Source organism: Heloderma suspectum, chromosome 2 (genome assembly GCF_057233095.1).
Source record: "Heloderma suspectum isolate Gila_16-S chromosome 2, 16-S_ref, whole genome shotgun sequence".
Taxonomy (NCBI): Eukaryota; Metazoa; Chordata; class Lepidosauria; order Squamata; family Helodermatidae; genus Heloderma; species Heloderma suspectum.
In genome coordinates, this window is record NC_139459.1 from 362,453,835 (window position 1) to 362,576,245 (window position 122,411).

General features: G+C 46.7%; 6 protein-coding genes and 1 pseudogene across 7 annotated transcripts in view; 1 reads left to right on the top strand and 6 right to left on the bottom strand.

Annotated features, from left to right (window-relative positions):
* LOC146355676 (zinc finger protein RFP-like) overlaps positions 1–9,914 on the bottom strand; it is a 17,909-nt gene extending 7,995 nt beyond the window's left edge. The window contains exons 1-5 of the mRNA XM_084831027.1: positions 9,761–9,914; positions 3,168–3,616; positions 2,087–2,182; positions 1,688–1,918; positions 692–714 (exon numbers count right to left, since the gene is read on the bottom strand). Coding sequence (XP_084687153.1) covers positions 692–714; positions 1,688–1,918; positions 2,087–2,182; positions 3,168–3,563 — 746 coding nt within the window. The 5' untranslated portion in view covers positions 3,564–3,616; positions 9,761–9,914. The remainder of the gene's footprint in view (positions 1–691; positions 715–1,687; positions 1,919–2,086; positions 2,183–3,167; positions 3,617–9,760) is intronic.
* Positions 9,915–17,636: 7,722 nt separating this feature from the next.
* Positions 17,637–32,373, top strand: LOC146355677 (E3 ubiquitin-protein ligase TRIM7-like). The gene is made up of 3 exons (XM_084829962.1): positions 17,637–17,668; positions 19,402–19,448; positions 31,853–32,373. The coding sequence occupies exons 1-3, from the start codon at positions 17,637–17,639 to the stop codon at positions 32,371–32,373; spliced, it is 600 nt and encodes a 199-aa protein (XP_084686088.1).
* A 7,846-nt stretch (positions 32,374–40,219) lies between these two features.
* Positions 40,220–54,489, bottom strand: LOC146355678 (zinc finger protein RFP-like). Its single transcript, XM_084831008.1, has 7 exons — positions 52,952–54,489; positions 48,492–48,587; positions 47,761–47,991; positions 46,947–46,969; positions 45,456–45,571; positions 44,733–44,765; positions 40,220–42,899 (listed from the first exon to the last, which is right to left on the bottom strand). Exons 1-7 carry the CDS (start codon positions 53,366–53,368, stop codon positions 42,388–42,390), a joined length of 1,428 nt encoding a protein of 475 aa, XP_084687134.1. The 5' UTR covers positions 53,369–54,489; the 3' UTR covers positions 40,220–42,387.
* A 1,266-nt stretch (positions 54,490–55,755) lies between these two features.
* LOC146355679 (zinc finger protein RFP-like) lies at positions 55,756–74,547 on the bottom strand. The gene is made up of 7 exons (XM_084830991.1): positions 74,082–74,547; positions 69,747–69,842; positions 69,192–69,422; positions 68,763–68,785; positions 68,309–68,424; positions 63,358–63,390; positions 55,756–60,165 (listed from the first exon to the last, which is right to left on the bottom strand). The coding sequence occupies exons 1-7, from the start codon at positions 74,511–74,513 to the stop codon at positions 59,660–59,662; spliced, it is 1,437 nt and encodes a 478-aa protein (XP_084687117.1). The 5' UTR covers positions 74,514–74,547; the 3' UTR covers positions 55,756–59,659.
* An 8,099-nt stretch (positions 74,548–82,646) lies between these two features.
* Positions 82,647–85,322, bottom strand: LOC146355680 (butyrophilin subfamily 3 member A1-like; annotated as a pseudogene).
* An 11,387-nt stretch (positions 85,323–96,709) lies between these two features.
* On the bottom strand, positions 96,710–98,260 carry LOC146355681 (E3 ubiquitin-protein ligase TRIM7-like). The gene is made up of 3 exons (XM_084829963.1): positions 98,101–98,260; positions 97,425–97,652; positions 96,710–96,736 (listed from the first exon to the last, which is right to left on the bottom strand). The coding sequence occupies exons 1-3, from the start codon at positions 98,143–98,145 to the stop codon at positions 96,710–96,712; spliced, it is 300 nt and encodes a 99-aa protein (XP_084686089.1). The 5' UTR covers positions 98,146–98,260.
* Positions 98,261–100,084: 1,824 nt separating this feature from the next.
* LOC146355682 (E3 ubiquitin-protein ligase TRIM11-like) lies at positions 100,085–113,589 on the bottom strand. 2 transcript variants are annotated; one of them, XM_084830850.1, is made up of 7 exons: positions 110,184–113,589; positions 109,590–109,685; positions 108,258–108,488; positions 107,540–107,562; positions 104,670–104,785; positions 104,180–104,212; positions 100,085–102,942 (listed from the first exon to the last, which is right to left on the bottom strand). In XM_084830850.1, the coding sequence occupies exons 1-7, from the start codon at positions 111,048–111,050 to the stop codon at positions 102,437–102,439; spliced, it is 1,872 nt and encodes a 623-aa protein (XP_084686976.1). In that variant the 5' UTR covers positions 111,051–113,589; the 3' UTR covers positions 100,085–102,436. The 2 variants fall into 2 exon arrangements, with proteins under 2 accessions (XP_084686976.1, XP_084686977.1); XM_084830851.1 differs by lacking the exon at positions 107,540–107,562 and having other exon boundaries at positions 104,670–104,817.
* Positions 113,590–122,411: the final 8,822 nt, after the last annotated feature.

The window sequence follows — 122,411 nt, forward strand, 5'->3', positions numbered from 1 at the left end:
CAATCTGTCCAACCCAGAATTCCCAAGTGGAGCAAAAGGAAAGAAAATAAGGGTGGGTGGGATATGCGCAAAAGTCTAGAGCAGCCTTACCCAACCTGGTGCCTTTGGTGTTTGTTGGACTCCAACTCCATTATCCCCAGCCAGGATGCTGGCTGGGGATGATGGGAGTCGCTCTCTAACACATCTGGAGGTAGCCTATTGGGATGGGCTGCCTTGGAGACAGAGGCAGGCAAAGAAAGGACCAGAGCGGCTTTGACCCACTATCACTAGACAAATGAGTCCAACAGAGTTAGCGACTCTTGTTTTGAGAGAAGAGACAGCTGCCAAGACTCTTGGAATGAAGTAGAGGGGGTGTTCTGAGAAGTGATTAGGATGACTCCTTGCTCTAGAATTGATGAACACGCCCTGCTTTGGAAGCCAGACCAGCACAGACTGAGAACTGCAGAATAAAATCAGACAGAGGGCTGCACCTTCATGCCAGAAAAGGCCCCCAAAAGTACTTCCCAAAGGTGCTTTTGAATATCATCAATATAGGTTATGATTAGACACCCAGCATGTTATCATTAGACAACAGACCCTCATTAGTCACAGAACCCACCCACCCACCGAAGCAGCACCATGATCTTCACCTGCTATGTGCAGAGATCCCAGCCTCAAGAAGCAGGAATGAAAATGAGTGGGACCCACTTACCTCTGCAAAGTGCTTCTAACACCCTTCAAGGAAAAGAGAGAGAAAAGAGGAAAGTTAGTGCCTGCCATTGGCCACTGTATGAAGACTGCACTATGAAGATTGAGGAAGACCCCAGAAGGTAGTGTAACTTCTTAAAAGAAGCAGGATGCCTGAAATGACAAGCAAATGACATCCCTCCACACACAAGTCAAGGTGCATAATACCCAAGGCCAGTGAAGTTATATTAGCATCTGAGCCGAAAATCCCATACGCCCCTCCCAACCTCCCTGGCAATAAAAATACAACAATAATAAAATGAGCAAGAATTTGCTACCCGTTCATGACACCCATAATGTTACGTATTTATTTAAACTATTTATATACCTCCCTTTATGATCAAATCACAACTGCATGAGGTGGCTGCCACATTCTGCCTAAAGGTAGGGCCACTCCCAGTTGGCAACAGTGGCTTCTGGGAAGCCCGCAAACAGGACATCCGGACAGCACCATCTCCTTGGAAGGAAGCCATTAGGAGAGAAATCATGAGACAGGAGCTGAGAACAACATCGGATTCCATCAACATTAAAAAGGAATTCCTCGTCTGCCTCGAGGTGAATATACTTTCCTACTTCTCTTCGATGCTCCTGCACATGACAGAACTGGCTTATCAGCTCCATAAACTGGGCAACTTCGCTTTTTGTGTACCTGAAGGTGGCACACCAAGGTCTGGAGCCAGCTTGTCCTGGAGAGGAGACTGGGGCCATCTCTCCAAGTCTCATCTGCAGAGGTTCACTCATTAGCTGCTGACATTTCCTTTCCATCTCCCAGAGGATATTTCCAAGAGAGGCAAGTCCCATCAACATTACAGAAATCTCTAGCCTGCACTACGGGATGTACGCAGTCTTGTTCATCTTGGATGTTCCTGCATGTAATAGAGCTGGTTCAAAGTATATCAAACTTGACCCCTTTGCTTTGCCTGGAAAGGGCCCTTGTGAGTCAGTCCTGGCACAGTCTTACCCGCAGGAGTTCATGGTCTGGCTGCTGACGTTTCTTCTCCAACTCCTGGATGATACTTCTTAGAGATGAGAGTTCTTTAGAGACGCTGGCCAGGTGGAAATCCCTTTCCTGTTCCATCTCCCCCTCTACATCTAGTATCTGGATCAGCAGAAGCTTCTGTTGTACTTCTAGAAACTCATGCATTCGTCTGAATTCATCAGTCGCATTTTCCCTCTCGGATCTGGTTTGCATCTGTGACAAAACAATGGAGAGGGAAGAAAAACATGGCAATGTCTGGAACACAGTTTGCATCAAGTTTCTTTGCATCAAGAGGATGGTGATGACAATTCCTTAGGAAGGGCACTTCTGAAGTTTCACAGATATCACATCAATTCACTTCCCAGAAACAGGGACACTTACAAGCAGGTGTTTCCCTTCCTTTTCTGTATTTGCTTTATAGGCCAGAATTTCTTTTACCTCCTGCTGCAGAATCCCCACACAGCTGCCAAGCTGATCCTGAAAAGAAAGCAAAGAGTTCCGGGTTTACATCCTCGTTAGAGGTTTACTGTGTATAACCATCAAAATTGTTACTTAGAGAGAAAGGAAGTGCAGCTGGATCATACGCTTGCTCCCTGAAGCTGGGCCTGATGGGAGCTGTAGTTCAACAAACATTGGAGAGCCACACTGTCCCCATCCCTGGGTTGGAGTTTTACACTAGGACTGGGGGGAGCTCAGTTTCAGATTGCCACTCAGCCAGGAAGCTCTCACTGGGAAATTTGCTATCTATTCACCTAACCTACCTCGCAGGGTTGTTGTGAGGATAAAATTAGAGGAGAACCATGTACTCATTGGAGGAAAGGGAGGAGGTAAACGTAGAATATTTTTTTAAATAAACAGTCAGGAGGGGGAAGCTATTTGAAGAACATTTACACATAGGCCTCGGAAAGGACAGCCAGGTTATCATGTGACCTGGCACCCAGGGGTGGTCAGAGAGCCTTGGAGGAGCTACCATGACTTCCAGGGGGGTTGCAGAGGCTCCAGCCGTATTAAGGAGGCATATGAAATATCTAAAACAGCCTTCCTCAACTTAGTGCACTCCAGATGTTATTGTCTTACAACTCCCATCATCCCCATCAAGAAAGCCCAATGCTGGATGGGGATTGCGGAAGTTGTAGGCAGCAACATCTGAAGAGCGCCTGGCTGGGGCGGGCTGATCTAAGATACCTATACACAGTAGGGTTGAGTATGAGATGAGGAGGGACACCAAGCTTAAGTCCCCTCGAAGCCAGGATTCAGCCCTTGGACATATAAAGGAGCCTTAGATGGGAGGGCTCCTGAGCACGTGCACAGTCCATTCCCACATAACTGCATCTCCCATATCTGGGAGCAGGGATAAAGGCTTCCCAGGAGCTGAGTGTGGATCCTGGGCAACCCCGAACCCTGGCAGCCCAAGGGTTTTCAGAATAGGCGCCGGCGAGCCCTATCTGTAGCTTACTCTTACCTTGTACGCTTGGGCAGCTTCTGGCATGGGGACCACACGGTGGCCACCGTGCTCCTGGGATCTGTCACACTCCACACACAGGGGGGCTTGATCGTCCTGGCAGAAGAGCTCCAGGAGCTGACGGTGCTTCTCGCATTCTGGCGGCCAGGCCTTTGCAGACACACCCCGATAGCTGAATATTTTGAAAAATCTTGGAAGAGACGCGATGTTTCTTTCCAGAGATGCTCTGCAATAAGGGCACCTGGGCACTGCGCAAGGCCCCTCCGCGCAGCTACGGATGCAGGTTTCACAGAAGTGGTGCCCGCACTCGAGCCTCACCAGAGCAGTGAAGTAGATGAAGCAGGCCTGGCAATTCTCTCCAATCCGAAATCTCTTCCTGGGGTTCTCTGCGTCCATGGCTTCACTCCTGCAGCGAGGGGCGAGTTTCCTTCTTCAGAAGCAGCCACAACCTTGTGCAGAAAAGTCACAGAGTTGTGAACATGGTTCACTACAGCTTAAAACAAGGCATGCGAAAAAGACCACACCTACCGACTAAAGGGCAGGTACAATGCCATCAGTCTGTACAATTGACACGAATACCATATATGGGAGTTGCTGCACTGGATTTCCACGTGTATGATCAACTCCCATCAGCCCCAGACAGCACGGCCAACAGGGATGATGTGAATTGTTGTACAATAACGTCTGGAGCACTACAGATTCTCCACCCTGGTCTAAGATAACTCTAATCTATTGTGGGTGCAAAGTTACTTCTTCACACAGCACACAGTGAAACTATGGAATTCACTCCTCAAGGTGTAATAATGGCCACCTTTAAAAGGGGACTGGACAAATTCATGGAAGACAAAGCTATCAATGGCTACCAGTCCTGATGGCTATGTGCTACCTTCAGCACCAGAGGCAGTGAGCCTATGTACACCAGTTGCTGGGGAACATGGGTGGGAGGGTGCTGTTGCGCTCATGTCCTGTTTATAGATTCCTGGTTGACAGTTGGCTGGTCACCGTGTGAACAGAATGCTGGACTACATGAACCCTTGGTCTGATCCAGCAGGGCTCTTCTTATGTACTTATGTTCTATGCAAGTTTAGACAGAAAAAAGTCCTATAACATCCAGCATTCCACAGCTAGAATGGCTGTTTGGGCATGCTGGGAGTTATAGGGCTTTTTTCTGTTTAAACATGCATAGGATTGTGCCTTAAGATAGCCTTTCCCAACCTGGTGCTCTCCAGATGTTTTTGGAGTACAATTCCTATCCACCCCAGCCATCATGGTCAACCTGGAGGGGACCAAGTTGGGAAAGGCTGTAACAGGGGAAGTCTTGGTGTCTGAGCTCTGTTGGGTGAGCAACAGAGAGTGAAAAAACAAAATGGAAGAACTTAGGAGCCTGGATCTGCATTATATTGGAAATACTTATTTATTACTTTTCTAGACTGCTTAATAGCTGAATCTCTCTGGGCAGTTCACAACAGTTGAAACCATAACATTCAACATAAGATGCACTATTAAACTTTAAAACCACAGTTTAAAATAGAAGCTAAAAGGCTTGTAACTCCCCTTAATCTGACCTAAAGCGGAAGGTGCTAAAAAAACTTTCAGGATGCTGAAATGTTTCTGTGTACCAGTGCCTATTATTTAATCAAAACCTATTATGTAATCAGTGTTGGGGAGATTATATTCTGCCAAAAGGATTCCATTGTCTGTTGCAGGAAAGATTATTCTAATGACTCTAGCAGAAGCTACAGTCTGCCACTGAACTTGAATACTTCAGCTGATAAGATTAGCTCAGGTTCTGGGGCAGCATTAAAATGGCCAGGCTTTGCCCTCAGGAGAAGAGACCTCAAAGGAATGGGTCTCCACCCTGGAAAGGAAGATGGGGTGGGGGAAGAGGGCTTGGGTTACCACATTCCCCAGAACCAGGAAAGGCAGATCTCATGATCTGCCCACCCCCAACTACAAAGGGGGTGGGCAGATCATGAAGCCCCGTTCAAATGCAGGATTTCAGGCTGGTGTAGAGATGCCCCTGGCGCCCTCCGGATGTTTTGGACTACAACTCCCAAGATTCCTGAGCATTGACCTGAGCTGGGTCTGATGGGTGTCCAAATGTCTGGAGGGAACCAGGGTAGGAGAGGCTGCAAAATGAAGCTAGATGGACCCATGGTCTGAACCCAGTACAGAGTACAGATGATACATTCAGAGGACAACGGTGATGGAGAGAGACAAAACAAAAGGACAGCAAAACTGTGGGAGGGGCGGGATAAGATTTTAGACAGACAATGCTCTTTAAAAAAAAAAATCACGATCAGGGTTAGCTTCCTAATTTCCTAAAATCCACTGCCTTTTGAGGAAGTCTGGAAAAAAAACCCATCCCAGTTTTCTATCTACGTGTCTTCTATATGTCAATAGCAGTCCTCAAGCAACGTGGAACTTTCATTTCATATACAGGTTTTCTATAACACAATCCCTCACTCCAAGCTCCTCTGCAGGGGAGGTACTAGGTTCCTAAAAGATCTGGGGCACAGGCCCACAGGACATAGAATATTTTACTTACTTACTTACTTATTTATTTCATTTCTATACTGCCCAATAGCCGAAGCTCTCTGAGCAGTTCACAAAAATTAAAACCACAAAGTACAACATAAACCAATATAAAATATAAAAGCTTAAAACTACAATGTAAAAGTTCAAACAGAATAAAACCTAGCAGCAATGCACATTTAAAATACAGATTTAAAACAGCAGAGCTAAAAGACTAGAGTGCTAAAATGCTGGGCAAATAAAAATGTAGATGCCAGGCGAACCAATCTAGGGAGCTCATTCCACAGCCAGGGTGCCACCATAGAAAAGGCCCTCTTCCTGATAGCCACCTGCCCCACTTCCTTTGGCAGAGGTTCCCAGAAAAGGATCCCTGAAGATGACCTTAGGGTCCGGGCAGGTATGTATGGGAGGAGGCAGTCCTTCAGATAACCCGGCCCCAACTGTTTAGGGCTTTGAATGTTAATACCAGCACTTTGAATTGGGCCGGACATGGACTGGCAGCCGGTGCAACTGGAAAATTAGTGGCGTAACGTGATCTCGTTGGCCAGTCCCTGTTAACAACTCGCTGCCCTGTTTTGGACCAGCTGAAGTTTCCAGACCATTTTCAAAGGCATCCCCAAACAGCACAAATAGGCATATGCTAATTTACATATGCAAATATATGTGCATTAAAAACAATTGCTATGATTTAAATTTTATAGAAGGCAAGGTAATTAACCTCTTGCTTGCTTTCAGGACAGAACTGTGCAATGTCCCAAATTGTGTTTGCTTACAACTTACTGTCCACGCGTATGTGGGAATGTATTGTAGACTATCATGACCCATGCTCTTAGGCTGAAAATGTACACCATTACTAGGGAGTAATCTCCATTAAAGATTTACTTCTGATTAGATCCTCACTCTCCCCCCCCCCCCCCAAACCACAACAGCACCAGAGACCTCAGGACTGGAGGACGTTGCTTTGCTGCTCCTGGCGCCCAGACCAGGTGAAGAGGCATAGAGAGAGAGCAATGGCCAAAGGGGGCTCCTCCTTTCATTTCAAATACTCTAGAACACATTTTGTTACAGTTCTTGGGCTCTAGACTTTCAGTCCTAAAATCTACATCAAATGTTACAATATTAAGTTTCTAGCAACCTCATCATCATGTTATCAATCCCCAGGTTTCTCTTTAGATCCAGATATTGGAACTATCTTCAGGATGGATAAGGCAGGTTGCAGCTCTGAGCACATATACTAGGGAGTAAGACTCCAATCCTACATACGCTTACCTGGGATTAAATCCCATTAAGCTCAGTATGAATTACTTCTGAGCAAACATGCTTAGGAATACACAATAAGTTTGATGTAATCCTAAACATGTTTCTTCATCCACAGATCTCTCTGTACCCCAGTTCCCTTACCCCACATAATTTCCTGTACCATCTCGGCTAACTTTTCCCACCCCACAGTCTCTACAACCATGTATAGGGCTGGCCACAAAACATTTTGCTGCCTGAGGCAGAGCAGCAAATGGAGCCCCCCACCCCCCCACCCCCAAGGTGCATAGCAGTACTCAAAGCCAGTCAAGTTGTTTTGGGCCCTGAGGCAGAAACTCCTAAAAGTGCCTCTCCCTTTCCATGGCACTAAAAATACAATACTAATTTAATTAATTAAATAATGAATAATTTGCTGCTTTTTCATGAGGCCCTGAATCAGCTGTCTGAGGCAGCTGCCTCAGGCTCTAAAATGTGTGTGTGTGTGTGTGTGTGTCTTTAAAGGACCCTGTATCCTAAGGACACCCCTTTTTGTAAAGAGGGATGTATGGGCAGGGGAGAAGAGGGCATTTGATTTCAGAAAAAACCTCAGGCAGAAAGATTCAAGGGGAAGCACATGTGGGCAAAAAGCCAGCTGGTCCAGGGAGATCAGATGCAACAGAGATCACAAGGGCTCCTGTACCTTTATTTCAGCAAGTGTCTTTTTTCTCCAGTTACTTGAAAAGCAACATCTTTCAAAATCACTTTCTGTACAGTGGCCTCATGTCCATGAAAGCTTATTATGCCACAGTGAATTTGTGAGTGCCATAAGGCATTGTGGCTTTTGAACACAAAACAGCAAGAAGCCCCTCTCCTCCTCCCACATCTATTCACCTTTCTCTGGCCTGGTGCAAACCCCTGATGCCAAGGAGGATCATGCACCCACCAGAATCTGGTCACAGGAATCATATGTGAGCAGCCAACACACCTGCGCTTCCTCTTGTCAGGGCCTCGCTGGGGCATGCTGGGAGTTGCAGGACTTTTGTTCTGTCTAAACATGCATAGGATTGCACCCTTAATGGTCTTACAGCCCCCACCCCATCTTAAGGTTCATATGGCAAGCACCCACCCTACCATTCCACAGCTGCTGTATGCCTGATATGTTACAGAATAACAACAACATCAACAAAGGCAACCCTGTTAAATAATTTAAAAAGACTTCACAGATGTGCAGATTTTTACATTTCATACTCAACCCATCATGGGACATTACCGAACACATTTACTTAGAAGTGAGTCTCATTTTGTTGTAGAAAGGGATTAGACAAAAAATATAAAATGAGCATCTGTAACCAAGTACATAGGTTTCCCCATGGCAAGCTTGGCTAGTTCAGTGTGGTGATCATCATGGTATAATTTGGTTAGAATGGAGAGGTATATTTGTATGCCTGAAGAAAAGGCACTCTGTTCATGCTTAGGAGCTCTGTTCTTATTACTTCGCATTTTATAGCCTGTAAACATTTCACAGCATCCTGCTACTCTGTTTTTGCAATACTTTCACCTATCCATCCCCCCTTCCTTCTTTTCATGTACTCTGTAATGGCAAGCTCTGCCATGCCCCCACGATGGCTTCTATGCTCAAAATAGCAATGGGTGCTGCGACAAGAAGCCCCACAGGGAAATCCGCCCACTGTGGCTTCTCATCATGTACAAACCAGGCCTCACCTTCATCTTTCCCAACCACAAATAAACTCAGTTAGGGTGCAATCCTATGCCTGTTTAGACAGAAAAAAGTCCTACAACTCCCAGCATTCCCCAGCCAAATGGCTTCTTTTAGAGGGGTAGCACTTCAGAGGAATTTAGGAGGGTGTGCAGGGTGTGAGGTTTGCACATACTTACAGTAACTTTATGAGGTGTGGTGAGGTGGCTGAGGGCTTCTTCTTTCTTTTTTTAAAACTGTAAAACCTATTGAAAAGCCCCAGCACTTCCTGGATTATGACATCACATAGTCCTAACCCTCTTTTTGGCATAATCTCCTGCCTGAAACTATATGGGAGAAATTAAAAGTGGAGGGGGAGAAAGAAGTTTGTGGAGGCTGATTAAATCCTTTGCTCTGCTGAAGCTACTGAACTTCTGCAGAATCCAAAGGTGCCTGTTTAGGGCAGTAAAATCAGATGCCAGTACTTCACAGAGAGCTCTTCCTGCCCTTCCCACTCCCTCTTCAGAATTTAATTGCAAGCAAGCTCCCAGCAGTGAATATGTAAAAGGAGAAAAATGGGGAGAGAGAGAAAATGACGAGCAGAGTGTGGAAGGAAAAGTCTCCCCTCTAGTTTAAAAGGCTGGTGCATTCACACTACACTCCGTATTTGTCTGCTAAGGGAGTGAGTCCTAAAGTTTCCTAGTAACTCCAAGGCCACTGAGCTCAGAGGAAAGAAGCGGGCATGTCTTAAGGCAGGTGAGGGCAATTGGGGCAGCTCTAACGATCCAGGGCCCAGCTCTAACGATCCAGGGCCCATGCCCATGTGGGCGCTTCGCAAACACTGCCCATGCCGCTGTGAATAAAGGGAGAACAGACAATATGGATTTTTTTTTAAAAAAAAATCCCCTCAAGAGATATGTCGCAATTGAGAAGATTGAGGGCGGGAGGAAAGGGACGCAGCGAGAATAATGCGCCATCGCAACTTAAGAGGCACAAACAGGCAGCCCTCATGCAAGTACAGAGATCTGCAATGCTCGGCACCCTTAGAATAAAGCTAAGTGGACTTCTGAGCACACGTGGAGAACATCTGGCTGCAAAGAAGGTGTGACACGGAAATGCACTTTACCTCCCAGTCTGGCCAAGCAGCAGCAGCTGTCCTGATCTGACGGAACAGGCAAAGTGACTCCTTTGATTCAAGCGAGTTACCGAAGAAACTCCACCGCCACCCGGAAGAGGACGAAGCAGCAGGCAACGCGTTCGAAATCCCCGCCACCGAAGGCGCAGCCACTCCGGCTCCTGGAAGGGGCTGGCCTCGATCCACGTGGCTCTGTTGATAAGCCAGTGGGCCCTCCTTGTGAGGGCGGAGCCACCCGAAAACACGTGGAAGGCTCCCGGAGGGATTGCTCTGGGGCTCTTTGCTCCGGGGGATGCAGCAGCTTTGGGCAGCTAAAGACGGAAGAGGAATTCACGAGCGGCCAGATTTCTGGTCCCCTTGTTAAATCATCACTTGAGGGCTTGGAGCCCAACTTATCTTCTGCTTAGAAATGAACAACAGCTCATTGGTGACATTGGAACAAATCTAAATGGATGGTTTATCTTTGGTGCTGCAACGCAAGTCACATGTCACGCTGTCTAGGAAAGCCTTCCCCACTCTGGTGCTCTCCAGATATTTCGAACTTCGACACCCATCAGCCCTAGCCAGCATGGCCAATGGTTAGGAATGCTGGAAATTGTAGTACAGAACATCTGGAGGGGACCAGGTTGCGGTATGGCATGTGTAGTTGGAAAACCCAGCAGGCACATACTGAACCAGCAGGCACGGACCCGCAGGCACAAACTGAACGTGGGACCAGCAGGCACATGCTGAAAGTGTCCTGGTGGTGCAAATCCGGGGTGGGATAATAGCCTGATCCTAAGCATGTCTATCCCAATGTATTCAATGCAATGAGTATGGACTTGAGCACGCTCCGGGAGAGAGCGCAGGACAGGAAGGCCTGGCGTGCTCTGGTCCATGGGGTCACGAAGGGTCGGACACAACTGAACGACTGAACAACAACATCCCAATGTATCTTTTACCGTGCTGTTTGGAGCTGGTTCCTAGAACGTAAGAATAGCTGTGCTGGATCAGGCCAACACCCTATCTAGTCCAGCATTGTTATCCCAGTGGCCAACCAGATGACCCAATGGGAACCCCATAAGCAGGACCTGAGCGCATCATTAGCATCCTCCCTCTTATGTTGTTCTGTAACAGGAATTGAGAGATATGTTGCTACTACCTATAATACTGGTGGATATTTAAACCAGGTCTTGAGGGCAACTACTTCCTCCACAGCCATCATGTTCATAGCCTTATCCTACAGGAATTTGTCTAGCCCCCTTTTAAAGCTATCCAAGCTAGTGGCCATGCTGCATCTTGTGGTAGCAAATTCCATAGCTGAACTATGCCTTTGTGTGAAGAAATCCTTCCTTGTATCTGTCCTGGATCTCCCACCATTCAGTTTCATTGGATGACCCCAGGTTCCGTTATTATGCACTTTTTTTACACCATGCATAATTTTTCTACATTAAAGAACTTTGAACCTTTCCTCATAAGGGAGTTGCTGCAGCATTCTGGTTGATCATTTTGGTTGCCCTTTTCCAGCTCTATAGTATTCTTTTTACAGTGCAGTGACCAGATGCATACGCCAGAGACATTTTGGGAGGGACACCATGTATAGGTGTTCCTATGCTAATGCTAAGAACCTCCAAGCCAAACTAGGAGAGTTGGAATGCCTGGTTTTAAAGGCCAATCTAGATACAGCGGGCATTACGGAAACCTGTTGGAATGGAGAGAACCAGTGGGATATGGTCATCTCTGGATATCAATTCTAAAGGAAGGACTGGGAAGAGAATACTGGAGGAGGTGTTGCTCTGTACGTCAAAGAAGGCATAGTGTCAAGAAGACTAGAAAACCTAAAAGGGACAGACTCCTCTACAGAAGTGCTGTGGGTGACAATACCAGGCTCCAAAACTAATTTAGTACTAGGAACATGCCATGGTCACCCAGACCAGAACACTCAAGGTGATCTTGAGATGGAAAATGAAATCAGCGTGGCGTCCAAACGAGGAAGCATTGTAATAATGGGTGACTTCAATTACCCCAATATGGATGCGATAAATACACGTTCCAGTCATGACAAAGAGGTTAAATTCCTCTATGCCCTAGAACCAACCAGAGGGGAGGCGGCCCTGGATTTAATCCTAAGTGGTGTCCTAAGTGGTGTCACCCAGGACCTGGTATTACATGCAAATGTTGTTGAACCAAATGGAAACAGTGATCACAGTGCTATCAGATTTAATATATTTTTAAGTGGAAAATTTCCCAGGAAGTCCAACACAGTCACATTTGACTTCAAAAGAGGAAACTTCTCTAAAATGAGGGAACTGGTGAAAAGGAAGTTGAAAGGGAGTGTCAAGAAGGTTAAATCCCTTCAAAATGCTTGGAGGTTACTTAAAAACACAATAATAGAAGCTCAGCTAGAATATATACCACAGGTTAGGAAAGGTAGCACCAAGTCCAAGGGGTCATTAGCATGGTTAACAAGCAGTGTCAAGGAGGCTGTTAGAGAAAAGGCGGCTTCCTTCAGAAAATGGAAGTCTTGCCCAAATGAGGAAAACAAAAGGGAGCACAAGCTTGCACAAAGGAGATGCTGTGGCTCCTATCTTCAAAAAGGGCAAAAAGCAGGAACCTGGGAACTACAGACCAGTCAGTCTGACATCAATCCCAGGGAAAATTCTGGACCAGATGATAAAGCAATCCACCTGGAAGCACCTTGAAAACAATGCAGTGATGACTCAAAGCCAACATGGATTTGTCAAGAACAAGTCCTGCCAGATGAATCTGATCTCATTTTTGGATCAGGTCACCTCCCTTGTGGACTGTGGGAATGCTGTAGACATCATATACCTCGACTTCAGCAAAGCTTTCGACAAAGTGCCCCATGATATCCTGATGAGCAAACTAGCTCAAAGTGGGCTAGATGAAACAACGATCTGGTGGATCCACAGTTGGCTACAGAATCGGACTCAAAGAGTGCTTATCAATGGGACCTTCTCAAACTGGGGAGAGGTAACGAGTGGGGTACCGCAGGGCTCAGTCCTGGGCCCAGTGCTCTTCAATATTTTTATGAATGACTTGGAGGAGGAGGTGCAGGGAATGCTGATCAGATTTGCAGATGACACAAAATTGGGCAGGATAGCTAATACTTTGGAAGACAAACAAAATTTGATCTTGATAGGCTGTAGCGCTGGGCAGAAAACAGAATGAAATTTAATAGGGATAAATGCCCTATTAAATGATAAATGTTCTGAAAGAACTGGGCATGTTTAGCCCTGAGAAGAGAAGACTGAGGGGAGATATGACAGCGCTGTTCAAGTATTTGAAAGGTTGTCACAGAGAGGAAGGCTAGGATCTCTTCTCGATCATCCAAGAGTGCAGGACACGGAATCATGGGCTCAAGTGACAGGAAGCCAGATTCCGGCTGAACATCAGGAAGAACTTCCTGACTGTCAGAGCAATATGGCAACAGAACCAACTACCTGGGGAGGTGGTGGGCTCTCCCACACTGGATGCGTTCAAGACAAGGCTGGACAGCCACTTGTCAGGGATGCTCTGACTTGGATTGCTGCATTGAGCAGGGGGTTGGACTCGATGGCCTTGTAGGCCCCTTCCAACCCTACTATTGTATGATTCTAGGATTCTATGAACATAAAGAAGTGCAAGACAGTGCAATAGATGAAGAGTTTCCCACAAAAAGTAAGAGCTGGAAAAATGGGATATTCTTCCTGATTGGAGAAACGAAGTGGGATTTCCTCTTCCTGTTGTGTATTTGCACTATTCTGCTGTACCACAGGGCTACCTCGAGGTTATATAATGGAAAAGCAGGAAAGGGGACGCTATTCATATGGTGCTCAGATCTCAGTTTTGCAATGAAACCGAAAGTAGATGCGGTGGACTAACTGTCTAGTGTAGAAAAGCCCTTAGTCATACTTACAGTTATCACTGAGTATAATGGGATTTAAGTTAGACATAGTTCATTTAAGTCCCATTGATTTCAATGGGTCTACTCTAAGTCTAGATCTAACCCAGTATGTTCACTGTAATGAGCAATAGAAGTGGCTGGATTTTACATTCTTGTTAAGGGCGCAATCCTATGCATGTTTAGACAGAAAGCATTCCCCAGCCAGCTAATGACAATAAATAATAAATAAATAGAGGGTGCCAGGCTGGGGACCACTGCTTTAAGATATCTGGGAAAGTTTCTTGTGTTGGGGGGATAACCATTGCAGAGAAAATGAAATCGCTGTACAAGGGGCAGAGAAGAGCCTTCAGCCAGGTGCAGTGATGAAGAGAGGGTGGTGCTCAATCTGTGGTCCTTGGAGGGAGAATGGGGGTGCCACATGTTCAAGGGAGCAGCTTTATTTTCATCTGTGAAATGTGGGAGGGTGTGGAATCGAATATTATTGCCCTTGGAGGAGGGCCAGGATGGACAAGCTGACTCCCAATTTCAGCCACATTACAACCTTGGATTGCTCCATGTATTCCTAGGGGCAGCTCTCACTTTTGTTTCAGAGGATATTTTAAAATGGTTTCGCAGTGTGAGCCAGGATGTGACCTGTCCTGACAATGAGAAGAATCACTCTACTGTTTTTATATCTCTCTGTCTTTTCCTCCATTCTCCTTGGCCCCCCTCAGCCACACTCTGCTGTAGGAGCTCCTCATTCTGAGGAGGACGAAGCGCCACTTTCGACCACATCCACTTTGACTGTGAGGAGTGCAGAGCTTGTTGTTGTTGTTCAGTCGTTCAGTCGTGTCCGACTCTTCATGACCCCATGGACCAGAGCACGCCAGGCCTTCCTGTCCTGCGCTCTCTCCCGGAGTATGCTCAAGTTCATATTCATGGCATTGGTGATGCTATCTAGCCATCTCATCCTCTGCCGTCCCCTTCTCCTTTTGCCTTCAATCTTTCCCAGTATCAGGGTCTTTTCCAGTGACTTTTCTCTTCACACTAGGTGGCCAAAAGATTTGAGCTTCAGCTTCAGTATCTGTCCTTCCAATGAGCAGTCAAGGTTGATTTCCTTTAGGATTGACTGATTTGACCTCCTTGCAGTCCAGGAGACTCGTACAAGTCTTCTCCAGCACCACAGTTCGAAAGCATCAATTCTTCGGCACTCAGCCTTAGTCCAGCTCTCACAGCCATACGTTGCTACTGGGAAAACCATAGCTTTGATTAGATGGACCTTTGTCAGCAAGGTGATGTCTCTGCTTCTTACTATGCTGTCTAGGTTTGCCATAGCTTTCCTCCCAAGGAGCAAGCGTCTTTTAATTTCATGGCTACAGTCACCATCTGCGGTGATCTTGGAGCCCAAGAAAATAAAATCTGTCACTGCTTCCATTTCTTCCCCTTCTATATGCCAGGAAGTGATGGGGCCAGATGCCATGATCTTTGTTTTTTTAATGTTGAGTTTCAAACCAGCTTTTGCACTCTCCTCTTTCACACTCAACAAGAGGCTCTTTAGATCCTCTTCGCTTTCTGCCATTAGGGTGGTATCGTCTGCGTATCTGAGGTTGTTGATAATTCTCCCAGCAATCTTAATTCTGACCTGTGATTCATCCAAGCTGGCGTTTCTCATGATGTACTCTGCATATAAGTTAAATAAGCAGGGCGACAATATACAGCCTTGTTGTACTCCTTTCCCAATTTTGAACCAATTGGTTGTTCCATGTCTGGTTTTTACTGTTGCTTCTTTACCCTCGTACAGGTTTCTCAGGAGACAGGTAAGGTGGTCTGGTACTCCCATCTCTTTAAGAATTTGCCACAGTTTGTTGTGATCCATACAATCAAAGGCTTTAGCGTAGTCAATGAAGCAGAAATAGATGTTTTTCTGGAATTCTCTTGCTTTCTCCATCATCCAGCAAATGTTGGCGATTTGATCTCTAGTTCCTCTGCCTCTTCGAAATAATACCCACAGTCTTCAGCCAAATGTGTCCTCCAGGATCAGAAGGGGAGCCCCACATCCTGTGGGGGAAAGAGACACAGCCACTGCCCAGCAGCCCTTCCCTTCGGTGCTCTTTGACACCTCTGATTCTCTCCCAGCTGGCCTCTCCTGCCATGTGATCCTTGGCATTTTGAAGTCTCCTGAGCTGTCATAGCCAGAGGCCGGGAGGACATGGGCTTCCCCCAGTGTAACCCCAATGCCTCCAGGCAAGCTATTTCTGGGAGGGCTAGTGGTGGGTCAGAAGATGATGGTGGGCTCTTGGCAGCTGCCCAACAGTGCCGGCTTCTGACCCCATCTCTGGACGTGGGAGATTTGGGGCTAAAGAGTGGAGTAAAAATATTTACATACATACAGCATAGCTGGCTGGGGAATGCTGGGAGTTGTAGGACTTTCTTCTGTCTAAATATGCATAGGATTGTGCCCTAATTGTATTAGTCAGGCTGAAGACAGAAGGAACACTTGTTTAAAAGTCAGTTTGGGTGCAATCCTATCCAGATAGTAAGCAGACCCTGCACTCAGAGGCTGCAGAGTATATAGTGCAGGGTGGGAGGAGAGCGGTGGCTCTGTGCTCCAGCCACCTTGCATTTCTGCTTGACAGGCAATTTCACCCGTCTAGTGGTGCTGCCTCCGAGGTGGAGGGAAGGAAGGAGGCTGGCGCGGCCAGACGGGTCTCCTCCCCTCCCCTCCCTGGGGCATCCCCTTTTCCTGTTTCTGCACTCTGTTTTCTGAATGCGGAGAGGTGGCCAGTTCTCTCTGTACCGGAGAAGTAGCTGATTCTCTCTGCACCTGCTAGGAGGGGATGAGGATGCAGGGAGCGCGGTTTCCTGGCTCAGAAACAGGGAACTGAACTATCCTATGCTGTGGATAGGACAGAAGCTGTGAAGGGTTATGTTGTCAGGTCTCCGGTGACTGATGACACACATCCATCCACATTCCCAACAGCTGGGATTCCTCTGACACTAAGAGCGGGAAGGTTCACCATCCAGTTGCTGAGGGCCTAAAAAGCTCCAGCTACCATTCCCAAAACACTACTTAAAAGGAGCACTTGGACAGTGCCATAACACCATAAAATGAGATGGGGGGAAAAACCTTTGGGGTCACTGCCATTTTAGCAATGCGATTAATAGTAGGGGCCGGAAAGTGTTTTCTAATCATCAGGTTTTTTAGAATAAGCATTATACTGATTATTATCGCTAAGAGCCACTCATATGGAGCAGCCCTGCTCAAGTTTACTTGGAAATAAGCCCATTCCGTTCTGAATAAAGATGCTTCCAAGTGCATAGGAAAACCTGCGCCAAGCAGTTTAGACAAGAACTTTCTCTGCCAGCCCAGGCGAGCAACCTGGATGGGCTCCACCAGGGGGGCCCTTCCAGCTCAAAGGCTAAATGCAGCAGATGCAGCAGCAAGAACAGCAGCAGCGGTGGAAAGGAAATGGGGGAAGGGAGAGACAGACATCCAAAATACAAAACTGTTTTGAAAGCAGGGAAGAGGAAGACAGAGATTGCAGCGAGTCTGTAGATGCTGACGCCCTGCAGCCAGGTAAGTAGTCCCCAAATTAAGTAGCGTGAATTGGCACCGATCAACTTTGTACTTTGTACAAAACCTTTTTTGTATCGTTTCTGCACAAAATGGGCAAAAGCTGTTACTGATGAACCACTTGCTGCTGTCATGTTTATGAGCATGGATAAAGAGAGGGCTTTGTCCAGAAAAGCAAGACGGGGTCTTGTACAATTTAAAGATGTGCCAAATGAACATTAATCAGGAAAACTCACAGGATGCTTGCGTTTCCTGCTTCTCTTCTGAAAAGGCTTTTAGCCAGCCTAAAGGCTGGAGGTGAGGAAGTGAGTGTTTGATGAGGAGGGTGAAGGTTCAGAGTCAGCGGGGGGGGGGGGGAGGAATTGATCTTCGCCAACAGCAGAAAAGACTGACAGCAGAAAAGACTGAACCCAGTCCTGGTTGTCGTTATGTCTCTACAGACACACATTGGTGCAGCCCGGTAAGTTTAGACACTGAACTTAATGGTCTTAGAAGGGCCATTTTTAGACAGTCATGTGTATTAGTTCACTTGTGAAGTCATAACGTTTCTCCTCTCTTCTCCCCCACCCCTCATGCCACGCAAGATGATCAGGGGACTGGAAACAAAGCCGTGTGAGGAGAGACTGGAAGAACTGGGCATGTTTAGCCTTGAGAAGAGAAGACTGAGGGCAGATATGATAGCGCTCTTCAAGTACTTGAAAGGCTGTCACAGAGAGGAAGGCCAGGATCTCTTCTCGATCATCCCAGAGTGCAGGACACAGAATAATGGGCTCAAGTTACAGGAAGCCAGATTCTGGCTGAACATCAGGAAAAACTTCCTGACTGTTAGAGCAATACAACAATGGAACCAATTACCTGGGGAGGTGGTGGGCTCTCCCACACTGGAGGCATTCAAGACGAGGCTGGACAGCCATCTGTCAGGGATGCTCTGACTTGGATTCCTGCACTGAGCAGGGGGTTGGACTCAGTGGCCTTGTAGGCCCCTTCCAACCCTACTATTCTATGATTCTATACATTACAGCAAAACAAAAACAACAAAGATGTTTTCCAACCCTGATAAATGAAACTCTCTGAGGATGTGCAGATTCACATTTTGAACTCCTTAAAATCATATCACCATCTTGACTACAGGAATAAAATGGAGTTTGCCAGCCCAGGTGTTACAAAAATTGTGTTCTTTTCCCTGGTAGACCTTCCAATTAGTTTACCAAGAATGAGAGGAGGCAGAGATCTGGTCCAACACGATTTTATTCTGCAGAATAAGGCAACCCTTGGGGCTAACGCTCCATCAAAGGTTACAATCAAGTGATGTGATTCAAAAGTTTATATAGGCAAGACCTTTGGGGCTGTCTTACGCTTGCGCTGTACTAATCTCTTTGTCTAGCTGAGAGGGAAACAGAAGACAGGCAGCACCTTTGACATATCTAGGCATGCGCAGAGAGGTAGCCTTGTACTCTAGTAAACACATTCTTGGCATTCTTGAGTCTCTGATAAGGCGCTGTGTCTTTGTTTAACATGGCAGTCTCACACTGAGGTAAAACAGACATAGCCTAGCTTATAAAATCATGGGATAACAGACATACTACAACTGAAATTTCTATAACACAGGTGCTGAGCTGGTTGCTGCTTCCTCCATTACCTGCCATTCCCTGGATCATAATTTGGGGGCCCCAGTGCTGTGGGACCTGGACTTCAGCCCAGAGGTCCAGCCCTAGCTGCACCATTGTGTATTCACCCTTTGTCCCTTCAGAAAGAATGGGCAGAGGAAGAAGAGCAGGATAAGTGACTAGAAGGACGCCTAGCATCAGTATTCCTTGTTGATCCTATTACCCCAGCTCCCTGCCACCAAGAGAAGGCTGGTCAAGTGGTGAAGGTTTTACTTCCATCCCCTCAATTTATGCTTCCAGGCAGCTCTTCACTCCCACCTGCTTTGAGCCAATGTGCCAAATTAGACTTGAGGCTAAACATGTCACTTGCTGCTGAGTCTTTTTTTTAAATAAACAGTTAATGGCCTGGTGGGGCAATTGCCATTGGGAACTCAGCATGGAGGAAGGAGAGTTCTAACCCTTTGTTCTCCCCCCCCTCCAACGTCTCCCACACTTCCAACTAAGAAGATCACACAGATAGCTGCTCTTACTCCCTAAAATGATGTTTGTCTGTGGCCTCATGCCACTTATCCCTCTGCCATCCCAGAGCCACTCTTGACGCCACAGCAGCAGAGTGGATCTGTTGGAATGAGGGTGAGGCTGACTGGCATGTGAGGGCCTGAACTTAAGGCTTCCATGCAGGACACCTGGGATTATTATTCTGTTATTCTTTCTATTATTCAGTCACGCTCTCCAAGCTACTGACAGGAAGGGAAAGGCTGAGGCAGACATATGGAGTTCTGGCATTCTTTCCTCCAGAGATTTTGTGAAGACCCGAAGCTGGCTAGGGCAGATTACATCTGTGGGCAACTAGAAAGATTCTGCTTAACTCTTTCACCTCTGATCTCCTTCTGGATCAAAACACTCTCCAAGCTGCTGACAGGAAGGGAGAGGGTGAGGTGGACTCCATCACTTTAAGAGGGTTGTGCTTATTTATATTTCTGTGTAACCCTAAGACCAACTTTTTGGTAGGAGGCGAAATGGCAGCAGGAATAGTATATCATTTCTCTCTTCCTGTAATACATTTGATTAACTATGTATTTAATTAATACTAGTTTAACTGATGGATTATTTGGATCCTGAAACTTATTAATGCAACAGTACAACAGAGTGGTTTAAGCATATACAATAGAGCCTGCTCCAGGATGCAGAAGGGGCAGGAAAGGGCATTCCCTCCACCCTCAAATCAGGGATTCCTGTTTCTTAATATCTGCTATTCAGCTTGGACAGTGAAGTCAATGGGAGGGGGTTGTTGTTCAGTCGTTCAGTCGTGTCCGACTCTTTGTGACCCCATGGACCATAGCACGCCAGGCCTTCCTGTCCTGCGCTCTCTCCCGGAGCGTGCTCAAGTTCATATTCATTGCATCCGTGATGCTATCTAGCCATCTCATCCCCTGTCGTCCCCTTCTCCTTTTGCCTTCAGTCTTTCCCAGCATCAGGGTCTTTTCCAGGGAGTTTTCTCTTCGCATTAGGTGGCCAAAATATTTGAGCTTCAGCTTCATTATCTGTCCTTCCAATGAGCACTCAGGGTTGATTTCCTTTAGGATGGACTGATCTGACCTCCTTGCAGTCCAGGGGACTCGTAAGAGTCTTCTCCAGCACCACAGTTCGAAAGCATCAATTCTTTGGCGCTCAGCCTTCCTTATAGTCCAGCTCTCACAGCCATACATTACTACTGGGAAAACCATAGCTTTGATTAGACGGACCTTTGTTGGCAAGGTGATGTCTCTGCTTCTTACTATGCTGTCTAGGTTGGCCATAGCTTTCCTCCCAAGGAGCAAGCGTCTTTTAATTTCATGGCTACAGTCACCGTCTGCGGTCATCTTGGAGCCCAAGAAAGTAAAATCTGTCACTGCTTCCATTTCTTCCCCTTCTATATGCCAGGAAGTGATGGGGCCAGATGCCATGATCTTCGTTTTTTTAATGTTGAGTTTCAAACCAGCTTTTGCACTCTCCTCTTTCACCCTCAACAAGAGGCTCTTGAGATCCTCTTCGCTTTCTGCCATTAGGGTGGTATCGTCTGCATATCGGAGGTTGTTGATAATTCTCCCAGCAATCTTAATTCCGACCTCTGATTCATCCAACCCGGCATTTCTCATGATGTACTCTGCATATAAGTTAAATAAGCAGGGTGACAATATGCAGCCTTGTCGTACTCCTTTCCCAATTTTGAACCAATCAGTTGTTCCATGTCTGGTTCTTACTGTTGCTTCTTGACCCTCGTACAAGTTTCTCAGGAGACAGGTAAGGTGGTCTGGTACTCCCATCACTTTAAGAATTTGCCACAGTTTGTTGTGATCCACACAATCAAAGGCTTTAGCGTAGTCAATGAAGCAGAAATAAACGTTTTTCTGGAATTCTCTTGCTTTCTCCATGATGCAGCGAATGTTGGCGATTTGATCTCTAGTTCCTCTGCCTCTTCTAAACCCAGCTTGTACTTCCGGTAGTTCTCGGTTCGCATACTGCTGAAGCCTAGCTTGTAGGATTTTGAGCATCACCTTGCTGGCATGTGAAATGAGCGCAATTGTGCGGTAGTTTGAACACTCTTTGGCGTTGCCCTTCTTTGGAATTGGAATGTAAACTGACCTTTTCCAGTCTTGCGGCCACTGTTGAGTGTTCCAGATTTGTTGGCATATTGAATGCAGCACTTTAACAGCATCATCTTTTAGGATTTTAAATAGCTCAGCTGGAATACTGTCATCTCCACTAGCTTTGTTGTTACTAATGCTTCCTAAGGCCCACTTGACTTCACTCTCCAGGATGTCCGGCTCAAGTTCAGTGACCGCACTATCATGGCTATCAGGGACATTCAGATCTTTCCTGTATAGTTCTTCTGTGTATTCTTGCCACCTCTTCTTAATCTCATCGGCTTCTGTTAGGTCCCTGCCTTCTTTGTCCTTTATCATGCCCGTCTTTGCACAAAACGTTCCCTTGAGATCTCCAATTTTCTTGAAGAGATCTCTAGTCTTTCCCATTCTGTTGTTTTCCTCGATTTCTTTGCATTGTTCATTTAAGAAGGCCTTCTTGTCTCTCCTTGCTATTCTCTGGAACTCTGCATTCAGTTGGGTATATCTTCCCCTTTCTCCCTTGCTTTTCGCTTCTCTTCTTTCCTCAGCTACTTGTAAAGCCTCATCAGACAGCCACTTGGCTTTCTTGCATTTCTTTTTCTTTGGGATGGATTTCGTTGCTGCCTCCTGAACAATGTTACGGACCTCCGTCCATAGTTCCTCAGGCACTCTGTCTATCAGGTCTAATCCCTGAAATCTATTCCTCACCTCCACTGTATATTCATCAGGGATATGATTTAGGTCATACCTGAACGGTTTAGTGGTTTTCCCGACGTTCTTCAATTTAAGCCGAAATTTTGCAAGAAGCAGCTCATGATCTGAGCCACAGTCAGCTCCAGGTCTTGTTTTTACTGACTGTATGGAGCTTCTCCATCTTTGGCTGCAAAGGACATAATCAATCTGATTTCGATATTGACCATCTGGTGACGTCCATGTGTAGAGTCGCCTCTTGTGCTGTTGGAAAAGAGTGTTTGCTATGATCAGCATGTTCTCTTGGCAAAACTCTATTAGCTTTTGTCCTGCTTCATTTTGTACACCAAGGCCATGCCTGCCTGTTATCCCGGTGATTTCTTGACTTCCTACTTTAGCATTCCAATCCCCTATGATGAAGAGGGCATCTTTTTTTGGTGTTAGTTCTAGAAGGTGTTGTAGGTCTTCATAGAACCGATCAACCTCAGCTTCTTCGGCCTCAGTGGTTGGGACATAGACTTGAATTACTGTGATGTTGAATGGTTTGCCTTGGATTCGTACTGAGATCATTCTATCATTTTTAAGATTGTACCCCAGTACTGCTTTTCCCACCCTTTTGTTGACTATGAGTGCTACTCCATTTCTTCTAAGGGATTCTTGCCCACAATAGTAGATATGATGGTCACCTGAATTAAATTCGCCCATGCCTGTCCATTTTAGTTCGCTGATTCCCAAGATGTCGATGTTCAATCTTGCCATCTCATGTTTGACCACCTCCAGCTTACCTTGATTCATTGATCTGACATTCCAGGTTCCTAAACAATATTGTTCTTTACAGCATCGGATTTTCTTTTCACCACCAGACACATCCACAGCTGAGTGTCCTTTCGGCTTTGGCCCAGCCGCTTCACTCTTTCTGGCGCTACTTGGAAATACCCTCTGCTCTTCCCCAGTAGTATATTGGACACCTTCCGACCTGAGGGGCTCATCTTCCGGCGTCATCTCTTTTAGCCTTGTGATACGTTCCATGGGGTTTTCTTGGCAAGAATACTGGAGTGGGTTGCCATTTCCTTCTCCAGTGGACCACATTTTGTCAGAACTCTCTGCCATGACCTGTCCGTCTTGGGTGGCCCTGCATGGCATAGCTTATGGCTTCACTGAGTTACGCAAGCCCCTTCGCCACAACAAGGCAGTGATCCATGAAGGGGATGGGAGGGGGAGTTCAAGGTAAATGCATTGAAGGGGAGGGGAGACCTTAAGACTGCTACTCTAAGTAGACTCACAGTGCACTCCTATGCATGCCTACTCAGAAGCAAGCTACACAGATTTCAATGGCACTTACTCCAGGAAAGGAAAGCATTACAGCCAATGAGTTTACTCAGAAGTAAGCATTGCTGTGTTCAGGGAGATCTCGGAGAAGCATCTGGGATGGTTCACCACTTCACAGTTCAAGTGCCCACAGAGAGGCAGAAATGGTCACTGGAAGCGTGGTCAGTGACCTGTCCCCACCCTCCCACCGATTTGTTGTCATAACAATGTTATTCAACACCCCCCAGCACATGCCCACACAAAGTGGGACAAAGCGCTAAAGGCGGAATACACAGGGAGGAAATGTCAATTTCAATTGCAAGCACAGGAAATGCCAGGTTTTCCCTGTTCTCAGATAACATGGGAAGAGGGAGGGGAGTTGTGAAATAGCAGCAGGAGAGCACCGGTGTCGTTTAAACCTCCAGCGAAAACCAGTGATTAAAGAAGAACGATCCTGCTAAAAAAAAAGGTGTGAAGAGAACCTAATTCTTCTGCCTTGTCTTTCTTAACTCTCCCTTTGAACACCTTTTAGATCCTCCCCTCATCTTTTGAGAAGTTTACTCTTTTGGCTTTAAATCTGAAGCAAAACTTGGAAACCCTCCAAGTATCTGACCAGGTGCTTTGCTTGATTTAGGCCGCACACCTCATTACCCTTAGCTGGGAGTAAGATACATGCTTAGCTGCATTGAAAATGGTGGAACTTACTGAGTAAACATGCATAGGACTGTGTTGTCATCTGCAAGCAATTTAAAGTTCCAAGAAAGATTCCTGTACTGATGGATTTGTTTAAGGGTCTAACTCGATCCTTTACTTGAAATATACGCTATGTTACGAACTGATATTTTTGTTAACAAGGTTCATTATTAGCCCAATTGTGTGGTGTTTAATCCTTACATATTTTTTCCTTCCCCAGATGCCCTGATAGCTGGACAACTGGTGCAGAAAGGTAAACTTCCAGTGGGGACCAAGTTTACAGGAGAGATGGGGGAGTGGTCAGAAACCTAGGTTTCTAGGTGTTTTGTTTCTCTCCTTGCCCAAGGTGGCAGGCAGATGCGACAGGGAGCCAATGTCTGGATCAGCCCCACATGAGAGATAAGGACATGATCCTGGACAGCCTCTAACTACATGGTTCTAAATAGCCTTAATTTTAAAAGGCTGGTGAGGCAGGATTTTCCTTTGTAAATGCCATAGTGATTCTTCCTCAGCAAGGTTCCTTTTTCTGTATGAATTATTAAATTCCTACTTTATTAAAGCTTTATTCCAATGTTCCTGGGGCCGATGTTAATTTAAGGGACCAGCTCCCTTTGGTATTCCTTTTTAATTCTTCTGCCTTTACTTTCTTGAGTCTCCCTTTGAACTCCATTTAGCTACTCCTCTCATCTTTCAGAAGTTTCATTTTTTGGAGTTAAATCTGAAGTGAAACTTGGAAACCCTCCAAGTAACTATCCAGGCCACTTTGCTTGATTGGGGGCTTCTCCACACGGGGCTTTTATCCTGAGATGGAGATTGGTTACTCAAGGAAGTTTGCGGGTCTTTTACATGACGTCATCAACCTCCAGTGGCTTAATTTGAAACAGAAATAATGAGCTAACAAAAAGATCTACTTTCAATCAGACTGAATTTGCGTGGGAAAAGAGGACCTGGCACTAGATAACAGTGCCATCTAGTGGCTGTATAATGAAACATACAGATCTCATAGATAAACGGGTGGGAAGGAAAACTCATGTATAGGGACAAGCCTAATCCTGCAAAAAATCCAGAAGCAGAAGCCCTGGTAAAACTGCAGGACAAAAAGCCTCAGTGTGGAGAAGCCCTTAGTCAGCACTCCTCTGTACATTAACTAGGAGAAAGGTATATGCTTAGCTGCATTGAACACAGTAGAATGTACTGAGTAAACATAGGATTGTGCTGTCATTTGCAAGCAATTTAAGGTTCCAAGAAAGATTCCCTCACTGCTGGATTCGTTTCAGTTTTTTACTTGTTCCTGTACTTGAGATATATGCTATGTTTTGAACTGATATTTTTGTTAACATGAGTCAGTATTATCATGACTACGTGCCGATTAATCTTTATATATGTTTCCTTCCACAGATATCCTGCTACTTGAACTACAACTGCAGAAAGGTAAATTTCCAATGTGGACCAAGTTTACAGGAGAGATGGGGGAGTGGTCAGAAACCTGTCTGGTTGTATTTCATTGGGGTTAAGCAGTATTGTCTTGCAGACATTGGAACCTTCAAAACATTGACTATGAGCAATCAGCAGCCCAATAGTGTTGTTTAACTCTTCATGATGAATGTACGGACAGAGGGTGATGGCAATAGGCTCCTCCCTTCCATGCCATCTACAGATTCAAATGCACATTTGCAACATGTGTGCACGTAAGCAAGTGACTGTGCATAGGCAGAACGTGAAACAATGTGGAACCCTGAAAATGTGGAACCATTGGTTGTATGTGCACAGCATCTGAGTGCCATTATAGGACTAATGAGGGAAGGGTTTGATTCTGCATGAATCTTTTACAAAAGCAAGTGCCCTTCTGGATCAAACTAAGGATTCGTCAAGTCCACCATTTTGTTTCCACCAGCAGCCAAAGAAATGTCTCCAGGAAGCCACAAGGAAGGCCTGAAGGAACTACTCTACGCAGTTGCTTCTCCCCGGCAATTGGTATTCAGAAACACATGAATGCCATTTGCCCTCTGATGCATTTTTCTCTCCCCTCACCCTCTGGAAGACACTGAACACAAGGCCTTGTCAGACAATACAAGTCCTTCTCCTTCACCTCTAACACTAAAATATTTTTGTTTTATTCACAAACTAATATACTTCTGTGTAAGTGGGAGACTCTGCAGAATGAAGGAACTCCCTCCCGATGTTCCAGTGGCCTTGTTTCATACGAAGTGGCCTCACGACTAGCCAGGTCCTTGCTCCACCCAGCTCAGTATTGTCTCCACTTTCTGGCTTTCTGCAATTTCAGACAGGAATCTTTCCAAGTTCTACCCGGAGAGGCCACAGGTTGAGCCTGGGAGCTTTCGCATACAAAAGTCAGGGTTCAGGGCAGGTTTTGGCACGGAAACAACCTTGGTCTCCCTGTGTGATGACCTATGTCAGCAGAGAGATGGGGGAGTGTGACCTTGTTGATTCTCCTTGATCTCTCGGAGGCTTTTGATACCATCGACCATAGTATCCTTCTGGGACAATTGAGTTGGGAATGGGAAGTACTGCACTGCAGTGATCTACTTCGAGGGTCGGCTCCAGAAGATGGTGCTTATGCTCGGCCGCTTGGATTCTCCAGTATGGGGTTCCACAGGGATCGGTTTTGTCCCCCATGCTGTTCAACATCTACATGAAACCGCTGAGTGGGGTCATCTGGAGTTCTGGAGTGCATTGTCATCAGTATGCTGATGACATGCAGCTCTGTTTCTCCTTTGCATCTTCTTCTGGTGAGGCTGTGGATGTGCTGAATTGGTGCCTGGCTGTGACAATGGACTGGATGAGTGCTAATAAACGGAAACTTAATCCAGACAAGACCGAGATGCTATTAGTGGGCGGTTCTCCTGACTGGATGGGGTTGCACTCCCCCTGAAGAATTAGGTTTGTAGCTTGGGGATCCTCCTGGAGCCATCTTTGTCCCTTGAGGCTCAGGTGGCCTCAGTGGCACGGAATGCCTTCTACCAACTTTGGTTGGCGGCCCAGCCACACCCCTATCTGGACCGGGATAACCTGGCTTCAGTTGTCTATGCTCCGGTAACCTCCAAGTTAGATTACTGCAATGTGCTCTACATGGGGCTGCCTTTGAAGATGGTTCAGAAGCTGCAGCTTGTGCAAAATGCGGTAGCCAGATTGATAACAGGGACAAGAAGGTCCGAACGTATAAGACCAACTCTGGCCCACTTGCACTACCTGCCTGTTTGTTTCTGAGGCCTATTCAAAGTGCTGCTTTTAACCTATAAAGCTTTACAGGGCTCCAGAGCGCCTCTCCTGACATGAGCCTACTTGTACCTTACATTCAGCATCTAAGGTCCTCCTCCGGGTGCCTCCTCCAAGGGAGGCTAGAAAAGCAGCAACAAGGAAAGGGGCCTTCTTGGTGGTGCCCCCCCTCCCAATGGAATGATCTCCCCAATGAGGCCTGCCTGGCACCAACATTGTTAAGTTTTTGGCACCCTGTTAAGACCTTTCACTTCTCTCAGGCATTTGGCAGCATATGATGAGTTTGGATTCAGATTCTAGATTTGTTTTATGGTTGATTGTTCAAAATTGTTAGATATTTGTGTGTCTGTGTGTGTGCCATCTGTTTATACATTTTTATGTAAATGGTTTTACGCTTTGCACAATGTAAAGCAAATTTACATTTGCTTAGCCCCATCGAGAGCATCTGGGTTGAAATAAATGGAGCAAAGAATAAAAGGAACCTGGTGGTCGGAGTCTACTACCGGCCACCCAATCAAGGAGAAGACAAGGATGAAACTTTTGAAAAGCAAATAGCCAATGTTTTAAGGAAGCATGATGTAGTAGTAATGGGGGACTTCAATTTCCCCGATATTTGTTGGGAGACAAATTCTGCAAAACATGGCCCCTCCAGGAAATTCCTGACTTGTGTGGCGGATAACTTCCTCCTACAGAAAGTAGAGGAAGGAACTAGAGGATCGGCTATCCTTGACTTGATCCTAACCAACAGAGATGACTTAGTGGATAAAGTAGCAGTTACAGGAACTCTGGGGGAAAGCGACCATGTTGTACTTGAGTTCTTGGTTCTAAGGGAAGCAAAAGCCGGGTGTAGTCAAATGCGTACCCTGGATTTTAGGAAAGCTGATTTTAATAAACTCAGAACAATGATCAGTAAGGTCCCATGGCAAGCGATGCTAGCGAGAAAAGGAGTCCAAGATGGGTGGGAGCTTTTAAAAAAGGAAATTCTCAAGGCACAATCACAAACCATTCCAACAAGAAGAAAAGGTGGAAGACAACAGAAGAAGCCAATGTGGCTTCACAAAAAGCTTAGGGATGACCTGAAAACAAAAAAGGACACATATAGGAAGTGGAAAGAAGGCCAAGTAACAAAGGAAGAGTATAGGCAGATAGCACAGAATTGCAGGGATGGCGTCAGGAAGGCTAAAGCTGAGAACGAGCGGAGGTTAGCAAGGGATGTTAAAAACAACAAAAAGGCTTTCTTCAGCTACGTGCATAGTAAAAGGCAGAGGAAAGAAATGGTGGTTCAGCTATTAAATAAGGATGGCAAAACGATAACAGATGACAAAGAAAAGGCAGAGGTGCTCAATACTTTGGCTCAGTCTTCTCCCAAAAGAGGGTCTATGACCCCCCCTGGCAAAGGTGAAGTACAGGCTGAAGGGGCAGGATTGCAGCTTGAGATCGATAGGCATATGGTCAAGGAACACCTAATTCCTTTGAATGAGTTCAAATCTCCAGGGCCAGATGAACTGCATCCTAGAGTAATAAAGGAACTGGCAGAAGAACTCTCAGAACCGCTGTCTATTCTCTTTGAGAAATCATGGAGGACGGGGGAAGTGCCAGATGACTGGAGGAGGAACCTGGGAACGTTGGTTCCTATCTTCAAAAAGGGTAAAAAGGAGGAACCTGGGAACTACAGACCAGTCAGTCTGACATCAATCCCTGGGAAAATTCTGGAGCAGATGATAAAGCAATCCATCTGGAAGCACCTTGACAACAATGCAGTGACTACTCGAAGCCAACATGGATTTGTCAAAAACAAGTCCTGCCAGACAAATCTGATCTCATTTTTTGATCAAGTCACCTCCCTTGTAGACCGTGGGAATGCTGTAGACATCATATACCTCGACTTCAGCAAAGCTTTCAACAAAGTGCCCCATGATATCCTGATGAGCAAACTAGCTCAAAGTGGGCTAGATGAAACAACGATCCGGTGGATCCACAGTTGGCTACAGAATCGGACTCAAAGAGTGCTTATCAATGGGACCTTCTCCAACTGGGGAGAGGTAACGAGTGGGGTACCGCAGGGCTCAGTCCTGGGCCCAGTGCTCTTCAACATTTTTATGAATGACTTGGAGGAGGAGGTGCAGGGAATGCTGATCACATTTGCAGATGACACAAAATTGGGCGGGATAGCTAATATTTTGGAAGACAGAAACAACATTCAAAGTGATCTGGATAGAGTGGAGCGCTGGGCAGAAAACAACAGAATGACATTTAATGGGGAGAAATTCCAAGTTCTGCACCTAGGAAAAAGAAACCAAATGCACAGTTACAAGATGGGGGATACGTGGCTCAGCCACACTACAAGCGAGAAGGATCTTGGAATTGTTGTCGATCACAAGCTGAATATGAACCAACAATGTGATGTGGCTGCAAAAAAGGCCAATGCTCTTTTGGGCTGCATTAATAGAAGCATAGCTTCCAAATCCCAGGAAGTACTAGCTCCCCTCTACTCAGCACTGGTTAGGCCTCATCTGGAGTACTGTGTCCAGTTCTGGGCACCACACTTTAAGAAGGATGCAGACAAACTGGAGAGGGTTCAGAGGAGGGCAACAAAGATGATCAGGGGACTGGAAACAAAGCCCTATGAAGAGAGACTGAAAGAACTGGGCATGTTTAGCCTTGAGAAGAGAAGACTGAGGGGAGATATGATAGCACTCTTCAAGTACTTGAAAGGTTGTCACAGAGAAGAAGGCCAGGATCTCTTCTTGATCATCCTAGAGTGCAGGACACGGAATAATGGGCTCAAGTGACAGGAAGCCAGATTCTGGCTGAACATCAGGAAAAACTTCCTGACTGTAAGAGCAATACGACAATGGAACCAATTACCTGGGGAGGTGGTGGGCTCTCCCACACTGGAGGCCTTCAAGACGAGGCTGGACAGCCATTTGTCAGGGATGCTCTGACTTGGATTCCTGCATTGAGCAGGGGGTTGGACTCGATGGCCTTGTAGGCCCCTTCCAACTCCACTATTCTGTGATTCTGTGTGATTCTGTATTTTAATGGTTGTTAATTTTTGTAAACTGCCCAGGGAGCTTTGGCTATGGGGCAGTATAGAAATGTAATTAATGATAATGATGATAATAATGTGATCTACCCCTGAGCTACAGCCCTTCCAAATGCTTCTACGTGGATAGGCATGGGATCACTAAAGTCTGGGATTGGGGGGAATTATGTATTGTTATGTGCACCCCAGTTCTCCAAACAGGGAGACTTTTCAGGGGCGCAGCACTTACCTAATGTTCAGTTTCCTTTGTAAAGGAGGTCATTGAAGCCTTATTGCCATTTTATATTAGAACTTATTTATAAATATACAGGTCGAGCATACGTGGAGGTACAGCTTGGACACTCTAGTAGAAAGTCTGAATATCCCAGATCACCAGAAAGACTCATCCAGATGCCCCCAAACACTTAGTTTTCATGGCATAATATCACTGGGGCTATTAACAGGTCAGAGCCTCTGGCAATTTATCTGCTTATACAAGGGGTGCCGGGACAAACCTCTCCAACAGATGTCCAACATTATCACTCACCCTTCATTCCCAAGAAAGAGTGCAAGTGCAGTAATGTTAGCCTGGGCCCATGTCTTGCATGGAAAGGAAGCGGGAGGCAGACTCCTCAGCATAAAGGGGGCTTTTGCAGGGTTATAAATTTCTTGCTCCCATGGTGGTGCCTCTTGCTGTTGCAAAAGTGAATGAGGCGATGGCTTTTCACAGATATCTGTTGCCAATCCAGATGTCTGTTGCCAATAGCAAGGGCATAGCTAGTGGCTGTTCTGTGATCACCAAAATGGAGACCTCCTCATTCCCTAAAATGACCAATTCACACAGGCAGCGCTAAGGGAGGGAGAGTTCTCTTCTCGCCTGCCTCTCTCCCCCCGCACTTTCTCAAAGACAGCGGGCGCTTCCAGACGGAGCACTCCTCGTGCTGCCAACGTCAAGGCATCGTGAGGCTTTTCCATCTGTTTCTTCTGAATGGATTTTCCGTGCTGAGAAAAAAGACAGAAGAAATTGTGGGAAAACAAAACGCAGGAGGGTTATGACTGGAAGACGGTGTCATCTGGACCCCCTTAACATTCCTTGGAGATGGCTTGAATGACAAGAGGGGAAGGATCTAGATGGTTTGAATGAATCAGTGACATGCAGTGGTGAACCTTACGTGGGAATGGCCAGTTGGGAGGGGGTGGAATGGGAGGGGGGGTGGCTGGTCACCAGGGAGACGAGAGAGAATGGAGGGGAAGTTATTCAGGGTGGGCAGTAAGGAAAGTGAGGAGAGGTTTGGAGAAACTGGTTTTGGGAGCTTTAGCACTGATTCTGCTTTGAGCTTGCTAGTTATTTATGCTGCTGTTCTAATACTGACTTGTTTTTAGATGGAATCTGTGATTCCTGTGGGGGTGAACACTTAAGGCGTCAGTCACTGGGATTCTGCTCATCTTCTCCTTTCCTCCTCTCTCTCTGTCCCCAGCAGCAAATGTAACTCTGGATCCAGACACAGCTCATCCCAGGCTCATCCTGTCCAAGGGTCATAGAAGCCTGAGATGGGGAGATGAACTGCAACATCTGCCAGACAATCCTGAGAGATTCAGCTACCATCCTTTTGTGCTGGAACTTGAAGGATTTACTGCAGGAAGGCATTTCTGGGAAGTCCTAGTGGGAAGTGCAGGAAAGTGGGCTGTGGGGGTTGCCAGAAAGTCTGTGAAGAGAAGGGGGAAGGTTGAATTAAATCCCGAGAAGGGGGTCTGGGCTGTGGGAAAGGGGAATGGTACATACTGGGCTTCCAATTCCCCTCGGAACCCTCTTCTGTCCCTGAGTGGGGAGCTCAAGAGGATCCGAGTGGCTCTGAATTGTGCTGCGAGGTGGGTGGCCTTTTATGATGCTGACAGAGGGACCCTCCTCTACACCTTATCTGGAGCTTCATTCTCCGGAGAGACCCTTCTGCCCTTCTTTTACGTACGTAGAAAAGGCCACCTCAGAATCGCTCCTTAAGGCAGCTGAGCCTTCCTCACAGGCCCTCCTCCCCAGACCAGGATGATTCATCTAAACATCAAGCCTTTCTTAGTCAAGGGCACCCTTTCCAATTCTGCAAAGGCCCCCAGAGAGGCCTCCACTCACAGTCACCAAATGAACTAAAATGTTGCCTGATTTCCTCCCTCTCTTTCCTAGACTTAAGAACATAAGAAGAGCCATGCTGGATCAGACCAAGGGTCCATCTAGTCCCGCATTCTGTTCACACAGCGACCAACCAGCTGTTGACTGGGAACCCACAAGCAGGGCGTGAGCACAACAGCGCCCTCCCACCCATGTTCCCCAGCAGCTGGTGTACATAAGCACACTGCCTCTGGTGCTGAAGGTGGCACATAGCCATCAGGATTAGCAGCCGTTGATAGCCTTTCCTCCAGGAATTTGTCCAACCCCCTTTTAAAGCCATCCAAATTGGTGGCCATGACTACATCCTGTGGTAGCGAATTCCATAGTTTAACTCTGCACTGTGTGAAGAGGTCCTTCCTTTTATCTGTCCTGAATCTCCTACCAATCAGCTTCATGGGATGATCCCCACTGGATTCTAGTATTTTGAGAGTGAGAGAGAGAGAGAGAGAGAGAGAGAGAGAGAAACGTCTCCCTAGCCACATTCGCCGCACCATGTCTAATTTTGTACACCTCTATCGTGCCTCCCCTCCCCATCCTTTTTTCCAAGCTAAACAATCCCAGCTGTCGTAACCTTCTCTCACAGGGGAGATGCTCCAGCCCCTTGACTTCCCTCTGCAGCTTGCATCTTAAGGAGATAATAGCATATAAATATCATAAACGACCCAGATCTGTTCTCCAAAATGGCACAGCTTCCATGACCCTCAATTCTTGTTTCACTTTTCCTTTTCCCTTCTCTCCCTCCGCACAAGAAGGGACAGCTGTAACTAGCTGTTAAGATGTAAAAGCAAAACAAAATGAACAGCTGTGTCCGGCAGATGAATGTATACACACGTTCCATCGAGAGTCGCTTTTTAGGGAGCCTGATGTGACATTTTAGCCAAAATATCTGTATTAAAAAGATAACTGAATAGTAAAGTGCCACTTGGCAGCTACATGCTTTAAAATTGCCATTTCAAGGGCCCTTGGGTAAAATGGTAAGTGATGAGACGTTGTCTTTGGCAGGGTCACAGGAAGTGACAGGCTTTGGCAGGTACAGGAAGAAAACATGGCTGCCCTGTGGGCCCAATGGGAGGGAGGGGTTAGCCATGTGTTTTCCATTCAGTGGCTTGGGGACTGATGGAATGTCATCATGTACTGTTGTTCCAAGGATGCAGTTTTAGAATATGTGGAAGAGCAGCTGTATTGGAGTGAAAACCTGTTTTTAAAAGACAATAAAGAAGACAGAACCCAATGTTTCCTACTTTACAGAGGAGAGCACTCTATTTCAAGGCATCCTCAATTTGAAGAGATGTTGTATCCAAGTCTGGTTTAAAGATAAAGAGACCAATCTACACTTACGGGTTTTTTTCGCTTTGAATGAGGTTTCACCGCCTGTCTTTCACACTACGCAGTACCCGCCTCGAATTGGAACCGGAGTTTCCTACTTCTGTGCTCCCGCTTTCATTACCCTGATATCCCGGTATTTCCCCTTAATGTCCTCTGATTTTTCACCTTCGCTACCATATCTGGTTGTAGTCCCCTCCCCTGCCTGTCCATATACATCAGTGTTTGTATTTCCCTCCTGTCCAATCACAGCTCTCGACGGCCCCATGTCGTCTTCCGGCTACTGATCGCATAGCTTCCTTAGCACTCAGTGTTTCCTTAGCAACAAGCAAAGGGCTGGATGTGCGCATGCTTGTCTGATCTCGGAAGCTAAGCAGGGTTGGCCCCAATCAGTAGTTGGATGGGCGATCCCTGGGAATCAGGCTTCCTGCACTGAGCAGGGGGTTGTTCTATCCCTTCAAATGAGTCTAAGTTTTACCCCCTTCTATCCCCCGCTTCAGCTTTTTAAAAAAAACCGAAGGCATTATCTTCAAAGAATCGTGGCTTTTCTGTGATTGTTTTCCCTAATTCTGGTATGATCTTTGAAGATTCGAAAATTTGAAGATGTGAAGCTTCACATCTTCAAATTTTCAAATCTTCAAAGATCATGTGAAGCTTCACATCTTTGAATTTTCGAATCTTCAAAGATCATGCCTGAATTAGGGGAAAAAAATTGCGGAGAAGCCATGATTCTTCGAAGATAACACATTAAAAAAAAATTAAGCTGAAGTGGGGGATAGAAGGGGGCATTTATTATTTTATTTATTATTAAATTTATTAATCGCCCATCTGGCTGGTCACCCAGCCACTCTGGGCGATGTACAGCATACAATAAAACAGTTTAAAACAATAAAATTCTACAATAAAAACATTTTCTAAAATACCCTAACCCACCCCAAATGCCTGCCTGAACAACCACGTTTTTAATGCACGGCAGAAGCTCATTAAAGAGGGGGCATGGTGGAGTTCCCTAGGGAGGGAGTTCCACAGAGCGGGGGCCACCACAGAAAAGGCCCTCTCCCTCGTCCCCACCAGTCTAGCTGTCCTGGCTGATGGGACAGAGAGAAGGCCATCTGAGGCTGATCTTGTTAAGCGGCCTGTCTGGTGTTGCTGGAGGCGCTCCTTAAGATAGGCTGGGCCGGAACCATATAGGGTTTTAAAGGCCAAAACCAACACCTTGAATTTGGCCCAGAAAACAACTGGTAACCAGTGCAACTCCTTCAGCACTGGAGTGATATGATCTTGCCGGTGGCTGCCTTTAATCAGGCAAGCCGCCGCGTTCTGTACCAGCTGCAGCTTCCGAACCGTCTTCAAGGGTAACCCCACATAGAGCGCATTACAGTAGTCTAAACGAGAGGAGACCAGGGCATGTACTACCGATGGGAGCAGATGGTTGGGAAGGAAGGGGCGAGCCGCCGTATCAGATGGAGTTGATACAGCGCTGTCCGGCTCACAGCTGACACCTGAGCCTCCATGGACAGCTGGGAGTCCAAAATGACCCCCAGGCTGCAGATGTGGTCTCTCAAGGGTAGCTGTACCCCATTCAACACCAGGTCAACATCCCCCAGCCTCCTCTTGTCTCCCACCAAAAGTACCTCGGTCTTGTCAGGGTTGAGCTTCAGCTTATTCCTCCCCATCCAGCCATTCACCGTCTCCAGACATTTGGACAGGGATTCTATGGCCAACTTTGGTGAAGATTTGAACGAGAGGTAGAGCTGCGTGTCATCCGCATACTGATGACACCGCACCCCAAACCTCCTGATTATAGCCCCCAGCGGCTTCACATAGATGTTAAATAGCATCGGGGAGAGGATGGAACCCTGTGGCACCCCACAAGTGAGCGGCCATGGATCCGAAACCTCCTCTCCCAGTGCTACCCTCTGGTACCTGCCGGAGAGGAAGGGCTGGAACCACTGCAATATGGTGTCTCCAATGCCCAACCCCTCCAGGCGGTCCAGGAGGATACCGTGGTCAATGGTATCAAAAGCCGCTGAGAGGTCGAGGAGAACAAGGAAGGAGCATTCACCCCTATCCAGAGCCCTCCTCATATCATCTACCAAGGCGACCAAGGCCGTTTCTGTCCCGTGCCCAAGCCTGAAGCCCGATTGAAATGGGTCTAGATAATCGGTTTCTTCCAAGTATGCCTTCAACTGCACCGCCACCACCCGCTCAATCACCTTGCCCCAAAATGGCAGATTTGAGACTGGGCGAAAGTTGTTCAGAACTTGAGGATCCAAGGAGGGCTTCTTTAAGAGCGGTCTTATCACTGCCTCCTTGAGGGCTGATGGCATCACTCCCTCCTCAAGGGAGGCGTTCACCACCGCCCTGATCCCCTCACCCAGCCTCTCTCTGCAGCCCATAATGAGCCAAGATGGGCAAGGATCAAGTAAGCAGGTGGTCGGCCGTACAGATGAAAGCACCTTGTCCACTTCATCAGGAGGAAGAAGCTGGAACCGATCCCACAAAACTGGTTTGCCACAGGCCGCCTCTTGCTCACTAACTGTATCCACAGCGTGCAGAGTAACACTCCTAATCTGATCAATTTTATCTGCAAAGTGCCTTGCCAAGGCCTCACAGGAGGCCTTGGCATGCTCCTGTGGTTCTGGAGCCACTGGACTGACCAGGCTCCAGACCACTTGGAACAGCCTCCTGGGACAGCACTCTGCAGACACGATAGAGGCAGCATAATATTCCTTTTTTGCTGCCTTCACCACCACGTGATAGGCTGAAGATACAGCTCTAGCCCGTGTCTGATCGTCTTTGGAGCGAGACTTCCGCCACCGGCACTCTAGCCGTCTCACCTCCTGTTTCAGAGCTCGTAACCACAGATTGAACCATGGTGCAGTCCGAGCCCTGTTCAGGGGGAGAGGGCGTTTCGGAGCCACCTGATCTAATGCCCCAGTGATTGCGGCATTCCAGCCACCCACCAGGGTCTCAACCAAGTGGCCATTGGTGTGCCCCAGAGAATCCCCAAGCGCGTTCAGGAATCCATTTGGATCCATAAGACGCCTGGGGCAGACCATTTTAATGGGTCCTCCACCCCTGCGGAGGGGTTGTGGAACCGAGAAGTCCAACGTCACCAGATAGTGATCTGACCATGGCAAGGGGGTGATGGATATACCCCCGACTTCCAGATCACTCCCCTTTTCTCCAGAAACAAACACAAGGTCTAGTGCATGACCGGCTACATGGGTGGGCCCAGATAGAATATGGTGCAACTCCCAGGAAGCCATGGTCTCCATGAAGTCCCGAGGTGCTCCTGTGAGGATGGCCTCTGAATGTACGTTGAAGTCCCCCAACACCAATAAGTTAGGGGACTGTACACACACAGTAAAACTTAGTCTCATTTGAAGGGATAGAACAATCCCCTGTGCAATGCAGGAAGCCTGATTCCCAGGCAGTCAACCATCCAATTACTGACCGGGCTGACGTGAAGCTTCAAATCTTTGAAGATGACAGCAGCCCCCTTCCCAAACATGAGTGCTGGGTGCTGCTGCCACTGCCTCTCTTCCTTGCGCCGGCTGTCAAGGGCTGGTGCGGGGAAAAGAGCATTGGCAGACACACACACACCCCCCCCAGCCGCTTGCCCTGGCCTCCAGCAGGTGAAGGTGGAGAAGAGGATAGTGCCTCCTTCTTCCCTCCACCCCCACCTGCTACAGCAGTGGCAGCAAGGGACAAGCTGGTCGGTTTCCTCAAGGCCAGGAAAACATGCAGAATATGACAAGCCTGTCCCCCGCCACTGCCGCACGGTGGGCGTGGAATCAGCAGAAACAGGAAGAGTTTCTGATCCTCCAATAACAGCTGCCATCTTTAAGAGCAGGAAAACAGCACAGCGCTTGAGTGTGAACCAAGCTCGCGCATTCGATGAAGCACCACAACGGGGAAAATGGCTGAGTGTGGATAATCATGTTTTAGTGCGAGAGCGTTTAACCCAACAGGACACCGAATTCGTTGCAATGGCAGGTGCAATGTAGATCTGCCCCCAGGGAGAGAGAGCAGGGGCCTCAAACTTGCACCTAATCAGCAGATCGAGCAGGCCCACCATTCACCCAGTCACAGCCTTGCCAACTATGTGGATACAATATGTATTGTATTTACATTTGAATTATAAGAATTTTTAAAATTTGCATCTATTCCTATACATTATGTAAATGTGTGTCCTCTTTTGTCATTTATTTTGGTGAAGCATTTCCTCTCTTTGTCTGCCACAACCCCCCACCCCCTAACTTTGACAGGGCTGAATGTTTGGTTCAAGACTAGTTTTTGAAATGTGTCCTTGAATCAAAGGTTTAAGTCCCTTCTGCGTCTGTCTCTCTCTTATAGTTCAAAATATACAAACCCTGTATATCCATCCCTTTTTTTGTATTTATTTAACTTTCTAAAGGAAAACGGAAAGCTGGAGTTCTTGGAATGAATTGGTCTACATGGTTGGCTGGGTGAAACTGGAAGAGGAGCCCTCCTGTTGAGGGGGTGGGGTCAGGGACAGCATACACTGCACATTTTGCTGCAGCTCCCACTCGTTTCTTGTTTCCATTCTATCTTTTCTCTAAGGAGGTCTGGAGTGCGGGGGGAATACATGGGCACAGGGAATTCCCTGACTAGGACTACACCACTTCTTCTGTTGCAATTGTGCATTATGTAGTTGCTGTACAGAACACTCAGGTAACTGAAACATTTCTGTTTTAGAACATTTCAGGGAAAGGGTATACACTGCCTTTCTACATGAGGCTTTTATTGTGTGCTCGTGCTCCCTCACTCACAGTAGTTTGTGGGTCCTTTACACAACCTCATCATCCTCCAGGCTCTCTCCCATGCTTTGTACCCATTTTAGTGTTTTTTTCTTAATGAGGGAAGTGTGGTATATCTTTGAATGGCAACACAAAACTTCCTGTATTTGCACAATTTTGCTGTATGACAGCACCACCTGGTGGTTGTGTAATGGAGCAGAGAAAGAAAAACCTCGGGGAAAAAAAACTTCCATGAAGGAGCTGATATTAATCCCACAAGGAATCCAGAAGCAGAAGCCTCGGTAATAGTACAGGTTAAAAGCCTCAGGTAGAAAAGCCCACAAATACATTATCAAACCATTACAACAAACCGAGCTATGCAGACCAATAAACTGACTCCCCCGCACCCACCCCCTGTGCACTTGTCATCAGTTGCTGGTCTCAGGCTCTCACTGGCTTACAAGCAATCATTTAATGGGTGAGTCCAGTTCGACAAACAAGCTCAGGGCATTTATGAGTACTTTATGGCCAAGGATTGCCATCCAAAGCACAGAGAACTGGACATCAATGGCACTGAGTTTACTGTGATTTGTTAGCAAGTCTGTGTTCTCAGGCTCACAGTTTCAATTAGGCTCCACAGTGTGCTGGGCTAGGGTTCCAGCCAACCATACCATGTCCTTCACCTGTCCAGAATGTTACATTCTGCCACTACATGTTCCTTTTTTAGCTGACACTTAACCTGCCATGGCTATTGAGCATACTCAGTCCTCAATGGGCTGGGGAGAGGGGGGGGGGTTGCCCCCTTACATTAAGTTTAAAAAGTTTTTTTGTACTTCTGAGAATCTCACTGTTCCCCTGAGCCTGCTAATCCCTGCTAAGGTTGACTCCACCCAGCTCACCTACCCAAGTCTCAGTAATACACAATAAATCTGTTATTGTATTTTAAATCTCTGCATTGCTGCTTGGCTTTATTTTGTTTTTATATATAGATAGATAGATAGATAGATAGATAGATAGATAGATAGTTGTTTTACACTTTTATATTTTTATAATGTATCATATGCTGTATTTTATGGTTTTAATTGTTGTGAACCGTCCAGCGAGCTTCGGATACCGGGTGGTATAGAAATGTAATAAATAAATAAATAATGAATCAAGACCACGCATCAGGAGGATCCGTGCCTCTGCTCCATGTTTTTGTGCCGTGGCAGCACCGACTAGCGCTGGATCCAGGATTTTTGTGCTTCAGCCCATGGAGGCAGATGTGCTCTGTGATTGGATGGTGGTTTGGGGCATAGGCTATGTAAAAGTCATATGAAATCAAGAGGATCCATTTTGATTTCATGGATCTGGCTTTTACTTTCTTCCTGTTTTTGCTCGGTGGCGGTACCAGCAAGTGCCAGAGCTGTGATTTTTGTGATTCAGTCTGTGGAGGCAGATGTGCTCTGTGATTTGATTGTGGTTTGAGGGTGTCACCTTTTAAAATCATATGAAATCATGAGGATCCATTTTTTATTTCTTTGATCCAACTTTTAACCAGTCCCAGAAAGTCAGCTTGTTTCTTAAAATAAATCAGTGAGACCAGTCTGCTTTTTAAAGTCTGAAGAGAAATCTTTAATACAGGAATGTTATAAGCTTCCCCAAAACGTGTTCATATACATTATACAAAAAGGGTAAACACAGGTTCAGTTCAACAATAAAGCACTGGATATGCCTGAGTGTAAAAGGGGAGCATCCCCACACCCCCTCCAGCTATAGAACAAAGGGAATCTCTACACCTCAAGTTTATTACACATTCATGGTTGTGCGCAAGGAAGCCTCACTGAATTTAGTCTCATTTGTGTGCAAGGAACCCCTCACTGAATTGTGCAGCTCCATTACAGGATGTCGTCGTTGTCCAGTCATTATTCCACTATTTCCTCCCACCTATCCCGTGTTTTCCTCAAATGGAAAAAATTGGGCATTTTTCCAGATATGCGCAAATGGAGCGCCATGTCCTCCCCGCGTATTTCTCCCCTAGTGGGAAAGAAGCGCTGAGTGTGGTTGTTGGTGGCGTGGTCCTGATGTCGAAGGTGGTGAAGAAGGTCTGATGGGCGTTCAGCCTTCCCGCTCCTGCACCATTTCGGCTCCGTGCCATTTTCAGCCTGCCTGTTCAAAGCAGGGCGGCAGAGGGGCAGAGCAGCAGAGGGGCTGGGCAGCAGGGACTGGCTAAAAGCATGGGTCATGGGCGGGGCCCGGGGAGATTGGGGGGGGGGGCTGTCAGCATGTCAGTCCCCATGCACTAGTAATGGGAAAGGGGCAGGAACCAAGGAGCAAGTATTGCTGAACCTGGAGTGTGTGTGTAATGCCTCTTTGGGGGTTGGACTCGATGGCCTTGTAGGCCCCTTCCAACCCTACTATTCTATGATTCTTCACGGAAACAAAATGCTATGGGAATGGCAATCTACAGAGAAGGAAGTGCGTGTAAAGGGAATCAGTTGTGATCCTGCATTTAAAACGGAAGTGGAAAGCCCCGTTTTAAATGCAGGATTTTAGGCTGGTGTAGAAATCCCCACTATTTATTTCCCTTTGCCCATCCTACTCCCCCAAATCAGGATCCACTATTCACATTGGGACTTGCATAGAAGGTTTCTCATTTGGAATTTGTTAAACAAGTGAATTGGGCCTCTTTGCATATGGATCTTGCCTAGAATGTCACAGCAGCCTCCCTAAGAAGCAACAATGAATCAGGATGACTTTGGTGGGCTTCTTTGGCTTTTTGGAATCTTAATAGTTTGTGGAGGTCTGAGTGAGAGGGTGGCCAAGGGAAACAGAAACCAGAATTGAGGGTGACAATGGTGGTAGCTGTTGCCCCTGGGACACCCATTTAGAGCTCTACCATTGTGTGTTTAGAAGGGATGATGGTATCAATGTCATTAATGGGTTACTGCCTCTTTAAGCAAACAACAGAGGAAAGAGGGACCTTGCAAGAGGGAGGGGAAAGGCCACTTCCCTTTTGGTTAGTTTTGGTGAGTGACCGGAAGCCTGTGTGAGCAGAGCTGCCAAAGGGCCAATACACTGTTTGTTATTTCATTATTAATCAACCTTGTCTGGAGAGTAACGGCAGGAAGATTTCCGAGGTACATCTGCCTGCCATAGTGAAGGGTGGAGAGACCGCTGCACATAGAAACAGGGGAGGGGATGGAGGTGTTTTGATTAAGGAATGGAGCAGGCCCCCACCCTCACCTCTTCCATGCTTATCTCAGGAATGAAAGCTGATTGAAGTACCGGGGAGGGGTGACGGGAACCCTGTCCAATTTGTTAGGTCCCCACAAGCACACCACCTCCATGCACTTCACATGATTATCCAGTTACATGTTTTATTAGGTGTTTTATTAATGTTAAGAACATAAGAAGAGCCCTGCTGGATCAGACCAAGGGTCCATCTAGTCCAGCATTCTGTTCACAAAGCGGCCAACCAGCTGACGACTAGGAACCCACGAGCAGGACACAAGTCCCTCCCACCTATGTTCCCCAGCCACTGGTGTTTTATAAGGGGAGGGGATTTTAATGTACATTGACATTGGCTCAGGGGCAGGAGGTAGACTCCCGACTGACACAAGAGCCAGCCAATCTGTCCTGATCTCTCTCCTGATCTCTCCTTAAATAGAATGCAAAGGGTGGGTGGGTGGTGTCCTGTCTGAGGTCAGGCCTGCGAAGGAGGCTGAACGTGTGTCAGAACTGCAGTGGGTTTCTGCTCATCTGTCCCCACGCTTTGATCACCTTAAGGAGAGAGTGTCAGGTGGGCGTTTTCTGACACCCAAAAGAAGGGGAGCAGGGTCTCCCCAGAGAATGGGGCTGCTGGGTACGCAAAAATCAGGGCTGCTGTATCTGCATCGTGAAAGGCCACCCGTCCCCCATCATAGTTCAGACTCACTCGGATCCTCTTGAGCTCCCCCCTCACTGACAGAGGACAAAGGTGGTTGGAGGTTCTGTACTTATCGTTCCACTTCCCCATATCCCAGATCCCTTCCTCAGGACCACAGGTGATGTCACCCTTCCTTCTCACAGACTTTCTGGCAACCCCCAGAGACCATTCTCCCTCACTTCCCACAACAACTTCCCAGAAATGTCTGCCTGCTGTGAATCTCTCACATCCCAACACAAACTCCCATTTGTCAAATCTCTCAGGGTTGTTGGGCAGATTTTGATGTCTTTTCCCAACACTTGCACTTTTACCATCCTCAGATAGGGTGAGTTCGGGATTCGCTGTATCTGGATCCAGGGATATGTTTGCTGTTGAGAGTGGGCGGCAATGAGGAGAGAAAAGATAAGTTGCATCAACCAGGAGACCACGTTACATCCTCAGCCTAAAGACACATTATAGGAATCCCCTTTCCCCTAAAAAAGTGAGGTGGGACTTCCCAACCTTTGATGGCTTTAAAGGAGAACTAAACAAATTGAGAGATTAGGTCTAACAAGAGCTATGAAAGCTAAGTATCTCGCTAGCTGGAAGTTCCTGTATACATCTCAGTAGATTGACAAGCAACCAACTCCACAAGCGTTGTTAGCCCAGAAACGTCCCATCAGCCAACAGGCACCCACATCCTTATGACAATGATTAGTTTGTAATTGTTGTGAACCACCCAGAGAGCTTCAATATCGAAAGTAATAAATAAATAAATAGTTGACTAAGAGAAAAGGAGGTACCCCTGTCTGGTCACCAGGAGGAGATCCTTATCTATCTCAGACAACCGGGTCAGTGTCTACTGCCATGATGCCTTGTGTGTGGGCTTCCCAGAGGCATCTGGGAATGAGGAAATGGCCTCAGTGGTTGACATGATTGCTCTTGAGCATCCTCTCCCACTGAGTGGAACTAGTGAGCTCCCTAGTTTTCCAGGGAGCAATGGGCAATGACATTAGAGGGAAGTTGACTAGAGAGAAGTTGGTGGAAAACTCAAAGGAGTCCAATTTAAACACAGGCTAGGGCTAAAGCCAATCCTGTGGCATTGAGGGTGGCAAAGAAATTGTACTTCCCCTCCACCACTGCGTCTGCACAGAGTTGCCCAACGAAACTTTTTCAGATGGTCAAAGGTCTATTATGTTCTGAGATGGACCACTCAATAGCCTGTTGAGTTCATTTGCACAACACTTTGCTGATAAAACCTGTATCTGTGCCTAGTTGGATACCATGGTTGAGACAAGTCTGGTGGATGTAATGTTGGCCCCTGATTGTCCAGTTACAATGGATACTTTTCAATTCATACAGCCCAAGAATGTGGACAGGATCCTTGGAGGGGTGAGCCCTACCACTGGTGTACTGAACCTTTGCCCTTCCTGGCTTCTAAGAGCAGCTGGGAGGAGGGGAAGAACTGCCTGAGTGGGTAAGGGTAGTGGTGAATGCTTCTTTACAGCAAGGTGTGATTCCATCTTCCCTAAAAGAGGTGGTGGTAAGGCCTCTATTTAAAAAAAAAACCCAAACTCCTGTAATCCCATTGTATTGGATAATTTCCAGCTGGTCTCCAATATTCCATTCTTGAGCAAGGTGCTGGAGCATGGTAGATTATCTAGATCCATTTCAATCTGGCTTTAGGCCTGGTTATGGGACAGAGACTGCTTTGGTGGATGATCTACACCAGAAACTCAACAGGGGGAGTGTGTCCCTGTTGGTTCTGCTGGACCTCTCTGCATCTTTCCATACCACCAGTCATCATATCCTTCATTTAAAACATTTTTAGTTCCTATGACTCTTAGCCACCTTGAGTGCCATTTTCTTGGTGGAAAGGTGGGGTACAAATCAAATCAATCAATCAGGTTGGCCACTAATGGAAATGTAATGCTGAACTTGATGGACCCTTTGCCTGATCCAGATGGATAGTTCTTATGTCAAAGGAATAAGTGTGTGTGTGTGTGTGTGTGTGTGTGTGAGCATGTATAACTATATGGAGGTAGGCCTACAGCTGTTCCTTTCTCCTTCCCCACTACTCATAGTTATAATTATCTTGTTTATAGTTCCAGAGCCCTCAGGCTGCAAATGGTGAAATCCAATGACATACAAGCAGATAACTTTCTGACAAGGCCTAAATCCCTACTGTTAAATCTGGTGCTCTCTCACATCCTAATATTTACCTTTCTTGAGCTGAAGTCCAGATACCAGAGTGCCTGGGAAGAAAGGGGGAATGGAGACTAAGCATTACCCCATTTTGTTTATAACAAATCTTGGAACATTGCCCACCCAGCCCAAATCATTTGATGTCATTTTTTGTCCATTTCCCCCTTATTTCAACTAAAGTGAGGGCTTTTCTACATGAGGCTTTTTAGCCCATACCTTTACTGAAGCTTCGCCTTCTAGATTCTTTGTGGGTTTAAAATTGGCCCTTTTACTCATGGTTTTTTTCCAGAGGTTTTCTTTCTCTGCCTTTCTATATATTCCATTACACAACCCCTAGGTAATGCTATGGTATAGCGGAATTGCACAATTACATGAGGCTTCTGTAATGCCATTGAGGAAAAATAGCAGACTTTCCTCATTAGGGAAAAAAACTGCATTAATGGTTGCAAATCACAGGAGGGGCCCTGGAGGAAGACAATGTGGTGTAAAGGACCCGCAAATTACTGTGAGCAAGCAATCATGAGCACAGAATAAAAGCCTCCTGTAGAAAGGCTCTGAATTCTGATACGAATCTGGGAGAGGGAGAGGTCAGGAAATCTTCCCCGCAACTCTAATTTGTTTCCAACTATACAAATTTGTCTTAACAAACTTGAATTTTCTTAGTGTTCTAGATCCTTTCCCACTGACATCTGGACCAATTCCATATGCAGTACAAGATCCTCGCAGGCATTCTTCCTTACCTTTGAACTGTTTCATGAAACCCTCCAAAAAGGGATTTATGTCACAGAAGTCCCAGATCCTCCATTTCAGCTCTGGAAGAAAAAGGATGGTATTCTCAAATCTATTCTTCTCACACCTGGAGGAGAGAAACAAATGTTGACCAAACCTCTGTCAAATCTAGAATTCCCCAAAGAAAGGAAGAGGGAAAGAAGGAAGTGGCAGAAAGCCAAGAGACACCATCAGCTGAAGAAAGGCAGAGGGGGATGGAGGTGCTTGGCAGAGAAGACTCTCCCTGTGGCTCTGAAATCCCCCAAGCCAGGCCTCTGAAAGCCCAACTACGTGCCATGAGGAGTGTGTGGCTGCTGCGAAGCAGTGTTGCACGTAGGCCTGGACCTTGGGGCAGATGCATTGGGCCCTGCAGCCCTGGGGGTCCCCAAATGACCACTCAGAGAGCAGCAGTTGATCAGGACAGCAGCAAATTTGTCACCACCTGGGCTGGCAATCTCCATATTGTTCTTGTAGCCATGATGGTGCTATGATTTAAGTGAGTTTGCACATGCTCAGAGTATTCCTTCTTTTGTCTAATAGCGATCCTCAACCAGTGGTACATATACCATCGGTGGGACACAGAGGTAGTCTACGTGGGATGTGGTTTTCATAGCAATTACTAAGAATTTGCTCTCCCTCAGTCCCCTTGTCCACCTGCAAGTAAGTTGTGCTCTCTCCTGCTGGCCATACCTACCACAGATTTTCCATCTGTGACCTTTTAGCATGCTAGTAGCGCTCTTTGACACTCAAGAGATTTTCCTAATCCCCTGGTTCCCCTGCCCATTAGTGAGTGTCATCTAAACAAGCCTTTCCTAGCTAACCAGTCACAGTTTTATTGGCACAATTAATAATAATAATAATTATTATTATTATTATTTCCCCATTTTATTGTTCATTGCTCATAAATTTTATTGGATGTAGAGTGGTATATAAATCTTGTAAATATAACTAAGATCCAGAGCCTCCTTGGTGCTCTAGTTATGGAATTCTCCACCCATAACTTGAGACATTCGATATTCACTGTCAAGTGGCAGGCAAAAAACTTTGAAAGAACTTTAGAATAAAGTTGAATTAGCTGTCTAGCTGGGGTGCTGTTGTTGTTGTTTCACTCTCTTATTTTTATGCTGCATGTGATGTTTTATTGCCCGTTTTGTTTCAAAATTTGAATGATATAGTAAACTGGTCAGAGAGCGTTACTACATAAGGGTATATAAGGTTTGTTTGTTTTTTTACAAATAAACAGATCTCTGATAAGGACAGATAAGAACAGCACCAAATAATCATGACATGTGGATTATGAAAATATTTTAAAAGTACAACAGAGTAAAATCTCTTTTTAAATTATCCAGTATAAAATGATACATTTTGGAAAAGGACTCTAGCATTTTATAATGGAATATTAAGGAGAGGAGGGGCACTGTATTCATTTTCTGCATATAGCGAAATGAGCAGGATCCACTTACCTCTGCAAGATTTTTCTTATATCCTAGAGGGAAAGGAGAGAAATAAAAGGGAACTCAGTGCTTGCCACTCTGTGTAGGAAATCATTCATAATAAATTCCATAGGCAAAGTAGAACCATTTCAGTGCAATGCAGAGCAGTCTAGGCTGAGAACAACATTGTCTGGTTTCTCCATAAAACATAGAGCATTTCTACACTAGGCTAAAATCCCACAACTTTACCAGGGCTTTCTGCTTTCATTTTAAATGCAGGATCACAACGGGGTCCCTTCACACATGCTTCCTTTCCCCACTCCCCCCGCCCTTATCTGTGTGTGCTATATGTTTTATTATACAGCCACTAGATGGCACTGTGGTCTAGCTCCTCTTATTGTGCAATATCCTCTTTTCAGGAGGAAACTCAACTCACTGTAATTTGATAGCTCATTATCTCAGATCTTTTAAAAAATGGGATAAAGGTCATTTAGCACAGGAGATGCCCTGGAGACTGATGAAGTCATGTGAAGGAACCACAAACTTCTATGAGTAAATGTGAGTAACCAGGATAAAAACCCCATGTGGAGAAGCCCTTAGTGAATGAAAGATCGCAATTCCAGACTAAATGGCTAGTGTGGAAGCAAACCTCTAGTTCAGAATAGCCCATGCTAAGGTGAATACATTGTCCTATTTTCATCTCAGATGTTCCTGGTCATAACAAACACAGTTATCAGCACCCTGAACTGGGCTTCTTTACTCTTTGTGTAAGTGAAGAAAGCACATTGAAGGTTCAGAACCAGCATTCCCATGAAGAGAAGGTTGATTGGTTTTACCGACTTACCTGCAGGAGTTCACTCGCTGGCTGCTGACACCTCTTCTCCAACTCCCAGATGATACTTTCAAGAGAGGAGAGTTCCCTAGAGAGTTTGGCCTGGTGCTCCTCCCCTTTCCTTGCAATCTCCTTCTCCACCTCTTCCATCTGGGCCAACAGTAGCTTCTCTTGTTCTTCCAGAAACTGGTGTAGTTGTCGAAACTCAGCTGCTGTCTTTTTTCTCTCTGCTTCCATTTGCTTCTGCAATAAGCAGTTAAAGAAGTCAGGAACAATTATTTTTAGCAGTGTCAAGAGGTAGGTTATGAGAATGAAGGACACTTCTGGACTTTTCAGAACGATTCTATCAACATCAGTCAGGGAAAGATCTTTCAAAAGGCTTACCAAGGCCCACACATAGTATCCACGCTTAGAAATGCCCTTTCATGAGCATTTTATGGGAGATCAGGCCATTCCAAATAAAATAAATTCTGAGAGGCAAGGCTGCCTTGTGACCTTACTCTTCTGCATTTAAATCCAGTTTTTCCATATATTTGTGCTTGTACCTGTTCTGCTACCTGAATTTGCTTTCTTTCCTCTTCCCTCCCTCCTCCTTTTTCCTTTTGTGACTTGTCTATTAGATTGTGAGCCTGTGGGCAGGGAGTGTTTCATTGTTTTAATCTCTGTACAGCACTTAGAAAATGTTAGGCAATAATAATAATAATGATGATGATGATGGTGTCAACATCAACAGGGATTCTTACAAGCAGGTTTTGGGTTTCCTTTTCTGTGTCTTCTTTATATCCCAGAATTTTCTCTCTCTCCTTCTTCAGATTCTCAATGGAGCTACAGATCTGACCCTGGAGAGAAAACAGAAGCCCCAGTTTGACTCCTTTGTAGAGGTTTAGGAAATATAAATATAGTATTACTACTGCATTCGAAAGCAAGACAAACAAGTTTAAAAATATCTTTCTCTCAGCATTCCAGGGGCATACTGGTGGTTTCCCCAATTCAAGATGGGACTTAGAAGCATTGTTTACAGTGACCTAGTTCACATGTAATGACAAGCTATGGTTTGCAAAACCAAGGTTGTCATGTGCAAGCGTGAGAGAGTGGATGGCTGCCTCCTGCATGCCTGCTACATCCACTTTTAAACAGCAAGCTACGATTGGCTCATTTGCAGGTTTTTAGCCTGCCATCCAAACCCGGACACTTTGGGTTGTTGTGGGTTAAACAACCCAAGGCTAACCTACAATTTGTGATTCACACATGAAACAGCTGGAAGAGGTTATCCAGAGTTTTGGGGTTCAGTAGCATCTCTCTCATAACACTAGAACCCAGGGTCATCCCATGAAGCTGATTGGTGAGAGATTCAGGACAGATATAAGGAAGGGCTTCTTCACATAACGCAGAGTTAAACTATGGAATTCGCTACCACAAGATATAGTGATGGCTACCAATTTGGATGGCTTTAAAAGTGGGTTAGACAAATTCTTGGAGAAGAAGGCTACTGTTGCTGTATAATATGTCCAGTATCAGAGGCAGTATGCCTATGTACACCAGTTGCTGGGGAACATGGGTGGGAGGGTGCTGTTGTGCTCATGTCCTGCCTGTGGGTTTCCCATGGGCAGCGGGTTGGCCACTGTGTGAACTGATTGCTGGACTAGATGGACCCTTGGCCTGATCCAGCAGGGCTCTTCTCATGTTCTTATGCTGGTGACACCCAATTCTATCTCTCCTTTCCATCTACATCCAAGGAAGCTGTTTTAGTTCTAAATTGGTGCTTGGTGTTAGTAATGGACTGGATGAGGTAAACAACTTGGAGTTTAATCCAGATGAGTCAGAAGTGCTTTTGGTCAGTTGAAAGGCAGATTAGGGAATAGGGATTCAACCTGTGCTGGATGGGGTTGCCCTCCCCTTGAAGACCCAGGTTTGCAGCTTGGGTGTACTCTTGGAATCAGCCCTGAATCTCAATGTCCAGGTTTTGGCAGTGGCAAGGAAAGAGTTTGCACAGCTGAGGCTGGTGCGCCAACTGTGCTCATCTCCAGTGGTGCCTGGTGGCCACTGTGGCTGGTGGGGTGACCAGATGTAAAGTCAAGTGGCCACCAGAGGCAGAGCCAAGAGGTTACCATTTGCTACACAGCCTCCTCCCTTGCAAGGTCTAAGTCCACTTATGGCACCATTTTATACATGCCTCATCAGAGCTCAATGGGGGTTACTCCCAGGTAAGTAGGCACAGGATTGTAGCATGAAGCACCTTTAAACCAACACAAATGGGCAAAAAGCCAAATTTTAACCCAAGATACATGGGTGTTTGTGCAGAGCCAAACTGAAATGATTTTTAAAACACACATATGTATTTCTGCGAGGCAAGCCAGAGAAGAAAAGTTGATGGGTTTGTGCAAACAAAGCCAGGCTGAAATGAAAGTTTTTAAATGTGCAAGCTTTATAGAGTAATACTACGCAAGTCTACTTGGAAGTAAGTCCCACTGAGTTCAATGAAGCTTGCTCTGAGGTAATTGAGTCTAGGATTGCAGCCTTACACCACAATCCTATGCCTCTTTACTCAGAAGTAAGCCCCATGGTGTTCAATGATGCTTACTCCCAGGTAAGTGTGTATAGGATTGCATCCTTAATTAATTTTAAGCCATGTCAGCCACAGAGGAGGATTTTTTTTGTAATGGAAGAACGGTTAATTTGGGCCTACACCACAGAATTAGTTTTAATTTAAAAATATTAATTTGTGGTTAGAATTTTTTTAACACTATGAGTCACCTCATGCAGAAAGAGTAAGTAAACAAGTAAACAGCAGGCAGCAGCTGAATTGCTTTTTGTGTTTCCTTAAACATATACAGGGTCCTGAGCTTTGATGATTTACATATATTATTTTCAATGCAAAATTCAGTTGGAAAGGGAGAGGGCAGACAGCCAAGAGGTCTGCAAAGCTGGATCACAGAGCATGTGCTGTTATAATGTTGTGTTAAAGATATTCTAAAGCCATTTCTGAAGTTAGCGGGGGATCCCAGATCATGTTATTTTTTCCCAAGCTGTTTTGGCCTTTCCCTTCCCAAGGCCTTTTGTACTGGTGGGAGTCGTAGTCCAGAACATGTAGCAACACTTTTTAAAAACCTGCTTTTGTTGTCAGCGGTGGTATTTCTTTTCGTTTTAAAAAAATCTGTTTGTGGTTGCTTGTGGGGTACATGGATTTTTGATGCATTCAGAACTTGTGGCCATGCTTTCTCCCCAGTAATCCAGTCTTTCTGGCTTGAAAACATTTCTGTGCGGTATGCATTGCTTCTTGCTGTTGTTCTGAGATATGGAGAAGGGGACGCCCATATAAAGGGATGCGTGTTTGGATGTTCAGAAACGGCTGGCGGTGTGCATTGCTTCTTGCTGTTGTTCTGAGATATGGAGAAGGGGACGCCCATATAAAGGGATGCGTGTTTGGATGTTCAGAAACGGCTGGCGGTGTGCATTGCTTCTTGCTGTCGTTCTGAGATATGGAGAAGGGGACGCCCATATAAAGGGATGCGTGTTTGGATGTTCAGAAACGGCTGGCGGTGTGCACTGCTTCTTGCTGTTGTTCTGAGATATGGAGAAGGGGACGCCCATATAAAGGGATGTGTGTTTGGATGTTCAGAAACGGCTGGCGGTGTGCACTGCTTCTTGCTGTCGTTCTGAGATATGGAGAAGGGGACGCCCATATAAAGGGATGTGTGTTTGGATGTTCAGAAACGGCTGGCGGTGTGCATTGCTTCTTGCTGTCGTTCTGAGATATGGAGAAGGGGACGCCCATATAAAGGGATGTGTGTTTGGATGTTCAGAAACGGCTGGCGGTGTGCATTGCTTCTTGCTGTCGTTCTGAGATATGGAGAAGGGGACGCCCATATAAAGGGATGTGTGCTTGGATGTTCAGAAACGGCTGGCGGTGTGCACTGCTTCTTGCTGTCGTTCTGAGATATGGAGAAGGGGACGCCCATATAAAGGGATGTGTGCTTGGATGTTCAGAAACGGCTGGCGGTGTGCACTGCTTCTTGCTGTCGTTCTGAGATATGGAGAAGGGGACGCCCATATAAAGGGATGTGTGCTTGGATGTTCAGAAACGGCTGGCGGTGTGCACTGCTTCTTGCTGTCGTTCTGAGATATGGAGAAGGGGACGCCCATATAAAGGGATGTGTGTTTGGATGTTCAGAAACGGCTGGCGGTGTGCACTGCTTCTTGCTGTCGTTCTGAGATATGGAGAAGGGGACGCCCATATAAAGGGATGTGTGTTTGGATGTTCAGAAACGGCTGGTGGTGTGCACTGCTTCTTGCTGTCGTTCTGAGATATGGAGAAGGGGACGCTCATATAAAGGGATGAGTGTTTGGATGTTCAGAAACGGCTGGCCATGCTTGCCAACATTTTGGATGTTTTTGTGTGTGGCTCAGAGGATATTATTATTGTTGTTGCTGTCATCCTCATCATATCTCTGTATCATAAGAGCTGTGCTAGATGAGACCAAGGGCGCACCTAGTCCAGGATTCTGTTCACACAGTGGCCAATCAGGTGTTGACGGGAAACCCACAATGGAGGCATGAGCACAACAGCACCCTCCTGCCCATGTTCCCCAGCAACCTGTGTACATAGGCTTACTGCCTCTGGAACCGACCTCAGAGTGCGGGCTCTGTGGTCGGTTCCCGAAACCCAAATAATCCTATGGCCGTTCAGCCACTGTCTGGCTGCTATACGATTACACCCTTATTAGTTTTCTTATTGGCTTGTTTTCCAAGATAATTTTATTTCATGAGTTTCAATGTTTGAAATATAACTCCCCCACCCACCCACCCAGGATTTTACCGTTAGCTATCTTGAGCACCAATTCTAACTGTAAAGCCTTATATAAATTTAATAAATAAAATAGGTTACTACATCTAGTTGTGGTCTCGATGTGACAGTCCTTGAGATGGTGAAGGAACATTTCACCCACCAACTGTGTCAAAGCCCTACTTCAGGTCCACTCTGTCTGGTGAGCTGTCACTCCAGCTCTGGAGCCTGAGCCCTTCCCCTGACACGGGGCTCAAGGCGGGAAGCCTTAGCAGAGGCCCTTCCTTCAAGGAAGTCTCTCAGCAATCCTGCTTCAGAGCGGGAGTCGGTTCAGTTTGCCTATCAGCCCTACGACCCTCAGCAGTCGCTCTCCTCTCCTCTCAAGTTTCCGCAGTCCCTGAAATGCGGAGCCCTCCTGACCTTGTACTCCTGGGCAGCCTCCTGCACGGGAACCACGCGGTGGGCTCGGTGCTCCTTGGCCCTGTCGCACACCACGCAGATGGGGGCTTCGTCGTCCCTGCAGAAGAGCTTCAGCGGCTCCTGGTGCCGCTCGCAGACTCTCCGCCCCGCTCCCTCCGGCTTCGGCTGCAAGCTCAGCTCCTTGGCGATCTCCACGAAGTTGGCCAGCTGCCGGTTGGGCTTCAGGCTCCTCTTCTGAACTCTCGCCCGGCACTGGGGACAGGCGGCGTTTCTGGGCAAATTGCCCAAGTACTCCTCAATGCAAAGTTGACAAAAGTTGTGCCCACAGTCTAGCGTCACTGGATCCGTGAAGAAGTCCAGGCAAATGGAACAAATCGCTTCATCCTGAAGCCTCTTCCTCGGGCTCCTGGCAGCCATGGCCCAAATCAAGCACCAGGATGATGCAAACAGGGAGAGTTTCGTCTTCCCTCCCTGTTCCTCTTTCCCACACGGGCGGCGCTTGGTTGCAGGCAGGACTGAGGGTTCCTCTTCCTAGAAGTGCAACTGCCTGGAGACAGAGGAGGAGGGAGGTGGGGGCTATTGCCTTCCCCAGAGCAGCTTCCCTTACCAGCGTCTTGAGTTCAAAACATAACAAGAAAGCTGCCCGATTCCGAGTCTGACCGTTGGACCATCCAGCTCAGCACTGAGGACGGTCATGTGTCCTGTGACAGCCCCTCGAACAGTGCTCTCCGTCAGACGACCATCCTGTATTTGAAGGGCTGTTGGGTTCAGGTCTGATTCAGAGATAATGAATGCTAAGAAGGGAGAGCAGCAGGGGCCTTGAATTTGCCCCTCAACAGTTGCTTAACAAACTGAGCGGGGACACAGGTCGCCTGGTCTCACCCTTCCCCACTGTGGTGACATGTATTGTATTGCTATTTGTAGCAACTCTTTCTAAATTTGCATCTATAGCTATAAAATGTATGCCAATGTGTGTCCTGTTTTGTCCTCTTTTGGGGTGATGCATTTCTTCTTTTTGGAAAATGTATAACTAGGCTATCAGTATTATATATGCCAAAGGGGAGCAGTTCTCCAGGGTTTCATACTGGGGTGTTTTCCGGCCCTGCCTTGAGATGGCAGGGATTGAACCTGGGACCTTTTGCATGCAAAGAATCTACTCTACGCCCCGGGCCACTTCCATAGGAGGGGAACATGGACTCTGAAGGGAGATGGGGGAAACTGGAAGGATCTTCCTATTCTATGGGGTACTGATTGTCAGCACAAACCAGAACTCCGTACAACTGCCTTGTTCTAATCTTAAGTATGTGTATTCTAGCAATGGATATTCCAGTGAAAAATATGCACTTTGCACCCTTGTGTGCTTGTAGGAGACAATGCCCTGTGGCCCACAGAGATTGGGGCCAACACCAATCAGGCTACAAGTGCATCACAAGCAAGAGAAGAAATAAAGTGCATGCAGAGCTGGTCATTTCAGAGGACCAAAAAACAGGGCAAGCCATGCCATGAGGCAAGGAGCATAAGACAGTTGTTTGTGGTACATTGTTATTGATCAAGCATGTATACTACCATTTATAATCCGTGGAATGCATTTGTCCATTTTAAAGATGGAGAACTCTGAGGAATGCCAGTGCTGGAATTGTCCAAGGGAGATACTGAATCCACAACAATGAAGTCTATTATCTTAGTCCCATGGAACAGATTCAAGACTGAGAGAAGCTACTTGCGCAAGACCAGATAATGCTACAGGCAGAAAACCCTTAAGCGTACAAGGCTTGGAATGAACGATGCTGTTGTTGTTGCTGTTCAGTCGTTCAGTCGTGTCCGACTCTTCGTGACCCCATGGACCATAGCACGCCAGGCCTTCCTGTCCTGCGCTCTCTCCCGGAGCGTGCTCAAGTCCATATTCATTGCATCCGTGATGCTATCTAGCCATCTCATCCTCTGCCGTCCCCTTCTCCTTTTGCCCTCAGTCTTTCCCAGCATCAGGGTCTTTTCCAGGGAGTTTTCTCTTCGCATTAGGTGGCCAAAATATTGGAGCTTCAGCTTCATTATCTGTCCTTCCAATGTACACGAGAACAAACCCTTGTACTCCAGAGTTGATGAATCCATTATGTAATGGGGTTGGGGTTGGCCAGGGGTCCCTTACAGCCCAGTGCCTATGATTGCAAAGAGGTTCAGGATCCGTCTGACTGTGTAATCCTTGAATCTCTGATTTCTGCAAGTAGATCTATTAGTGTGAGTTCCTTGAGGCAATATCTAAGACATGACAAAGGAGAGCTGATAGCTGATAACATTCTGGTGATGTGTTTCAGTGGAAGCTGGGGTGGACCAAAAAGGCATAGGCCATGGGTGGGCAACTTGTACAGCTCCGAGAGCTACATGTGATACTGGGCGGGCAGCCAGAGATATGTACAAGAATGTGTACATGCGCAAAGTCTTCCCCAACCTGGTGCCCTCCAGAAGTCGTGGACGCAGGACCACAGCTCCCAGCACTCCTGATTATTAGCCAGGCTGGCTGATGTCTGAAACATCTGGAGAATTCCAGCTTCGGGAAGACTGTCTTACACACTGATTTTGAGAGGCGGGGCTGCACATTGCAAAATAAAAATTTTAAAAAACTTCAGCTTTTCTCCAGGTGCTGGCCCTATAGGACCTGAAGCCAAGGAGAAAAGCCGAAATAATTGGGAATTACCTTTTAAGGGGATGGGAAAGAGAAGGAAAAGAGAGGTGATACAACTAAGAGTTTGGGTTGGGTCAGGGAGGAAACTGGACAAGTATTCGTACCTTTGAAATATGCAAGTTCATCATGGGGGTGCAAGCAAGCACCTACTCTTGACAGTGTATTTATTATATAAACCAGTTTATACACAGGGAACACAGAAGTACTGCAATACTTTCTGTTCAGTGCAAAGAGCTTCAAGTCAGAATCCATCCCATGCCAGCCCCTCCACAACAGAAACTACTTCAGAGCAGATGATCCAGCCCAGAGGAATGAAATATGGCTGCCTGGGCCCTAAAGATTTGGAGTGTGCGGTCTGTGGTCATAGAATCATGGAGTTGGAAGGGTCCTCAAAGGTCATCTAGTCCAGCCTCCTTCCGATGCAGGAATTCTGCGACAGCATCACTGACAGTTTCCCATCCAGCCTCTGCTTAGAAACCTCCAGTGAAGGAGAGCCCACCACATTCTGAGGCAGACCCTGTCATCACAAGGCTGATTTGCACTTTTGTACTTTTGGTTTCGTTGCAGAATTGAGATCTGAGCACAACACAAACAGTTTCCTTTTCCACTTTTCCACTACATAACCTCTAGGTGGCACTGTGGTATCACAGAATAATGGAATTACACAAGTGGAAAAGGTGTTTTCTTTCACTTTCACAAATAATACTGCATTTTCCCTCCGCTAAAAAAACTCAAATGAAAATGCTGTTTAAAAACAGAAGTGAAACTGGAGGGTCATGACCTCATCTAAAGAACCTATAAACAGCCACGAGTAATGAATAACGAGGGCATAATCAACATCTAGTATAGAAAAGCTCGGAGAAGCCAGTGTGCTTTTTTAAGACAGGAACATTACAACCTTCCCCTAAAATATATTCAAATACATTATACAAAAAGAGTAAATACAGGTTATCTTCAATAATTCAGCACTGTGTTCAATAATTCAACACAATAATTCACAAAAAGGGAGCATTCCCTCCATTTAGAACAACATTTCCTTTGCCCAGCTACCCCTGCCTCCAAAACTCAGGATCCATTGCTCACATTGGGACTTCCATTGGGGGTTCCTGATTTGTCGTGGCAATTCTGTTTGTTAAACAAGTGAATTGGGCCTCTTTGCAACAGGGCAAGGATAGGGAAAGTGTGGCCCACCAGATGTTCGTGGACTGCAACTCCCATCAGCCCCAGCCAGCATAGCGAAGTTGTAGTCCAAAAACGTCTGGAGGGCCACACGTTCCCCATCCCTACAATAGAAATTTTGCCTGGAATGTCACAGCAGCCTCCCTGAGTAGTAACAACAAATGTGGTTTTGGTGAGCTTGTTCGATTGCTTTTTAAAATTTGTACAGCAACCTTCCCCAACGTGGTGTTCTCCAGACTACAAATCCCAAGAACCCCAGAGCAGTATTGACACCTATTTTTAGCTCTGCCTTTGCTTATAATAGGTAATGGTATTAAGACTATAAAACTACAGGGGAAAGAGGGAACTTTGCAAGAGGTAGAAAAAAGCCAGGCTTTATTTTAGTTATTATTAGGGTTTTATCACATTGTGTTTTATCACATTGTTGTATTTTATGGTCTTACCTGTTGTGAACTGCCCAGAGAGCTTCAGCTATTGAATGGTATAGAAATGTAATAAATAAAAATGTTTTGTTGACCATTCCAGTGTGAGGCCTGTGTAAGTCTTTGCTGATCTGTCAAGGGACCTATACATTGTATTTTATTTTATTAATAATCACTCCAGACTAAAGAATATCAGTAGGAAGGCTTGTAAGGTAGAGCTGACTACCTTGGTGAAGTAGTATGGATAGATAGACAGATAGATGTACATAAAAACAGGAGTGGGCGTGGATTATTTTTGCTCTACAGATTGGGTGAGCTTGGCTCCCCACTCCTATTGTATTTCCTTCTGGAGTGAAAGCTGACTAAAGTACGGGGGAGAAGGTGGGAAGCATGCTGTCCATTTTTCTGGGTGCCTGCCCCACCCCTATGCACTTGACATAATTATCTAGGCCCCATCTACACAGAGATGCTTTCTGAGGTGATTCCGTTTAAAACTGGATTTTCATTATTTCGGATTTGCTCTTCCTGTGGCACACACTGCCAGCTATTGGGGCATATGCCTTGGGAAAACCCGCTGTCGTCAGACAAACCTCAGGAGAAACCTTCCTTCCTTCCTTTCTTTCTTTCTTTCTCTTTCTTTCCTTCCTTCCTTCCTTCCTTCCTTCCTTCCTTCCTTCCTTCCAGCCTGCCAAGGTTGACTCAGCCCGTTCCAAGCCCCAAAGTGCCGTGGTATACCTTATAAATGGCACCCATCCACAATCAACAGAACGCGTGGCTCCCGGTTGCTGCTACTGACCTTTGCCACCCAGCCTAGGACTCGCCAAGAGATCAGCCCCACACTGGGAAGCGGCTACCAGCCCGGTCATCCAGCCAAAACTCTCAGGGCGGTGTGTCTGTGTGTGTCGGGGGGTGGGGGGAGTTAGGAGACTGCAGGAAAAGGCAAAGAAATCTTCTCTCTCCTCTCCTCAAATGGGGGTGTGCGTGCTTTTTTTATTTTAACAGTCATTAAATTTATGTGCAGGACTGCAAGGGATAAGCAGAAATTTAAGACAAAAGGCAAAGCAATTCCCAATCCCCCTCCCTTCCTTGCTGAGTAAATGAAATTGAAGTCAATGTGATTTACTTCTGAGTAGACATGTTTATCTGGGCTGTTTTCAGCTAGCTGTTCCTTGAGGCCACTCATCTTATTAGAAAATATGGGCACCTCTGAAGGAGAGTTTAAATAAGAAGTCAGAACGAGAGATTAAAGAAGTCAGCAACACCTTGACTTTCTCAGGAGTAAGCTTCTTTGAAGAGAATGTGATTTACTTCTGAGCAGATATCCATGCCAGCTAGTTGTTGCTTGAGACAAAGAAAAAAGACAAAGGAGAGAACTCTGTACACTCCCCACCGCCGCCCGCCACAGTCAGTGGAGGGTGAGGCTGACAGGAAGGGTTAACTCCTTCCATTCTTGTTGTGTCCACCCTTACCTGACACAACATCCCGCTCCTCCTCGCAGCACTGAAGCCACTCCTACTCCCCCCAGGTTAGCACCACAAGCTTACCACACACCGAGTTCCAAAACGCAGGCAATTCACGGTGCGCGGAAATTCCTTCACAAAAGGACTTTGAAAAAAGGCGGGTTTTACAGCAAGAAAACCAGCAGTTTATGCAGAATGGCGTTTACGTCATGTGTTATGCTGGTGTGTGAGACACAGTAGCACCACAGTAAATTTCCCATGTAGATGGGCCCCTGGTTAATTTTTTATCATCAGGTGCTTTATTAATTCTCTCTCTCTCTCTCCCCCTTTTTTAAAGCCACTTTGAAATTGGCTTAAAGGCAGGTGGTAGACTCTTGACTGACTAGGGATGTACAAATCCCTTACCTTGCTCCGCTGAGGGGCATCCACGGCGGGGGGGAGGCGATCCGTCCCTCCCCCCAGAATCCTGCCTGGCCGGCTGCAGCCGGACTTCTGGCTGCTGCCGGGCTGCGGCTGCAAATGGCAGCCGCTACGCCGGCCGCCATTTGCGTCCCTGCCAAGCTGTGATACGCTGTGTAGATACTTACATAGCCTATTACGGCAAAGAGCAGGGGCGCAAATGGCGTAGCGGCCGCAGCCCAACAGCAGCTGGAAGATGACCTGAAGTCGCCACTGGAGCCGCTGTCGGAGCCAGGTAGGCTCTGTCCCAGGGGGATTCTGCAGGGTGGCGGGGGGGATGGCTCCGTTCCACCATGGACTCTGGGGGGGGGCGGATTCTAAAGAATCCGGCCTCACTGGATTCCGTGGCGGAATTCTCCAACATCCCTATGACTGACACAAGGCCGAGCCAATTTGGCCTCTCCTCAAATAGATGGAGTGGGGGAGGTTCCTGCGACCTGGGGAGAAGGTGGAACATGTGTCAGAACTGAGGTGGATTCGTTTAAGTCTCCCTCCACCTTTGGCTGCCTTAAGGAGAGAGGGTCAGGTGGGCTTTTTTCGATAGCCAAAAGGAAGGGAGAAGGGTCTCCTTAGAGAATGGGACTCCTGAGTATGCAAAGATCAGGGCTGCTGTATCAGCATTGTGAAAGGCCACCCGTCCCCCTTCATGGTTCAGACTCACTCGGATTCTCCTGACCTTCCCACTCACTGACAGAGGGACGTCATTCGCCCTGAACACACCACTCCACTTGCCCAGATCCCAGATCCCTTCCATAAAACGTTGAACAAAGTTGCCCTTTCTCTTCACAGACTTTGTGGTGACACCCACAGCCCATTCCCCTTCATTTTCCACCGTGACTTCCCAGAAGTGTCTGCCTGCTACAAAACCTTCACATCCCAGCACAAAAGAATGCGCGTCAAATCTCTCAGGATTCTTGGGAAGATCTTGACATTTGTCTCCACATCTCACGCTCTTACGATCATCAGACAGGATGAGTATGCAATGTGCTGTGTCTAGATCCAGGGATACTTTTGCTGTTCGAGGTGGTGGTGGTGGTGGAAAATGGAGAAATGAGAGGAGAAGAAGAAAAATATGTAGAATCAGCTAGGTGCCAGAGTCTAAACATACATCACAGCAATTATATTTCCCCTAAAAAGCATGGGATTTCCATGTACTGCATTCAGAATTTGAGCGCTCCTCACTACATTTGAATAGGGAGCATGCTGGAGACAGGTGAGTCAAGGACAGGAAAAAAATTGTTCTCAAAACCATGACCCGTGGTTCCACTATTTAATATATTTATATCCTGCTTTTTTTGCCATTCAAGACAGCATAGAAGAAGCAAAAGCAAGGGCATCCTTAAAAAGGTTTCTGTGCTCTTCTGAGAAAGTTGTGGAGGAAGCAAGGAGAGCAAGGAAAGCAGGAGAGAATAGGATTCCCTTGTGTGTGAATGGGTGGCTTGCAACTTCCAGGGGAGAAATGAAGCTTTTCTACATGAGGCTGTTAGTCAGCGGTTAATTGTATGTACTTTTGGTTTCGTCGCAGAACTGAGATCCAAGCACTACCCGAGGAGTGTTTTCTTTCCTGCTTTTCTGCTACATAACCTCTAGGTGGCACTGTGGTATAGCAGAATAACGCAAATATACAAGTTAAAAAAGTGTTTTCTTTCAATTAAATACACTTCCCCTGCTCTACAAAAACTCACTGAAAGTGCTCTTTAGACACAGAAGAGAAACTGAAGAGTCACAACATCATCTAAAGAATCAATAAACAACCATGAGTAGGGAATGACAAGCACACAATAAATGCCTCCTGCAGAAAGGCCCTCAGGGTGCCTCAGTTCAGGTGAGCAGAGGGCAGCCACCTGATTATGTCCTTTGCAGATCCATTATCCAGCTCTGTCAAGGCAGTATCTTGGAAGCAAGATATCTGAATCCTGCTTTAAAAAAAAAACTTTATTTTGGGTAGGTCTTACCCTCCATGCTTCTCATCATAGAAGAGAAGTGCCTATGCTAATGTCTTTGCTGGTATAATTCCTGTTGTTGCATTAATTCTTCGAACTGAGGAGAAGCTATGCTATTCCCAACTGGTATACCTTCAAAAACAGGGTTAGGCATATGGAGCCATCGTAACTGAATAATGATCACACAGGGGCTGTGTGAATGCCACAATATGAGGTCTGCTCCTGTTGAGAGTGATGCTTTTCAAAGAACCAGATTATGAATCTAAGCATCAGTTAAAGGCACTGCCTATGATCACTCCCAAACATATTTTATTGAGACTTTGGAATAGGCTTCTTGCGAGCACTATACCATTATTTGCAAATTTCCTGGTCCAAGGCATATTGAAAGATTTCAGGACAGACCTAAGGAGCCTTTTACATGAGATTTTTATTGTGTGCTCTTGACTGCTCACTCACAGTAGTTTGCGGGTCCTTTACATGACGCTGTCAACTTCCAGGGCCTCTCCCATGCTTTGCAATCATCATAGCAGGATTTTTTAGAGCAAGGAAAGTGCAGTATTTTCCTGAATGGCATTATATTTATAGCATGTAATTGCTCAATTCCGCTATACCACAGCGCCATCTAGTGGCTATGCAATGAAAGATATAGAAAGGCAGAGAAAGAAAACCTCCAGAAAAAAAAGCACGTGTAAAGGAACCGAGCTTTAATCCTGCAAAGAATCTGCAAGCAGAAGCTCGGGTAAAAGTGAAGGATAAAAACCTCATGTAGAAATGCCCAACATTTTAAATATGGCAGGGATGCAAGTACGGTTTGCTGCTTGAAAGGACAGATGCTGCCTTCAAAACACAAGTACATTTTGAATACCTTGGCATAAACTCTGCAAAAGAAGGCGCTGCAAGTTTACAGCATTGTCAGGGAGCCACTGGCTGTTTTTGTAATTGCTTTTAAAATGTTTTGTCAATTTTATTTATTTTTAGGTAACCTTACAGCTGTTTAAATGCATATGAGCTACATATGCATTTAGTCCTGAACACCACTTGGGAGGAGAGAAACCACTCTCTCTCTCTTTCTCCTATGTACTAGAACACATGGTCTCCAAATTAAATTCATAGGCAGTAGGTTTAGGAAAGTGGTGTGTGGTGGGGGGGCATCCTTTTTCACAGAACACACATTTATGGAATTCAATACCATAATGAGTGACGAACCTTTCGTGACTTTAAAGGAGAACTAAACAAACTGATTGATTAAGGGTCTCATAAGATCTATGGTAGCTCATTTGCAAGCAATGGTGGGAGCAACCCTGGACAGCATCTGAGGGGCCATAGGATAGTTTGGATTCCTAGCTCTGAGGCCAGAAACAGTGCTCCAACTTCGGAGGAGGGAATCGGAGACTTGACCCCCTCCCTGCCGGCAAGGAAAGAACCACACTGGCTGGCCTACAAGGTCAGGACCTCGGAAAAGGGGGCCTTTCAGTAGGCAGGGAGAGGAGGAGACTGGAGAGACGACGATTCCAGCTATCCTGAGGCCACTCCAGCCTCCTTCCCTCCCCCTCCGAAACGCCTTCTCTAGACAGGCAGAAAAGCCTGTCTAGTGAAAAATGCAGGGTGGGAGGATGGGGAGGCGAAGATCACCCCAAAATTCCTGCCGCCGTGCATAGGATGATCATAAGCCTCTGAGTTTGGGGGCTTATGATCATCGAGGGCACAACCCACAGGATTGCATCCCAAGCCCAGAAGTGTTACTTGCCCAGAAACATCCCGTTCACCAACATGCACCCATGTCCTTATGGCAATGATTTGTTGACTTAAGAGAAAAGGAGATACCCTTGTCACCTGGAGGAGATCCCTAGCCAACCTGGACAACCAGGTGAGTGGCTATTTACTATCACCTCTGAGGACAGACAAGTTAGTTAGGCTATTACCCTCATGCATTGCATGTGGGCTTTCCAGATGCATCTAGGTGACCACTGATGGAAACATAATGCTGAACTTGATGGACCCTTTGCATGATCCAGGTGGACAGTTCTTATGTCAAGGGAATAAGTGTGTGTGTGTGTGTGTGTGTGTGTGTGTGTTAAGGTATGGGCAGATAAGCACAGAGCTGTTTCCTCTCCTTTCCTGCTATTCATAGTTATCTCTTTTATTGTTCCAGGGTCCCCAGGGCAGAACTGGTGGAATCCAATGAAATACAAGCAGATAACTTTCTGACAAGCCCCAAATCACTCCTATGAAATCTGGCACTTCATCAAACCCCACAGTTTACCTTTCTGCAGTTGAAGTCCAGATATCAGAGTGTCTGAGGGAGGAAAGGGAATAGAGGGTCAATTAAGCATCACAGAAGTGCTTATAGCAAATCTTGGAACAATCCCCCACCCCACCCCCAATCAGTTGATGTTTATTGTGTCTATCTTAACTTATTTCAAATAGGTATAGTGGAATAGTGCAAATACACAAGAGGAAATTGTGCTTTCTTTTGCTTTGACAATTAAATGCCTCATTTTCCCTCCCCTAAAAAAACCCACTGAAAGTGCTGGTTAGACACAGAAGTGAAACTAGAGGGTCATGACATTGCCTAAGGATCCCATAAACAACCATGAGTAGGGAATGTCAAGTGCACGATAAAGCCTCATGATGAAAAGCCAAAAGTATCAAATCCAAGAAGCTTACAATAAAAAATATTGCTTTAAAGGTTTACTGCCTGATTCTAAATGTGATTATTCAAAAATAAATCTCATTAAATAACGTCAGACTGATTCCACAGGAAAAATGCCAGGAACTGCAGCTTAAGGGCCCAAACCTTTGTAATGATGAAGTCTCATTGAAGCCATTAACTTCAGTTAAACACAGCTACTGTGTTCCATTGTTTTCAATGGGACAAGTCCCACTTCAGCTAAACTTAGTTGTGACTGTGTCTTTCGAAATATCCCTCAACATCAATTCTCAAAAGCACAATTGGAATTTAGGCTCAATGCCCGGAACTTGCAACCTGGATTTCGATAGAAATCTAGAGTCACTGAAGTTAATGGAAATGCTGGTGAGAAAGGCAAGGGAGACTGTAGACCAACCAAATGGAAAGAAGAGAAGGGAGCCATGTCTGTCCATATCATCCTTGGGCTTGTCCAACTGCATTTGTCAGCGAATGTTGCTCACATTTTCACCCACAGCTAAATCAACTGAAACATGCTTAGCTTCAGAGCATTTCTACATGAGGCTAAAATCTCACAACTTTACCAGGTCTTTCTGCTTCCATTTTCTTTGCAGGATTATGACAGGCTCTTTTAGACAGTAAGCACTTGATGTGGAATTGAAAGCTTCCTTTCTTGGTAATGCTCTATATGTTCAATGAAACAGTGCCATCTAGTGGCTGAATTATAGCACCATGCCAGCTTTACACACTGCAGATTGTTGTTGTTGTTGTTCAGTCGTTCAGTCGTGTCCGACTCTTCGTGACCCCATGGACCATAGCACGCCAGGCCTTCTTATCCTGCGCTCTCTCCCGGAGCGTGCTCAAGTTCATATTCATTGCATCCGTGATGCTATCTAGCCATCTCATCCTCTGTCATCCCCTTCTCCTTTTGCCCTCAGTCTTTCCCAGCATCAGGGTCTTTTCCAGAGAGTTTTCTCTTCGCATTAGGTGGCCAAAATATTGGAGCTTCAGCTTCAGGATCTGTCCTTCCAATGAGCAGTCAGGGTTGATTTCCTTTAGGATGGACTGATTTGACCTCCTTGCAGTCCAAGGGACTCGTAAGAGTCTTCTCCAGCACCACAGTTCGAAAGCATCAATTCTTCGGCGCTCAGCCTTCCTTACAGTCCAGCTCTCACAGCCATACATTACTACTGGGAAAACCATAGCTTTGATTAGACGGACCTTTGTCGGCAAGGTGATGTCTCTGCTTCTTACTATGCTGTCTAGGTTTGCCATAGCTCTCCTCCCAAGGAGCAAGCGTCTTTTAATTTCATGGCTGCAGTAACCGTCTGAGGTGATCTTGGAGCCCAAGAAAGTAAAATCTGTCACTGCTTCCATTTCTTCCCCTTCTATATGCCAGGAAGTGATGGGGCCAGATGCCATGATCTTCTTTTTTTAATGTCGAGTTTCAAACCAGCTTTTGCACTCTCCTCTTTCACCCTCAACAAGAGGCTCTTGAGATCCTCTTCGCTTTCTACCATTAGGGTGGTATCATCTGCATATCGGAGGTTGTTGATAATTCTCCCGGCAATCTTAATTCCGACCTGTGATTCATCCAACCCGGCATTTCTCATGATGTACTCTGCATATAAGTTAAATAAGCAGGGTGACAATATGCAGCCTTGTCGTACTCCTTTCCCAATTTTGAACCACTCGATTGTTCCATGACTGGTTCTTACTGTTGCTTCTTGACCCTCGTACAGGTTTCTCAGGAGACAGGTAAGGTGGTCTGGTACTCCCATCACTTTAAGAATTTGCCACAGTTTGTTGTGATCCACACAATCAAAGGCTTTAGCATAGTCAATGAAGCAGAAATAGACGTTTTTCTGGAATTCTCTTGCTTTCTCCATGATCCAGCGAACGTTGGCGATTTGATCTCTAGTTCCTCTGCCTCTTCGAAACCCAGCTTGTACTTCCGGTAGTTCTCGGTTCGCATACTGCTAAAGCCTAGCTTGTAGGATTTTGAGCATCACCTTGCTGGCATGTGAAATGAGCGCAATTGTGCGGTAGTTTGAACACTCTTTGGCATTGCCCTTCTTTGGAACTGACCTTTTCCAGTCTTGCGGCCATCGTTGAGTGTTCCGAATTTGTTGGCATATTGAATGCAGCACTTTAACAGCATCATCTTTTAGGATTTTAAGTACCTCAGTTGGAATACTGTCATCTCCGCTAGTTTTGTTGTTAGTAATGCTTCCTAAGGCCCACTTGACTTCACTCTCGAGGATGTCCGGCTCAAGTTCAGTGACCGCACTATCATGGCTATCAGGGACATTCAGATCTTTCCTGTATAGTTCTTCTGTGTATTCTTTCCACCTCTTCTTAATCTCATCTGCTTCTGTTAGGTTCCTGCCTTCTTTGTCCTTTATCATGCCCGTCTTTGCACAAAACATTCCCTTGAGATCTCCAATTTTCTTGAAGAGATCTCTAGTCTTTCCCATTCTGTTGTTTTCCTCGATTTCTTTGCATTGTTCATTTAAGAAGGCCTTCTTGTCTCTCCTTGCTATTCTCTGGAACTCTGCATTCAGTTGGATATATCTTCCCCTTTCTCCCTTGCTTTTCGCTTCCCTTCTATCCTCAGCTACTTGTAAAGCCTCATCAGATAGCCACTTGGCTTTCTTGTATTTCTTTTTCTTTGGGATGGATTTCGTTGCTGCCTCCTGAACAATGTTTCGGACCTCCGTCCATAGTTCCTCAGGCACTCTGTCTATCAGGTCTAATACCTGAAATCTATTCCTCACCTCCACTATATATTCATCAGGGATATGATTTAGGTCATACCTGAATGGTTTAGTGGTTTTCCCTACATTCTTCAATTTAAGCCGAAATTCTGCAACAAGAAGCTCATGATCTGAGCCACAGTCAGCTCCAGGTCTTGTTTTTACTGACTGTATAGAGCTTCTCCATCTTTGACTGCAAAGGACATAATCAATCTGATTTCGATATTGACCATCTGGTGATGTCCATGTGTAGTGTTGCCTCTTGTGCTGTTGGAAAAGAGTGTTTGCTATGATCAGCGTGTTCTCTTGGCAAAACTCTATTAGCCTTTGTCCTGCTTCATTTTGTACACCAAGGCCATGCTTGCCTGTTATCCCGGTGATTTCTTGACTTCCTACTTAGCATTCCAATCCCCTATGATGAAGAGGACATCTTTTTTTGGTGTTAGTTCTAGAAGGCATTGTAGGTCTTCATAGAACCGATCAACCTCAGCTTCTTCGGCATCAGTGGTTGGGGCATAGACTTGAATTACTGTGATGTTGAATGGTTTGTCTTGGATTCGTACTGAGATCATTCTATCGTTCTTAAGATTGTACCCCAGTACTGCTTTTCCCACCCTTTTGTTGACTATGAGTGCTACTCCATTTCTTCTCAGGGATTCTTGCCCACAGTAGTAGATATGATGGTCACCTGAATTAAATTCACCCATACCTGTCCATTTTAGTTCGCTGATTCCCAAGATGTCGATGTTCAATCTTGCCATCTCATGTTTGACCACCTCCAGCTTACCTTGATTCATTGATCTGACATTCCAGGTTCCTAAACAATATTGTTCTTTACAGCATCGGATTTTCTTTTCACCACCAGACACATCCACAGCTGAGTGTCCTTTCGGCTTTGGCCCAGCCGCTTCACTCTTTCTGGCGCTACTTGGAAATACCCTCTGCTCTTCCCCAGTAGTATATTGGACACCTTCCGACCTGAGGGGCTCATCTTCCGGCGTCATCTCTTTTAGCCTTGTGATACGTTCCATGGGGTTTTCTTGGCAAGAATACTGGAGTGGGTTGCCATTTCCTTCTCCAGTGGACCACATTTTGTCAGAACTCTCCGCCATGACCTGTCCGTCTTGGGTGGCCCTGCACGGCATAGCTTATGGCTTCACTGAGTTACGCAAGCCCCTTCGCCACAACAAGGCAGTGATCCATGAAGGGGACACTGCAGATATGGTGCCATTAATGTTATTACTGCTTATCTCCGATCTTCTTGAAAGCGGGATAACCAGGGAAAAGCATGGGAGACATCCTGGAGGTTGATGACATTATGTAAAGGACCCGCAAACTTCTGTGAGTGGCCAATCACAAGCATGCAATAAATCACTCAGGTAGAGAAGCCTTTAGGGGTGGACTTGAAGCATATTGGTCACCTTCAGGCCATTCTCTAGATAAGCCCAGCTATGCCACTCTCAAGCAACAGGAGCTATTCACACTGGCCAATTTTGATAGCTCTGTTTTGGTCACAGTCAGTTAGAGAGGGCAGCAAAGAGAAGGGGGATGGCCTGAAGGGACCCTGAAGGTGCTGCCGCTAAGGAGAGATGCCTTGAAGAATCAGGTTACCCCCTCCCACAACTCCTTTTGGATGCTGGTTCAACCCCTTTCTCTGTGAATCAATGGAGGACTTGGAAGCACCAATGGTTACAAATGGCACTCCAGTTCCCCTCTGCCAACAGTAAGAACTGGCCTTGTAGAACCTTTCCCACCGATATCTGGATCAATTCAGTACATAGTACAAGATCCTTGCATGCATTTTCGGTCACCTCTGAACTGCTTCATGAAACCCTCCAGAAAAAGATTTATATCACAGAAGTCCAAGATCCTCCACTTCAGCTCTGGAAGGAAAGCCACTGGATTCTCAAACTTATTCTGCCCACACCTGGAGGAGAGAAACAAACGTTAAGCCAACCTCTGTCCAATTTGCAATTCACAAAAGGTATATCATATGAAAGTTATTTTCAAGCACCTTTGGGTATTCTTTTTCTAAATGAATAAATAGTACAGCAAGCAAGAAGGATCTTGAACAATGTGCAACACAAAGGAGGAAGTAATTATCCTTTGTACAGAGTTATCACAATTTTTTTTAGATGTTGCTGTTTTCATCTGTGATACGGTGGACTTCACACCCTCCAGCATTCTTCCCTGGGGTGTAGTCCTGCTATCCTGAGCCTTCTTAGTATCATGAAATATGAAGCAAAATGAGTGAGATCCACTTACCTCTTCAAGGTGCTTCCAATACCCTAGAGGGAACAAGAGAAAAAAAAAGAAGAGGGAACTCAGTGCTTGCCACTATGTGTATGAAATCATTGACATAATACATTCCACAGGCAAAGTGAAGCCATATCAGTGCAACGCTGAGCAGTCTAGGCTGAGAACGACAGTGTTTGGATTCTCCATAAAAATTTAGTGAATGAAGGATCGCAATTCCAGATTAAATGGCTAGTGTAGAAGCAACCTTCTAGTTCAGAATAGCCCAAGATACGGTGAATACGCTATCCTGTTCCTCTTTTATATGGACATAACAAACCCAGTTACCTGCAACATGAATTGGGCCTCTCCACATCTTGTGTAAGTGAAAAAAGCACACAAAAGGTTCAGAACCAGTATTCCCACAAAGAGAAACCTTGGCTGTTTTTGCCATCTTACCTGCAGGAGTTCACTCACTGTCTGTTGACACTTCTCCTCCATTTCCTGCATCATCCTTTCCAGAGAAAAGAGATCCGCTGAGATTCTGACCATGTGCTCCTCCTTTTTCCTTGCAATTTCCTTCTCCACCTCTTCCATCTGGGCCAGGAAAAGTTTCTCTTGTTCTTCCAGAAAGTGGTGTAGCTCTTGGAACTGAACCACTGCCTTTTCCCTCTCTGCTTCCATTTGCTTCTACAACAAGCAGATGAAAAAAATATCGGGAATATAATGAGTTTCTGCAGGTTAAAAGTTAGGTGAAGAGATTCGCATACAAATGACACTTCTGGACTTTTCAAAGAGATTCTATCAACATTAGCCAGGGAAAGTTTTCAAAGGGCTTACAAAGTCTGACCCTTAGCATGGCATTTCATGAACATTTTAAGATCAGATCAGACCATTTCAAATGATAAAATGTCTGAGGAGCAGGGCAGCCTTTTGGCCTTATACTCTTCTACATTTACGATTCACTTTTGCCACATATTTTTTCTTTCACTTTCCAGCAACAATGACACTTACAAACAGGTTTTGGCTTTCCGTTTCTGTGTCTGCTTTGTCTGCCAGAATTTTTGCTTTCTCCTTCCTCAGAGTCTCCAGTGAGATACAGATCCGATCCTGGAGAGAAAACGAAAATCCCAGTTTGGTTCCTCTGTAGAGATTTAGTAACTATAAATATATTTAATATGCTTCTAAGAAATAAAGACAGGCAAGTTTACAACCAAATGGAGCCTGGGAGCATCTCTACACCAGCCTAAAATCGCATATTTAAAATGGGCCTTTCTCCTTCACCATCTCAGTGAGTGATAAACCCAGGGCTTCTTCATATGGAGCTTTTATCCTGCTATTGAGATTTGGAAGTTCATGGACGTTTGTGGGTCCTTTAGATGACATTGTCAACCTCCAGGGTGTCTCCCGCACTAAATGACCTTTAGTCCGTTTTTAAAAGATCGGAGATAATGAGCTATCAAATTACCATGCTTGGGTTCCGCTTGAGTTCCCTCCGTGAAAAGAGGAAAACAGGCAATAAGAGGAGCTACAGCACAGCGCCATCTAGTGGCTCTATAATGAGGCAGCGCGGAACAGCCCTGTTCTCCGCGCTCGCAAGAGGAGCGGGAGTGGCCAAAAAGGGGCGTTCCGGGGGATGTTCCGGGGCGGGGGGAGCGGAAATGCCTGTACGACACATCCAATGTGTCGTACAGCAGCCTCCTCCCCCGCTCAGCCCTCCCATGGCTAGACAGCCGCAATCGGCTCTCTAGCCAAAAATGCAGGTCAGATCTCTTCTCAATGTGGAGATCTGGTATCTGGACAACGCCTTTCCACCCACAGCTGAAACCCTCAGTTCTTTCCCTTGCTCCCTTCACCCCTGCAAGGCCCTTGATCCAAGAGGCACAGTTAATATTGTGGGGAGGGGTATGACCTGCTCAGCTTGTAGTCCACTCCTAGGCAGCTCCCAGGCTGTGGCCATTTAAAAGTGTTCAAAAAAGTAGACAGCAGCTGGGCTAGGAAGCCAGACAGCCAATCAAAATATGATGAGATTGTGGGATTGGCTGGTTTTCTTTTGTTGCCCTGCCATGGCCATTTTTCCTTCCTGTTTCTCATGGATCATTGCTGGTTGCTTGTCTTTAGTTGGACCTTCTAAAAATTGGAATAATTGCATGAGTCTGGGAGGGAGGAAGAGTTCACGCATGTGTGTGAATGGTGTGCCCTTATTGTTGCCAAAGCCTTTGCTTGGAGCAGCTCTGGAGCAATTAATTTGGGAAATAGTAGTAGTGCTTGTTGCAATGTGCAGAAACCAGTATAGAATTCGTTCACACACAGTGGACTTGTAAAAAAAAATAAAATCAGAAATTTATGGGGAAAAGTTATAGCTCAGTTGAACTGAATGATTGGATATCCTGTATATATGAACTCTGTTTATATCTTGCTTGGGTATCTTAATCATGTTGTAATAAATGAGCATGTGAAATTGGTAGGAAATCTTTTAATAGCTGCAAAATTAGTCATAGCTGCTAAATGGAGATTAGCCAGCACTTCTCCATTAAAGGAATGGATGAGTATGTACACTGCTCCTATGGTTAAATTAATAGAATTTGTTCACCTGTGTGAGGACAGACAACAAAAACAAAAATTTCAACAACTTTAGATGCCTTATATGAAACGACAATTTAATTTGTACGTTAATAAATACAGAGCTTTTGCATTAGTGTGCATTTTTATATCGACGCTGGATTGTTATGTATGTATTGTGAAATATCTGTTTGAGACCGCTGCCTTCAGAGGCGCATTTGGAGGTCGCCCAAGAAGGCCTTTTCGGTGGCTGCTCCCAGGCTGTGGAACTCCCTCCCAAGGGAGGATAGGTTCGCTCCCTCCTTGCTGTCCTTCCGCCACCAGGCAAAGACTGCTTTATTCAAGAAGGCCTTTGGCCTGTACATTAGTCTGTTGGGTTGGCTGCTGTTATTTTTTAAAAATTCTGTAATTGTTGTATCTATTGTATTTTAATGTATTGTTTTGAGGTGCAATCCTATGCATGTTTAGACAGAAGAAAGTCGTAAAACTCCCAGCATTCCCCAGCCAGCATAGCTGTCTATGGAATGCTGGGAGTTGTAGGACTTTCTTCTGTCTAAACATGCATACAATTGCGCTCTAAATCAATTTTAATTGTGCCTGTAAACTGCCTTGGGTGCTTTCTTTTAGTAGAATGGCAGGATACAAATCAAATAAACAAACTAAATAAATAAATAAATAAAAAGGGGAAATTAGGAAGATTTAGGATGCTTGGTGACCATTAGCTGTTTAGTCACTTGGGCATCCAGTCTGTATGTTCTATTCTGTATCTGTGACTTTTTTGTAAGGTGTGATGCTTAGTTATTTTGTACATTTATAATGAAGAGAAGACATTAAAAAAACGAAGATCATGGCATCTGGCCCCATCACTTCCTGGCATATAGAAGGGGAAGAAATGGAAGCAGTGACAGATTTTACTTTCTTGGGCTCCAAGATCACCACAGACGGTGACTGTAGCCATGAAATTAAAAGACGCTTGCTCCTTGGGAGGAAAGCTATGGCAAACCTAGACAGCATAGTAAGAAGCAGAGACATCACCTTGCCGACAAAGGTCCGTCTAATCAAAGCTATGGTTTTCCCAGTAGTAACGTATGGCTGTGACAGCTGGACTATAAGGAAGGCTGAGCGCCGAAGAATTGATGCTTTTGAACTGTGGTGCTGGAGAAGACTCTTACGAGTCCCATGGACTGCAAGGAGGTCCAATCAGTCCATCCTAAAGGAAATCAACCCTGAGTGCTCATTGGAAGGACAGATCCTGAAGCTGAAGCTCAAATATTTTGGCCACCTAATGCGAAGAGAAAACTCCCTGGAAAAGACTCTGATGCTGGGAAAGACTGAAGGCAAAAGGAGAAGGGGACGGCAGAGGATGAGATGGCTAGATAGCATCACCGATGCAATGAATATGAACTTGAGCATGCTCCAGGAGAGAGCGGAGGACAGGAAGACCTAGCGTGCTCTGGTCCATGGGGTCACAAAGAGTCGGACACGACTGAACGACTGAACAACAACAACAACAACAACAACAACGAAGAGAAGAGAACATGAACTCCTGCATTTGCTGCTGCCTTTTGAGTTTGGGTAGAAACACTCCCGTACAATCTCTGCTATGCTGATACCTTGGTTTTCTACATTGTTTTTTTGGAGCAGCAGTCACAAGTTACAGGAAGCCAGATCTGGCTGAGCATCAAGAAAAACTTCCTGACTGTTAGAGCAATACCACGATGGAACCAATTCCCTAGGGAGGTGGTGGGCTCTCCCACACTGGAGGCCTTCAAGACGAGGCTGGACAGCCATCTGTCAGGGATGCTCTGACTTGGATTCCTGCCTTGAGCAGGGGGTTGGATTCGATGGCCTTGTAGGCCCCTTCCAACCCTACTATTCTATGATTCCCACCAAGGAAGATCCCCAACAAAGGCTCAACAATGAACCAGGAAGCCAGTGGGAGTCCTAACTGTTGCTATGATGTCATCCACTGGCTAAAAACACTGAAATGTGGGAATGGGTTGTTTTTGCTTACAAAACAAACGGGCAGAATAGCAGCTGCAGATTTTGCCTCATAAGAAGCAGAGACATCACCTTGCCGACAAAAGTCCGTCTAATCAAAGCTATGGTTTTCCCAGTAGTAATGTATGGCTGTGAGAGCTGGACTGTAAGGAAGGCTGAGCACCGAAGAATTGATGCTTTCGAACTGTGGTGCTGGAGAAGACTCTTACGAGTCCCCTGGACTGCAAGGAGGTCAAATCAGTCAATCCTGAAGGAAATCAACCCTGAGTGCTCATTGGAAGGACAGATACTGAAGCTGAAATATTTTGGCCACCTAATGCGAAGAGAAAACTCACTGGAAAAGGCCCTGATGCTGGGAAAGACTGAAGGCAAAAGGAGAAGGGGACGGCAGAGGATGAGATGGCTAGATAGCATCACGGATGCAATGAATATGGACTTGAGCACGCTCCGGGAGAGAGCGCAGGACAGGAAGGCCTGGCGTGCTATGGTCCATGGGGTCACGAAGAGTCGGACACGACTGAACGACTGAACAACAACAACAACAAGGGCTAGAGACGTGCTTGCTTTGTTTTTAAAAAAACGAAAGCTGAGAATCTGAGGAATCTGCCCCTCTGCCGGAAGCCTTAATGCAGCTACGTCCTTCAAGTAAATCTTGCAGCTTTCCCGCTTCGGGGCTGGGGCAGTTCGGTCCCCCCGTGACCCCCCCCCACCCTCAGCAGTCGCTCCGCCCCCGGCCCTGGCACCTCTCAAAACAGTCCCCCTTCCACGCGAGGGGGCCCTCCTGACCTTGTACTCCTGGGCAGCCTCCTGCACGGGAACCACGCGGTGGGCTCGGTGCTCCTTGGCCCTGTCGCACACCACGCAGATGGGGGCTTCGTCGTCCCTGCAGAAGAGCTTCAGCGGCTCCTGGTGCCGCTCGCAGACTCTCCACCCTCCTCCCTCCGGCTTCGGCTGCTCGCTCAGCTCCTTGGCGATCTCAGCCACGTTGGCCAGCTGCCGGTTGGGCTTCAGGCTCCGCTGCTCCGCTCTCTCTCGGCACTGAGGACAGGCGACGTCTTTGGGTCCATCTGTGGGCGCATCATCGCCCCAGCACCTCTGGATGCAGGCCTGGCAAAAGTTGTGCCCACAATCTAGCATCACCGGATCCGTGAAGAAGTCCAGGCAAACCGAGCAAGTCGCTTCGTCTTTAAGCCTCTTCCTGGGGCTTCCGGCAGCCATGGCTCCAAGCAAAGTCCGGAACAACACAAGCAGGGCGAGTTTCGTTTCTGCTGCCTGCTTCTCTCCCCGCCCAGGCGGGGCTTAGCTGCAGGCAGGATGGGGCGCTCCTCTGGCTAGAAGCGCTGAAACTGGAGACAGACTACGAGGAGGGCCTTGGGGCGCTTGCCTTCTCCAGAGGGTTCCTTTTAAAATGTCTCGAGTTCAAAACATCGCAAGAAGGGAGCTGCCTTGCGCAGTCTGATCATTGGTCCTCCTAGCGCTTAGGGGAGCGATGTATCCAACTTGACAGAGGTCCTTTGTTTGAAGGAGCCCTCAGCTTGAAAGGCTGCCCGGTCTATGTCTGCCTTAAGGATAAAGAACGGTAAAAAGGGAGAGCAGTAGGAAAACCAGTCTATAGACAGGGAAGGCAAAAGTGCTGGAATCCTTCCCTTTCTGCCCCAGGAGAGGTCAGTGCAATGGACTTCTGGCAGAACCCACTCCATATGCCTGTCCCTCTACAACAGACACTACTTCAGAGCAGATGGTCCAGCCCAGGGGAATGAGATATGGCTGTGTGGGCCCTAGAAATTAGGAGTCGGTTCTCTGTGCTCATGACGTTAGAAGGGACCTCAAGGGTCATCTAGTCCAAACCCCCACGGGCAATCCAGCCCAGGGGCCCTCAACTGACACCCCCCCCCCCGGTGAGTGGCAGGTGATGAGGGTATCAGGGGAGCAGAAGCAAACTCCCGTTTTATTCCTATACACCTCCGATATGCAGACGATACCACCCTAATGGCAGAAAGCGAAGAGGATCTCAAGAGCCTCTTGTTGAGGGTGAAAGAGGAGAGTGCAAAAGCTGGTTTGAAACTCAACATTAAAAAAACGAAGATCATGGCATCTGGCCCCATCACTTCCTGGCATATAGAAGGGGAAGAAATGGAAGCAGTGACAGATTTTACTTTCTTGGGCTCCAAGATCACCGCAGACGGTGACTGTGGCCATGAAATTCAAAGATGCTTGCTCCTTGGGAGGAAAGCTATGGCAAACCTAGACAGCATAGTAAGAAGCAGAGACATCACCCTACCGACAAAGGTCCGTCTAATCAAAGCTATGGTTTTCCCAGTAGTAATGTATGGCTGTGAGAGCTGGACTATAAGGAAGGCTGAGCGCCGAAGAATTGATGCTTTCGAACTGTGGTGCTGGAGAAGGCTCTTACGAGTCCCCTGGACTGCAAGGAGGTCAAATCAGTCAGTCCTAAAGGAAATCAACCCTGAGTGCTCATTGGAAGGACAGATACTGAAGCTGAAGCTCCAATATTTTGGCCACCTAATACGAAGAGAAAACTCTCTGGAAAAGACCCTGATGCTGGGAAAGACTGAAGGCAAAAGGAGAAGGGGACGGCAGAGGATGAGATGGCTAGATAGCATCACCGATGCAATGAATATGAACTTGAGCACGCTCCAAGAGAGAGCTCAGGACAGGAAGGCCTGGTGTGCTATGGTCCATGGGGTCACGAAGAGTCGGACACGACTGAACGACTGAACAACAACAACAACAATAATGGTGCTATGACTTCAGTGAGCTTATCATGCAAGAGTGCCCATATTTTTTTTCCTTCGCAGGACTGGCAAATGTTCTAACATATAAAGGAGCCTTCGCAAACTGGGTGCTCTCCAGATGTTTTGGATTTCAACTCCCATCAGCCCCAGCCCACATGGCCAATGGCCAGGAATGCTGGGAGTTGTAGTCTAAAATATCTTGAAGGCACCAGATTGGGGGAGGCTGACATAAGGAATGTAGAAGCAGTTGTAAAGCAGGGAACAGCTCCTGGAAGCAAGGGGGGCAGAGAAATGTGAGTGCTGTGCTTCTGTCCTGCTGTGGATGTTATCAGGCTCAGGTTAATCTAAGGGGTGATCCAACAGCAAGTCAATAAGCAGACAATGGTTACAGAAACAGTTTTACCAGGCAAGAGAGAGAGTTCCAAAGAAGAGGTTGGCTGACTCTCTGGGCTTCATCACACAGCTTTTATCCTGCGATTGAGATTGCTCCTTCACAGAAGTTTGCAGGCTGTTTACATGACGCCGTGACCCTCCTGCATGAAATGCCCTCTGTTCCATTTTTAAATAGATCGCAGATAACGAGCTATCAAATTACCCGGTTGTGTTCCTCTTCAGTTTCCTCCGTGATAAGAGTTAAAGTGGCAAGAAGAGGAGCGAGATCAATGAAAGGTAATGCAAGACTCAGATATCGGGAGAAGGGGGGTGGGGGGAAGGAAGCGCATGTAAAGGGAGTCAGCTGTGATCCTGCATTTAAAACAGAAGCAGAAAGCCCCATTTTAAATGCAGGATTTTAGGCTGGTGTAGAAATGCCCTCTGTCACAGGCTTCCTTTACGCATCCATCTCTCCCTTCCTCTACAGCCGATACACAGCATGGGAAAGCATTTTATGCTGTATTTTGTGGTTTTACTTGTTGTGAAACACCCAGAGAGCTCTAGCTATTGGGTGGTATAGAAATATAATTAATAAATAAATAAAATAAAGTCTGAAGAGAAATCTTTAATACGAGAATATTTTAACTTTCGCTAAAGCATATTCATATACAGTCAGGGCCAGAAATATCGGAACAAGGATAACTGTTTTGGCAGTTGGCCTCTGTACATCACCACATTGAAGTTGAAAGGAAACATACCCAGATGGGAGCGAAGTCAGGACTTTCAGCTGTAATTCAAGGGGTTTGACAAAAGTGCGGCACTAACCATTCAGGAAGTACAGCCAGTGGCATACCCCCCCTCCCATCATTGGTGGCTCATAAGTAATGGAACAAACCAACATCATTTCAAACTTAAGGGTCACCTTTAATACCTGGATGAAAATCCTTTGCAGTCAATGACTGCCTGAAGTCTGGAACCCATGGACATGACCCAGTGCTGAGTTTCCTCCCTCGAGATGCTTTGCCAGGCCTTCACTGCAGCTGCCTTCAGCTGCTACTTGTCTGTGGGCCTTTCTGCCTTCAGTCTTGTCTTCAGTAAGTGAAAAGCATGCTCTATTGGGCTGAGATCAGGTGACTGACTTGGCCATTGAAGAACATCCCACTTCTTTGCCTTCCGAAACTCTTGGGTAGCTTTTGCTGTATGTTTTGGATCATTATCCATCTGCAATATGAAGCGGCATCCTATCAGTTTGGCAGCATTCGGCTGAATCTGAGCAGAAAGTATAGCCATATGCACTTCAGAATTCATCCTGCTGCTTTTCTCAGCAGTCAGGTCATCCATAAACACCAGTGACCCGGTTCCATTGACAGCCATACATGCCCATGCCATAACACTGCCTCCACCATGTTTGACAGATGATGCGGTATGCTTTGGATCATGAGCTGTTCCTTTCCTTCTCCATACTTTTCTCTTCCCATCATTCTGGTACAAGTTAATCTTGGTTTCATCAGTCCAAAGAATCTTATTCCAGAGCCGGGCAGGCTTTTTTAAGGTGTTTGCTGGCAAAGGCTAATCTGGCCTTTCGGTTCTTGAGCATTACCAGTGGTTTGCACCTTGTTGTGAAGCCTCTGTATTTACATTCGTAAAGCCGTCTCTTGACTGTAGATGTTGACAATGACATGCCTACCTCCTCAAGAGCGTTCTTGACCTGGCTAGATGTTGTGAAAGGGTTCCTCTTCACCATGAGCAGAATTCTGCGGTCATCCACTTTAGTTGTCTTCCGTGGTCTTCCAGGCCTTTTGCTGTCGCTGAGCTTGCCAGTTAATTCCTTCTTTTTCAGGATGTTCCAAACTGTTGTATTGGCCACTCCCACTGTTTTTGCTATCTCTCTGATGGGTTTATGTTGTTTCCTCAGCCGAATGATGGCCTCCTTCACTTGCATGGACACCTTGAGACTTCCAGTGAACAGCTACCAAATGCAAATGTAACACTCAGAACCACCTCCAGGCCTTTTCTCTGCTTAATTGGTCATGGGGTACCCAGGAAACAGGCCACCCCTGGCCATGCAGCTGCTTGTCAACCATTCATTCCATTACTTATGAGCCCCCAACGATGGGTATGTGTGTATGCCACTGGCTGTACTTTCTGAATAGTTAGTGCCCCACTTTTGTCAAACCCCTTGAATTACAGTTGAAAGTCCGGACTTCGCTCCCATCTGGGTGTGTTTCCTTTCAACTTCAATGTGGTGGTGTACAGAGGCCAACTGCCAAAACAGTTATCCTTGTTCCGATATTTCTGGCCCTGACTGTACATCATACAAAAAGAGTAAACTGTTCAGTTCAACAGTTAGGAAGTCGGTTTGGGGAAGGGACAGACGGCTCACAAGCATGGGGAAACCCATAGCAAACGAAAAACATTGCAGCAAAATGGCTCCTTGGAACTCCACATTTTCCAGGTGAAAACCACGGACGGCTGCGAAGTCACAACGGCGTCATCTATCCAGAAGGACCTTGACTCGCAGCCGCCCCAGAGTAAAAGACTCATGTAGATGAGGCCCAGGAATCCAGTTTCAAACATCCCTGGAGGTGGCTCCACAAGCGATTTATTGCACATTTGGAGGTCAGTCGGGGCACATGACATCATGGCCATCCCTCAGCCACTCTGGAGTTTTGTGCCGAAAACCCCGTTTTTCTGAAAGTACTTTTAGTCCGATTGTTTTCCTCAATTTGGCTTGTCTGCACGTCTGTTGTGGTGTGCACCACCCTCTGCATTTACTCCTGGCATAATAGCCCTGCCCAAGGGTGTGTCTTTCACCTGGCCGTGACCTCACTGACCAAGGTCAAAGGGTGTTTCCCCAGTGTTTCCTCCACCTGTGTTTCCCTAATGATTCTGCCATTTTGTGACTGGCCATTCAGGTATTCTGAGCTACCTCATGGTATTTACTTCACCTTGCCTACCACTAAACTCTGGTGGCCATCCCCGCAAGATATAGGTGTGCTCCGGGCAGCCTCTAAATTTCTTTTAAAAGTAAAGCATAAAACCGCAACGTCGAAATAGCTCATTAGCACTACGTCATGAACCCAAAGTAAGCGCTCCAAGTTCACCAACCACACCAATGCAGTTTCAGAAGGAAAGTAATTAAAAACACTGGAGGGGCAGAATCAGGCATAGGTTGGGGAGGCAGGTGCTAACACACACTTGCCAGAGACAGCAGAAAGGACGGAACAAGGCGAGAGTGGGAACGAGTGGGAGGGAGGGAACAGGCTCTTTAGAAGTGATGACATGGATGAGACTCCACCCAGTAGCCACCCAACCAATTCGTGGTAAACTGCCGTGTTACCTGCTGAGAGCCCCAGGCTAGCTTTGGGATAATCCGGGATTTCAAGCCCTGTGTATCCTCAGACATAACAGATTCAACTCCAGTAAAAACTGCAGGAAAGTGGAGAGCGAACTAAGCCCGTCGCTGTGGAGATCCCCCTCAGCCCCGACCGATGACTGCTCAGTCTTTGCTTGAATATCTCCAGTGACAGAGCCCATCACCGCTCTAGGCAGTTGGTTCCTCTGACCCTGTTCAGACTATCACGGGGGTAAAAGAAGCCATCGTGGCTTCTTCCCCCACCCCCACCATTTGCGTAATTCCCTGCGATGTCTGAACCCAGCGTGCCATGTGGCGGGGTTGGCTTCATACCTACCCTGCAGCCCCTACTGCAAGATGGCTTCTTTTATTCCCATGATTGTCTAAACCCATTGATGGTCTGACTGCTCTGACCATGAGGACGTTTTTCCTCATGTTCAACTGAAATTTGCCTTCCTGTAACTTAAACCTTTTATTTCATGTCCTATAGTCCTGGAGGACATAGAACAGGTTGCGGTGCTCTTCTGCGTGACAATCCTTTAGGTACTTGGAAAGTGCTATCGTATCTCCCCTCAGTCCTCTCTTCTCAAGACTAAACATACCCAATTCCTTCAGTACTTCCTGGTAGGACTTACTTTCTAGTCCTGCAATCATCTTTGTCTCCCTTCTGTTACCCCGATCCAATTTATCTGAATCGTACTTAAAGTGTGGTGTCCAAAACTGGACACAGTATTTGAGATGAGGTCTGACCAGTGCTGAGGGTGAAAGTGGAGAGTGCAAAAGCTGGTTTGAAACTCAACATTAAAAAAACGAAGATCATGGCATCTGGCCCCATCACTTCCTGGCATATAGAAGGGGAAGAAATGGAAGCAGTGACAGATTTTATTTTCTTGGGCTCCAAGATCACCGCAGACGGTGACTGTAGCCATGAAATTAAAAGACACTTGCTCCTTGGGAGGAAAGCTATGGCAAACCTAGACAGCATAGTAAGAAGCAGAGACATCACCTTGCTGACAAAGGTTCGTATAATCAAAGCTATGGTTTTCCCAGTAGTAATGTATGGCTGTGAGAGCTGGACTATAAGGAAGGCTGAGCACTGAAGAATCGATGCTTTCGAACTGTGGTGCTGGAGAAGACTCGTACGAGTCCCCTGGACTGCAAGGAGGTCAAATCAGTCCATCCTAAAGGAAATCAACCCTGAGTGCTCATTGGAAGGACAGATACTGAAGCTGAAGCTCAAATATTTTGGCCACCTAATGCGAAGAGAAAACTCCCTGGAAAAGACCCTGATGCTGGGAAAGATTGAAGGCAAAAGGAGAAGGGGACAGCAGAGGATGAGATAGCTAGATAGCATCACCGATGCAATGAATATGAACCTGAGCACATTCCGGGAGAGAGTGGAGGACAGGAGGGCCTGGCATGCTGTGGTCCATGGGGTCACGAAGAGTTGGACACGACTTAACGACTGAACAACAACAACAACTGACCAGTGCAGAGTACAGTGGAACTAGTACTTCCTGTGATTTTGAAACTATACTTCTATTGATCCAACCTAAAAAAGTATTTGACTTTTTTGCAGCAACATCACACTGCTGTGATGTTGGGGGACTAGAAAGTAAGTCCTACCAGGAAGTACTGAAGGAATTGGGTATGTTTAGTCTCGAGAAGAGAGGACTGAGGGGAGATACGATAGCACTTTTCAAGTACCTAAAGGATTGTCATGCAGAAGAGCACCGCAACCTGTTCTATGTCCTCCAGGACTATAGGACATGAAATAACTCATTGTTATTTCACTGACTCATGTTCAGCTTGCGACTGATTACAACTCTAAGAACTTTTTTACAGGTACATTTGCCAAGCCTCGTGCCCTGCATCTTATACTTGTGTGTCTTATTTCTTTTTCCTAAATGAAGAACGTTGTACCTATCTCTCTTAAATTTCATTCTGTTATTTTCTGCCCATTCTTCTAGCCTCTCAAGATCAATTTGAATTTTGTTTCTGTCTTCTAAGATATTCCCTTCCCCATCCAATTTTGTGTCATCTGCAAATCCCCCCATCCCTGCACCTCTTGAACGCCTCTTCCTGTTGGGTTTTGGGCCATGGAATCCTACTTATCAGTGCTTACGTTTATTAAAATTAGCTTTCCCGAGGTCCAGCAGAGTTTACAAAGATGTTTTGATGGAGCTTCATGGTCAGCAGATTCATATGCTGTCTTGGCTGCTTCAAAAATGTTGTTGAAAACAGTATAATTTTGCATTTCTTGCAACTGCCTCCCAACATAATCAATATGTTTCAATGCTGCCTAGATATCCAGATTATTCTGCTGCAGCAGTGATGTTACAGGTTTAAGATATCTCAGTACCTTTAGCATAATTTTAGTAAGAAAGGGAAAAGAGATTGCTCATTGAGCAATCCAATAGCTTCAGTTTTTAGATGACAATTTTTTTTCACAAGAGGAAGATACACGGATTAATCTGAGTATGGAAGGAATGAATTCTTCATCTGAATGTATAGCCGTGAATGAATCCAAGTATCCAGCCCAGTGTGTTTATATACAGGACCGGCCCTACCATTAGGTAGAGTGAGGCAGTTGCCTCAGGTGGCAGAAGCTGAGAGGTGGCAGCAAGGTGTTGGAGGAAAGAGCTGTGTGCCAAGCAGCCTGTCCTGTGCCCCCTAAGCTAGTCTGCTGCCTTAGGTGTGGTTGAGGATGCTGTCCCACTGCTGGTGTTGAAGAAAGCTTCAACTACCAGTCCAGTCAACTTTTACACGTGGAATGAGAAGGGGGCACCACCTTGTTCTTCGCCTCAGGCAGCAAAAAGTCTTGGGCTGGTCCTGTTTATATATGTCTGTCCCCACGCTTTGACAACCTTAAGGACAGAGTGTCAGGTGGACTTTTTCTGACACCCAAAAGATGGGGAGAAGGGTCTCCCCAGAGAATGGGGCTGTAGGGTATGCAAAGATCAGGGCCACTGTATCAGCATCGTAAAAGGCCACTCGTCCTCCATCATAGTTCAGACTCATTCAGATCGTCTTGGGCTCCTTACTTGGGAGCAGAGGAGAGCTATCAAGGGAGTCTGAGGTGCTGTACTCACCACTCCCCCATAGCCCAGATCCCTTCCTCAGGACCACAGGTGATGTCACCCTTCCTTCTCACAGACTTTCTGGCAACCCCCACAGCCCAGTTTCCCTCACTCCCCACAACGACTTCCCAGAAATGTCTGCCTGCTGTGAATCCCTCACATCCCAACACAAAAGTATAGAAGTCAAATCTCTCAGGATTGTTGGGCAGATCTTGACGTTTCTTTTGAACACTTGCACTGTTATGATCCTTGGACAGGATGAGCCAGGGATTTGCTGTGTCTGGATCCAGAGATACATTTGCAGTTGGAGGAAGAGAAGGGAAGAAAGATGAGGAAAGGAAACATAATAAATAGAATTTACCAAAATGTTACGTCCTTAGCCTAGAGACACATCACAGGATTTACCTTTCCCTTTAAAAAAAAGGGGGGGGGGTCACAGAAGACTTCCCAACCCTTGATGGCTTTAGAGCAGAACTACGCCAGTTAAGAGGTTAGGTCTAACAAGAGCTACAACAACTCAACTTCTCTTTACCTGGAAGCTCCAGTATTCATCTCAGCAGATATCTGCAGTCAACTACGTCCACAAATGTTACTAGGCCAGAAACATCCCATTGGCCAGCAGGCACCCACAACCTGACAATGATTTGATGAGTAAGAGAAAGAGAAGGAGATCCACCTGTCTGATGACCTGGCAGAGTTCCTTCTCCACCTCAGACAACCAGTTGAGTGGGTACTGCCTTCATGCCCAGTGTGTGGCCTGGCCACTGATGGAAACACAATGCTGAACTTGACAGACCTTTGCCTGATCCAGGTGGACAGTTCTTATGTCAAAGGAATTAGTCTCTGTATGTGCAAGATATATGAAGATAGGCATAGAGCTGCTTCATCCTCCTTTCCTCATTGGCTCCATCTACGTGAGCTATTTACTCCTGGGCGGCAGCAATTCGAGGTCCTTTGGGACATACGACGCAGTTGTCACTTTGCAGCCACCCGTGGTTTTCACCCGGAAAATGCGAATTTCCAAAGAAGCATTTTGCCGCGATCTTTTTGGTTTGCTGCAGGTTTCCTGTGGTTGCAAGCTATCTGTCCCTTCCCTGAACCAACTTCACATTTTGTGGCGGGTTTGTTGTAGGCAGGCCTAGTACTTGTGCCCCTTCACTCCTACCCGATCCTTCGCAGCTGCGCAGTTACAGAGGCACAGAGAGGCGTGCTCATTTATTCAACCACACTTTTGCACTCCTTCGCAGCTTCGTATCTTCGCATTGGCTGCTTTGGAGTCAGTGCCCAAGAACCAGGGGGTCTTGGGGGAGCAGAAGGTCCAGGATCAACTTCGCTCCAGCCTCCATGGCAGAATGATGGGTAGGCATGTACCTCTCATGCCTTGGCACATGCAAACCATCGCAAGAGCCTCAGGCTGGAGAACTGCCAGACACTTGGCATGGTAATGAAGGCACAGACCACCCACAATTTACTTAACGAGGAACAGACAGACACAACAGAACCCCTAAAATACAAAACAGCCACTAAAACGCGAAGGCTCACGTACCTGTGCAGCTGCGCATTTAAATATAATGGTAAAAAAAAGAGCACAGCAGATTTTCTCGTTGGGAAAGTCCACAGTAAATCGCATGTGTACCGCAGCAGAGGTAAATTCTCAGCTGCAATGCTGTGCAGTTACGACAGAGTGAAGGTTGAAAGTGGTGCCGTGTAGATGGCCTCCTTATCTCATTTATTGTTCCAGAGCCCCCAGGGCAGAACTGGGGAAATGCAATGAAATACAAGCAGACAACTTTCTGACAGGGCCCAAATCCCCCCACACCCGCCCTTCGTTAATGCTGTTGCTGTGTCATATCCCACAGCTTACCTTTCTTCAGCTGCAGTCCAGATGTCAGAGTGTCTGGGGAAGAAAGTGAACACAGACAAAACATCACACCATTCTGCTCATAACGAACCTTTGAACAACAGCCCCCCCCCCCAATCATTTGATGTCATTATTTTGTCCATTTTTTCCTTATTTCAAGTAAAGGTTTAAGTGAATTTTGATACAGATCTGGGCAAGGTGGGAACGAGAGAAACCTTCCCCCAACTCTACTTTGTTTACAAATGTTCAAGTTTCTCTTTTCCTAATGGGAATTTTCTCAGCATTCCCAATTATGCATGTTAGAGGAGTTTGAATATATGAGAATGCATGTGCAGGAGCAATTTTAACCAGAGCCCTTTCTGCAATGAACTCATTTTGTCTTCTCAGTTGGAACACTAAGGACACAGTCCTATTCCCATGCTGGCTTGGGAATGCTGGGAGTTGTAGGACTTTTTTCTGTCTGAACATGCATAGGACTGTGCCTTAAGTTTCCCATTTTTCCAACCCTGCCAATATTCAAGTGAGTTTTGCCACCCATATGTGGACCAGTTCAATACACAGCATGAAATGCAGCCTCTCTTTGGTACCTTTGAACTGCTTCATGAAACCCTCCAGAGCGGGATTTATACCACAGAAGTCCCAGATCCTCCACTTCAGTGCAGGGGGGAAAGCCACAGATTTCTCAAACTTCCTCTCCTCAATCCTGAAGGAGAGAAACAAATGTTGACCAAATCTCTGTCAAATCTAGAATTCCCCAAAGAAAGGAAAAGGGAAAGAAAATGGTAAGTAAATGGGACAAAGTAAAAGAAAAGGGAAAGTAAATGGTAGAAAGCAAAAGGACAGAGGGAGCTACGGAAAGGCAGAGGGGGGAAGAGGTGCTTTGTAGAGTAGACTCTCCCTTGCTACAGCTCCAAAATCCCCAAAGCCAGGCCTCTGGAAGCCAAACAAGACATTTTATTTATTTATTTATTTATTGCATTTATACCCCGCCTTTCTCCCTCTTGCAAGGAACTCAAGGCGGCTTACATTATCCTCCTCCTCACCGTTGTATCCTCACAACAACAACCCTGTGAGGTAGGTTGGGCTGAGAGTCTGTGACTGGCCCAAAGTCACCCAGTGAGCTTCCATGGCCAAGTGGGGACTAGAACCCAGATCTCCCGGCTCCCAGTCTGTCACTCTCACCGCTACACTACACTGGCTCTCATGAGGAACCCATGGTTGCTGCTAAGCACTGGGGCACCTAGGCCTGGACCTTAGGGCACAGGTACAGGACCCCACAGCTCTGGGGGTCCCCAAATGATCACCTGGAGAGCAGCAGATGGTGGGGGCAGCGGAAATGCCCATTGGTATTCATGCTGTGTATTGAACTGGTCCACATATGGGCGGCAAATTTGCTGCTTTTTAGATTGTTTGCTGCTGTTTTTACTGTGTTTTTACTACCGCACTGGCTTTTATTATGTGTTTTATTGTTCTATGCCGCCTGGGGAGGGCTCCTGCCCTGAAAGGTGGCCAAGGAATATTTTGAATAAGTAAATAATGCGCAAATAACAAAGCCCTCAGCTTTAAGAGTATCGCCAGCAACCTCTGACGGGGCTCAGGTCACTATCTTCTCCGACTGCTCGCTGCTCAGGTGAGGGGGGGTGCGTGGGGGGGCCTTTCCCCCACCTCCGTTCCAATCCTTTTAAGCCAGAGATACTGCTGGGGCTCGAACCTGGGGCCATCTGCCCCTGAAGCAGGCACTGCGCCACTGAGCTACAGCCCTTTCCATTTTGGAAGGCCTTTAACGCAGAGAACCCCCTTTCCCTCCGATGCAGATGCTTAGGCTGCCCATTTCTGAGAAGGGCAGCCTAAGCAGTAATACACTGGGGATGGGAGGGGTGGGAATGATTTTAGTCAAATCAAGCTCAATGAGCACACTTTCTAATTTAAATGTAGAAAACCTCCAAACATAACTTTTATCCAGGTATATTTTGATTTCATTTGAATTTGTTTTGTCTGTTTGTTTAAACTGCCAGTACTTATTTATATTAGCCAACAGAGACATCTTAGCTTAAGTGCTACATACATGCCATCAAAAATAGTTTTAGCATGTATAATTTCAACTTCTTTCTACTTAATTTTTAATGGAAATTGTGTCTAAAGTGGCCACTTGTTCCACTGAAAAATTATTTTCATAAAGGTAACTTAGCTTGTTGTATCTGTGTATTGATTCTTTCCCCTGTTTTCTTTAGAGATTTTATGCCCAAGAATGTTGGCATTGATCCTAGCCCGTTTACTGTACGTAAACCGGATGAAACTGGAAAATCTGTTTTGGGGTAGGAAAATCAATGATATAATGCTCTGTAAGGCATGTTTATTTTTTATTTTTATTTACTTAATAAAAATATTACTTATAAATAAATAAATAAATAAAAACATGGTAACACCTGGGCTGGCAATCAGCTGCACTGCTGCTGCAATCTATTGCACAGCCCCATCTGCATTTCCCTAAAACACCAACAACACCGAATTATGCTGCAGAGTTGTCATACATTACGCTAACATACACCCCTGTGCAAAATGGGAATCACAACACTGGGCTACTTTGCAGGCCTTGTGTAACCCACACTTTCTCAGCCACAGCCCTGCCTCCTACAATGAGTATAATAACGATGATTATAATAATCTGCAAACATTGTCAAGGTAATTTTTTTTAATGTTTATAAACTCAGAAAAAAATATTAACAAGACCTCAGTTAGAAAGATCACGAACTCCTGTCTTTGCTGCTACCTTAGGCTTTTCGGTAGGTACGCTACTACCTAAACCCATCAACAGGAAATTCCTGGATTTCTAACTTGTTTTTTTAATGAAGCTGCAATTACTTCCTAACAGGAAAGACCCCAAAAAGGCTTAACGCACCCAGAAAGGTTAACACACCCAGATAGTGGGAGTGTTAACCATTTGCTGTGACTTCATTCATTGGCTTGTGAGAGCTGGACTATAAGGAAGGCTGAGCGCCGAAGAATTGATGCTTTCGAACTGTGGTGCTGGAGAAGACTCTTACGAGTCCCCTGGACTGCAAGGAGGTCCAATCAGTCCATCCTAAAGGAAATCAACCCTGAGTGCTCTTTGGAAGGACAGATACTGAAGCTGAAGCTCCAATATTTTGGCCACCTAATGCGAAGAGAAAACTCTCTGGAAAAGACGCTGATGCTGGGAAAGACTGAAGGCAAAAGGAGAAGGGGACGGCAGAGGATGAGATGGCTAGATAGCATCACCGCTGCAATGAATATGAACTTGAGCACGCTCCGGGAGAGAGCGCAGGACAGGAAGGCCTGGCGTGCTCTGGTCCATGGGGTCACGAAGAGTCGGACACGACTGAATGACTGAACAACATTCATTGGCTAAAAACACTTAAAGGCGGGAGCAGGCTAGTTTCTCACAAAATGAAGAGGCAGAATAGTCGTTGCACATTTTGCCTCTCATCTTGGGTTTTACAAGGGCTAGAGACTTGCTTTTTAATGGAATCTGGGAATCTGGAGATTATAGCTCCTGCTCCCTTGTGAGCGGCCTCGAGGTCAGGCACACAGGTTTGGGTACAGCACTAATCATGTTTGGCCTAAGAATGGCCCACTGGGCCAAGCAAGGCATTAATCGGGCCTAATAAAATGGCTGCTTCTTTTTCTGTGGGACCAAAACCACTACTGGGACTTTGCATTATCATAGTGAAAACTGGGAAAACTCAAATAAATGTGTTCCTCAGTGGGAGTGGGAGATTGATTTGCATATTGTTCAGCCTTTGCATGTTGAACCAGGGGTGTCAAAGTACAAAGCCGAGCTCCTCCAGATACATACGCAGGGGCAAATCTTGCAATATTTTGCCCCCTCGGCCTGAACTTCCACACATCAGCTATTGAAAAATAATACATTTTGAGAAATGACTGTAGCATTTTATAACGGAATATTAAGGATTGGAGGTACACTGTACTCATGTACCATATATATACATATAATACACACACACACACACACACACTCTATATATAGATATATAGATATATATGAACACATGGGACCTGCAACAAAATGTTGCATTGTGGAATACTCCTGTTCACTAAAAAATTGGAGTACCCCTGTTCACCCCTAAAAATTTGCTTCCAGTCATCCCCCACAAGATACTCCATTCCATTCTGTTCACCCTCCTCCATGATACTCCATTCCTTTCCCATCCATTTTTCTTCTCAAGAGTCAGCCAGCATTCCATGTCCACTGAGCATGCTCAGCCCTCATTGGGCTGTTTGTGGGATTTGTTTCCCCTTGAGGTTCCCCTTCCGCTAAAAATTTCCTTCTGTTAGAAAAAGAGACTCCGTAACTGTTGGCGTCTCAAGTTACATAAAAGCCCGAGTGGCGAAAAATGTAGGCAGAGCAAAAAGAAAATCATACTGACGTGCTCATGACTAACAGTTTGGTAAGCTGATACTAACTGTTTATTGGCTATTGACTTGGTGAGCCGATGTACTAACTGTTTCATTGGTTACTAGTAAGAACAATAGAAGCAATATGGTATAAAAGGCTTTTGCACACGTGTCTCGAGGTCCAGACTGCTCTGCACCCGTTTTGCAAAACGTTTCAATAAAATAGTGTTGGATCCACTGCTGCCTGCCTGGCATCCTTTCCTTCTAAACCGAAAGCAAGGACTATTTTTATCTAACAATTTGGTGCCGTGACTCGGATCCTGCTTCGGGGCGCGTCCCCTTCGCGCTGAGCCGAGGGGCCACGGAGGAGAAGTGGCCACAGGCGGTTGTTTACACTGCCTTCTCCTCACGATGGCGGCGGCCGAGGCGCTCGGGGACCAACGCCAGAGGAAGAGGGAGACGTGATCACTCCTTTTAGGCACCGGCAGTGGATCAATAAGCAGCTGGACGCAGCTGCGGGTGGGACAGAAGAGGCTTTTGGGGTAAGTGAAACAGCTTACATTAAGGGATAAACGCGGGACGGTGGTGTGTTTGTGATTGTGTGAGACGCCTACGGGCGAAGCGAGTGGGGAGCCCCGATCTGCATTTCCTTACCCCGGAGACGGGCTAGGTCAGAGGAGGGCGAAGCGCAAGAATTGCTGACTGAAATTCCCACCGTCATGGGCGGGTCCCAATCTAAGTCTGCGAAGAAGTCCCATACGCCCTTGGAGTGTTGTTTGCGCAATTGGTCACGTTTTAAGCAAGATTATAGAACTAAGATGACAAAGGATCGTCTTGTCTTTTTTTGCACTCGGGAATGGCCAGTATTAGAACCCAAATGGCCACCTGAGGGGTCTTTTGACCCAACCTTGGTATCTGATGTGCGAACTACAGTAGCACAGAGGGGAAGTTGGGACCAGTTCCCTTATATTGATTCGTGGGCAACTTGTGCACCCCTCGGCGGCAGGCCCGCCCCATGGGTAATTAAATGTATATCCTTGGCCCTCCCTGTAATAATTAAGAAAAAATTGACCTTCCCTATTAGAGAGGTCCCCGACTCTACCGCCCAATATCCTCAAGAGACGTTGTTTGTTTATGTCCCATTCACGACATCTGACTTGTATAATTGGAAACAATTTAACCCCTCCTTTGAGGAGGACCCCAGTCCATTGTTGTCCTTAATAGAAAATGTGAGGCTCACACACAATCCTACCTGGGACGACACACAGATGTTATTAAACACTTGTTTCCTTAGTCAGAAACCGATTATTCTTGCCGGTGCGCGCCAAGCTTAGGGAGGAGCTCCCCCTTGTGACCGAAGATCAGATAGCAGCAGTGTTGCCTTTAAGACAGTCTGATCGGAGACTAGCCACCGCTGCACAAAGGCAGAGGCATGCCGTATTTTTGGCTCATTTTAGCAGGCATGAGACAAGCTGCGCAGAGGGCCCCCAATTTGCAAAAAGTTCTGACTTTAAAACAAGACAAAAACGAGCCTCCTGCTGTGTTCCTCCGAAAGCTAAGGGAAGCCTTCACCAAATATACTGACATTGACTTGAATGATCCAAATAATTTAAGGATCCTCACGACTCAGTTCGTGAGAAATAGCTGCCAGGACATCAGAAAAAAGTTGCAAAAAGTTGAAAGAGGCTTGGCAGCTGACCTAGGAGTTTTAGTTGAAGTAGCTCAAAAGGTTTATGAGAGGCGAGAAAAAGAAGAAAAAGAAAAAGAAAAAGACAAGAAGCAGGCCAAGCTCCTTGCTGCGGTTCTTAAACCTGACAAAGAGGGAGCTAGAAAGGGAAGGAAAGGGGGAAGGAAAGGATCTCCCCTGGGGAAAGATCAATGTGCCTTTTGTAAGAAAATGGGACACTAGAAGCGTGACTGTGAGGCTTTGAAGCAGAAAGAGAGAAGGGAAAATACGGGAGGAGCGCAGAAAGTTCTGTATGAACAAGAAAGAGATTAAGACAGACCGGGGCCCGGCCCCCTCTTAGCCATCTCTGAGGCAAGACGGGACCCCATGGTCAAAATAAAGGTTGGGGGCCGCTCCTACAAAGCCCTTGTAGACACAGGGGCCGCCCCGTCCGTCCTCCCCCTCAGTGAGCCCCCAACGGGAGGTGGGGGGGTTCACCACCATAATGGGGGTCGAGGGAAGGGCAACCCAAGTGCCCCTCTCTCGTCCCCTGTTCACCAAGGTTGGAAAAACACACCTAGAACATGCATTTGTCTGTACCCCCTCCTGTCCGGTGGCATTGCTAGGGAGGGACTCATTGACTAAACTCCAAATTGAGATTGCTTTTACTCCTGACGGAAGGATGGAGATACGGCTCCCTAAACAGCAGAGTAGTAACTACCAAATGGCCCTTTTAAAGGTTGCAGAAGAATCCACCCCAGAGGCCACTGAGGACTAGAGCCTAATAGAAAACAGAGTCAACCATCTAGGGGGGGTTATAAAGTGTCAAAAGAAAAAGTACAGTTGGCCCAACCAACTGTAAAATTCCTAGGCCACCACTTAACTAAAGGGACTCGGAGCCTAGGGCAAGAAAGAGTCGAAGTCACCCGTGACACTCCTGTCCCTAAGTCCCCCCGCGAATTGAAGGCCTACCTGGGGTTGACCGGATTCTGCCGACTATGGATAGCAAACTATGGGGAGACAGCGCGGCCGCTGCATGAGGCGCTGCAGAAAGAATAAATAAGTCATTCCTCAGTCTTAAAGCTGCTCTTGTGTCACCACCCGCACTGGCCATACCAAATCCCAGCCGGCCATTTAGACTTTATGTGCATGAAAATAAGGGCATAGCTTGAGGAGTGCTTTGCCAGTGAAAAAGGCCCTCTTAGAGACCAGTGGGATATTATTCCAAAGTCCTAGATGTCGTAGCATGAAGATGGCCAAGTTGCCTAAGAGCAGTAGCGGCAGCAGCTCTGATCTGTACCAAAGCCGAGAGAATGACAATGGGAGGACCCATTGAAAAGACGCTTGCTCCTTGGGAGGAAAGCTATGGCAAACCTAGACAGCACAGTAAGAAGCAGAGACATCACCTTGCCGACAAAGGTCCGTCTAATCAAAGCTATGGTTTTCCCAGTAGTAATGTATGGCTGTGAAAGCTAGACTATAAGGAAGGCTGAGCACCGAAGAATTGATGCTTTCGAACTGTGGTGCTAGAGAAGACTCTTACGAGTGCCCTGGACTGCAAAGAGGTCAAATCAGTCCATCCTAAAGGAAATCAACCCTGAGTGCTCATTAGAAGGACAGATAATAAAGCTGAAGCTCCAATATTTTGGCCACCTAATGCGAAGAGAAAACTCCCTGGAAAAGACCCTGATGCTGAGAAAGACTGAAGGCAAAAGAAGAAGGGGACGGCAGAAAATGAGATGGCTAGACAGCATCACCGATGCAATGAATATGGACTTGAGCACGCTCCGGGAGAGAGCGCAAGACAGGAAGGCCTGGCGTGCTATGGTCCATGGGGTCACGAAGAGTCGGACACGACTGAACGACTGAACAACAACAAGAGTGCCACAAATTTTGAGATCAGGAGGAGGAAGCAAATTTCTCAACCCAGCCCGGCATTCCCGATATGGAATAGGTTTACTAACAAACGAAAACCTCACTTTTAAGGCTTGCTCTAGCTTTAATATCGCCACACTACTGCCAACATTACTGGGCACAAATGGATCAGGACTCCCAGATCATGACTGCCTTGAAGTATTAGACCTAGACACCAAAGGCCGACCAGACCTTAAAGATGAACCAATAGAGGGAGCCAGAGATCTGTTTGTAAATGGGTCTAGCTATATGCTAGATAGAAGGTGCTACACAAGAGCGGCCCTCTAGACAAAAACGTGCACGAAGAAAGGTTGCCTCCTCATTTCTCCGCCCAATCCGCTAAGTTGGTAGCCTTAACAAGAGCCCTGCAGGCAAGCAAAAGGAAGCGAGTATACCGATAGCAAAAATGCCTTCGCCGTTGTGCATGCTCATGGGCAACTGTAGAAAGAGAAGGGATTCCTTACAGCAAACAGACCTCCAGTGGCTAATGGCGGCCTAATAGTGGATCTTCTAGATGCCCTCCAGCTACCCTCACAAGTAGCTGTTGTCCACGTCCAAGCCCATGGGAAAGAAAAAGAGGAAAAATGGAGACAGGGAAACCAGAAGGCAGATGAGGCCGCAAAAAGAGCAGCCAAAGAGGGAATCCAAGGAACATTCCTCATTCTACCCAAAAGAAAAGAGCGCCCCACATACTCCCCTGCTGAGTTACAGATGGCACAAGAACACAGAATAAGTCCCTGCGATGACAGATGGATCCAGATGACAGATGGAAGACTGCTTCTTCCACAGAGCCTGCAGAGGGTTGTTCTAAAACAAGTTCACCATTCTCTTGGACACCCTGGAGCATCAGCCATGATTGACTATTGCAAGAGGCTGTTTGTCTCCCCTAGCATAACTGTATGTGCCCACCGACTGGCCGCAACCTATAAAGTCTGCCAGAAGACCAACCCTCCCAGGGCACCCCCTCCTCCAAAAGGAGGGCGACCATAGGCCTACTATCCTTTCCAGAGGGTGCAAATTGATTTTGCTGAGATGCCACCATGTAGGGGTTACAGGTATTTGCTTGTAATAGTATGACAAATGACAGGGTGGGTAGAGGCGTTTCCATGTAGAAACTGCCAAGCTAAAACTGTTGTTGCTAAATTGTTACAAGAGGTGGTGCCCCGGTTCTCCCTGCCCGAAGTTATAAAGTCCGATCAGGGCTCACATTTCACCTCAGTTATTACACGGGGGATGGCACAAGCTCTGAGCGTAGAGTGGCATTTACATTGCCCCTGGAGGCCCCAGGCAAGTGGACAGGTTAAAAGAATCAATCAGAGCCTCAAGGAGACTTTAACCAAACTCCAACAAGGGATGAAGCTCACTTAGGTTGAGGCTCTGCCAATAGCTTTAACGAAGCTTCGAAGGATGCCAAGAAAGGACATAAAATTGTCCCCCTTCGAACTGATGTTTGGGTTCCCGCCTCGGGTACACTGCAGAAAGAGGGAGGAAGTCAAGTGGGAGGTGGGTGATCAGATGCTAAGAGATCAGTTGACTTCTCTACAGTCTGTTCTTTCACAGCTACGAGCTTATTCCGTTCCGTTACAGAGACTGCCGTTAGATGCACCTATCCATCTCTTCCAGACGGGAGACGAGGTGTTGCTGAAAAAGTAGAATAAAGAAGCTTTAAAGGAAGGGTGGGAGGGGCCTTATTTGGTAAGACCAACCAGCCACTCGTGTGTAAAGCTTGTGGGTTCTAGCAAATGGACACATTGCAGCTAGATAAAGCCATTTAGGCGACCCTTGCTTCCTTCTGTCACCTGGAAAGAACAGAAGGACACGGGCAACAGTCCTCTGCTCCCTGGCACCCCTCCGGAAGCTGCCAGGGACACAGGCGAAGAAGCCATCCAGGAGCCACAATCACCTGTAATATACAAGTCACAACATCTGAGAGAAGCTCGTGATCGAATTACAAAAAACTTGTAATATGAAGCAAGTATTGTGGGTAGTGTTAGTAATGTTAGTCAAAAAAAAAATATTAACATAAATGGTGATACCTCAAAGACTTGGGCTTGACAGCTTTAAGATAAAACCCCAAAATGTCACACCTACAGCCCTCAGACCACTTCTGGTACAGATCCCTGAGAAAGAGAGGCGTCCCTGGAGAACCAAGTTAGGGATCCCAATAACAGAGGAAACTGATAATGTGTGGTTAGAGTGGATAAAGTATACAGCCAAGTCTTTAAATAAGTCTGACTGTTTTGTTTGTGCCACAGGGAGATCTGTAGCAAAGGTGCTGCCCTTTCCACTGGGATGGGACACTCCTTCCCTCCTCACCTGTGTGATCCATTTGTTCCAGCACCCTAACGCATGGGGAAAGAAAAAAGTGCCAGACTCTCAATAAACTATACCCGTGATGCTATAAAGAGATTGGCTGAGCAACTAAATGCCACCAGCCAAATGGCTTGGAAAAATCAGCGTGTTCTTAATATGTTAGCAGAAAAAGGAGGGGTTTGTGTCATGCTAGGTAGACGGTGTTGCACCTTCATCCCTAACAACACTGCCCCAGATGGCACGGTAACAAGGGCTTTGCAGGGCCTCACCGCCTTGTCTGAAGAATTAGCCAAGAATTCAAAGATTAACAACCCCATGACTGCCTGGTTAGAGAAATGGTTTGAAAAATGGAAACACCTAGCAGCCTCAATCCTTATTTCGCTTGTAGTGATGATAAGAGTTATAGTGTTATTTGGTTGTTGCATTATCCCCTGTGTTAAAAGCTTATCCCAGCGATTGATAAAAACCGCTGTCAAAACAGATGCTCTTGCTTTATTGTACCAATAAAGAGGCTCCGTTTTAAACGCTTTAAGACATGAATAAAGACTTAAAGGAGGGAATTGTTAGAAAAAGAGACTCCGTAACTGTTGGCGTCTCAAGTTACATAAAAGCCCGAGTGGCGAAAAATGTAGGCAGAGCAAAAAGAAAATCATACTGACGTGCTCATGACTAACAGTTTGGTAAGCTGATACTAACTGTTTATTGGCTATTGACTTGGTGAGCCGATGTACTAACTGTTTCATTGGTTACTAGTAAGAACAATAGAAGCAATATGGTATAAAAGGCTTTTGCACACGTGTCTCGAGGTCCAGACTGCTCTGCACCCGTTTTGCAAAACGTTTCAATAAAATAGTGTTGGATCCACTGCTGCCTGCCTGGCATCCTTTCCTTCTAAACCGAAAGCAAGGACTATTTTTATCTAACACTTCTATTTCTGCAAACCTTGGAGTTCTGCCAAGTTGTTCTGGCCACACACACAACAGCACTCATGCCTGGATCATCTCTACACGTGCTATTTACTGCACGCTGGTGACTGGCCACTCACAGAATTTTGCGGGTGAAACTTCCATGAGTGGTCGGCGGCATCCAGGGCACCTCCTGCACTATCCCCAGCGTAAGGTGTTGCAATTTAAACCACTTTTAATCAGGTTTTAATAAACCATGTGGTGTACTGCTATTTTTCTGCCATTAGATGGCACCGTTTTTCATCCAAATTGTCATCGCACAAAGGAAAGAAAAATGGTCTGCGGGGCTCCCAATTTTTCCTTTAATGTAGAGAAGCTCCTGGACATCAGAAATACAGGGAATGCTACTGTTACTACTATGAGTGCTGGGATTCCACATGGCTGTAAAATGCCTTTATGTGTTCTTGTAGTTCCCTGAAGATGAACTGGTGGGAGCTGGAAATTTAAAGATATATTGAATTTGATAATATTTTCAAACACCTTTGAGATAGTTCCTTTGGGGTTTCTTTTTCTAAACTGAGTACAGCAAGCAGGGAAGAATCCTTTATGTCATGTAATGATCCCCTGTGTGAGAATAGGGGTATTACAAGTCCAAAAGGATGTTGTTACTTTCATCTGGAATATGTTGGACTCCAACCTGCTCCTGCATCCCAAGCAGCCTGAAGGCCAAACTCCATTCATGCTACCGTAAGCCATCCCAGAATCATGAAATATGTAGGGAAATGAGTGGGATTCACTTACCTCTTCAAGGTGCTGTTTATACCCTAGAGAAAAAGGAAAGAAATAAAAGGGAACTCAGTGTTTATCACTCTGTGTAGGAAATCATTCACAAAATGAATTCCACCGGTCAAGTGGGGTCACTTCAGGACAATGCAAAGCAGTCAATTTAAAACCCTTAGAAACTGAAGGAGATACATATATAATGGACAAGAATTTTCAAAATTAGCATATGTCAAGCATCCATGTAGTCCATCCTCCTGTTCCCAAAAATTACAACAGCAAAAGCTACAATTAATTAAAGACACAGTAACCCTGAAAAGCCTCACTACCTCTTTGCCAGTTCATACAGGGCAGGGTGCTGATACAATTGTGTTTGGATTAAAAATAATTCTCCACAAATCAGATCTATGTAGAAGGCAGGACCTCAAGACAGAAACGCTGAAATGCAAGAGACTGAGAGCAACGCTTTCTGGATTGTCCACCAATTCTTAGTGAATGAAGAATGGCAATTCCAGACTAAAGGGCTAGCTTGAAAACAACCCTCAAATTCAGAATAGCCCATGATAAGGTGAATATACTACCGTGTTCCTCTTTTATATGGTCCTGGACATGAAAACCCAGTTACCTGCACCATAAAGTGGGCCTCTCCACATCTTGTGTAAGTGAAGAACATAAAAGGTTCAGAACCAGCATTCCCACTAAGAGAAACGTCAACTGGTTTTGCAGCCTTACCTGCAGGAGCTCACTCCTTGTCTGTTGACACTTCTCCATTTCCTGCATCATATTTTCCAAAGAAGAAAGATCCTCTGAGACTCTGGCCAGGTGCTCATCCCTTTTCCTTGCAATCTCCTTCTCCACCTCTTCCATCTGTGCCAGCAAAAGCCTCTCTTGTTCTTCAAGAAACTGGTGTAGGTGTTGGAACTGAACCACTGTCTTTTCCCTCTCTGCTTCCATTTGCTCCTGTAACAAGCAGGTGAAAAGAAGTCGGAATATAATGTGTAATAACCAACAATATGTATTTTTAGAACATTAATATACTGTTTTGTTTGCTAAAAAGCCATCAAGGCAGTGTACAACAATCTAAAACAATACAACCTTGCAACAATAAAAGCAAAAGCAGTAAAAACATTAAAAACTATATATTTTAAAAGGCTAGTTCAAAAGGTGTCTCTGTGGTTTCCGGTGTTCTCAAAAGAGCCTCTCCTGCGTGAGTCAGGAAAGAGTTTTGAAAAGGCTTCCAAGGGCACACACTTAAAATGGCCTTCCATGAACATTTTATCAGGTCATCCTGAATAATAAAGGCTCTAAGGAGCAGGGCTGCCTTGTGGCGCTTTACACCCTTCTGCGTATTTCAACTTTCCTGGAAATTTCTTCTTGTACATGATCACCTACCAACAGTGACACTCACAAGCAGGTCCTGGCTTTCCTTTTCTATGTCTGCTTTATAGGCCATAATTTTCTCTCTGTCCTTCCTCAGAGTCTCCAGGCAGCTACAGATCCAATTCTGGAGAGAAAACAGAAGTGCCAGTCTGGTTCCTCTTTAGAAATGTAGTCAATGGAAATATATTTAAAATGCTACTGAGAAACAAAGACAGGCAAGTTTAAGAATATTGTTCCCCCTGCCTTCCAGTGCTGGGTGAGTGTGCAGGGGTCTCCCAGCTACCTCCATCTTTATCCCAGCAGAACATAATAGATTGAATAGGTTAATACATCCAACGGGAGTCTGGGTTTATCACTTCCTCAGATGGTGAAGGGAGGAACAGTCAATGCATGGACATCCGCAGTTTTTCCAAGGGAGCAAAGCTGCACAAAGCTGCACATTATAGGCATGTGACTATAATGCAACACACCTGTGCCTTTTCCCTGTGTGTCTGCACATGCTTTGTTGCAGAGTCACATTCCATGACACAGAGTGGCAGAAAATCCTGGGAATTTGACAGCACTAATGCAGAAGAGTAGTATAGGCAAGCTCCATGCAAGAGGCATCATGAATTCCAATAAAACTTTATTTCGAGTGAGGGATATCCAAAAACTAAGAGGAAGAGGGGAATCATGATGGTGTTCAGACGTCTTTCCACCCCAGCTGAAACTCTCCATTCTTTCCCCGAGTCCCTTCACCACAGTAAGGGTCATTGGGCCAAGGGCCTTTACAGGTGTGAATGGCATGGGTAATTCATGGTTTGCGCGGGTGTGTGTGTGTGGGGAGGTGTGTGGGGAGGTGTGACCTGCTCGGCTTGTACTCCATTCCTGGCTCTGCTCTCCAAGCAACACAGAATAGACTCTGGTATCATCCCAGCATGGTGCTTTATTACTACAGTACATGAGAAAACCTCTGAGAAGCCACAGGGCCTCAGCTCCAAGGCCTGCACTAAGAGAGAAGGAAGAGTCCCGTCCCCCCACCTTGTGGTTGGAGCCTACTACCAAGCACCCAAACAAGGAGAAGGTGTGAATGCTGCTTTCCAACAGCAAATTGCAGATATTACAAGGAAGCATGGAGGGGCTGTAATAGGGGACTTTAATTACCATGATATCAGTGGCGGCTGGTGGTTCCGATGTCAGCAGGGCAGTGAATCTGCTCCAGGTTTCTGTCAGAACCTGTCGGAACTCTAAAGGAACTATCCAAGATGCTTTGGATCTTTCCAGCCTTTGCATAAAAACCCTCCACTGGATCACAGCCCTCTCCTTCCCAAGGCTGACTCTGGCACAGGTTTTGTTTGCGGATTCACACCCCTCTCTCCCTTCCTCCACAGCTGATACAAAGCACGGGAAAGCATTGCCTTATGGGAAATATGAGGCAAAATGAAACTCCTGTCTGGGATATTATACTTACAATTCACACTTTCATATCACTTCTTCCGGTTTCAGCCATGCTATGCTTGCTGAGGGTTGAGCGGGGAGAGAAAGGGCTGAGCAATCCTATATTTACCTCACACTGGTGCAGACGTATGCATCCAATAGGCCTCCCAAATCCTGTGCCAACTCAGCCTGGCAGGGGAGGGGGATTGGAAGGAAGGAAGGAAGGAAGGAAGGAAGGAAGGAAGGAAGGAAAACAAGAGACAACCCAGGCACAGCTGGAAACCCTGGCACAGCCCACCAAGCAAGGAAAGTGTTGAGAACCTGCCGTGTGGATACGGAGGCAGCCAATGATGTTACAACTCTCTGGGAGTCCTCTGGCGCAGTCCGACGTAACACTACACCCCCCCATGCCAGAAGGCCGCCGCTCCAGGAACCACAGCAGCTCTCTTCATATGCTTCAGAAGCACAAGATGGCAGTTCAAGCCCCACCAGAAGGCGGTGGGACAGCCCCACACTCGCCTTTTGCACGTCTGGTGCACACGCACAAAAAGCCACGTGAAGAGCAAAAGAGAGGGAGCTCCTGGGACTGGAGCCCACAGGCACTTTGCCTTCCTATCTGCCCAAAGGCAAGGCAGGCAGGTGAAAGAAACCGTGCAGCAGAATAGCGGCCTGGTCCCCACCAGCCTCTCGCTCCGGAGCCAGCAGCTTTCTTGCCATGTACCAGAGGAGAAGCCAAGCGCAGGAAGTTGAGCCAGGAGGGGCAGGCCGTCTCTCCTTAGCAGTGCTCTTCTCTCCCCAGTGATGCTCTTTCTCTCAGCTTTGACGTTGGAGCATAATTTAGCATGGCCTAGCCAGAATGGCAAACAGGGCTGGTTTCAGAGCTGAAGTCCCTCTCCTTGGTGTTGTTCTGGCTGGAGGTCCTGTCTGTCAAGCAAGGGACTGTACCAGTTCCTGGGGTACATGACCAGGAGGGTGCTATTGCACCCATGTCCTACTTGCAGGCTTCCCATGGGTATCTGGTTAGCCATTGTGTGAACAGGAGGCTGGACTAGATGGACCCCTGGTCTGATCTAGCAGGGCTCTTCTGATGCTCTTATATATTTCCCAACATTAAGGACCAACAGTAATGACTCCTCCACACGCACAGAACCACTGGAAAACGGAAGACCTGTATATGCCCCTCTGAATTTCTCCAAGAAAGGGTTGTGTGGCATGAAGGTATCTGAAAGACCATCTTCACCCAAGTCAACCTGCCCTGCAATCACAGTTGCTTTCTGAGATGCTTCTCAAGATCCCTTCAGCTTCAGGAGTAAGTTTGTCTCTTAAAATAAACCAATGAGACCAGTGTGGTTTTTGAAGTCTGACAAGACATATTTAATACAAGAACTTGGTAAGTCTCGCCAAAACATATTCACATACATCATACAAAAAGAGGAAACACTGATTCAGTCCAACCATTAAACCCTGGATCTGCCCGAGTGTAAAATGGGAGCATCCCCCCACACACCCTTTAGAACAATGTTCCCTTTCCCCATCCTACTCCCCCAAATCAGGATCCGTTCCTCACATTGGGACTTGCATAGGAGTTTCCTCGTTTTGAATGTATCAGAGGCAGTAAGCCTATCTACACCAGTTGCTGGGGAACCGGGGCCAGAGGGTGCTGCACTTGTGTCCTGCTTGTGGGTTCCTGGCCGGCAGCTGGTTGGCCCCTGTGTGAACAGAATGCTGCACTAGAGGGACCCTTGGTCTGATCCTGCAGGGCTCTTCTTATGTTCTTAAGTAAACTGGATCCTTGGCATACTGCTCTTGCCTAGAAGGTTCACAGCAGCCTCCCTGAGTAGCAACAATGAATGAGGATGGTTTGGTGGGTAGTCTGGTTTTTGAAACATATTTATGGCTTGCGGAAGTCCAGGTGGGAAGACAGGCAAGGCAAACAGAAACCAGAATTGTGCAGTGGAGGCTGGTGGCTCCGATGTCCGCGGGATGGTGAGTTCACTCTGAGTTTCAATCAGAACACATGAGAACCCTAAAGGAGCTATCCAAAGTGCTGAACCCAATCCCCCAAATAGCTTCAGCACCTTGGATAGCTCCTTCAGGGTTCTGACTGAAGCTCATAGTGGATTCGCAGCCCCACTAACAGCCTCCACTGGAATCGACGGTGACAATGGTGGGAACCATCATCTGTGGGACGCCCGCTCGGAGTTCTCCGTTTGCTTAGAACAGACAATGCTATTAAGACTAGGGATGGGTTACTGCCTCTTTAACAAAGCTCCAAAGGAAAGAGGGAACTTTGCAAGAGGGAGGGCAAAGGCTGCTTCCCTTTTAGTTACTCTTTTGGAGAGTGACCTGAAGGCTGTCTGGGCTTTTGCAGAGCTGCCAGAGGGTCAATACATTGTATTTTATTTCATTTCATTATTAATCATCCTGGTCTGGAGAGTAACAGCTGGAAGGTTCGCAAGGTACATCTGACTTTCTTGGTGAAGGATGGAGAGACAGATGCACATCAGACTGATGCAGGGGTGGTGATGGAGGCTTTTGGCTTAAGGGGTTGAGCGAGCCTCCCCCCTCCCCCCGCCAATCTCAGGAGTGAAAGCTAATTGAGGTATTGGGGGGGGGGGTGTAACAGGAATGCTGTCCACTTTGTTGCGTTCTACCACCATCACCACATACACACACACATGCAATTGATATGGTTAACTACTGAAATGTTTTATCAGGTGCTTTATTCAATTTGTATGAGATTTTTCTGCCTTTTTAGATGCATTTAGAAATTGACGCATGGGCAGGAGATATATTCCTGACAGAAGTAAGGGCCAGGCAATCTGTACTGATCAAAACCAGTCTCTCCTTAAATAGATTGGGGGGGGGGGGTAAGCTCAGTCCTGGGGAGGAAGCCCAATGTGTGTCAGAGTGGGTTTATGTACGTCTGTCCCCACCCTCTGACCACTTCAAGGAGAGAGTGTAAGTTCTCCCAGCGTGGAAAAGAAGGGGAGAATGGTCTCCCCAGAGAATGAAGTTGCTGAGTATGTATAGATCAGGGCCGAGGTATCAGCGTCATAAAAGTTCACTTGTTCCCCATTGTAGTTCAGATTAACTCGGATCCTTTCTGGCTCCACACTGACTGACAGAGGACCAGAGTGGTTGGAAGCCCTGTACTCACCATCCAACAGCTCCATATTCCAGATCCCTTCCTCTGGACCACAGGTGATGTCGCCCTTCCTTCTCACAGACTTTCTGGCGACCCCCACAGACCATTGTCCCCCATTCCCCACAGTGACTTCCCAGAAATGTCTGCCTGTTGTGAATCCCTCACATCCCAACACAAAGTCCATTGCATCAAATCTCTCAGGGTTGCTAGGCAGTCCATATTGGTAATCTTGACAGCTCACTGTTTTATGATCTTCAGACAGGACGAGCCAGGGATTCGCAGTGTCTGGATCAAAAGATACATTTGCTGTTGGTGGGGGAGGGGGAAGAGATGAGGAAAGTAAAGATAATTAATGGAATCAACCAGGAGACCCCGTTACATTCCCAGCCTAGAGACACATCACAGGAATTATCTTTCCACTAATTAGAAAAAAAAGCAGGGGCTGGGGACGGACAACTTTCCAAGCTTTGATTGGCTTAAAGGAGAACTAAGCTTAAGCAGAGTCTAGGTCTAACAAGAGCTACAACAGCTAACTCTCTCTAGCTGGAAGCTCCCATATTCGTCTGAGCAGATTTGCAGGCAACTAAGTCCACAAGTGTTCGTAGCCCAGAAACATTCCATCATGACAATGATTTGATGACTAAGGGCATCTTTACACCTGCAATTTATTGCACATTCACAATTGGCCACTCACGGAAGTTTGCAAGTCCATTACACGACCCTGTAATCCTCCAGTGATTTCCGCCATTTCCCCTGTCTATCCCGTATTATCCCCAAAGGGAAAAAATGCGGTATTTTTTCAGCCAGCACAACTGGAGCACTGTGACCTCCCCATGTATTTCTCTTATTGCACGAAGAAACCGCTGTGTGTGCGTGAGTGTGGGTGGTTGTTTTGGTGTGTTGCGGGTGCAGTCATGACGACGACAGCAGTGACGTCGGGGTGGTGGGCGTGTTGGTATACTGACCTTCTGGCTTGCTGCCATGCCGGCTTGCTACCACGCCATGACTAAATGCAATGCACTTACTTTTGCTCCTGGCTTTGGCTGCTTACTCCACAACACAGAATGGCCAACATACCGGCATGCCAGCATTCCAGCAGTTTGGCTTTCCGCGGAGAAACAGCCACCCCGTGAAAAGGTAAGGAACGGAATATAACGAGATAGAAACAACTGTGTAAATGAGCCCGATCTAATCCCACAATGAAGCCTGAATATCGATGCGGATTTCTGCTCCCATGTGGTGAACCTTGGACGACCAGCTGAGAGTGGCTGCCTCCATGCCCTCCAAGTGGCCTGGCCACTGATGGAACTGTAATACTGAACTTGACAGCCCCATTCCCCTGATCCAGGTGGACAGTTCTGATGTCAAAGAAACAAGTATGTATGTGTGGAAGATACAGGCCTAGAACTGCTCAATCCTCCTTCCTCACTTACCTCATTTATCGTCCCTGAAATACAAGCAGACAACTTTCTGACAAGGCCCAAATTCCTCCCTCTCCCCACCCTTCACTAATGCTGGTGCTCTATCGTATCCCACATTTTACCTTCCTTCAGCTGAAGTCCAGATATCAGAGCATCTGGAAAAGGAAGGGAACAAGAGACAAAACATCACACCATTTTGCTGGTAGCAAATCTTGGAACAACACCCCCACCCCATCCCCTGGCCAACAGTAACTTAATATCAGTATTTCGTGCACTTTTACCTACTTTCAAGTGAAGGTTTAAGTGATATGTTTATGTTTAAGTGAGGGGAATCCCTCACTTTACAAGTATTCAGGTTTATCTTCTCCGACTTTCTCGATGTTCCCAATTAAGCATGTTAGTAAGTTTTGAATACAGAATAATGCATGTGCCAAGTTTGTAGGAGCAATATTAACCAGAGCCCTTTCTACAATGAACTCGTTTTGTTTTTTCAGCTGGAACACTAAGCTCCCCACTTTTTGAACCCTGTGAATATTACAAGTGACCTTTGCCACCGACATCTGGACCAGTTCAATACACAGCATGAAGTCCTTTGCAGCCACTCTTGCATACCTTTGAACTGCTTCATGAAACACTCCAGAAAGGGATTGATATCACAGAAGTCCCAGATCCTCCACTTCAGTGCAGGCGGGAAAGCCAGCAATTTCTCAAACTTATTCTCCTCAAACCTAGGTGAGAGAAACAAATGTTGACCTAGCTTCTGCGGAATGTAGAATTCCCCAAAGAAAGGAGGGAAAGAAGGAAATGGCAGAAAGCTGAGGGATGGAGGCAGCTGCAGAAAGACAGAGGGGGATGGAGGTGCTTTGCAGAGGAGACACTGCCTCTCTGTGGCTACGAAATCCCCACATCCAGGCCTCTGGAAGCCAAACAAGACATCATGGGGGATGTGTGGCTGCTGCCAAGCAGTGAGGGACCTAGGCCTGGACCGTGGGGCAGATGCATAGGGCCCCACAGCCCTGGGGGTCCCCAAATGACTACCCAGACAGCAGCAGATGGTGGAGGCAGTGGCAAACATGTCACCTCCTAAGCTGGCGACTCCAGATTGTGCTTGTAGTCATGATGGTACTATAATTTTAGTGAGTTTAATATGCAAAACTGCACATGCTCGGAGTATATTTTTAACAGGATTGGCACACGTTCTTGGTTGTCTAACATATCCGGCATAGAGAAACAGTTGTAGAGTATGGAGTGGTGTGGTGGTGGGGCAAAGAGAAATGTTAATTGTGTGCTTCACAACTGAAGCAATGCACATGGCTGTCTGAAGGGCCCCCCTGCACGACCATTAAGTCCAGGGTCCAGAATGTCTCAGCTGCTCCAGTGCTGTCAAGAACAAAGAGCAACTCCCTGACTCTTTCCCCCCGTTTCTCCGGCGGCCCATCTACGCCCGGCTTTTTCTCCGGCGCGGGGTCGAGTCAAGGTCCCTCGTGATAGATGACGCAGTCGCGACTTCTCAGCCATTCGTGGAGTCATTTCACTGCGATGTTTTTCATTTGCTATGGGTTTCCCCATGCTTGTGAGCCATCTGTCCCTTCCCCAAGCCAACTTCGCATTTTGCAGTGGGCGTGTGGTAGGTGTGCGTAGTGCCTACGTCGCTGTGTGATGCCCCTTTACTCCCCCCATCTCTTCGCAGCTGCACAGTTTCAGAGGCACAGAGAGGCGTTTTCATATTTAATCACGCTTTCGCACATATTTGCAGTTTCATATCTTCGCAACGGTGGCTTTTGGACTCAGTACCCAAGGGCTGGCAGGGAGGGTCTTGGCAGAAGAACAACATTGCTGTGGCCACCATTTTGGAGTGACGGCTAGGCACGTAGCACTCACGCTTGTGAGTGCGAACCATCGCGAGAGTCTTAGGCTGGGGAACTGACAAGCTGATGGTTTGGAAATGAAGGAGCACAAAACACCCAATTTTTACCTAAAAAGGGTTGGAAAGACACAGCAGAGCCCCCCAAATACAAAACACCCACTGAAGTCTTGCACCCCTACACTCATGGGACTGCACAGCCGCGCATTTCAGTATAATAGCAAAAAAAAAGCACGGCAAGTCGGTTAGGGAAGCACGCAGAGCATCACGAGCGTATTGCAGGGCATGGTGATTCAAAGCCGCGTTGCTGCGCAGTTGCGACGGGGTGGGGGGTCAACGCGGTGCCATGTAGATGCGGCCCAGGGATGTCTATTGAGAGTCACTGTGCTTAGGATGTCTTCATTCTGCGGCAGTTCATGGCCTGTTGTTTGTGGGAGTCATGGCAATGCTGACCGTGCTGACATCACATCAGACAGCTTTTCTTTTTAGACAGTACTGGGGAGATGTGGAGTTAAAATATTGGGGTGCTGCTCCTGCCCCAAACCATGAATTCCTCATGTCTAGTCCGAGTATGCGTGGTACCTTAAAGCCATACATAGGAGCACGAACATAGCCAAGAACATGGCACTCCCCCAATCCTGCCCCCTTGTGAGTAGCCTCAGGGCTGGGGACATGGGATTGGGTACAGCACCAATCAAGTTTGGCTCTAGAATGGCCTAGTGGGCCAACCAAGCCATTAATTCAGCCTAATAAAATCACTGTTCCTTTTGCCACAGGACCGAAATGACTACTGGAACTTCGTCTTGTCATTATGACACTTGGGGAAGCTGAAAGAAATGTGCGCCTCAATGGGGGTGGAAATTTGATTTGCAGATAATTCCGCCCTTCCCTATGGAACCAGAGTTCTCAAAGTACAGTGCAGCACTCCATCCGCTACATAAGCAAGTGCAAATGCTGTAGTATTTGGCCTCCTGGGCCCGAGGTTGTATACACTGGCTATAGAAAATAACACCTTTTGAGAAATGACTGTAGTAGTTTATAACGGAATATTAAGGATTGCAGGTACACGCTATTCATTTCCCATATATGAACGGATGGGACCTGCCACAAAATGTTGCATTGTGCAGTGCTCCTGTACACTCCTCTTCCAGGCACCCTCTTCCAGGATACTCCATTCTCTTCCCACCCATTTTTCTTCCTAAGAGTCGGTCAGCATTCCACGTCCATTGAACATGTTCAGTCCTCACTGGGTTTGCCCTTAAGCCCCCCTGCCCGCCAGATTTGTGTGTATTCCCACAAACCTTGGGCTTCTGCCCAGCTGTTTTAGCTACATAAGCAACAGCACTCATGCCTGAACATCAGAAATACAGAGAATGCTATTGCCGCTACTATGAGCGATGGGATTTCACGTGGATATAAAATGTCTTTTGTGTTTTTGTAGTTCTCCGACTATGAACCGGGCGGGGGTGGGGTGTGTGTGGAAATTTAAAGATAATTTGTATTAACGATATTTCCAAGCACCTTTGGAATAAACCCTTTGGACTGCACTCGTGCTACCCTGAGCCTTCTCAGTATCATGAAGTATAAAGGGAAATGACTGGGACTGGGATCCATTTACCTTCTCAAGGTGCTTCTTATATCCTAGAGGGAAAGGAGAAATAAAAGGGAACTCAGTGCTTCCTGCTCTGTGTAGGAAATCATTCACAAAATGAATTCTGCAGGCAAAGTAGGGTCATTTCAGTGCAATGCAAAGCAATCAATTTAAAACTCTTAGAAACTGAAGCAGACACATATATATAATGGACAAGAATTCTCAAAATGAGTAAATGCCAGGCATCCACCTAATCCAGCATCCTGTTCCCAAAGTCACCATAGCAAAAGCTACAAGGATGCTTCCAATTAAAGACATAGTGGCCCTGAAAAGCCGCAATACCACATTGCCAGTTTGTATATGCCAGGGTGCCAATACAACTGTGTTTTGAGTAAAAAGAATTCTCCACAAATCAGATCTAGGCAGATGGCAGGAGGTCAAGGCAGAAAACACTGGAATGCAAGAGCCTGAGATCAACATTTTCCAGATTGTCTATAAATTCTTAGTGAACGAAGGATGGCAATTCCAGGCTAAACTGGCAGCGTGAAAACAACCCTCTAGTTCAGAATGGCCCACACTAAAGTATCCTGTTCTGCTTTTGTATGGTCGTGGACATAACACACCCAGTTACCTGTGGCATAAATTGGGCCTCTGCATTTCTTGTGTAAGTGAACAAAAAAAAACACCCAATGTTCAGAACCAGTACTCCCATGAAGGGAAACTTTGGCCGTCATTGCCATCTTACCTGCAGGAGTTCACTCACTGCCTGTTGACACTTCTCCTCCATTTCCTGCATCATCCTTTCCAGAGAAGAGAGATCCTCTGAGACTCTGGCCAGGTGCTCATCCCTTTTCCTTACAATCTCCTTCTCCACCTCTTCCATCTGGGCCAGCAAAAGCTTCTCTTTGTCTTCCAGAAACTGGCGTAGTTGTTGGAACTGAACCACTGTCTTTTCCCTCTCTGCGTCCATTTGCTCCTGTAACAAGCAAGTGAAAAGAAGTCAGGAATATAATGTGTTTCTGCAGGGTTAAAAGGCAGGTGAAGAGAATCACATATGAAGGACACTTCTGGACTTTTCAAAGAGATTCAATCAACATTATTTATTTCTTTATTTGTTTGTAACATTTATGTACTGGCAATCTACTAAAAAGCCATCAAGGCAGTGTACAGCAATTTATAACAATAAAACATCGCAACAATAAAAACAAAAATGTCAAAACATTAAAAACATTAAGAACGTCGTATTTTAACAGGCTAAATTGGAAAGGAGCATCTTTGCACCCTTTCCAAAGGACAAGAGAGTGGGGGCCAACTGTAGTTCTTGCAGGAGTGCATTCCATAATTTGGGGGAAATCTTGGGAGAAAGCCCTTTCACATGGGCCTGACAAAAGGGCCTCATTGGGTTATGGAGCTCTCAAAAGGGCCTCTCCCGCATTAGCCAGGGAAGAGTTTTTAAGGGAGCAATTGCATCGAGATAGGCGGCCGCCTCCGAACTCGGAGGCGACTGCCTATCCAAAGCAGGGCAGGAGAAGCACGGAGGGGATCGTTCCCTCCGCGCTCCTCCTGCCCTGCTTTTTCGGCTAGGCAGCTGATTGTGGCTGTCTAGCTGTGGGAGCATGGAGCAGGGAAGGAGGCTGCTGTACGGCACATTGGATGTGTCATACAGGCAGCTACGCTCTCCCTGCCCCAGAACGGCCCCAGCCACACCCCTTTCCGGCCGCTCCACACTCCTCTTGCGAGCGCGGAGGATGGGGCTGTTCCGTGCTGCCTCAGAAGCAGCACAGAGGTGGGAGGAGGTCAGTTCTGCGGGAACCGACCTCGGAATGCAGGCTCTGAGGTCAGTTCCCGGGAAACACCATATCCTATGGCCGTCTAGCTGCTGTCTAGTGGCCATAGGATTGCTCCCTAAAAGACTTACAAGGGCCCAGCCTTAGCATGGCACTTTGTGAACCTTTTATGGGAGATCAGGTCATTCCAAAGAATAAAGGTTCTGAGGAGCAGGGCTGCCTTGGGGCTTTATACTCTTCTGCATATTTTTTCTTGTATGTGTTCGCTTTCCAGCAGCAGTGACACTTACAAGCAGGTGCTGGCTTCCTGTTTCTGTGTCTGTTTTATATGCCAGAATTTTCTCTCTCTCCTTCCTCAGAATCTCCAGGCAGCTCCAGATGCGATCCTGGAGAGAAGACAAAAGTGCCAGTTCTGTTCCTCTGTAGAGTTTTAATCAATACAAATATATTTAAAATGCTACTGAAAAACAAGGATAGGCAAGTTTAACAATATTTTTCCATCTGCCTTCCAGTGCTGGGTGTGTGTGCAGGGGTCTCCCTGCTGCTCTCGTCTTTATCCTGGTAAAGCATAATATATTGAATAGGTTACTACGTCCAGTTGGAGCCTGGGTTTATCGCTCCCTGCGATGGTGAAGGGAGGAACGTTGCAGGCCATTAAATGGGGAGTCCTAGCCTCTGTAAAAATCGTAAGAAATCAACAGGGTTCGTTTTTGATTTTGTGGATCCGACTTTTATCCAGACCCCTCTCTCAGCTCTCCTGTTTTGGGTCTGGGGGCAGTTCAGTCCCCTCATCCCCACCCCACCCTCAGCAGTCGCTCCCCCCTGCTCCCCGGCCCTGGCACCTCTCAAAACACTGCCCTTCCACGCGAGGGGGCCCTCCTGACCTTGTACTCCTGGGCAGCCTCCTGCACGGGAACCACGCGGTGGGCTCGGTGCTCCTTGGCCCTGTCGCACACCACGCAGATGGGGGCTTCGTCGTCCCTGCAGAAGAGCTTCAGCGGCTCCTGGTGCCGCTCGCAGACTCTCCGCCCCGCTCCCTCCGGCTTCGGCTGCTCGCTCAGCTCCTTGGCGATCTCCACGAAGTTGGCCAGCTGCCTGTTGGGCTTCAGGCTCCTCTTCTGAACTCTCGCCCGGCACTGGGGACAGGCGGCGTTTCTGGGCAAATTGCCCAAGTACTCCTCAATGCAAAGTTGACAAAAGTTGTGCCCACAGTCTAGCGTCACTGGATCCGCGAAGAAGTCCAGGCAAATGGAACAAATCGCTTCATCCTGAAGCCTCTTCCTCGGGCTCCTGGCAGCCATGGCTCCAAGTACCAGAACGATGCAAACTGGGTGACTTTCGCTTTCCCCGCCTCCTCCTCCTCCCGACCCGGGCGGTGCCTCGCTGCCCGCAAGATGGGGCGTTTCCCTTCCTGGACGGGGTAAAACTGGAGACAGGAGACGAGGAGGGACTGGGGGGCTCGTGTCTTCTCCAGAGGCTCCCCTTAGAAAGGTCTCCAGCTCCAAACATCGCAGCAAAGGAAGCTGCCTGATGTTGTTGTTTATTCGGTCGGTCGCTTCCGACTCTTCGTGACTCCATGGACCAGCCCAGCCAGAGCTCCCTGTCGGCCGTCGCCACCCCAGCTCCCCAAGGCCGAGTCCGTCACCTCCAGAATATAATCCATCCACCTTGCCCTTGGTCGGGCCCCCCTTCCTTTTGCCTTCCACTTCCCCTAGCATCAGCATCTTTTCCAGGGTCTCCTGTCTTCTCATGATGTGGCCAAAGTACTTCAGTTTTGCCTTTAATAGCTGCCTGATTTGTTGTTCAGTCGTTCAGTCGTGTCCGACTCTTCGTGATCCCATGGACCAGAGCACGCCAGGCCTTCCTGTCCTGCACTCTCTCCCGGAGTGTGCTCAAGTCCATATTCATTGCATCCGTGATGCTATCTAGCCATCTCATCCTCTGCCGTCCCCTTCTCCTTTTGCCTTCAGTCTTTCCCAGCATCAGGGTCTTTTCCAGGGAGTTTTCTCTTCGCATTAGGTGGCCAAAATATTGGAGCTTCAGCTTCAGTATCTGTCCTTCCAATGAGCACTCAGGGTTGACTTCCTTTAGGATGGACTGATTGGACCTCCTTGCAGTCCAGGGGACTCGTAAGAGTCTTCTCCAGCACCACAGTTCGAAAGCATCAATTCTTCGGCGCTCAGCCTTCCTTATAGTCCAGCTCTCACAGCCATACATTACTACTGGGAAAACCATAGCTTTGATTAGACGGACCTTTGTCGGCAAGGCGATGTCTCTGCTTCTTACTATGCTGTCTAGGTGTGCCATAGCTTTCCTCCCAAGGAGCAAGCGTCTTTGAATTTCATGGCTGCAGTCACCGTCTGTGGTGATCTTGGAGCCCAAGAAAGTAACATCTGTCACTGATTCCATTTCTTCCCCATCTATATGCCAGGAAGTGATGGGGCCAGATGCCATGATCTTCGTTTTTAGCTGCCTGATACTGAGCACTTTTCCACGCTGAGGCTTTTTGTCCTGTGATTTTACCTGGGCTTCTGCGTCCAGATTCGCGTGGGGGGGGGGAGAGCAAGCCGTGACATAAGCTCCCCCCCCCCCCGCCGCCTCTGCCCCGGTGATCTGTGAGATCTCTTGTTACATGGCAGCAAGTCCTCTTTGAACATGCAAATTCAGACTGATTGAAAGCGGTTCTTTTTGTTAGGTCATTATTTCCGTTTCAGATTAAGCCCCCCCTCCCCCCATGGTGGGAATCCCCCTAGAGAGATGCTGGAGGTTGATGACATCATGTAGCAAACTTCGGTGAGTAAGCAATCCCAATCTCAGGATGAAAACTCTTGTGTGTGGAGAAGCCCGGAGTCTAACCTTATAGTCCAGCTCTCACAGCCATACGTTGCTACTGGGAAAACCATAGCTTTGATTATGCGAACCTTTGTCGGCAAGGTGATGTCTCTGCTTCTTACTATGCTGTCTAGGTTTGCCATAGCTTTCCTCCCAAGGAGCAAGCATCTTTTACTGTCATGGCTACAGTCACCATCTGTGGTGATCTTGGAGCCCAAGAAAATAAAATCTGTCACTGCTTCCATTTCTTCCCCTTCTATAGGCCAGGAAATGATGGGGCCAGATGCCATGATCTGAGTTTTTCTAATGTTGAGTTTCAAACCAGCTTTTGCACTCTCCACTTTCACCCTCAATAAGAGGCTCTTTAGATCCTCTTCACTTTCTGCTGTTAGGGTGGTATCGTCTGCGTATCTGAGGTTGTTGATAATTCTCCCGGCACTGGCAAATTTAGGGTTGGAGCTTGTGGGACAGTGAGGAGAGCTGTCTCAAAGTGGACGCAGGCGGACCTGAGGGCATCACTATGTCTTGTCCTAGCGAATCCCATTGTTTGACTCTATTAGAGCAATACGACAATGGAACCAATTACCTAGGGAGGTGGTGGGCTCTCCCACACTGGAGGCATTCAAGACGAGGCTGGACAGCCATCTGTCAGTGATGCTCTGACTTGGATTCCTGCATTGAGCAGGGGGTTGGACTCGAGGGCCTTGTAGGCCCCTTCCAACTCTACTATTCTGTGATTCTAAGAAGTCTGTCCTTTTATCTGTCCTGAATCTCCCACCAATCAGCATCATGGGATGACCCCAGGTTCTAGTATTTTGGGAGAGGGAGAAAAATGTCTCCCTATCCACATTCTCCACACCATGCATAATTCTGTACACCTCCATCATGTCTCTCTTTACTCGCCTTTTTTCCAAGCTATAGGGCTTCTTCACACAGAGCTTTTATCCTGCTATTGAGATGGCTCTGTCACAGAAGTTTGTGGGCTCTTTAGATGATGCCGTTACCCTCCAGGGCATCTCCTGCCATTTTCCCCAGCCTATCCCATCTTTTCCCCAAATGCAAAAAATGTGGTATTTTTTCCAGCCCACAGAACCATGACCTCCCCATGAAATTCTCCAATAGTGGAAGAAACCAGCTGTGGGCGTTTGTTTTCACTACGCCCCGAGCAGCATCACCCTACCCCCATGAGAAAAAACGAAAAATAACGCGATAGGGAAGCCATCTAGAAAGAACGACCCAGTCCTGCAATGATACTGGATGGGGAAAGAACAAGCATTAATGTGGAATTCTCCGCCCCATGTGATGGAGCCCATACAATCCCAGCTGTTGTACTCTGTTGTATTTTGGTCACCTAATGCGAAGAGAAAACTCCCTGGAAAAGACCCTGATGCTGGGAAAGACTGAAGGCAAAAGGAGAAGGGGACAGCAGAGGATGAGATGGCTAGATAGCATCACCGATGCAATGAATATGGACTTGAGCACACTCCGGGAGAGAGCGCAGGACAGGAAGGCCTGGCGTGCTCTGGTCCATGGGGTCACGAAGAGTCGGACACGACTGAACGACTGAACAACAATCATATCTAAAACTGCATCTATACATCTCAATTCGTACATGCAAATATGTGTCTTCTTTTGTTCTCCATTGGAGCCACTGAAGAGGAGCAGGTCTCAGAAAGGGCTGTTTCCCAGTAACTGGGGAGGACAGGGACTGAGCCTGGGAACCTTCTGCCCGCAAAGCATCTGCTCCACCCCTGAGCAACAGCCCCAACCACCGGCCCCAGGGGGGAACATGGACTCTGGAGGACCATGGAAGAGACTGGAAGGATAAGCCACTTCTCTGGGCAGTGAATACAGGCAAAAGCCAGAACTTTGTATCTCTGCCTTGTTCTAAGCTTAAGTATGTATATTCTGAGAATGGATATTCCGGGGGGGGGGGGGAATATGTACTCTGCACATGCCTAAAAGCACTCTGGTCTTATCATCTCCATTTCACAGATGAAGAATAAGCACTTTCTTGTGCGCATGTAGGAGACAGTGCCCTGTGGCCCACAGAGATTAGGGCCAACATCAACCAGGTGTCGAATGGAGCTTCCTCCCCTGTAAGTGGGTTTAGAACTGCAGCCAACATCTCCCAAAGGAGTTCTGAGAAACAAAGAGAGGAACATTTAATGAGGAGGAGGAGAAGGATCCCTTCCAAAATAGGCGAGCTGAAATCTGAAATTGAAGCAGATTGCTGGGATGCAGCAAAATTGGGGTGGGGTGGGGTGGGGTGGGGGAGCTCTTGAGGACTGGGTTCACAAAGAACTCTTCAAATTCAGATTTCAGCTTGCCCATTTTGGAAGGGATTCCCCTTATCATCATTAAATGTTCTTTTTGTTTCTCAGAACTCCTCTGGGAGATGTTGGCTGCAGTTCTAAGCCCACTTACAGGGGAGGAAGCCCCATTGAACCCAATGGGGCTGACTTCTGAGTAGAGATGCATAGGACTGCAATGTTCCCCATTTCTAGCTTCCCACCCCCCAGCCCAACTTCATCGCATCCCAGCAATCTGCTGCCGACTTGCTGCTCCCCACCCCATTTTTCCCCATGTGTGCACTTTTGCCTACTGCTTCCACCCCCACTCTTTCTCCCTTTCTCCTTCCCCCTGAAGGCAAGATCCTTACTGCGATTTTACATAACAGAGAAACTACAGAACTTCAAAGAAGCATAACATCTCTAAGGGAGCATCAGAGAAGAGTGCTTTAAGGTGAGTTACTACTGTTAGTCTTTAACCCTTTCACTGCAGGGGAATGAGATTTATTTCTTACTTCTGAGTAAACATGCACAGAAGAGGGGGAAATATTAAAGATTGAAAGCAGGCTACTTAAAATGATTGAGTATCCCCGCTAATGCGGTAATGGGAGGGTTCACTGCTGCGCAATTAAGTCCTGCCGCTATGGTGGAGTTAGAGGGAAAATAATTTTTTATAAATTGGGTGGGGAGGGTCGGACATAGGCTGGGGAGAGTGGGGGCACTAACACACACACTGGCCAGAGAAAGCAGAAGGAGTAGAACAAGGTGAGAGTGGGAGGGTGGGAACAGGCTCTCTGAATGATGATGTGGACGAGACTCCACCCAGTAGCCACCCAAACAATTAGCAGTAAACTGCATGTGACCTGCTGAGAGCCCTAGGCTAGCTTTGGGATAATCTGGGTATTTGACCCCTGTGTGTCCCCAGACGGAGCAGATTCAACTCCGGTAAAAACCACAACAAAGTGGAAAGAGAACTAAACACATTGCCATGGAGATTCCCCCCCTGGTCTACTCCTCTGTTGTTGTCTTTCCACCCACAGCTGAAACCTTCAGTTCTTTCCATGACTCCCTTCATACCTGTAGTGGCCCTTTGAACCAAAGCCCATTACAGGATTGAAGTGCATGGTTAATACTGGGGTCGGGGTGGGGTGACCTGCTCAGCTTGCTGCCCACTGCAATGTACAATTCAGGTACCTTCACAAGGTTTCTTTATTTCTGCAATACATGAGAAAACACTTGTGGAGCTGTGTGGCACACTGTCTCCACTCCAAGGCCAACACTGAGAGAGAGAAATGGGGAGAGGTTCCACTTGGGCCTCCTGCAAGAGCTAAAAATGGCAGGTTCTCATAAAGCTATATGTATGTATCATAACAACCTGCTCTAATCCTTGCTCAATTGCATTGCTGCTACGATCAATTTCATAGCCCCATTTGCATGGCCCTAAAACATCAACAACACTGGACTACAGTGCAGAGTTGTCATACACTACGCTAACATACCCACCCACCACAAAATAGGAATACCAACACAGGGCTACTTTGCAGGACTCATGTAACCCACACTTTCTCAGCCACAGCCCTGCCTCCTGCAGTACATGTAATAATGCTGAACTTTATCTGCACACATTGTCAAGGTAATTTATAAAATGTTTATAAACTCAGAAAAAAATATTAACAAGACTTGAGTTAGAAAGATCATGAATACCTGTCTTTGCTGCTCCTTTTTGTTTTCTGGTAGCACACTACTGTCCAAACAAGCTACAGGAAACTCCTAGATTTCTAAAATTTGTTTTTTATGAGGCTGTAATTACTTAACAGGGCCGCAGTGGCTTAGTGGTTAAGACGCTGAACTGCAGACTGGAAGGTCGGCAGGTCAGCAGTTCCGAGACCCGAGTGCTGCGTGACGGAGTGAGCTCCCGTCTTCAGTCCCAGCTCCTGCCAACCTAGCAGTTCGAAAGCAAGAAATTGCAAGTAGATAAACAGGTACCGCCTCGGCAGGAAAGGTAACAGCGTTCCGTGCACATCGGTGTTCGGTCATGCCGGCCACATGACCACGGAAGCGTCTTCGGACAGCGCTGGCTCTTCGGCTTAGAAACGGGGATGAGCACCGCACCCTAGAGTCGGACACGACTGGTTGGGGGCACCTTTACCTTTAATTACTTAACAGGGAAGACCCCCAAAAGGCTTAACATACCCAGAAGAGCTAAAACACCCAGATAGTTCATTGGCTAACAAGACTAAAAGGTGGGAGCCAGCTAGTTTCTCACAAAAGAAATAGGCAGTTTAGTGGCTGCACATTTTGCCTCGTATCTCGGGTTCTACAAGGACTAGAAACTTGCTTTTTTTAATGGAATCTTGGATTCTGAAGACTATTGCTCATCCCCAGGGGGTTATTGCCCCTCCCTGCAGATGCCCATGGGCATGGATGAAATTTGGAATAACTATCCTCATAAAGTGACAGCCATCTCTCCCTTTTCCTTATGGTCTCTTTCAGCACTTCCCCAGCCTTTGTGGCTGAAAGCATAGGGTTTTATGGTGCTTTCACGAAGCAAGGGGCATTTATTGTGTGCTTGTTCACTCATGGAAGTTCGTGGGTCCTTTTCGTGATGTCGTCAACCTGCGGTGCCTCTCTCATTGTTTAGGTTTATTCTGCCATTTTAAACTCCCTAGAAAATGCAGTAACAAAACACACACACACACACACACACACACACCCCACCACAAACCACATCAAAGAGGAGAGGTGGTATAATTCAAGAAGTGGCAAGTGCGTGATATTTTAGAAATCTTGCAATGCCATCTACTGACTGAATAAATTAAACATATTTATTTATTTCCTTTCCTTTCTATACCACCCCATAGTGGAAGCTCTCTGGGTGGTTTACAAAAGTTAAAACATGAAAATACAATATACAAAGTTTAAAAGTCATTTACATAAAAGCATACGGACAATATATACAAACAACATATAACAAAGAAACAACTTTGAACTAAAAACAATTTAACAAAAAATAAAAAATAAAAATCCAACAATAAAACAACACCGCTTAAAACAACACCGCTTAAAAACAGTGCACACGAGTCAGCAAAAGGAACGAGAGTTCTAAAAAGCGAAGGCCTGCCAGAATAATAGCATCTTTAATGCCCGCTTAAAAACCTTCAAAGAGGTCAGCAGGTGCATTTCAACCGGCAGGTCGTTCCACAACTGAGGGGCAGCAAAGGAAATGTCCTCTTGTGTGTGGTGTGTGGAAACATATGGAATGTGCCCCGCAAAGGGGCCAGGAAAAACGAGGGGGGAAGCACATGCATTGTGCCCATTGTAAACCCGCAAAAACGCCGGAAGATGAAGCCCTGGTAAGTTCGTGGGGTTGTTCTTTGTTGCAGAGACGCTGCAACATTAACTGTGCAATCCTATGCATGTTTATGGGGGGGGGGGGGCATTAAGCCACAAAAAGCCAGTGTACATAAGGAGTGCATCTTCCGTTGTGATTCTGGGACAGGCAGGGATTGTCCGGTTAGCAATAGTCCCGCACACGTTTCCTAGATGGGCAGCGTTCCAGCGTTCTCCCCACATCTCACCTCAGGGCTGGAAAACAAGTTATGGTTCACTGTCAAGTAAAGTCAGCTCAGCCAGTGGCCCACGCCAGGTGGAGCAGACAGGAAGTCAACGATTTCCATAGTCACAGTCAGCGAGGGGCGCTCTATGAAGCAGGCATTCCTGCCAGCTACCAGACTGAAGGCCTAGCAGGCTGCAGTGCTGCCTGGCTGGGCTTGCCAGAAAGCCAGCCTCACCGCCCCTTCCAGGTCCACGTTCTACCATTTGCATTGCAGCCACTCTCAACTGAGCTCGATGAAATCCACACCCCCAGGTTTAATTTAGGGTCGTCCCCTGGCTGGGCCTCACCAGCCCACCAGTGCTGTGGGGAACTGGAGTCCAGAGCCAACCCACGTGACCGGCGTGCACAGCGTGAGGTGAGGAACATACGCACCACAGGAAAGATGCCTTCCAATTGCATCTTAGTGGGGAACTAAAGGAGATGGGAAAGCTAACACCTCTTTGGGGCCCCTGGAGTTTCCTTCCTACCCGTTTCCTCTCCAAACAGGTTGCAGGGACAGGGACGGGCAGGGAACTAGAACATGAAATAAATGCAACAAAAAAGGCTTTTGTCATGCTAATATTTGTTTAAAAAAAAGAGCGAAGGAAGAGAACAAACCCACCTGTGCCACTTCTGCCTCTGCCTCTGCCTCCCCCCATGGTCCAGCACTAGGAGAAAGGGGAGGGGAAAGGTTCCTCCTGTGCAAGCACCGGGTCATTACTGACCCCTGGAGGGACGCCGCTTGCGCTGGTGTTTTCTTGGCAGACTATAGCGGGGTGGTTTGCCATTGCCTTCCCCAGTCATGACTACCTTTCCCCCAGCAAGCTGGGTATTCATTTTACCGACCTCGGAAGGATGGAAGGCTGAGTCGACCTGAGCCGGATACCCGGGACCCGGCTTCCACTGGGATCGAACTCAGGTCGTGGGGAGAGTTTTGGTTGCAGTGCTGCCACCCACCACTCTGCGCCACACGAGGCTCTGAAAGGGGAGGAGTGGGATGCTAATAGGGCTTTAGGAGCCCGGGGACTGGTAATTGGCCATGCCACCAGGGTCTGATGGGAGTTGAAGTCCAATTCAACTCCCATCAGTTGAATTGAAGTCTGGTGGGCATCCAGGTTCAGGGAGGCTGCCTTAGACACTGACGGAGAATTTTGGAGGAGGGCTGTACGTTGCAAAAATCTTCAGCTCTCCTTCAGGTGCTGGCCATGTAAGTGCCAGAAACAAAAGCCACAATAATGTGGGGGGGGGGGGGAGTGAAAAGAAGGAAAAGAGATTTGATGCAGGGAAGGGTTTGGCTTGGGTCAAGGAGGAAGCCACACAAGTAGCTTTGAAAGATTTGTTTCTTTAGAAACATGCAAGCTGAGCTCAGGGGTGCAGGCAAGCACCTACACCGTGGCTATTCTGTAAAGCAGTTTATAGACAGGGAAGACAGGAGTGCTGCCATCCTTTCCTTTCTGCTCTAGGAGAGGTTAGTGCACAGGTCTTCCAGCAGAACCACTTCCATACCTGTCCCTCCCCAGCAGAAACAACTTCAGAGTGGATGGGATCTCAAGGGTCTTCCAGTCCAACCCCCTGCCAGTGCAGGAATTCCATGGCAGCCAGTGGGGCAACTGGGCCAAAGTCCAGGGCACTGCAGCCTGGGGGCCCCCAAATGACCCCCCAGAGAGTGGCAGGTGTGCAGGTGAGCAGAAGCAAACTCACATGTTATTCCTGTACTCCTAATGGTGCTACAGCTTCAGTGAGCTTATCATGCAAAACTGCCCATGTTTTTTTCCTTAGCAGGACTGGCAAAAATTCTAACATATAAGGCATCCTTCTCAAACCAGGTGATCTCCAGACATTTTGGACTTCAACTCCCATCACCCCAGCCAGCATGGCTAATGGTCAGGAATGATGGGAGCTGTAGTCCAAAACATCCAGAGGGCACCGGGTTGGGAGAGGCTGAGATAAGGAATGCAGAAGCCATTGTAAAGCAGAGAATGGCACCTGGGAGTGAGGGGGGAAGAGAAATGTGAGTGGTGTGTTTCACAACTGAGGTAATGCACAAGGCAATGTAAAGCCTCCCCTCCCTAAGGTCATTAATTCCAGAAAGTGTAAATTATCTCGCTGCACAGACTGACTACAGCTTCCCTGAGAGGTGGCTGTCCAACCTTTGCTTAAAAACCTCCTCTGAATCAGAGTCCCCTCCTTCCCAAGGCAGACTCTGCCACAGGCATCAGTTCCACATTCACATCCATCTCTCCCTGCCTCCATAGCTGATACACAGCACGGGAAAGCACTGCCTGATAGGAAATGTGAGGCAAAATGAAACTCCTGTTTGGGATATTATACCTACAATGGTCCATTTACACATGCGTTATCAACTCTTCAGGTCCCAGTCATGCTATGATTGGGGGTGGGGGCATTGAGAGGGGACAGAAAGGGCTGAGCAATCATATATTTACCTCACACTGGTCCAGAAGTATGCCTCCAATACGCTGGAGGAAGGAATACTTGCCAAATCCTGTGCAAACTCAGCCCGGCAGGGAAGAGGATTTAAGAAAGAAAGAAAGAAAGAAAGAAAGAAAGAAAGAAAGAAAGAAAGAAAGAAAGAAAGAAAGAAAGGTGGAAAAAACCTAGAGAAAAGCTGGGCCCAGCTAGAAACTCTGGCACAGCCCATGAAGCAGGAACCGTGTTGACAACAACACACACACACACATGCACCTGCCATGTGGACACTGAGGCAGGTAATGAAGTTACGCCTCTCTGGGCAGTCCTCTGGCACAGTCCCATATAATACGATACATATACACAGTGCCAGAAGGCCCCTACTCCAGCAACCACAATGGCTCACTGCGTATGGTTCAGAAGCACAAGAAGGTAGTTCAAGCCCCACCAGAAGGAGGTGGAACAAGCCCCCACTCGCCTTTAGTGTGCCTGACGCACATACACAAAAAGCCATGTCGAGGGCAAATGACGGAGCTCCTGAGACTCGAACCCACAGCTGCTTTGCCTTGTTCTCTGCCCTAAGGCAGGGAGGTGAAAGAAGCTGTGCAGCAGAATAATGGCCTGGTGCCCACCAGCCTCCTGCTTCAGAGCCAGCTGCTTTCTTGCTATGTACCCAAGGAAATGCCAAGCACAGGAATCATAGAATAGTAGGGTTGGAAGGGGCCTACAAGACCATCGAGTCCAACCCCCTGCTCCATGCAGGAATCTAAGTCAAAGCATCCCTGACAGATGGCTGTCTGGCAGTTGTGCCAGGTGGGGAAGGTCCTCTCTCCTTGTATGTGCCTCTGAATTCCTCTGAAAAAGGGTTGTGTGGATCTCTCCATCTGGGACCAAGGTATCTGAAGGACTGTCCTCTCCCACCTCAATCACCTTACGAGACCCTTCTCCAGATTCCTTCAGCTTCAGAAGTTAGCTTGTTTCTTAAAGTACATGAATGAGACCAGTCTGCTTTTTAAAGTCTGAAGAGGAATCTTTAACACTAGAACATTATAAGCTTCGCCAAAACGTATTCATGTACATTATACAAAAAGAGTAAATGCAGGTTCAGTTCAACGACAAAACACTAACTCTGCATCAATGTAAAATGGGAGCACTTTAGAACAACATTCCCTTTGCCCAGCCTACTCCCCCAAATCAGGATCCATTGCTCACATTTTTGTTGTTGTTGTTCAGTCGTTCAGTCGTGTCCGACTCTTCGTGACCCCATGGACCATAGCACGCCAGGCTTTCCTGTCCTGCACTCTCTCCCGGAGTGTGCTCAAGTTCATATTCATTGCACCGGTGATGCTATCTAGCTATCTCATCCTCTGTCATCCCCTTCTCCTTTTGCCTTCAGACTTTCCCAGCATCAGGGTCTTTTCCAGAGAGTTTTCTCTTCGAATTAGGTGGCCAAAATATTGGAGCTTCAGCTTCAGGATCTGTCCTTCCAATGAGCACTCAGGGTTGATTTCCTTTAGGATGGACTGATTTGACCTCCTTGCAGTCCAGGGGACTCGTAAGAGTCTTCTCCAGCACCACAGTTCGAAAGCATCAATTCTTCGGCGCTCAGCCTTCCTTATAGTCCAGCTCTCACAGCCATACATTACTACTGGGAAAACCATAGCTTTGACTAGATGGACCTTTGTCGGCAAGGTGATGTCTCTGCTTCTTACTATGCTGTCTAGGTTTGCCATAGCTTTCCTCCCAAGGAGCAAGCGTCTTTGAATTTCATGGGTACCGTCACCGTCTGCAGTGATCTTGGAGCCCAAGAAAGTAAAATCTGTCACTGCTTCCATTTCTTCCCCTTCTATATGCCAGGAAGTGATGGGGCCAGATGCCATGATCTTCTTTTTTTTAATGTTGAGTTTCAAACCAGCTTTTGCACTCTCCTCTTTCACCCTCAACAAGAGGCTCTTTAGATCCTCTTC

Coding starts and splice junctions, on each gene's coding strand:
- LOC146355677 (XM_084829962.1), top strand. CDS start 17,637: ATGTCTCTACAGACACACATTGGTGCAGCCCG. Junction 17,669..19,401: donor ACACACATTGGTGCAGCCCG/GTAAGTTTAGAC, acceptor CTGCCATCCCAG/AGCCACTCTTGACGCCACAG. Junction 19,449..31,852: donor GTGGATCTGTTGGAATGAGG/GTGAGGCTGACT, acceptor CTCTGTCCCCAG/CAGCAAATGTAACTCTGGAT.
- LOC146355678 (XM_084831008.1), bottom strand. CDS start 53,368: ATGGCTGCCAGGAGCCCGAGGAAGAGGCTTCAGGATGAAGCGATTTGT. Junction 47,992..48,491: donor AGGAAACCCAAAACCTGCTT/GTAAGAATCCCT, acceptor TGCTTATTGCAG/AAGCAAATGGAAGCAGAGAG. Junction 42,900..44,732: donor TGGACTTCAGCTCAAGAAAG/GTAAATATTAGG, acceptor CACTCTCAACAG/CAAACATATCCCTGGATCCA.
- LOC146355679 (XM_084830991.1), bottom strand. CDS start 74,513: ATGGCTGCCGGAAGCCCCAGGAAGAGGCTTAAAGACGAAGCGACTTGC. Junction 68,425..68,762: donor ATTGGAAGCACCTTGAAGAG/GTAAGTGGATCT, acceptor TCTCTCCTCCAG/GTGTGGGCAGAATAAGTTTG. Junction 63,391..68,308: donor TTTCATGAAGCAGTTCAGAG/GTGACCGAAAAT, acceptor TTCCTCCCTCAG/ACACTCTGATATCTGGACTT.
- LOC146355681 (XM_084829963.1), bottom strand. CDS start 98,145: ATGGCCTATAAAGCAGACATAGAAAAGGAAAGCCAGGACCTGCTT. Junction 97,653..98,100: donor AGGAAAGCCAGGACCTGCTT/GTGAGTGTCACT, acceptor TGCTTGTTACAG/GAGCAAATGGAAGCAGAGAG. Junction 96,737..97,424: donor CAAGGAGTGAGCTCCTGCAG/GTAAGGCTGCAA, acceptor CTTTTTCTCTAG/GGTATAAACAGCACCTTGAA.
- LOC146355682 (XM_084830851.1), bottom strand. CDS start 111,050: ATGAGAAGACAGGAGACCCTGGAAAAGATGCTGATGCTAGGGGAAGTG. Junction 109,686..110,183: donor AGGCTGCCCAGGAGTACAAG/GTCAGGAGGGCC, acceptor TCTTCTCTCCAG/GATCGCATCTGGAGCTGCCT. Junction 104,818..108,257: donor CAGTGAGTGAACTCCTGCAG/GTAAGATGGCAA, acceptor TACATTCCGCAG/AAGCTAGGTCAACATTTGTT.